This window comes from Anthonomus grandis, chromosome 13 (genome assembly GCF_022605725.1).
Source record: "Anthonomus grandis grandis chromosome 13, icAntGran1.3, whole genome shotgun sequence".
NCBI lineage: Eukaryota > Metazoa > Arthropoda > Insecta > Coleoptera > Curculionidae > Anthonomus > Anthonomus grandis.
In genome coordinates, this window is record NC_065558.1 from 7862486 (window position 1) to 8006664 (window position 144179).

Sequence of the window (144179 nt, forward strand, 5' to 3'; positions counted from 1 at the left end):
TATTCTTATGAAACAAAAATTATTTTATTTATAAGGTTGTTCTTAAAACATATTAATGTAGGTTTAAATGAAACCAAATGAAATTTTTAAAGATATAAGAGGTTTTCAGTAGTAAGGTCCAAGGATGAAGTTTGACTTTCATGGTGACCATTAACTTTAGGAGCCAATATCTCAAAAACTATTAAGAATATTCTCATGGAACAAAAAGCATTATATTAACAAGGAGGTTCTTAAAAAATTTTCTCTTAGGTTCAAATTAATCCAAATGAAATTTTTGAAGATATTAGGGGTTTTCAGTAGTAAGGTCTAAGAATGAAATTTGATCTTTAGAGTGACCACTCAATGCCAAGTCCAAAATCTCAAAAACTATAAGAAATGTTCCTAAGGGGTGAAAAGCATATTATTCATAAAAATATTCATTAAAAATTTCGTCTAAGATTTAAACTATTTTATGAAAAATTTTTAGAAATATCAAACGTTTTCAGTAGCAGGGTGTAAGGACGAAGTTTGACTTTCAAGGTGACCACTAACTTTAGGGTCCAATATTTGAAAAACTATTAAGAATATTCTTATGAAACAAAAATTATTTTATTTATAAGGATGTTCTTAAGACATATTAATGTAGGTTCAAATGAATCCAAACGAAATTTTTGAAGATATAAGAGGTTTTCAGTAGTAAGGTCCAAGGATGAAGTTTGACTTTCATGGTGACCATTAAATTTAGGGGCCAATATCTCAAAAACTATTAAGAATATTCTCATGGAACAAAAAGCATTATATTTACAAGGAGGTTCTTAAAAAATATTCTCTTAGGTTCAAATTAATCCAAATGAAATTTTTGAAGATATTAGAGGTTTTCAGTAGTAAGGTCTAAGGATGAAATTTGATCTTTAGAGTGACCACTCAATGCCAAGTCCAAAATCTCAAAAACTATAAGAAATTTTCCTAAGGGGTGAAAAGCATATTATTCATAAAAATATTCATTAAAAATTTCGTCTAAGATTTAAACTATTTTATGAAAAATTTTTAGAAATATCAAACGTTTTCAATAGCAGGGTGTAAGGACGAAGTTTGACTTTCAAGGTGACCACTAACTTTAGGGTCCAATATTTCAAAAACTATTAAGAATATTCTTATGAAACAAAAATTATTTTATTTATAAGGATGTTCTTAAAACATATTAATGTAGGTTCAAAAGAATCCAAATGAAATTTTTGAAGATATAATGCGAGGTTTTCAGTAGTAAGGTCCAAGGATGAAGTTTGACTTTCATGGTGACCATTAACTTTATGGGCCAATATCTCAAAAACTATAAAGAATATTCGTATGGAACAAAAAGCATTATATTTATAAAAAGGTTCTTAAAAAATATTCTCTTAGGTCCAAATTAATCCAAATGAAATTTTTGAAGATATTAGGGGTTTTCAGTAGTAAGGTCTAAGGATGAAATTTGATCTTTAGAGTGACCACTCAATGCCAAGTCTAAAATCTCAAAAACTATAAGAAATATTCCTAAGGGGTGAAAAGCATATTATTCAAAAGAATATTTATTAAAAATTTCGTTTAAGATTCAAACTATTTTATGAAAATTTTTAGAAATATCAAAAGTTTTCCGTAGCAGGGCGTAAGGACGAAGTTTGACTTTTAAGGTGACCACTAACTTTAGAGTCCAATATTTAGGAATATTCTCATAAAACAAAAAGCATTAGATTTATAAGAATGTTCTTAAAAAACATTGTCTTAGGTTCAAACTAATCCAAATAAAATTTTTGAAGATATCGGAGGTTTTGTACGGTCTTAATGAGAGACAGATGACTGCTGCAGAAGCTTTTTTATTACATATTTAGATGATGTGCTTTTGAATGACTTGAATCTTATCTGTTGATAAGAAAACAAGTAGTTAGATAGTTTTCATCAGTAGGAATGGATTCATTGCATCGTTTTTCTTTCAGCTTTGTAAATCAGCTAGTTGATTTTGGCATATTTTATGGAAAAAATCGCCTTTTGCTACCTTTAATATCTTCTCGTTTTTGTATATTATTACTGTTTATATTAAGGTATTTGATGTGCTGCATAATTTATCTAGTGAGAAGCTTTGTACACAAATACTAAGCCTATTGTAATTTTGACTTTAAAAAAAACCATCTGGAACGTACTGTACCTCACAACTTCAATTTGACACTTCTCATTACAATGAAAACATGTCAAAAGTAACCGAGGACGTGGTTATTCTGGATAGGGGTAATTACACTACGTGCACCGTCCATCTGCACGGCGGAACGATCCTCTCTTACCGGGTGAAAAATAAGGAAATTTTATATATGAAGCGTAAATCGGATTTCACGAATTTTTCACCGATTAGAGGTGGTATTAAGGTGGCTTTTCCGTATTTCGGACGAAGGATTAACGGGCCTAAGAACGGGTTCGTTAAGTACGTCCCGTGGATGTTGGTTAAAGGTCCCGATACCACGGAGGATGGTAATGTGGAGGCGACATTTGCTATTAAAGAGACCGAGTACACTAAGGCTATATGGAGTTATACGTTTAAACTGCAGTATAGGGTGAGTTTTGTTTTTGACAAATTTCTATTTTATTGGTTTATGATGTAAAAAATTCGTTTTTTCTTATGAAAGATTGTTGAGTCATGGGAGATCTTTTTATTTCTCGCTTTTCATAAAAAATGTTTCATTTTACTGGAAAATTCTTGATTTTTTTAGTCGAACTTAACGTCATTTTTTTTATTTTCAATTTTCTTACAATTGAATTTATACTATTTTTTACATTTGTTCAAAACTCATTTACATTTTTAAAACCGTCTGATTTTGAATTTACCACAATCAAAGAAGATTTTTAAATAATAAAATAACTGTCTAGATTTTTGGGGATATCAAATGATTTTTTTTTTAGAAAATTGGGATGTTTTTTAAATTATGAAATTATAGCAGTTGCCTAAAAAAATATCTAAATAAACTTGAGATTTTTAATTGAAAAAATCATACATTTTGTCTAGTTTTTTCCACACACAGTGTAAAAGGTCCTTTTTTTTTCTGAGAAAATTTTGAATTTCTTATTTTTTCCATGGTGAGCAACATGAAAATTAAGGACAAAAAATATACAAGATTATTATATTTTTCAGATTTTTAGTTTCAAAAATTATAAAATTTATTCAGATATTTGAATTTTTATACCCGTGTATGATTTTTTTTTTAATTTTTAAAAAAATATACAATTTTATGTTTTTCAGGCAACTATAGAAGCTACATAAAAAGTGCAATTTTTTTGCAGAAGTATTTACTAGAATTATATACACTTACATTTTGTCCGGATTTTTACATCGGTGTTGTGCTACTGAAAATATTCCTGTTTTTTTGAGAACATTGAGAATTTTGTGCCGGGTTGAAGCTTTTAAAAAAATATATTCCAATTCCTTGAAAATTAACGGAAATTCACAATAATCATATACAATTAAAATTCTTAAGTAAAGAACAAACAATTTTGTTCAGATTTTTGAATTTTTATACCTGGTTATTGAAATTTTTTTCTCAGGTTGAAATAATATAAATAGTATTTTGCTGTCTAAAAAAAGATTCCAGATCCCTTTAAAAATAATAAAAAGCAGCAATATATAATTAACATTCTTAACCCATTAGCGCCCAGCGTCATTTGATGACGCCAGAAATTGGTTGGGATGAGAGCGCCCGAGTAGGTTGGCGATTGCCGAATGCTGTCTAACGCATTAGAGCAATGCCTACGCAATATTCTGCAGGTGGTATTTACTAGTGTTTGTGTTTACTTGTCCGGCGAAAATCACGTTGTTTTTTAAAGATTTTGACTAGAAAGACCTGCTATAGGCCCATAGAGATGCCAAAGAGATGTAGAAATATTATAAAAATATTATGACATTTCTAGTTGAATTTTTTTAAGCCGAAAACCTAACCTAAATCTCTGTGTCCTCAAATGATGACACTGGGTTATTACATATTTTTTTAAATTATTTTTAGACTGGCAAAAAATGAATAGACATAGTTTTAAGAACTTAGACGATGCGGTGAAATATCTCTATTCTAACCAAATAGATGCTGATATTGTGCTATTACCTCCCGAGGTGGATGAATTGACTGACGTAGACGATATCGACGATGGTGACTTAGGGGCGCTTGATGTCCAGGACGTCCCAGGGGTTGTGGAGATACAGGTAGAAGAACAAAATGATTGGGAATCGAAAGATGATCTACCGCTGTCAAATTTTATAAAAAGGAAAAAGGTTGCATGCAGCACTAAATCCTGGACACCAAAATGGATTAAGGAAGAACCCACGTATGAAAATATTGAAGAAGAAGGTTGTGCCGAAGCTTTCCACAAAATAAGAAGAATTACAGGAATTAACACCACTACAAATATTTGAGGAGTTTTTTGATGACGATCTTTGTAATCTTCTTCAAACATAGACCATGAGATACGCCCAACAGAAAAATAAACTTCGGAGGACCTCAAAATTTTTATCAGGTTTTTGATTTTTTCTGGCTATCATGCCTTACCAAGTGAAAGAGACTATTGGTCTGAAAGAGAAGATTTGGGTAAAGAAGAAATGCCTACAAAGAAATAAAATCTTGTCTTCACTTTGCTGACAATTCCCTTGCAAATGATAACAAAGACGATAAGTCATTCAAAATAGGGTTATTATTTGGGGCAATAAATACTAAATTTCAGCAATGGGGAGTTTTCCATACATTTCTATCGATTGATGAAACGATTTTAAAATATTTTGGACACCATGGCCTAAAGCAATTTATCAAAGAAAAGCCTATACAGTTTGGATACAAATTATGGGCGCTTTGTAGTGATAATGGGTATTGCTACAACTTTGCTTTGTACTGTGGCACAGATAATAAATCAACAGCAGAGCCCAAGATTCCTCTAGGGACAAGAGTTGTAACAAGTATGCTGGAAACTGTAAACAATCCTGAAAGACACATTATTTTCGTTGGCAACCTCTTCTGTAGCCTAAAAAAAAATGCTTCCGAGCCACAGGAACCATAAGGATAATCGATCATCCAAGTGTCCCACCAAGTCATCCAAAGAACTCGAGAAGGAACCGAGAGGGCACTTTAACAGTATCCAAAAAATTCTTGTAGTCAAATGGAATGATAGCAGGTGCGTTTCGGTGGCAACCAACTTTGATACACCTTTACCAACCACTATTGTACAAAGGTGGAACAAAAAAGAAGGTGGTCGTGTTTCAGTTGCACAACCACTTTTGATTGCCAACTACAATGAGCATATAGGAGGGATGGACCACCATAATTGGTTGCTTGAAAAACATCTCATATCAGTACGGGGCAAAAAATGGTATTGGTGCCTTTTTACTCGAGTGATAGACATGTCGATCGTAAATAGCTCAATTCTCTATAACATGATCCATATCGGAAAAGAAAAAAAAAACAAAAGATTTCAGAATGGATGTGGCTTATTCATATCAAAGATTGGTCATGGAAGAAGACTAGCCTTTGGTCGTCCCTTAAGTTTGTCAAATACGTCTCGGAGTAATGTTACCGAAAACGTAAAATATAATGGCAAAAATCACTTGGTAGCCAAAAGAGAAAAGCAAAGGAGATGCCAATTTAACACATGCCAAAGTAAACGCCGCACATTTTGTTCGAAATGTAATGTCACTCTTTGTGTACCTTATTGTTTTAACAATTTTCATAAAAGAAATTAGTTTTTTAATTCATGTTTCATAAACACCTCTGATTTTTTTTATCGGTACATTAGTTTTATCTTGTAATATAATTATGAAGTTTTTGTATTTACTTATTTGCTTTTTTTATATTTCAACATGGGATTATATATATTATATAAACCCAGCATCCTCATATGAGGACGGTCCATTTTTTGACCCAATGATCAAAAAAATACAATTTTTAATTTTTTTGAGCTAAAACAAACATGTTAACTAAAACTCAAATAGAAATTAAAAAAAAAAGTTGGGCCTTAATGCGTTAAATAAATAATCCAAAATTTTGTTCAGGCTTCCGCATTTTTACACAGGTACGTCTTTATAAAAATTTCATTTAATTTATTTTCTTTCAGGCAACCAATGAAACTGCCTGAAAAATGATTCCAGTTACTTGGGAAATAATAAAAATTTACTGCATCCATCCATATAAACGAAACGAATAATTAAATATTTATTTTTAAAATTTGTACATCAGTCAACGTTTGTTTTTTGGTTCGTTACAAGTAACATCTCACAATATACGTTCCATACAAGATAAACTATGCCAAAAATTCGAAACTCGATTTCCTTTAATCTATAAAGCTTTTTTTGGGAGCTTAATCTGACCTTCATTTATAAAGTAAGATGATTGTCAATAAATGTTTGTGTCATTTTTTTGTTTAAATTAGACAATTGTATGCACATATTCTTGAAAAAATTTTGAAAAAAAATTGTAGGCAATTATTCAAGACATATTTGCCTGAAAAATTACACTTAAAACTTAAGGTACTGCCAGTTTGTTTTTTTTTCAAACATTGCTTCTAAATTTCTATTCCTTACAAGAAAATTTAATTCCTTAGAGTTGGACAATTGATATCTGAGAAAAAATCAACCCAGTAACCTCTCTTTTTTTTTTGATCAATTTATCATATATTATCCATTATTCAAAAAAAAAAAAAATAAATTAAAATTCTGGAGGCTCCCTTATAAACTGTTCGCATCGGTAAACATAAATCGGATCTTTCGTTTGCAGGCGTACTTTAAAGAACGACCGAAAGTTGAATTATATATAATTTGTTCGGCACGTGCGGAATTGTTTTAGGAAAATTGAAAGTCGACGTGATTCGATCTTTTTAATCAATTCTGGATGGACAGATGATCGGTGCGGGGGAGCGAGGGAGCATTTTTTGATGGAGTTTGCAGTTCAGCAGATTTAATCCCCTTAAAAGGGATTTCGGTAATTTTGCGAATATTCCACTCCGGAAATTGATGTTTTCTGGAACATGCCTAAATGTTATTGATTAGAATAACTTAATAGTTCGAGCATCATTTATTATCTCAGTTTTAAGATGGTAATGAACTATTTCATAATAAATAAGAATAATGGGAAATTGATGGATATTGATTTAGTTTCTTCTGGGCCTTTAAAGGTCAAAATATAGATTTTTAGCTCAAGTTAAATAATTTTTCGAGCATTTGTTGGGTAACATTTTTGAAAATCCTTGTATCAAGAAATCTTGTTGTTGCTAAAAAACATAATATACTAAGTTTGGCAATAGAAATTTAGTTTTTCCTATAAGAATTGATGAACGAACCCGTTTTTACTTAAGCCTGGATAAAAAAAATTATCCGTGGAAAAATTAAATCATGTAAATATTTTTTGACGACGTCACTGATAAAGATTATTTGTGTCGGTGGAATCAACAGTGAGATCGAGCGACGTTGGGATGTTGTTGCATTTTTCTCTAACATACGTTATCTACATTCATTCAACTTTAAATGTTGACTTCTTTATAGAGTATTAAGATACTCTCATATTTTATTAAAAAAAAATGATCAACTGGTATTTTTCTTCAGTAAGATTTTTGAAATAAATGTTGAGTAAACTTAGAAATATAAAATAACATTTTATAATATCTGTACTGATGTAAAAACTATGAAATCTGGATAAAATGTTTGCTTTTCTTACTTCACAATATGAATTTTCAGAGAAGTTTAATACACCTTCGACCCTCGAAAAAAATTAGAATTTCATTCATTTATAGATTTATTTATAGGTATTTATGCAAAGAAAGTCATTAGGTTCTCTTTAGTAACATTTCCCCATATAACTGATGAGTTTGAGTATTTAAGTATAAGGTTTATTGCAAATAAAAGAAATATTTTATTAGTAAATATATATAGGCCACCCTCTTCTAGCAAGCCTACATTTCTTGAACTTGTTGAAGAAATTTTTACTATATCTGTTCCATGCTATGATAGTATAATTTTTATGGGGGACTTAAATATAGATTTACTTAGACCAACTGCAGCAACTAAAAACTTTAAGTATCTTTTGGAAGTATTCGATCTTCGGCAACTGATTAATAACCCTACTAGAATCAACAATCGGTCTAATACCCTTATTGACGTCATTGTAGCTAGCAGTAACATCGAGTGTCTTAGCTCTCAATCTACCTGTATATCGGAGTCCATATCTGATCATAATCTAGTTCAAGCGATTTTAAACTTACCAAAATCTAAATTATGTAAAAAAGTTGTTAGGTCCAGGGACTACAATAGTATTAACATGACTTCATTTGGGGAGGAGGCCCAGCAGCTACAGTGGCATAATATTTATTATATTTCTGACATTAATCAAAAAGTGTCATTACTTAGCAATAATATTTCCTATTTAATAAATAAATACGCTCCGTTTAAAACAAGACTATATAAGGATAGACCATTTACGCCGTGGATAACGAGTAATATTAAACATCTAATTAAATTAAGAGACAAAGCTCGGAAAAAATATACTCGACAAAAAACTCTCGTGAATTTGTCATATTACAGGCAATTAAAGAATTATACTAAACACGCAATTAATCGCGAAAAAATTACTTTTTTCAAGCAAATGTCTATAGAAAAGGGTAAAGAATTTTGGAACAAAGCAAAAAAACTTAATTTTACTAAAAAAAAGATTGACCCTATTCCTGAAAATCTCAATTTACCCGAGGACTTAAATAATTTTTTTTCGAACACCGTGGGCCCTACTAATTCAACATCATTAGAAAAACTTAACTTTTATAATTCAAATACATTTAGTCACTTTGAGACGGAATTTAATATAAGTCTTATAACTGAAAATAAAACTGTCGATATTATAAATAAAATAGGGTCAAATGCAATAGATGGTGATGGAATTTCCATTAGAGATCTTAAACTATGTCTTCCTTTTTGTCTTAAGCCATTAGTCAATATTTTAAATTCCTGCATCTTAGAAAACCAATTCCCCGATGATTGGAAAAAAGCGATACTCATTTCCTTACCAAAAATACCTTGTCCAACAGATTATAAAGACATTAGGCCAATAAGTATTCTGCCTGTCATTTAAAAAATCTTAGAACGTCACGTATATAACGAAATAGCTGACTATGTTTATAATTTAAAAATTATTCCTGATTGCCAGTCAGGATTTCGTAAATCTTATAGTACTATAACAAGTCTTATCAGTATTGTTAATGATATCAGGTTTAAAGAGGATTCAAAGGAAATAACTTGCCTAACTCTTTTAGATCTAAGTAAAGCATTCGATACCATAGATCACCAAATGCTTTTGGCAAAACTGCACTATTATGGTTTTTCGGCAAATGCCATAAATTTTTTTAGCTCTTATCTTAAAGATCGGTTACATTGTGTCCGAACGGTGAATGATGGTGAATTTAAATTTTCAAGATTTTTGTCATTTAAAAAAGGGGTGCCTCAGGGTTCCATATTAGGCCCCTTACTTTTCTCTTTATATGTTGCTGATATGAATCAGTGCATCGAAAATTCTAAGCTGCACCAATTTGCTGACGACTCCCAAATTTATAATTCTTTTAAAATATCAGACGTTCAGGTGGCACAGAATAAAATTAACGCCGACTTAAATCAGATTGCTTTGTTTGCTGAAAACCATAACCTCAAATTAAATGCTTCAAAGTCATGTGCAATGTTTTTTTCACAAAATAAAAGTCATCTTCTAGATTGCATGGAAAATTTTAAAATTAATATTAATGGAACAGCTATACCAACCGTTGCGGAAAAACGTAATCTAGGGGTTATATTCGATTCAAATCTCAGCTTTGCCTCCCACATTAAGAACAAAATTAAAATTGCTTACCAGTGGCGGCTCGTGGGTCAATCTTCAGGGGGTCATTTCGTTTTGAAAACTTATAGTTTACAAAAAAAACTTATAGTTAATAAAAAAAAAAAAAAACAAATCAAACTATTGATTTTTTGAAGTATTTGAAAGATCTTTTAGCATTTATATTTTAGATAAAAAATACAGACTTGGATAAAACTCAATAATATTTACCGAGATTTTTATCCTATTAAACGGGTAAAAATAACTTTAAATGCTTAAATCGTTTTCCGAAAATTAACTTTGCCTTTTTATTAGAGTAAATATTTTAAATAAAAATATAGGAAAAAGGGTATAAACAGGTTATCGACTGATATAAAGGAATATTTATATAATAAATTGTAAATTTATTAAGATGAAATTTACCTTAAATATTTTTATATTTTAAGTGAATTCTCCTATCCTTTAGTTCTGCAAAATAGTCTATGACCTTATCATTGAAATTTGGAATGCTTTTGACAAGTATTTTCTCGATGCTCGACATAGACAAGGCACTAAGTCTAGATTGTCCCATCGTATTACGCAGGAATGTTTTTACTCTTTTTAAAGTAGAAAAACATCTCTTACTTTCCACGGTTGTCATAGGGAGTGTGCACAAAATATTTAAAAATTTCACTACTTCAGAAAATGTTTCAGACAAATTCATGTTAATAAAAAAGCTGAAGTATGGCTACTGCACCGATACTATTGCGAAAATCCTCACGACAATATAATATGACTTCAAGTTCCGATCTTAGTTTGGAAATATTTACTGTGGGATAATGAGCCTTCACCATATTTAAAATATTTTGCGGAAAGTTGGTAGTGTATGCTTCAAATTTCTCTGCGTAGAATAACTGTGAAATCATGAGATGATCATTGAAACCAAACCTGTGATTTATTTCAGATATAATAATATCACAAATTTCCAGTGCAGTTCGTCGCTTTGGATCCTCTGTAGCTGTAGTACTTTTTCTTTTTTTTGCTGTTGATGTGCTTGGTTCTTCTGATTCCAATATAGTATTTCTAATTATTTGGATATTGTTGTTAAAAGACAGTATATAATTTTTGATAGATATGACATCAATATCTCGCACTTGCAATTGTTTAAACAATATATCAACATGGGGCATTATTTTATGGAAAAAATTTATGCAAAATAAAAAAAGCTCATCTTCCAAATGTCTTTTTAAGCCAGTTGCTTGATTTATATTGTTACCATCATGCTCCTCATCAATAATTTCCTCTAAGCAAGATTTTAAATCATCTTTATAAGTATATACAATTTCAACACATTTTGTATTGAAAGCCCATCGAGTGGGTGCAGCTTTAGGTAGCCTTACTTTAACCACTCTATCCAGAACCATCGTACGTTTTAGAGATTGGCCGAAAAAGGACGAAAATGCGTGTAAATTTGCAAAAAATATTTTTATCGGTTTATGTTGACCCGCCGCTTTTTGCAGGATAAGATTAAGTTGATGGGCATAGCAGTGAATAAAGTGTGCATTTGGGTATATTTCTTAACTTAAACGTAACTTTAGGCAATCAATTTTTCAGGTGCTTCAATAATTTTTAATAATTGAAGTTCTTCCAATATTACATTAGTTAAATGTTGTGCTGTGGTAGCTGGAGGGTTAACAAATTTCGAAAATCTTTCATGTACAATACCAGTTAATACATATTGCAATATGACAATCATCTGCGTTTTATTGGAGCTGTCTGTAGTCTCATCTACTTGAATTGCCACAAAATTTATCTGGCCAATCTCCTTAATTATATGAGTATGTACAATGGCTAACATTGATTCTAAAATGTCGTTCTGAATTGTTTTTGATGTTCCTTTAAATACTGTACTTTTTTCAATATGTTCTTTAAACATTAAATCCAGTTCAGAAACAAAATCGATAAGGCCCAGAAAAATTCCAGGATTATTGGAGCTGTTACTTTCGTCATGACCGCGCAATGCAATTTTGAAAACTCCGCAAAATTTTACACGGACGATTAGTTTGTTTAAAATATACAGTAACTAACTAAAACAAAACATTCATCCGGTCGGGCCGTCGACTACGTTAGCGAGATAGGACTGAAAGGTGACTCTCACTCCCGCTCACGAAATGCGAATCTGCCCTCTTTGTTCTATTTTACATGCATTTCTCCATAAGCCATAAGAACTGTATAGGGACAATTTAAAATACGGCTCAGCCACGGGCTTGTGTGATGAGCGCGAGGCGCGACGTTAGTAATATAATTATTTGTTTTGCCAATGCAGACTGCTTAGAGAATTTTATAATTCACAATGAAGTTTTACATAAAAGATATTTTTAATAAAATTGGTATTTTTATGAGATTATTTTAGGGGGGTCATTGACCAATTGACCCTAAGAAGGAGCCGCCACTGTTGCTTACGGTCGTTTAAAAAACTTATATCAATACAAAAATCAGTTACCATCAAACACCAAATATTTGCTTTGCAATTCGCTTGTACTGTCTTTGGTGGATTATGCGGACATTGTGTATGACGACTCACTAACCGTATCTCTGTCAAGGACGGTGCAAAAACTGCAAAATAATTGTATGCGTTTTTCCTTTAATATATCGTATAGAGACCACATTACTCCTTATCTAAATTCACATTTTATATTAAATATGAGAAATAGAAGGAAGTGTCATATGTATAATTTAATTTACAAAATAATTAAATCAGGTCAGCCGCCATATTTAAGAGACTTATTTTTTCACCATGATTATATACACAATGTAAGAAATCCAAATTTAATTAGAATTCCATTTCATCGAACATCAGGTTTTAAAAAATCATTCCAGTATGTAGGCATTCATATGTGGAACAGGTTACCGGATTACATTAAAAATAGTTCACCAAAGAAATTTATTGCATATGTTAAAGAAATTCTTCTTGATTCTCAACTAACATAGGCATTTTAACAAATTCACGCCATCAAATTTTTATTAAAAATATAATTTAATTATTTTTGTTTAATTGCAACCATATTATTTTTGAATTCTTACTTTTTAAATCAACACTGGTCTTGTTGATCTTGCAGGCATAAAAATAACATTTTAAATGGTTCATTTTGGAATATCTATTCATTTTTGCGTCGTGTTGCCCTGGTTTTCCAGCCTCGGCTCGTGTTTTTTGCCGCCCTTCCTCCTCTCTGTCTATTGCACAGATGGTACCTATATTAATGTAATTGATATAGTAAATTATTACACTATATTTTTTTTTGTTTTTATCTTTTATATGTTTTTAGGGTTTAATGACTTATTTTCTTAATAATTATAATTGGGAAAGTCTTTATTTTTCTTTTAGTTGTAATTAGGTTAGTATGTTTTAACGGTCTGAGCAGCACATGCGCGCTAGCTCGTGTATGTGTTATCGGTTGTTTTTATAATCGCAGTTCAGTCCGCATTACTCTTAGCATTGTGTAAATTCTTGTAATAAAAAAATTTAACTTTCTATGTACAATGTTAAAGTGGTAATAAAAGTCTTTTGAATTTGAATTTGAATTGAATTTATTGTCAATCAAGTTGAAATTTTCACTATTTGCTTTTCCAACTACTTGATATATAGAAAAAAATACAATTTCATACTGTAATACTTGGCTTTTCTAAGCAGTTAATCCAGATCATCAACACTATATCCAGAGAATTTATTATACCTGGAAAACTCATATTTTCTTTCCATTCCAGGCAACTAATGCCTGTTGGTGCAAGTTCATTCCATTTGTTATAAGCCAGTTGAAACCTTTGCTATCTCCTGCCATTTCTTACTTCTTTGAAGGTCTCTTTAGGATTTAATAGCAAGAACCTCAAAAAACATGAAAATCATAAACCTGCTAAATCTACATTAAACGTTGACATAAGGAAAATGAAATTTGAGGATATAATTTCGGGAAAAACAAATCTTCACCATTGGTTTGAAATCTTGACACGTTGCCAAAAACCCTTTAAACCATATATACTTTTAGTGCTTTTCCAGGTATCTGGAATCATTTTTCTTACGTTACTCAAGCTTCTTTTGTTCAGAAAAAACTAAAACCTTGAAAAATAAATAAATTCTATTTATTTAGTTACGTCTTAATAAATCCTAAAAAACTGGATAAAATAATTGCAAAAAATTAGTTGTATATGACTGTGGTGATTTTTTATCATTTTTCTGGGAATTTTAATACAGCTTCCACTCTCAAATAATTTAGAATTTCATTTAACGTCAAGCAAGTTGAAATTTTCACTATTTTCTGCGATTTATCAGTTCAAATACTACTGTACTACTACTGTAAAAAATTTCATGTTCACACTGTAATACTTGGATTTTCCAAGCAGATGATTCAGATCAACAACCCTATTTCCAAAGATTTCATTAGGCCTGGAAAAGTCATATTTTCTTTTAACTCCAGGCAACTGACGCTTGTTGGTGCCAGTTCATTCCATTCGTTATCAGTCAGTTGAAACCTCTACAATGTCCTGCCATTTCTTAGTTCCTTGGAGGGCTTTTTAGGATGCAGTTACTGCAGTTGCCTTTTTAAACTTACCAAAGGGATTTGATCACATTGACCTTTCAGTTTATTTCCAATTATTATCTTAAAGTGGAAATTTTATTCTTTGAAGTTAGTGGCTCTAAACTTTAAAAGTTCTGGATGAATTTCTTTGGGATCCACATGAAGTTTGTAGATCAATATTGGGTTGGTCTTATTCTGTTTGTTGTATAGGGTTCTGAGTTATTTAATTTTGTATAGATTCCTTAGAACCTAAGAACCTCAAAAAGCATGCAAACCATAAACCTGCTAATTCTACATTAAACGTTGACATAATAAAAAATGAAATTCGAGGATATAATTTCGGGAAAAACAAATTTTCACCATTGGTTTGAAAACTTGACATGTTGCCAAAAACCCTTTAGATCAAATATACCTTTAATGCTTTTCCAGATATTTGGAATCATTTTCCTTACGTTACTCAAGCTTCTTTTGATAAAAAAAACTAAAACCTTGAAAAATAAACAAATTATTTTTTTTTTGGTTACGTACTGATGTAAAAATTCTAAAACCTGGATAAAATATTTGTTTTTTTACTTCAGACTATTAGTTGTACATGACTATAGTGAATTTTCATCGTTTTTCAGGGAATTTTTTATTTAACGTCAACCCAGTTGAAATGTTTACTATTTTCTGCGATTTTTCAGTCCAAATAGTGGAAAATATTTTGCTTTTCCAAATACTGCTGTAAAAAATGATAATTTCACACTGTAATACTTGGCTTTTCCAAGCAGATGATCCAGATCATCAACACTACATCCAGAGAATTCATTATGCCTGCAAAAGTCATATTTTCTTTTAATTCCAGGCAACTGATGTCTGTTGGTGCAAGTTCGTTCCTTTCGTTATCAGCCAGTTGAAATTTCCACTATTTCCTACCATTTCTCACTTCTTTGAAGGTCTTTTCAGGATTTAATAGCAATGCAGTAACTGCAGTTGCCTTTTTAAACTAACTAAAGGCATTTGATCACATCAACCATTCAGTTTATTTCAAATTATTGCCTTAAAATGATAATGTCATTTTTTAAAGTCAATGGATCTAAAGTTCTGGATGAGTTTCTTTGGGATTAACATGAAATTTGTAGAAAAATATTGGGTTGATCTTAGTCTAATTGTTGTATATAATGTCTGACTTATTTAACTCTGGATAAATTCCTTAAGACCTTAGAGAAATATAAACCTGCCAAACTTTGACAAAAAAAAATGAAAACGAGGAATTATTTCTAGGGAAAACAAATCTTCCCCACTGATTTGAAAATTTGACACATTAACAAAAACTCTTCAAACCATATACACCTCGACTCTAATGCTATTCCAGGCATCCGGAATCATTTTTCTTACATGACTCAAAACCTAAAACCTTAAAAAATAAATAAATTCTTCTTATCTAGTTAACCCTCTGTACCGACGAACTAAAAATCGACCTCCAAGTAGAAAACACCAGCAAACACTTTCCGTTTCTATTCAGCATCCTGTTGCACTCGATTTTCAAAATGGAGGACGTCACTAAGTGCCAAATCGTCGGACTGGGACAATCGAAATACGTGGATGTCGACGCGAAACATCCGCCCCATTGCACCCCGATGGAACCGAATCCAGAAAACGACGTGGTGAAAATCTCCAAGCCTACTTCACGCGTAAATTGACTTAAATTACAAAAAGGCCTGAAATTAGCGACCGAAAATATATTTCCAGATGTTCCTGGACACTCCTCCGGACGTTGAAATTTTCAATGTGGATAGCAAAGGGCTTAAGTTAAAAATAACCTCTGCGCACCCATTAACTGAGACCCTGATTTATAGTCCGTGGGTGCAGGAAAGGAAATGTTCAGAGTTTGATCGCAGGGAGTATACACATTGTCTAGGGGTAAACAATTTCTCTAGTAAAATTAAAAATTAATACGCAATACTCACCATTTTCCAGGTAAGTAACGGTCGTCTGTCCTCGGATATCCGACTGGAACCGAAAGAGACTTGGGAGGCCCATTTCAAGGTGGAGGTGGTAAACGAGGCCGAAGAAAAGCGAATCCAGGAGCTCGCGAACCTTCTGGATAATCCCCTAAGCCTCTTCAACGAGTCCTGTAAAACAACCGAAGTCTATAATATTCCGCTTCAATAAAGTTGTCTAATAAAAATTGATAAATTTCCGAGATAAAATAACAGAACACGAGGAGGGTTTTATATCCAGTTTGAGCGCTTGGAAAGAGTTAAGGAAACGCGTAACTGAACCTTATGGTCATATAAATCCGTCTTAGATATGTTCTTTAGGTTTTAGGGGTTGACAAGTTTTATAACTTATATAACAGCTTTGTTTTAGACGTTCTCTGGAAATTAATATAAGAGGGCGAGTCAGGTTTTACGGAGCGGTGTTTATCCAGTGGTTGTTTTACCTTAAAATATATTTTTTTTGTTTTATTTTGACATACTTAATGTAATTTTAAATTATTTTTCTGGTACTCTGTGTCTAATATCTACAATATTTTGGATTTTTTTATTATTATTATATATTTATAGCATTAATTTTTATTATATTAACAGTTATGTATTTTTCAGTTCCAGTTCTTGTAGAAAAAGTAATTTTTTCTTCCAGGCACTTCGGTTACTTTTCTTTTAATTAATTTTATCTTATTTTTAGGTACTTAACGTCATTTTATTTTATTTTTTTGGCACATAACGTAGTGCTTTATTTTTCAAGTATGTTATGTTTTCTCATATTTACAATATATAAGCAATTAGCACTTGAAGGCAATTTTTAGGTAGGAAAAGCAATTTTTTATGTCTTTTAGGTTTTTTTTTTAATTTAATTTTTAGGTACTTACCGTTATTTTAATTTGCTTTTGACACTTAATGAAATGAAAATTCATAAGATTAAAAAAAAACAAAATATTGTAAATATGATATCAGATAGGCTTAAAGCTCAGAGCGTGGATAAAAAGGGCATTTTTTAGTTTCTACCGCATTTCATGGTCCAGGCACGCCTTCAATCATCTTGAAATTTTACTTTTCTTAAATAGTTGGACCCACTAGAGACGTAAAGCATCATTTCATAGAGTTCATCAAAGATTCATAGGTCTCACATACGTTTAAAGGTCAGAAAGTAGGTTAAAAGTAATTTTTTTTATTCCTACCGCATTTCATGGTCAAGGCACGCCGTAAATCATCTTGAAATTTCACTTTTCTTAAGTAGTTGAACCTACTAGAGACGTGAAATACCATTTCATAGTAATCGTCAGGGATTTATGGGTTTCAGATACGTTTAAAAGTCAGAAAGTGATAAAACGTGCATTTTTTGTTTCTACCGCATTTCATGGTCCAGGCACGCCTTCAATCATCTTGAAATTTTACTTTTCTTAAATAGTTGGACCCACTAGAGACGTAAAGCATCATTTCATAGAGTTCATCAAAGATTCATAGGTCTCACATACGTTTAAAGGTCAGAAAGTAGGTTAAAAGTAATTTTTTTTATTCCTACCGCATTTCATGGTCAAGGCACGCCGTAAATCATCTTGAAATTTCACTTTTCTTAAGTAGTTGAACCTACTAGAGACGTGAAATACCATTTCATAGTAATCGTCAGGGATTTATGGGTTTCAGATACGTTTAAAAGTCAGAAAGTGATAAAACGTGCATTTTTTGTTTCTACCGCATTTCATGGTCCAGGCACGCCTTCAATCATCTTGAAATTTAACTTTTCTTAAGTAGTTGAACCAACTAGAGACGTGAAACACCTTTTCATAATGATCGTGAAGGATTCATGAATCTCAGATGGGCTTAAAGGTCAGAAACTTGGTAAAGAGTGCATTTTTTGGTTTCTACCGAATTTTATGGTCCAGGCACGCCTTGGATCATTTTAAAATGTAACTTTTCTTAGGTAGTTAAACCTACTAGAGACGTGAAATGCCATTTCACAGTGATCGTCTAGGATTCATGGGTCTTAGATGGGTTTAAAGGTCAAAAAGTGCATAAAAAGTGCATTTTTTGATTTCCACCGCATTTCATGGTCCAGGCACGCCTTGAATCATCTCAAAATTTCACTTTTCTTAAGTAGTTAAACTCACTAGAGACGTAAAATACTATTTAATAACGATCATCACAGATTTATGGGTCTCAGATAGGTTTAAAGGTCAGAAAGTAGGTAAAAAGTGAATTTTTTTATTTCTACTTCATTTCATGCTCCAGGCAGGTCATAAATCATCTTAAAATTTCACTTCTCTCAAGTAGTTGAACCCACTAGAGACGTGAAATACCATTTCATAGTGATCGTCTAGGATTCATGGGTCTTAGATGGGTTTAAAGGTCAGAAAGTGGATAAAAAGTGTATTTTTTGGTTTTTACCGCTTTTCATGGCCCAGGCACGCCATGGATCATCTTGAAATTTCACTTTTCTTAAATAATTAAACCCACTAGAGCCATAAAGCACTATTTCATAGTGATCATCAAGGATTCATGGGTCTCAGATAGGTTTAAAGGTCAGGAAGCGTGATTTTTCTTTTTTGCAATTTATAGTATTTTTATTTTCTATCTAAGCAGATGATGCAATTGTGAATTTTCTTGATCACTTAATGTAATTTTACTGCACTAGACACGATTTTTTACTTTACTTTCACGTAGTAATTAATAAAAAACAAAATTTCCTTTACTTTTTGAAACATGTTAGGTATTTTTTTAAATATTTACTTTGTTATAATATATTCCAAGCAGTTAATTTAATTTTTAATTTTCTTGATCACTTTAAGTAAAAATAATTTTTTCTTTCTTTCAGACACTTAAAATATTTTTTTTTTGTTTTATTGTTTTCTGGCATTGTGCTTCTGATATCTACAATATTTTGGTTTCTTTTTCCCTTCAGTTAATGTATTTTCCAGTTACAGTTCTTGCTTACATTAAGTCATTTTTAAAGGCACTTAAAGGTGTTTTTTTAGGTAGAAAAGGTAATTTTTTTCTTCCAGGCACATAAAGTATTTTTTATTTTTACCTATGTACTTAAGGTAATTTTATTTCTTTTTGCCACCCAATGCATTCCTTCATCTTGTAAAGCATGTTATGTTTTCTCATATTTTCTTTTATTTTACAATTAATGTACAATTTTTTGCTTTATTTTCACGTATGTACTTAATGTAAATTTAATTTTTCTTGGTCACTTAATGAATTTTTAATAATTTTTCTTTTATTTTTTAAAATTGTTATAATATTTAAGCAGTCGATATAATTTCCAATGTTCCTGGTCATTTAAAATAATTTTTGTTTCTCGGCACTTTTTTTTCCAAGCACTTAAAACAATGCTTTACTTTCGGATACTTAATGTAATCGTAACTTAAGCACTTAAAATCGTTTTTTTTCTGTAATTTTTCAAGCTGTTTTTGATCTTTTTAAATCTTTATTAAATTATATTTTTTTTCATCAGATATTCAGTTTTTTGGACATATAGAGGTAGAAAGTTCATTAAAAAATCACTTCAGCTATTAAAACAAGTACCTTCCATTAATCTTCCAACGAAAACATTCAGAGCCTTAAAAAAATCAAAAGGATGCCTAAACCTTCGTAGTAGTATTAAAACATATAAATTATCAATTTTAAAAAAATTGCATTTAAATGGACAAAAAATGTAAGTGCCTAATAAGAAATTAAAATGACATTAAATAAAAAAATAAATAAAACACTTAATTAAATTAAAAAATACTTTGTGACTAAAAAAACATAATGTTTTAATCTAATTTAAATTTCTTTTGCACTTAAGTAAATCATTTTTTATTCTCTTCAGGTAGTAAAAAAGTATTTCTTACTTCTTACTTTCAGATATTTCCGGCAATTTTATGTTTAAAGTTTTAAGGAGAAATTATTTCGATTTAAAAATTATTGAAAAACTGATTTTTTTTTATATCCCAATTGTTAAACAGATTTTTTAAATTTTTTTCCAGGCACTTTCTATGATATGAAACATTTAAACTCGCTTAGGTTAATTTTTTTAAAAACCTATTTTTTAAGGTGATAAGTAATTTCGTATAACGTCCAGGAAATTGGAGGGATTCGAAGACATAATTATGCTGTTTTTTTAGACACTTGAACCATTTTTTCATGCAAATAAATAAGTTGCTCCTTCTAGGCAATTGAAATCCCTCTAATTCTTTTAAGGCACTTAATATTCTCTTAATAATTTTTTTAGGAAACTATTTTTTTCGCACTTAGACTCGAGAGAGATAACCTGGACATGCATCCAAACATGAAATATTTATCGAACATTATACAAGGCCTTATTAAATCCCACTCCAGATTGATTTTCATTCCCTTTTTTCTATTTAGGGAAGGGGACAAAGTCGTGTTGGCAAGCGTCAATCTAATCCAGACTAATGCCTGATTAAAGCAATTTTACTGGATGACCACTTCCACTCGGATCGTCACACTCCACTCAACTGGCCCGAGCGACGTCAACGACACGTTTTAAATTTTCTTTACCATTGACAGTCTGGAAATTGATTTACGAGGGCCATCAAGGAATTATGCATGAAAATTACTAGATGTAAGAAAGTGCTGCATCCCAATCCAGGTTTTTAAAAAGAAATGTATCCAGTAGTTTTCAAGCTGTGAGGAATAAAGACAAATTTGCCGATAAGTGTCTAAGTAGGAATGTCTGGAAAAGAAGTGTCTGTTGTTAAAGAAATATCAGAAAAAAAAATTTTCATTGTCTAATAAAAAAATACTTACCAAATAAGTGCCAAAAAGGTATTCGTTAAATACGTGAAAATAAAATGAAGGAAAAATAATTGTAATTATATAAAGTGCCTAAACAAAAAATTACCTTTTCTACCTTTAAATGCCTGGATACATTACTTTAAAGAGGTAATCAAGAAAATTTAAAATTTCATTAATTGGCGTGAAAAATCTAACTTAGGGTTTAACTACTTAAGAAAAGTAAAATTTTAAGATGATTCGTGGCATGCCTGGACCATGAAAAGCGGTAGAAACCAGAAAATTCACTTTTTATCCACTTTCTGACCTTTAAACCTATCTGAGACCCATGAATCTGTGATGATCGTTATCAAACGGTGTTTCACGTCTCTAGTGAGTTTAACTACTTAAGAAAAGTAAAAATTTGAGATGATTTAACGCGTGCCTGGACCATGAAATGAAACATGAAACTTTCTGACCTTTAAACCCATCTGAGATTCATGAATCCTTCGCGATCATTATGAAAATGTGTTTTACGTCTCTAGTTGGTTCACCTACTTAAGAAAAATCAAATTTCAAGATGATTGAAGGCGTGACTGGACCATGAAATGCGGAAGGAATAAAAAAAATCACTTTTTACCAACTTTCCCTACTTTCTGACCTTTAAACGTATGTGAGACCTATGAATTTTTGATGAACTTTATGAAATGATGCTTCACGTCTCTAGTGGGTCCAACTATTTAAGAAAAGTGAAATTTCAAGATGATTGAAGGCGTGCTTGAACCATGAAATGCGGTAGAAACTAAAAAATGCCCTTTTTATCCACGCTCTGAGCTTTAAACCTATCTGATATCATATTTACAATATTTTGTTTTTTTTTTAATCTTATGAATTTTCATTTCATTAAGTGTCAAAAGCCAATTAAAATTACGGTAAGTACCTAAAAATTAAATTTAAAAAAAAAAAACAAAATATTGTAAATATGAGAAAACATAACATACTTGAAAAATAAAACATTACGTTGTGTGCCAAAAAAAAAATAAAATAAAATGACGTTAAGTACTTAAAAATAAGATAAAATTAATTAAAAGAAAAGTAACCGAAGTGCCTGGAAGAAAAAATTACTTTTTCTACCTAAAAAATACTTGAAAAAATTACTTAAAATAACCAAGAACTGGAACTGGAAAATACATAACTGTTGAGAAAAAATAAAAATTAATCTATAAATAAATAATAATAATAAAAAAAGCCAAAATATTGTAGATATTAGACACAGAGTACCAGAAAAATAATTAAAAATTACGACAGGTACCTAAATATAAAATTTAAAAAAAATAACCTTTAAAGACATAAAAAATTACGTTTCCTACCTAAAAATTGCCATCAAGTGCAAAGTGTTAAAGAAAATTCATAACATTCAAAAAAAAAATATTGTAAATATGAGAAAACATAACATAATATGTACTTGAAAAATAAAGCACTACATTATGTGCCAAAAAATAAAATAAAATGACATTAAGTGCTTAGAAAATTAAATTTAAAAAAAACGCATAAGCCTTAAAAAAATACTTCGTGCCTGAAAAAACATAATGTTTTAACTTGAAATTCTTTTTCACTTAAGTAAATCATTTCTTATTCTCTTCAGGTAGTAAAAAAGTAATTCTTATTTTCCAGACAGTCAGATGTCTAAAGGTACTTAAAGTTTTTTTTGAAGTCACTTTCACTTTACTTTCAGATATTTTCGGCAATTTTATGTTTACATTATTAAGGAAAAATGATTTCGATTTAAAAATTATTGAAAAACTTATTTTTTTTATATCCCGACAGTTAAACAGATTTTTAAATTTTTTTTAGGCACATTCTATACTGAAGCATTTAAACTTGCTTAGGCTAATTTTCTTGGGCACTTAAACTTATTTTTTAAGCTGATAAGTAATTTTGTATAACGTCCAGGAAATTATAGGGATTCGAAGACATAATTATGCTGTTTTTTTAGACACTTGAACCATTTTTTTATGCAAACAAAATAAATAAGTTGCTCCTTCTAGGCAATTGAAATCCCTCTACTTCTTTTAAGGCACTTAATATTCTCTTAATAATATTTTTAGGAAACTATTTTTTTTCGCATTTAGACTCGAGAGACATAATCTGGACATGCATCCAAACATGAAATATTTATCTAACATTATACAAGTTTAATGCCTAATCAACTATGGATTTTGGCCTTATTAAATCCCACTCCAGATTGATTTTCGTTTCCTTTTTTAAATGTAGGAGAGGAGACAAAGTTCAAAAAAAAATTCAAAAAATCTGTTTAACTATTGGGATGTAAAAAAAATCAGTTTTTCAATCATTTTTAAATCGAAATAAATTTTCCTTAAAACTGTAAACATAAAATTGCCGGAAATATCTGAAAGTAAGAAGTAAGAAATACTTTTTTACTACCTGAAGAGAATCAAAAATGATTTACTTAAGTGCAAAAGAAATTTAAGTTTTTTCAGTCACAAAGTATTTTTTTAATTTAATTAAGTGTTTTATTTAATGTCATTTTAATTTCTTATTAGGCACTTACATTTTTTGTCCATTTAAATGCATTTTTTTAAAATTGATAATTTATATGTTTTAATACTACTAGGAAGGTTTAGGCATCCTTTTGATTTTTTTAAGGCTCTGAATGTTTTCGATGGAAGATTAATGGAAGGTACTTGTTTTAATAGCTGAAGTGATTTTTTAATGAACTTTCTACCTGTATATGTCCAAAAAAACTGAATATCTGATGAAAGGAAAATATAATTTAATAAAGATTTAAAAAAGATCAAAAACAGCTTGCAAAATTAGAGAAAAAAAACTATTTTAAGTGCTCAAATTACAATTACATTAAGTATCCGAAAGTAAAGCATTGTTTTAAGTGCTTGGAAAAAAAAGTGTCGAGAAACAAAAATTATTTTAAATGACCAGGAACATTGGAAATTATATCGACTGCTTAAATATTATAACAATTTTAAAAAATAAAAGAAAAATTATTAAAAATTCAATAAGTGACCAAGAAAAATTAAATTTACATTAAGTACATACGTGGAAATAAAGCAAAAATTGTTTCTAGTGCTTGGAAGAAAAGTGATCAAGAAAGTACATTAATTGTAAAATAAAAGAAAATATGAGGAAACATAACATGCTTTACAAGATGAAGGAATGCATTGGGTGACAAAAAGAAATAAAATTACCTTAAGTAGGTAAAAATAAAAAATACTTTATGTGCCTGGAAGAAAAAAATTACTTTTTCTACCTAAAAAAACACCTTTAAGTGCCTTTAAAAATTACTTAATGTAAGCAAGAACTGTAACTGGAAAATACATTAACTAATGGGAAAAAGAAACCAAAATATTGTAGATATCAGAAGCACAATGCCAGAAAAATAATTAAAAATTACGTTAAGTACGTAACAATAAAACAAACAAAAAATATTTTAAGTGTCTGAAAGAAAGAAAAAATTATTCTTACTTAAAGTGATCAAAAAAATTAAAAATTAAATTAACTGCTTGGAATATATTATAATAAAGTAAAAATTAAAAAAAATACCTAACATGTTTCAAAAAGTAAAGGAAATTTTTTTTTTATTAACTACGTGAAAATAAAGCAAAAAATCGTGTCGAGTGCAGTAAAATTACATTAAGTGATCAAGAAAATTCACAATTGCATCATCTGCTTAGATAGAAAATAAAAATACTATAAATTGCAAAAAAGAAAAATCACGCTTCCTGATCTTTAAACCTATCTGAGACCCATGAATCCTTGATGATCACTATAAAATGGTGCTTCATGGCTCTAGTGAGTTTAATTATTTAAGAAAAATGAAATTTCAAGATGATCCATAACGTGCCTGGACCATAAAAAGCGGTAAAAACCAAAAAATTCACTTTTTATCCACTTTCTGACCTTTAAACCCATCTAAGACCCATGAATCCTAGACGATTACTATGAAATGGTATTTCACGTCTCTAGTGGGTTCAACTACTTAAGAAAAGTGAAATTTTAAGATGATTTATGCCGTGCCTGGACCATGAAATGCAGTAGAAATAAAAAAATCACTTTTTACCTACTTTCTGAACTTTAAACCTATCTGAAACCCATAAATCTGTGATGATCGTTATCAAATAGTGTTTCACGTCTCTAGTGGGTTTAACTACTTAAGAAAAGTGAAATTTTAAGATGATGCACGGTGTGCCTGGACAATGAATGCGGTAGAAACCAGGAAATGCACTTTTTACTCACTTTCTGACCTTTAAACCCATCTGAGACCCATGCATCCTAGACGATCACTATGAAATGGTATTTTACGTCTCTAGTGGGTTCAACTACTTAAGAAAAGTTACATTTTAAGATGATTCATGGCGTGCCTGGACCATAAGATGCAGTAGAAATAAAAAAAAGCACTTTTTACCTACTTTCTGACCTTTAAACCAATGTAAGACCCATGAATCCTAGACGATCCCTATGAAATGGCATTTCACGTCTCTAGTAGGTTTAACTACTTAAGAAAAGAAAAATTTCAAGATAATTCACGGCGTGCCTTGACCATGAAATGCGGTAGAAATCAAAAAATTCACTTTTTACCTACATTCTGGCCTTTAAACCTATGTGAGACCTATGAACCTTTGATGACCTCTATGAAATGATGCTTCGCGTCTCTAGTGGATTTAACTACTTAATAAAAGTAAAATTTTAAGATGATTAATGGCGTGCCTGGACCATGAAAAGCGGTAGAAACCAGAAAATTCACTTTTTATCCACTTTCTGACCTTTAAACCCATCTAAGATCTATGAGTCCTAGACGATCACTATGAAAAGGTGTTTCACGTCTCTAGTTGTTCAACTACTTAAGAAAGGTGAAATTTCAAAATGATTGAAGGCGTGCCTGGACCATGAAATGCGGTAGAAACAAAAAATGCACGTTTTACCACTTTCTGACTTTTAAACGTATCTGAGACCGATAAATCCCTGACAATTACTATAAAATGGTATTTTGCGTTTCTAGTGGGTTCAACTACTTAAGACCTTGACCATGAAATGCGGTAGGAATAAAAAATCACTTTTTACCTACTTTCTGACCTTTAAACGTATGTGAGACCTATGAATCTTTAACGAACTCTATGAAATGATGCTTCACGTCTCTAGTGGGTCCAACTATTTAAGAAAAGTGAAATTTCAAGACGATTGAAGGCGTGCCTGGACTATGAAATGCGGTAGAAACTAAAAAATGCCCTTTTTATCCACGCTCTGAGCTTTAAACCTATCTGAGACTCAGGAATCCTTGACGATCGCTATGAAATAATGCTTCACGTCTCTAGTGAGTTCAACTACTTAAGAAAAGTAACATTTCGAAAGATTTCAAGGCGTGCCTTGACCGTGAAATCGGGTAGAAATCAAAAAATTCACTTTTTACCTACATTCTGGCCTTTAATCCTAAGGCCTTTAACCTTTGATGACCTCTATAAAATTATGCTTCGCGTCTCTAGTGGGTTCAACTATCTAAGAAAAATTAAATTTCAAAATGATTCAAGGCGTGCCTAGACCATGAAATGCGGTAGAAATGCCTTTCGTTTTCGTTTCTGCCGATATTAAGTAGTAGGTCTATCGGAGAAAAAATTAGTTGTTAATTATATTGTCATTATTCAATTGGATGTTTCTTAGAATGGGATATAGATGAGCCCAAATCGCCGCTGAGGTATGGGCAATATTATTAGAAATAGTACAAAAAGTACTGTCCTTTCATTATCTGATTTGCGGCAGTACATAAGTGCAGCATGTAAGACTATCTGATTATGTAATTTCCAAAAATTAAAAAAAAAAAAACATTTAAGCAGCACATAAGCAATTAACACACAGGTCCTATTTAAATGATTGTACGAGTAGGATACCCAAAAAGGTTTGTTATTCAAAGGAATAAAAGAAATGGGAATAAAATGCATGATAGTCTCATGCAATTTAGACCGGCGCAACATATTTATTTTAAGTTACAGCATTATATTGATGAACAACATTTCTGCAAACTTTATTCTAGATCCGAAAAAATCCATTCAAAATCTTCCAAGTTATTCGACGTTTTGTCCCATTGACAAGATCTTGTGTATTCTCGGATGAATTAATTGATCCTTGAACTTTTAATCTCTGAACATCACTGTCCACGACCTACTGCCCCCCAATACACAAAAACGTATTTAATTAACCCTCAGCCGAGCAAACAAATGTCGATCGAGCTCTAATCCATTTTCCCGAAAATTTCCATAAACTCCCCGTTGTATCCAGCGTAGTCGTCCTTCCTTCCCTCCCCCACGCAGTCGGTAATATATACACGAGGTAAATACGTCTGCGACATTCCTGGAAAAAAAGGAGTCCATGGTGAAGTGAAGGGTCAGGAGGCTCTGGCAGGCTGGCTGGAGCAAAAGGTGTCAAAAGCGACGGCGGAGGGCGAGGGAAAACCGGAGAAAACGCGTGCGCCCCTCACATCATCTCCGGAGATCGTGCGGAGGCTCAGATTTTGCAGCTGCCGCTGCCGCTGGAGTGGAGTCAGTAGCCGCGCTGACGTCTGGAAGCATCCGGTCGCTGCTCCATGCGCTCTCTCTGGATGCCGGAGGAAACTCGTAACAACTCGCGTTATCATCGGCGGTTAGTTCGAATCTCGCGCGTTATTCACTCTGAATTTGTTCAGTGTTTTTTTTTTTGTTGTGTGGTATGTATGTGGACTTTGGTAGTGTTTTAGTGTGTCAACGTTAGGCCGATATTTGAGGTTTGTGGTCATCATGTTTTTTTTTAAAGATTTTTTTGAGTTCTAATAAATATATCCATATAAGTGGAATAAGACTAATCAAGTGTTTTTCTACAAACGTAATTTTAATCTCAAATGAATTCTAAAGTTTAGAGCCATTGACACCCATGAATAACATGTGCAATTTAAATGATTGATTTGACACAAACTGAATAATTGATTTAATCAAATGTCTTTGGTAAGTTTAAAAAGGCAACTGCGGTTACACCATTTGTATTGAATGCAAAACAAATCTTCAAAGAACTGAAAAATGGTAGAAAATAGTGGACAACAAATGGAGTGAACTTCCATTAAACTTTTTCAGGCATATTGAATTTCTTGGACATGTTTTACAGTATGAAATTGTATTTTTTTGTCAAATTCCAGGCAGTTGGAACATGCAGGCCTCAGCTGTGTCTAAATGAGAAGAACTGAGGCAGTTTTTCCACTATCTGGAATGAGAAAGTGCAAATAATTAATTTTTCCAAGAAAGCTACTAAGCAACAGTCCAAGAAATTGATCTAGAAATGCTTACAGTGTTAAAAACTACAAGACACGAATCCTAGAGAACTACTGAAGAATTAGAACAAAAAAAACCTTCGAAAGCATCTACAAATATATTTTTTGATGGACCGAAGAATATCTCCCTATATAAATTTGAAGTAGATCTAAACCTGGAACCATTTAAAACAACAATCGTTGATAAAGTAGTGAATAAGCCTATAGGGGTGGTAAAAACCATAATAACTTACAATCAGTAAAAGAATCTACTGCATATAATGCCTGGAAGATCATACTCAAATTCATCTAGAAATCATAAATAAACAACTACATGGAAAATCATTTCTTGGCATTTGCATTTTTTTTTTAATTTCAGGCAGTTGAAAAAGGTTATGTGTGCTTAAATGACCAGAGCAACAGTGGCAGTTTTCCCAATATCTGGAACGAAGAGAAAATGCAGAGAATGCTGGAAATTTCAATTGTCTGACGTATAGTGAAAAGAATTTCAATTCACTGCCTGGAATTCAAAAAAATACCTGCAATTCTCTTAAGATGAAGAATTCTTGGATAGAAAGTCTAAAAACGTAGAGTAGCAAAATATTCTAGACTCTTCCAAGCTGTTTCTAAAGGTTGTTTACGAAATCCTTCCTTGAAAAGTTGAATTTTGTTATTCCAGGCACATGAAATCTTTTGATATTTTTGCAGGCAGTTGATAGAGGAACAACCAATCTACTTGTTTTTCGCCTTCCAGGCAATTTTTCCAGAAAAAATTCTTAGGTCTATTCCTGGAAGAAATATTAAGGAAAACTTGGAATACCAAACTTCTCTTTCCTTTTCTAGACAATTTTATTCATTGACTCAAATGAGAATTGACAGACAATGATGGACATTTTAACTGCAACACTAAAACACTTTTCCAAGCACTTAAAATAATAAAACACATATTTCATCCTCCGAACCTTATCAAATAATGGTCGTTTAATAAAAATTTTCATATAAGACGTTATTCTATTATCTTCCAAGCTGTTTCCAGAGAATGTCTACGAAATGCCTCCCTAGAAAGTTGAAATTTCTTATTCCAGGCAGTTGGAAAAGGAGATGTGCCAAGCTAAAAATAACAATTTAAAGATAGAGTGCCTGGATAAAAGCATTCATAGACAGCTTAGATTAAGCAGTTGCTGGATATTTTTCCAGGTTTTAAAAGAGGGATTAATTAAATGCATTCGATTAGCCTTACTTTTAAGGTTGCACTTACCTTATAATTCAAGTTTAAAAGATACGCTGTAAGAACCAGAAAATGACAGGAAATACTGGAAATCTTAACTGTCTGACAGTCAGTTAAATTGTCTTCCATTAACAGGCATCCACTGGCTGGAATTTTAAAAAATTGTTACTTTTCCAGGCCGTTTAGCTGCACACATTTCACATTGTGCCAGTCTGGATTAAAGCTTAACTGAATACAATAAGTAGGTGTTCTGCGCTATTCCTAGTCAAAAAGGGTGAGAATGATTTCCTGAAAAACAGACATATTTATTTAGAGAGCTTATTGGCATATCGAATTTCTTTAATTTCATCTAATAAAGGGATAATATGCCCAAGTAATACGGAAAAAAGGAAAGAAATTTATGCTATCAATTGAGTGGTCAGTTATCAGTTATCAGAGTAGTTAGAACTGTTGCATGGTTAAATGCCAAATGTCACAAAAAAAAATGAGAAGTCTTGAAATAACTTTTCCAGGAAGTTCAAGTAAGTAAAATGCCGAGACGAATTAAATAAATTGTTCTCTCCTATTTTTTCCTTTATTTTTAATTAGACACTAATTATAGTAAAAATTAATTGAGGTCCAAACAAACTGCTTTAATATTCCCTTAAAATAATAGCTCACAGCAAAACCGAACAAACTACACGACCCTTGTCTTATTTTACTTAACAAACGGAGAAACCGAACAAGAGGGATGCATTAGGGCCCAATCCTACTCAAGTGACCGACACCAAAAAACCCTTTTAAGACCCCCCCAGTTTGAAGAAGAACGGGAAGTAAGTAACCCCTAATATGCCTTTTAATTCCTTCAGGGTATATGAGATACTGGAGAAAAAAGTGGTTCGGCAAACAGACACACACAAATACACATCCGAGGGTTAATAAAAGGAAACTTGTTGGGGAAATAAAAGGAGCAAAGAACGGATTTGTTTTAGGACCGCGTTTAGACTAACAGCGCGAGGTTTGCTTTTCTTATTTGAGTAAGAGGGTGTCCGTCGGTTTGAGGTTTAGATAGAAAGAAAGTTATATTCTTATCAAAGGCGTATTTTACTCACTTAAGGTAATTAGAACCCAGTAAAAATGTACTATATTGGTCGTAAATGTCCTGCGTGGAACGTTTCTTGAATATTTATATCCCTGTATAATAAATATATATCATTATACAATCTAAAAAATGTAATATAATGAACACCCAACATTTATTCCCAACTAATTTTTAGCACACGCTTCTATAAAATAAAATTCAAATTTGGCGCCTTATTAAGCCGTTTCCGTTTAGTTCTACTATGCGACATGGAGAGGTCGTTACCGTTGTCGATTCTCTCTGTTATTTGCAACTTAATAAATATTAACACTGTTAATGCATATGACCACCATAGCCAAAAATGACCACTGTGTGTCCTTTTGACGTCGGTCATTCTGAACATTTTCAGTGTTGCCAACAAAAAATATATTAAGTAAAGGTAATGACGTTGACGTTTGGCGTGTAATCTGTCAAAAGCTAAATTGATTTTTTTAATGACATTGTAAATTAAAAGGTATGTGTCAGAGATTAGAATTGTTCAAATGGGTATCGGTTCGGGGTTTAGATAGAAAAAAATTATATTCTTACCAAAGGAGTATCGTACTCACTTAAGGTAATTAGAACTTATTAAAAACTTATTGTTCTGTGAACGTACGAATATTTATATCCCTTTATATTAAATATATATCATTATACAATCTAAAAAATTTAATATGATGAACACCAAACATACATAAAATGGGCTCCATGCAACAATTTATTGACGGTAGTTTCTCTAAGAACAGTACATTCCCAACTAAGTTTAAGCACACGCTAGTATAGAATAAAATTCAAATTTGGCGCCTTATTAAGCCGTTTCCGTTTAGTTCTACTCCGCGACATGGAGAGGTCGCTGCTGTCGTCGATTCTCTCTGCTATTGCCAACTTAATAAATATTAAGACTGTTAATGCATATGGCCACCATAACCAAAAATGACTACTGTGTGTCCTTTTGATGTTGGTCATTTTGAACATTTTCACAGCGTTGCCAACAAAAAATATATTAAATAAAGGTACTGAAGTTGACGTTTGACGTATAATCTGTCAAAAACTAAATTTTTTTTTATTGACATTGTTTTTAAACATCGTAAGAGATTAAAATTATTGAAATGAGTATCGGTTCGGGGTTTAGATAGAAAAAAAATTATATTCTCATCAAAGGAGTATCTCCCTCACTTAAGGTAATTAAAACCCAGTAAAAACTCATTGTTCTGTGAACGTACTATATTGGTCGTAAATGGCCTGCGTGGGACGTTTCTTGAATATTAATATCCCTATTTATTAAATATAATATATCATTATACAATCTAAAAAATTTAATATGATGAAGACTCAACGTATATAAAATAGGCTCCATGCAACAATTTATTGACGGCAGTTTCTCTAAGAACAGTACATTCCCAACTAAGTTTAAGCACACGCTAATATAGAATAAAATTCAAATTTGGCGCCTTATTAAGCCGTTTCCGTTTAGTTCTACTCCGCGACATGGAGAGGTCGCTGCTGTTGTCGATTTTCTCTGTTATTTCCAACTTAATAAATATTAAGACTGTTAATGCATATGACCACCATAACCAAAAATGACCACTGTGTGTCCTTTTGACGTCGGACATTCTGAACATTTTCACAGCGTTGCCAACAAAAAATATATTAAAAATATATTAAGTTGACGACGCTGACGTTTGACGTGTAATTTGTCAAAAACTAATTTTTTTTTATTGACATTGTTTTTAAATATCGTAAATTAAAATATATGTGTCAGAGATTAAAATTATTGAAATGATATATATATGTGTATCCTTTTGATGTTGGTCATTCTAAACATTTTCAGTTTGAATCCAATGTTATTAACCAAAGACTACGAGCTAAATGCAGCAAAATTTGATGACGTGGCATAAAATTAAATAGTCAAAAATCAGGCATTGATGCTATTCAAAAAAATTAAAAAGATTTCTTTAGTCAGTCAGTTGGGGTTCAAATTTGGTAATGGCTGTAGATCAAAACCTAACGACGACTATAAGTGATTTTTCTGTTGCAGCTTCCTTGCTGTAATATTGAGTTTAGAGCTACAGTAAGTATTATCAAAAGTTTAGACCTGATCACTAATTATCAAATAAATTTCATTTTACGGCTCTAGTTTTAGTAAATTAAAAGTTATACGCGAAAAACCACATGCTTAAAGGATCAAAATTTTGATGACGTGGCATAAAGTTAAAAAGGTCATAAATCGAAAACTATTCATGCTATAAAAAAATTAAAAAGATGCCTGTAGATACCTAGTTGGGGTTCAACTTTAAAAATAAGGCTCATTACTGTAAATCATTAACTAAAGGAGATATAAATGATTATTATGTTGTAGCTTCTTTTAAAGGAACCTTTTTCTGATAATTAAGATATTTACCAACAAAAAATATATTAAATAATGGTAATGAAGTTGACGACGCTGACGTTTGACGTGTAATCTGTCAAAAACTAAATTTATTTTTTTTAATTGATATTGTTTTTAAACATTGTAAATTAAAACATGTGTCAGAGATTAGAATTGTTGAAACGGGTATAATAAAAATAAAAATCAAATGACAGGTTTCAAGAACCTTTGTTTTTAACTAAATTTGTTAAGTAAACACAAGCAAAAGTTTAATATTTTTATGATATTAGAATTTTTATAATTCAAACTTATAAGTATAATAATTTCTTTCTAATATTCTTCAGTGCAGTTAGTCCTCAATCCTACATCAAAAATACCCTTCTTTAAGCTCTTGTTTCATTCCCTGAAGCGTTTCATTTATTTTAATAATTTTTATACGCCCTTAAAAAGAGCAAAAAAGAAATTTAAGCTTTTCCTCATAGAAATTGAGATGTTACATATAGAGAGGATTATAGCACGTATAAGCAACGCTCCGGGCGCTTTCGAGTGGAGATTACCGCTTTTTTTTAACGTTGAAGAGCACATTCGCCGCCACTTTAATACGCGATATTAAAATTTTACTTCTCGAAGAAAAAAACGGAGAGAAGATTTTTCTCCTGGAGGAATTTACCTGATAACGTTTTCTGGTATCCATGACAATGGACCCGAAATACTATATTAAGACCACATCGTCATGGGACTTTAAATCTAATTTAAAGCCATTAAAATATCTTGAAGGAACGATCTTATTAAGATTGGAATGAGTGGAGGGCATAACTAGCGACACCTCTGAACACAAGTGGAAGGCTGGCGAATCTGTCGGTAGAACAGTGGCTTACCAGTTTGAATATTGGCGCGACTTTTAAATCGAAGGAAATAAATACAGTGTAAATAGGTGTTTATAGAAGTTTTAAGTGAAATAAACTATTTTTACGGATTTAGTGTTTTTATACACATCTAAACGAACGATAAAAACGCTACAAGATTACAACAAAAATATGTTTTTCTCTTTTAAAAATGACTGGAATAAAATAAGAATTCAAATAAAGGCTTGTAAAAAAAAATTAAGGGCATTTTGAAGAATAATTGAAAAAATCAAAGGGAGGGCTGGAAAATGAGTGAAATTTGATGTTGAGTGGTACCTTAAAGGTGCATTCAACTATAACAAGATAAAATGAAAAATACCCTTTTTATGTTTTAAAGAATATAAACTAGGAGAAAATTGACAGGGTCGGAGCAGATCTAAAAAATTTTAACAAATGAAGAAAAGAAACGGAAAATTAAAAATAAGGAAAGAAAGAAATATTTGCTATGACAACAATAAATCCAATACTCAAGAGATTTAAAAAAATAATTGAAATTTAAAGAATTAAGAACAAAAACTAATGAAAAAAAATTAAAAGAAATTAAGTGACAAACAAGCCTACAACAAAAAAATAAAAGTGGACCATACCAACTTTTTAATTTTACAGAAGTATATAGATGATAATAATCTAAATAATCGTCTAATTATCTTATCAGAGTAAAAGCTGCCTGCGAAACAAAATTCAAATTCATTCCAAAAGCATAAGTAAATAACTGCTTGGAATAAGAAACTTTTCTATACACTTCCAGGCAGCTAAAGAAGGTTGTAGTCCTAGATGCTGACACTCATTTTCTGGAAGCAAAATATCCAGAAATAGTGTATCAAAGTTTAACAAACATATAATGTGTCCAGATAAGGAGAGACCAAAGAAATATTTCTGTCCTGCATTGGAGAGTGCATGAAACAACCAATTTTCTATATTGTTTCTGGAAATTAAATTGAAGCCTATCAAAAATTTCAGAAACTCCAGAACATATTAAAATGATCTTATTAGTCGCGAATATAGAAGCCACAAAGTTAGAATGGCTGGAAGGCATAACTGGCGACACCTCTGAACACACGTGGAAGGCTGGCGAATCTGTCGGTATAACAGTGGTTTACCAGTTTAAATATTGGCACGCCTTTTAAATCGAAGGAAATAAATACAGTATAAACAGGTGTTTCTAGCAGTGTTAAATCATTGTGTTTGGTGAAATAAATTGTTCAAATATTTTTGCGGACTTAGCAATACACATCAAACGAACGGTCAAAACGCTGCAATATTAGAGGAACAAGAGAGAGGAAGAGTAAAAAAGAAATATTTGCTATGACAATAATAAATCAAATAGTGTAGTTGAAATAGTCAAGAGAGGCCTAAAAAATTTATTGAAATTTGAAGAATTAAGAGCAAAAACTAATGAAAAAAAAATTGGAAGAAATTAATTGACAAGCAAGGAAGGCAACAACAAAAAAATAAAAGTGGACCAGACAAACTTTTTCATTTTACAGAGGTATATAGATGATAATCTAAATAATCCTTTAATTATCTTATCAGCGCAATAGCTGCCTGCAAGATAAAACTCAAATTGAGGTAAAAATTCTATTAAAATCTAGAATAACAAATTATAAAACGTAAGTACTTGAGGAACCCACGCTCTGCTTAGACATTCTGTGTCTAGGTCAAATTAGCCGAAGAAAAAGTAAAAAATATTTTAGGGGAGGTTAGCAAAATAGTGAAAATTTAAAGAAATACAAAAAGAAGACAGCAATAAAAAATATAAAAATTAATTTACTTGATAAAATTTTTTGTATCCATGACAATTTGATGCAAAATATTTTATTTTAACTCGTCGGCGTCATGGGATTTTAAATCCAATTTAAAATCATTAGAGTATCATGTTGGAACGATCTTATTAGTCGCGAATATAGATGCGACAAAGTTGGAATGGGTCGAGGGCATAACTGGCGGCACCTCTGAACACACGTGGAAAGCTGGCGAATCTGTCGGTAGAACAGTGGTTTACCAATTTGAATATTGGCGCGACTTTGAAATCGAAGGAAATAAATACAGTGTAAATAGGTGTTTATAGAAGTCTTAAGTGAAATAGATCGTTTAACTGTTTTTACGGATTTAGTGTTTTAATACAGACCTAAACGAACGATAAAAACGCTACAAGATTACAGCAAAAAGATGTTTTTCTCTTTTAAAAATGGCTGGAATAAAATAAGAATTCAAATAAAGGCTTGTAAAAAAATTAAGGGCATTTTGAAGAATAATTGAAAAAATCAAAGGGAGGGCTGGAAAATTAGTGAAATTTGATTTTGAGTGGTACCTTAAAGGTGCATTCAACTATAACAAGATAAAATAAAAAATACCCTTTTTATGTTTTAAAGAATATAAACTAAGGAGAAAATTGACAGGGTCGGAGCAGATCTGAAGAATTTTAACAAATGAAGAAAAGAAACGGAGAATTAAAAATAAGGAAAGGAAGGAAAAGAGTAAAGAAAGAAATATTTACTATGACAACAATAAATCCAATAGTCGTATTTAAAATAGTCAAGAGAGATCTAAAAAAATAATTGAAATTTGAAGAATTAAGAGCAAAAACTAATGAAAAAAAATTAAAAGAAATTAAGTGACAAACAAGCCTACAACAAAAAAATAAAAGTGGACCAGGTCAACTTTTTCATTTTACAGAAGTATATGGATGATAATAATCTAAATAATCGTCTAATTATCTTATCAGAGTAAAAGCTGCCTGCAAAACAAAATTCAAATTCATTCCAAAAGCATAAGTAAATAACTGCTTGGAATAAGAAACTTTTCTGTACACTTCCAGGTAGCTAAAGAAGGTTGTAGTCCTAGATGCTAACACTCATTTTCTAGAAGCAAAATATCCGGAAATAGTGTATCAAAGTTCAACAAACATATAATGTGTCCAGATAAGGAGAGACCAAAGAAATATTTCTGTCCTGCATTGGAGAGTGCATGAAACAACCAATTTTCTATATTGTTTCTGGAAATTAAATTGAAGTCTATCAAAAATTCCAGAAACTCCAGAACATATTAAAATGTCGCGAATATAGAAGCCATAAAGTTGAAATGGCTAGAAGGCATAACTGGCGACACCTCTGAACACACGTGGAAGGCTGGCGAATCTGTCGCTATAACAGTGGTTTACCAGTTTAAATATTGGCGCGACTTTTAAATCGAAGGAAATAAATACAGTATAAACAGGTGTTTCTAGCAGTGTTAAGGCATTGTGTTTGGTGAAATAAATCGTTCAAATATTTTTGCGGACTTAGTAATACACATCAAAAGAACGGTCAAAACGCTGCAATATTAGAGGACCAAGAGAGAGGAAGAGTAAAAAAAGAAATATTTGCTATGACAATAATAAATCAAAAAGTGTAGTTGAAATAGTCAAGAGAGGCCTAAAAATTTACTGAAATTTGAAGAATTAAGAGCAAAAACTAATGAAAAAAAATTGGAGTGGAGAAAGAAAATAAAAGTGGACCAGACAAACCTTTTCATTTTACAGAGGTATATAGATGATAATCTAAATAATCCTTTAATTATCTTATCAGCGCAATAGCTGCCTGCAAGATAAAACTCAAATTGAGGTAAAAATTCTATTAAAATCTAGAATAATAAATTATAAAACGTAAGTACTTGAGGAAACCACGCTCTGCTTAGACATTCTGTGACTATGACATAAATTACTTGATAATATAAGTCAAATTAGTCGAAGAAAAAGTAAAAAATATTTTAGGGGAGGCTAGCAAAATAGTGAAAATTTAAAGAAATAAAAAAAGAAGACAGCAATAAAAAATATTAAAATTAATTTACTTAATAATATTTTTTGTATCCATGACAATTTGACGCAAAATATTATATTAACACGTCGTCGTCATGGGATTTTAAATCCAATTTAAAATCATTAGAGTATCATGTTGGAACGATCTTATTAGTCGCGAATATAGATGCGACAAAGTTGGAATGGGTCGAAGGTATAACTGGCGACACCTCTGAACACACGTGGAAAGCTGGCGAATCTGTCGGTAGAACAGTGGCTTACCAGTTTGAATATTGGCGCGACATTTAAATCGAAGGAAATAAATACAGTGTAAATAGGTGTTTCTAGCAGTGTTAAGTCATTGGGGTTGGTTAAATAAATCGTTTAAGTAATGTGTTTTAATACACACCTAAACGAATGGTAAAAACACTGCAATCTTTGTGCAAAAAGATGTTTTAATTCTTTTATAAATGACTCTGGAGTTAGATAATGAATCAAATAAGTCTTGTCCAGGAAAAATTAAGGGATGTAAAAGAATAATTGAAAAAGTCAAAGGGACCGCAGGGAAACTAATGAAATTCAAGTTTAAGTGGTGCCTTAAAGATGCATTCAACTGTCCAAATCAAAAAACACGCAATTAAACCTACTCATATTAAGCTGGAAAAACTGAGACACAAAATTAAGAAAAAAACAGACACAACCGTATTGGCAATTTCTTTTTCGTATGGCAAGACAATATTTCATCGTCGGCGTACGATCGATCGATTCGAATCTTTTCGGTTTGCTTTATCATTTAGGACGTTTTGTACGAGATAAAATAGACCATTATGTCGGAAAAAGGGGGGGGGGGTTTGCGTTCTTTCATCGATTTTTCATTAGTAGCGAGGCATCACAATAGACCGCCGGACCAAAAGTGAAATTTATTGCCGTAGGATAGCCACGAAAGTTGTTTATATTTATTTTTGTTGCTCCAGAACGATTGAAACAGCCCATTCTTACTCGTTCACCCTAATTTCTTCTTTGATTGTATACAACTTGTAATGAGAAATTTTTTATTCGGGTTCGAGTAAAAAAGAGGAATCATAATTTTAGTTTAACATGTTTTTTTTTGCAAATTTTGATAAGGAAATCATGTACGAGTAAAAAAGTTCTTATTTTTTCTTGTTCTTAACCCTCTAGCCAGCAGACCCGCCTTAAGGCAGGCTTTATCAAAATCTCATTTAGAGATGCATTTTAAATTTTTTGACCACATAGCGGCAATCACGCCTTTGGGGTGGAATTTGTTTCGTGTCTGACTTACTTATGGCCATATGCACCGTGGTATTTAAGCTCCGCTTTAGGCTTAAGCCTTCGATTTTACATGTTAAATCAGTGGCTTAAGCCTAAAGCGGAGCTTAAAGACAACGGTTCATATTGCCATTAGAACGGCTATTGGTTCCCGTGTTTTTTCAGTAGAGTCAGTCGCGTATGTGCCGCCTTAGTAGATTTACAGAATAATTATTTCGCTATAAATGATATTTTCTGTGCTATAAAATAAATATATGTAGCGATCTGTTCAAGCCAAAAAAATTACAGGTGAGTTTATGTATGTTATATTTCTTAGTTATGCGTTGAAAAAAAAAGTAGTTCATGTGTTTTTGCTATAAATCACTCATAACCTCAACCTGCCTAAAGGCGGATCGACCGGTTTGTGTGAAAATTATCTCATTCATACGAAATATTTATTTTCTTACTATTTTTGTTTTTTGTGGTTAGATATGACATCAAACAAGAAAGGACAGCCCGGGAAGGATCCCCGAGAGCCTGAATTATATGACTTATCTCAAGTGACTTCGGACGAACTGTTTGAACTTTTGGACAATGTAGATATAGGACCTGACACCGATATTGAAGATGGGCTGGAAGACGATTTTGACGATGATAATAGTCTTGCTGACCCAGATTTTTCTCTTGAAGATGAAATAAATCAATGCAACGATTTAACTTCTGAATCTTCTACGCCTGACGACCAATTGTTGACATTAGATATTGAAACACCTGATACCTCACAGCCATCGACATCAGGGAATTATTCAACTGAATCACAAAAAATTTCTGTTGTTGCAAGAGTTTTATCCCCGTTGACTTCAGGTGAACCATCTACTTCATTTCAACGACAGCAAAAACGACCACGTTCTCCTCTGCCAGAATTTGAAGATGGGGCTGATGTTTCCGAGCCTAACACAGGTGGGTTTACGGGAAACCCAAGTGCACTTTTAGCACAGTCAAAAGAATGCAAAGAATAATTTGGCGTAAACAGCATTTGCAGCTGCATAAAAATGAAGTGGTATGCCGTGGAAGCACAGAGCTTTCACTACACCTTCAGAATTTAAAAACTCCATATCAATGCTTCGCCAATTTTTTTACACAAGAGTTTCTTAAAAATATTGCAGAAAAACCAAATTTATATGCTCGACAGTACGACATCAAGACAACATTTGTTACCAATGCTGCTGAGATCTATGAGATTTATGTCGATATATCGTTATCCAAATGCGACAGAATACTGGGGTCGTTATTCATTTGAACCAGTTCGTACGGCAATGACATCCAAACGATGCTTTATGATTCGTAAGTATCTTCACTTCAACGATAAATCAAAAGAAAAAAAACGGGATCAACCTGGATTTGATCCATTATATAAAGTCCAACCGATAGTGAAACATTTAAATGAACGATTTCAAACAGTTCCAAAATTACCTCGTTTATGCGTAGATAAGCAAATGTGCGCGACTAAAATGAAACGCAGTTCATTGCGGCAATACATGCCGGCAAATCCCCATAAATGGGGGTTCAAACTATTTGTTCTATGTGACAGCAATGGTTATTCTTACGCCTTCGAAATCTTTACTGGCGTAGGGAGCAATGTTATTTTGCCCAATACGCCCAATCTGGGAGCAGCATCAAATGTTGCCGTCCGGCTATCTCAAACAATACCTGACTTTGTCAATCATATTTTATATTTTGACAATTTTTATACGACACTGCCACTACTCATTTATCTTAGAAGCCGAGGCATTTATTCATTGGGGACAACTCATTCTGGTCGTATTCCTAATTGTAAATTGCCTAGTGAAAAAGATTGAATGCCCCGCCATCATACGTGAATATAATTATCATGGTCAACGCATATCTGCTACACAAACGGATAAAGAATCGCCGCATAAAGAATCGCCGCCTTTACCAGTGTTTCGAGCACAAGTAGCTGCCGTACTATGCGTTAACGAAGCTGTCAGAAAACGTCCTGGCAGGCCTTCATCTGCTTCGGAGCAGGAAGAAATGCAACCTGCAAAAAAATCTAAGACATATATCCCCGAGCCAGATATCCGATTTGATGGTTTGAACCACATGCCCGACCTTTTGTATAGATCCGGTAAAAGGATGTGTAAAAACAAAGGATGTAAAGCTGAAACTCAGTTCTTTTGCACTAAATGCAATTTAAATTTGTGCCTTTCCTCAACTAAAAAGTGTTTTCAAGAGTTTAATACACAATAAAGCATTACACTAATCTTATTTTTTTGTATTGAGGCACAAAATATACATTTCAAGTTTAATTTCGCTTTTTTTACCCTTTAGTCGGCAGGTCTGCCTTAAGACTGGGGGAGGTTTTTTCATCCCCAAAGCTTTAAAGAATTCATTTTTATGTAATGAATTTACCCGCCTATGATTTTTTTTCATAAAATAAAAATTGGCCCTTAGAGGGTTAATACTACCTACTTTCCAGGGAATGATCTCAAAAACCACCCTTTCAGATCATCGGTGTATTAAAGGGTATTATGCCTAAAAGTTTCAAAAAAATCGGTATAAACATAATGCCGGCGAATCCCAAAGAATACTAAAGAAAAATTGACAAAAATGCTTTCGTCTGACCGCATGGATGGTACTTTGATTACAATCACGCTAAAATAACTTTTTTACTACGTATCTTCATAATTAAAAGTACTATTTCATTACGATCCTTTCTGTTACTCATATTTCATAAATAAATTATTGCTAAATAAAGGGTAAGTTAACATTACAATAGTTTAAACTAAGTGAAATTCTAGGTAGTTTTTGTGGATGATATGGAGTGAACATAATGATTGTTTGTGCTATAAGTTATCAAAAATCTATGAGCAATAAACAAATTAAGATTGAATATTCATGAAATTGCTGCTAGCTTAATTAAATTAACCTTGCAATATGACATTCCTCTTAAGCTGAAAAAAGGTCACAAGTCATCCGGTAAACCAATGATACCACCCTTCTCAGCTATGTTAAAGATCTTTCAGAACTTCAAGTAGCTACGGATTTAACAACTGAAGATCTCCAAACATGGTTTGCAGATAATAATTTATGTCCCAACACAGAAAAAACCGAGCTTATCACTTTTTCTTTAAAAAAATGGATGTTTTGTGAGGTTACTTGGAAGCCACATATTAATCAGTTTAAAAAAAAACTTGCTTCTATCTACTACGCCAGAATAGATCCCCTTGAAGTCGATTAACTACATACTCGTATATGGGTCATTTTCATTAAAGGCATCTTTGAAGAAAATTCAATAGACTGGGTATAAGTCGTTGCAAAATGCAAGAAACTGCAATAAGAATTTACTTTATTTATTAAACAATTACAAATTTTAATAAGATCTGTGGTATATAAAAACACACCTTTCTGAATTTGGTACACTTGGATATAGACATACACATGAATTCGTCACAGCGGTTTCTTATTGCTTTTACAATATTGACTAACTTTAACTTCATAAGAGTCTTATATAGTATTGAGTATTAAGTTATACAGTCATATTATTATATCATCTTACCCTGCTTAGGTATTTCTGTGGTTAATGTGCAAATGAATAATTTAGATCGAAACGTTCAATTTGAAAAACCATGTCTAAGGCATAAGGGATTTTTTAAAAAATGTTCTTAGATTTTCTCTATTTGGAAGAATAAAATCAGGAAATAAGAAACGATCGTTGTAAGTACTAAGACTTGATGAAATATGCCTCAATTTAATCGCGGCGTTGGAAGGACCTTGTACTTCGTTTTCCTATAAATTATGGAAAAACAAAAGAAAACATAGTAATCTGTAAAACTATTTTATTCTTTAAAATCTAGTGGAACGAATTAGTAATTTCTAAATAACTGGTACATCTAAAATAATACCCTAAATTATACAATAATTAGTAGAAAAGCACTATGACAACAATATGCCTCACATATATCTTTTACACAAAACCGTATAATTTTTTTTTAATCGGTCTTCCAGGCGACTACTTTCCTGTAATTTCCTGTGAGAAGCTTCCTCTCTCACTACATCATTCCTTTCTAAACTTAACATGTACTTGGAATTTTTCAACGCTTAAAACCTTAATAACAGTCCATACTGTTAACATTTGGAATGTTATAGTCTTTTAAAATATCATCTAACATGGAATCAAACTAGTGGAAACTCGCTTTAATGGTTTTCGACACCGTTGTAAATGATTCAGCAAAATTCGGACGGTTATAGATAGGTCGATTATTTCAACTGAATTTGTGAATTTCTTACCTGAAAAATAATGCAACATGAAAGCAATATTGGACGATTTACTTAAAATATTCATGTTTTATTGTTATTTCGTAAATGGCAAAAGGAATAATTCCCTTTCGTCATCATGTTTGTTGTAAATAAAATGAAGGCGTTTTAAAAACAAGTGAAATTCTATATTCCTGGTAGCAGCGTTTGTTTATACCAATGTTTAATATTTAGAGCCCTGTATATGACTAAATAATAAGAATATCCCTAACAGGGTTTTGTTCAAAGAAAGTGAATTTCGTTCTCAGTATTTTCATATGAGAATCTTCTATCTGAAAAATTTGTTTGTTTTATTAACCAAGGTCTAAGAGGGCATATTGCAACATTGTGTTTCAACCTTAAATTTTACTAAGAATAATTTTTGTATTAGAAATCCAAACGTAATAGCATATGGCTTAGAAACTTTAACACTAACAACAGTAACAGCTAAGAATTACATAAAGGAAAATAAAGAGGTCCTTGCTTGGTGTGGCCTTGAAGGACCACAGATAGGAGAATGCCTTAATTTTGTAGTGTTTGGTGCGAAAATTCCACTTTCCAAGAGTTTATCCTAAAAAGCAACCTTTTAGTTTCTCGTTGTTCTAAACTGTTTTATGCTTACAAGTTTCAAGAAAATCGGTACAACCATAACAAAAACGCTTTTTCTGGATGGTACCTAAGTTATATTCAGGCTAAAATGACATTTTGATAATCTAGTTTATATTCCTTCTTAACACTGGGTCTAAGTCAGAAAAAAAAATTATTTATTTTTATCGCAGTTAATGTTTGTCTGGATCATCTTAGAATTGTTTATATCGCAATTGTTATATCTTTTTACGATTTCTTCTGTGAATATTTTTATATCCCTTAGACACCCCTTAGAAAAGTTTTCCCCCGTAAATTTTTTTTAATTAAAAAATATTTAAAATAAGTCGCTTATGGACGTCACTGGTAAAAATTAATTTTTTTATGTAGAGGACTTATATAATATACTACAATTTAAGCTAAACAAGATTATCAATTCAATAACAACAATTGTTTAACGATTAAAATAAAGGTTTTATGCTGGTTTTCTATAACTAAAAATTCGACGTTTTCTTGATGGTAAGTATATGTGTTTAGAACTTGATTCTATTAAACGCATTTTGTAAACGTCTTTAAATTACATAATTACAAAATTACGACTTCCTTTACTAATGTCAGACTTTGTCTCTTCGAAACTTTGTATAAAAGAGTATGAATTACTTAATAAAAATGACATTTTGGCCTCATTATAATCTATAACTGTCATCCATGCAACTAGTAAAAACATTGTTGCCAATTTAAAAAAAAAATCCAATTGGCATTCGTTTCCGACGTTACGGATTTACCAATTCTTTTGAAACTTACAGGCATAAGAGCTCTTAATATAACAATGATCTGAAAGGATGCTTGTTCTACCAGACTCACCTTTACTATTAAATACTACTGTGGTTTCGGACAAACCAGGCATTATATTAAAATGTTTAACATCTTCTTTTCGGGAATCTTTTCTACAAAGTTTCAATAAAATATCCAAGGATTAAAACTAGTAAAGGATCTATAATGTTCATTCCAATCTTTAGACTTTGTATCTTCAAAACTTTAAAAGTAGCACTAATTTAATAAACAAAGCATGACGGCCTTGTCCACCTGTCAATATTTTTGACAGTTTTTTTCTTATATGACCTCATAGTTAAAAAGAGCCAAATTTTCTGATTTTAAATATTGAAGATCTTGGTGCATTGTTATTGTTTGACATTTACTAGAAAACAAATAATTCTATTTTAAATTATATTAACCAAAATCATAGGCAATTTCTATTTAATACGATACAAAAAAAAGAACATGTTAAATATAGCAGTTTTAATTATTAAAAAAAACGACAAATGTCGCTTAAAAACAATTTGGTCCGTGGAGACTAGTTTGGAACCTTTAGGTCTTGGCTGTAAAGAGCCATAAGGGAATTCAAAAAAAAAAAAAAAATATCAGGTGTACTTAAGTCTGGTCAATCGGGAGGCCAACTTTTATATGCCAAGGAAAGAGAGGACCAGTTGTTGGCATATCATGCTTCAAAAAACTATAATGTGTTATATAGTCGCGTTGTAAGTCAATATAATGCGTTTTATTCAAATATCTGTTAACGTTTATTAATTGAATCCTAAATAAACTCCAAACACCAAATTTCAACCCAATCGGATCAATAGCAAAAGAGTTACGGTGTCAGGTGACCTGGACCTGAAATGTCAAATATCTGTCCTGATATGGACTGAATACCTGAAATATCCATTGAAGATTGTTGAGCAGCTGCTCCGACAACGTTACTCACCGCGTTATATTTCTTACAAGCTTTGAGTCTACGGTTTTTGGGGTATCATGCTTCACAGAACCATGATGTGATAAGAGCTCCGCTCGAATTTAAGTATGCTTTAATATTTAATATGACTACAGCACTTGATGTAAAAAACACATATGCACAATATTTCAAAACTTTGCAAAAATTGTTGACAAAAATTGTTGAAATACCAAGTTGGTACTGAAATCAGACCCATAGGAATAAAGTTTTAATTGTCACGTGACTTTAAAACTCAATATTCAAAAATTTGTTAATAATTAATAATTATTTCCTAAATGAATTCCGAATACCAAACTTCAATCAAATCGGACCCATAGAAAAAAGTTTTGATAGTCACGTGACCCTAAAACTCAATATTTCAAAAATTTATTAAAAATCAATAATTATTTCCTAAATCAAACCCAAATACCAAATTTCATTTAAATCGGCCAAAAAAGTAAAAAAAAAATTACCACATAAATATTAATATCCATTAATTCCCGATAAGATTTTTTTTGTCATTAGGACCCACTGTGTTGTAATTTTTGTCTAGCAAAATGCCTTACATAAGACACTGTGTCGCATGAATATTATAATAATACACGGCAAATGCTAAAACGTCAAAACGTTGCTGAATTATCACGGCTAAAAGAACCCGATTTGGTAAAAGACATGCACATATTCGGATTCTCCAGTGTCTCTTGAATAATTCCGTACCAATTTCAGGAAGTTCTGAGCTATTTTAAGCATTTTATCAGTGAAATTAGGAAGCAAGTCCGAGCCGATTCATCCACGTTGACCGCACAAAACCGCCGTAAAAGTCGGCATTAAAATCGCGCGTAGACGTCAAAATCGACCATTTTTGACGATGATTTCGGGCATAAAAAAAGGTTTTTGCCTTATGATTTGTACATGAAAAAATAGTATAAAGCTTTAGGAACAGTTTAACATCAATTCTGGACTGATTCCAATCAGTTTTAATAGTTAAATTTCGATTATAAAAAGGGTCTTTTTTCGGCGAAAATCGCCGTTTTCGTTGCCATGGAGACGCGGCCATTTGTGGCTTTTAGAATTCATCAGTGAGCAGGGTGATTTTTAGCGATTTTTCGTGCTTGGACTTTTTTGAAAAAAAATTACTTTTAGGGTACTTGTAAAAATAGCGAAGAAATGAAATTTTAGTATGTTATAGTAAAATGAATGGCGCATCTGCTTGATTGGTTTTGGTTTATCTATAACTTACAGGGTGCTCACAATTAATTTCCAAAGTCAAAAAATGTTAAAAAATTCATAACTCAAAAACGGTTTTACTTAGAAGTATGGTTAATATTGCAAAACATTCTTCTTGTCACACGCTACAAACAGCCCATAAGCCATTTGGCTCTAGAGGGCGCCACTAAAAAGTTATTAGGGCTGGAAAAAAAAGTGTAAAAAAGGGTATTTTTGACTGAGCACTGCTCACCCTGTATAAATGATAGCATTAAACTTAATACGCCGTTTTATTTGGAAAGAATGGACGTGTAATTAATCTAAATAAAATTTTTCTAAATTTTGCACCATAAAAATTTTATCCCAAAAAAACTTAAAAAAATCATTTTTTTTAAGTTTTTTTGATTTTTCTTTCAAAAGAAACTATTTTTAAAAAAATTTCTTAATAAAATTTGTAGCTCCCAATTAGGCGAACATATCTTTTGTGAGTCATTATTTCCGGAAAGATACCGTTAAACCGTCAGAGGAGCTAGAAGATCACACATGTCTAAAACTTTGGACGTTAAAAAAAATACTTCCCGTACACTGAGAATAACCGAAAACTATACCGCACTGTCTCACGTAAACTCCAATCGATCTATAGAGTTTCATAATATTCAAAGAACCGTTGCGATCTGTATCGAATCAAGACTGGACAAATTAGAAAAATTTTTTTTTTTGACTTTAAAAGCATCCTAGTCCTAAGCAAAAAAACAAATGAACATTTATAAATAATCAAGTTGTAGCCTTATATCTCTTGATTATAAAAAATTAAACATCTTTTCTCTAACCTAAATACAACCAAAGTTATAACCACTTTTGTCCGGCGGGTCCGAATTTCATGCGAAAACTCCCCTGCGGAGGTTATAATAATAAATCTTAAGATTTAAATAATTTGACCCTTTAAAAAAAATGGCTGTTGGCTGTGACAGAAGTTGAAGTCTGCGTTGTCATGGTTACCGAACAAAATTAATATTTTTCACAGAAGTCATCAAGCTTTCGCGCCAGTTTTAATTCATGTTAATATTTGTTGGATTGGTGATAACAGTCCTATAAATTGGCCCGCAAGATCGCCTGATATAACACCCACAGATTCTTCCATATGGTGTTTTATTAAGAACCAGGTTAATCAAACTATGCTTCAAAATTAAGAGCATCTAAGTTTAAAAATAAAAGAAGCGTGCAATAAAATTTTAATTAATTCAACAATATTCAAAGAAAAATTATAACCGATTAAATATTGATTATTAACAATTTATTTCATAATTATGTATTATGTACTTATTATTTAATAGTCTTTAGAATTATTTTTTACTTTTCACCCAACTCCTGTAGAGGGGGGATCAATATATGGAGAAAGACTCTGTACATTATTAAAGGAAAAAAATTACGAAGGCGACGTATGTCTTTATACCAAATTTTCCAATATCAATAAACATCTTTTTTTTTTCTTTTTTAATGCGGGAATTCTCTCCCTGTTGTAAACAGAATAGTATATGATATACGTATATTCTGCAGCTTAAGGAAGAATATACCTTTACCATATACGGTTGCTTGGCTTGTTTTATAGCATATTGGGTTCCGAGGGATAAAAGGAAAGCAATGAACACATTCATTAAACCATATAAGAACAAAATATTTTCCTGTCTCGGTGATAAGGAGAGGTACAAAAAATAAAACTGTCAAAAGATCCATAATGAGAAAACTATTTACGCTGCCACTACTAACCAATTATTAATCGCAATAAGCTAATCCAGGCCCCCGAAATGACACACCGGAATTATTAAAATCCAGTTTTAATCTGTTAGTTTCATGAATAATCATAGGGAAATTTCACGGGGCCGTAACACGTAAAATATCGCGGATTACTGTACGGTTTAATGAGTTAGTTTTGTGTAAATGGAACGGACAATGGCGGAATTTGTAGTGACGCTCTCGCGTCCCAGAATCCGCTATTCATTAGCATAATAAAATTTATTTACTTGTTTATGGGCTTACATTTTTGTCAAGTAGCCCACCCTATGTATTACCGAACGCTGTTTGTAATATTTAACGTTAATTTTAAAAGGCGCCCTCTCAGATCATCGTTGTACTAAGGGCTTTAGTGTCTGTAAGTTTCAAAAAAATCAGTAAGGCCATAACGTCAGAAACGAATGCCAATTGTATATACTTTAAAAAAAAGTAGTAAAAATATTATTCCTGGATAGCAGTTATGTTATATTCAGGCTTAAATGGTGTTTTTATTAAGTAGTTGATCACGTCTAAATCAGTGCCGAAGCGTGAACTTTTTTTTCGGGTAGACAAACAATAAAAATCGTTGTAGTTGTAAAGAAAATGTATATTCAATATTATTCACTTTAATGAAATAGAATATGAAAGCGCATGAAATATTAACTCAAAGAGAAAAATTATATAGTGATATAAAAAAGAAAAAAATAAATACTACTAGCATAAAAAGATAGATAAAAAAACACAACATAGGTATAACCATCCATTATTTTAAAATTAATTAAAGACAAATAAAAACACAACTAAAATAGAACTGCCAATATCGAACAGTCGTTCATAAACAACCACTAAAATATCCACTAAAAAAACCTTTTCTATACACCCAAAAATAAAAGTACTTATTATTAAATTACTATAGCACGCGTCCGCATCAAATGCCAAATGCAGATTGATCAAAAAACAAAACTGAAGATATTGCGGCCGACCAGATCAAGCGCGTCCATAAGCAATAACTCTCAAGCGCATAATAAAATAGCTGGTCGACTTCGATAGACCAAAGCTCGAATGTCTTTCCAGCGAGTATGTATGTAATAATGTGTCTTCCTGGGGCTCGTATACATTAATTGGGTGTCAGCCCTGCATTTTTATTTTAATTGGTGCGTCAGGCGGGGCGTGCCTTAAATATTATATATATATATATAGATAATATAGCCGTTTAGATACTATATAATAATAGTAAGGACTTAAGGAGAGCCACTACGTTCTGTGTTAATTTTTTAAAAATGTTAATTCAATAATTACATGAAATAATTACCTAATAAATTAATGACAAATAACTGGATAATTTTGGGTAGACAGTGTCTACCTTGTCTACTCCTACGCTTCGCCTCTGGTCTAAATCAGGAAATTACTGAATTTTTTTATTTCATTCATTCAGAACAAATACCATGTCTATAGTGAATAATTGCCAATTACATATCATTTTAATTTAAACGGTTTACCCTAGAGTGCTGGGCTAATATTTCGACTCGAAAATCCACTTTCACAGGACTTATATTAAAAAACACCCCTTTTCAGAGCATTGCCATATTAAGGGCTTTTATGCCTGTAAGTTTCAAAAAAATTGGTAAATCCATTACACCGGAAACGAATCCTAATTGTATTTCAAAAACATGACTTGTACATTTTCGACGCAAAAATTCCTCTGTTCCCTATCATTATAATTTAACTGTATACCATATAGAGCCCTTTTTTAGGGTTTTGTGTATTTTTTAATTCTGCCGAATTTTCACTGATTTTTTGACATTATGTTCATGTAAGATTATAAATTACGTATCAATAATTATTTAACGATAAAAATGAAGGTATTATATCGGTTTCCTCTAAGTAAAAATTCAACGTTTCGTTGATAATAAATATATTTGTTTAGAAGCTTATTCAATCAAACGCATTTTGTAAATGTCTTTTAATAGCTCTATGAAATAATATTGTTGAACGTGAATTACATAAACATAATATGTCAACGTATATTACGCGGACATTTTCATCGATATTTATTGTTGTTCAACCAAAACTGGTGTAAACCAAAACTAAACGTTTATTGAACTATCGTGCGTTACTTAAGAGCCTCAGTGTAAACATTTTCGTAAGATAAATTAATTAAACGCTAAGATTTATTATTTTTAAGCGACATTTGTCGTTTTTGTTGAGAAAAATTCATTATTTTAATAATTGTTTAACTTTAAATTAATCCAAATAGTTAAAACTGCTATACATGACCACCACCATTATTAATAAAATTTGTGTAATCTCGTTCAATTTTTTGTATCGTATTAGCTATAAATTTCCTATGATTTTGGGTAATATAATTTAAAACAGAATCATTTGTTTTTTAGTAAATGCCAAACAATAACAAGATCTTCAATATTTAAAATCAGAAAATTTGGCTCTTTTTAACTATGAGGTCATATATAGGGTGTTCTATAAGAAGAAAAACTGACCACCTGTCAATATTTGACATTTCTAAAAGAGAAAAAAAATTGAGATCGAATTCAACAATTTTAAGGAAGACTTCAAAAGTTTTGCAAAAACTCCTCTAGAGTCAATATATGAGGAAAGACCCTCTACCTATCCTACTTAATGTACTAGGATTTTATAAATGGGAAATTTGACAACAGCTGTCAATCTTAAGGAATGATAAATTGCAAAGTAAATGCAACATGTAAAGGTCCTATAATATAGGCAAGTCCTTATATATAGTATACCACAATTTAAGCTTAAAAAGATTATAAATTACATATCAATAATTATTTAACGATAAAAATAAAGGTATTATATCGGTTTCCTTTAAGTTAAAATTCAACGTTTCGTTGGTAGTAAATATATTTGTTTAGAAGCTCACGCAATTAAAAGCATTCTATAAATGTCTTTAAATAGTATGTAATATACCAAACTTTAACTTCCATGAAATAATAATTGTATATAATTTAGATGTAGTAAGCCTTCTTGGGAAACGTGGATTACATAAACATAATATTAAATATATCAACGTATATCACGCGGACATTTTATTCGATATTTATTGTTGTTCAACCAAAACCGCTGTAAACCAAAACTAAACGATTATTTAACTATCGTGCGTTACGTGGGAGCCTTAGTGCAAAATAAAATTACACAATTATTCTTTGTCCAGGTGAGTTTCTCGGGGCTTCGTTTATCATTGCGAGCCCCAGTTGCGGTTTGTAGCGAAAAGTTTAATTAAAAACCACCTCGCTGAAAAATTGTATAGGATTTATAATATTATTTCGAGAAATCATGTAATGAATTTTACCCATCTAAATAGTTTAAAGGGATAAAATGGAACGACGAGAATATTTCAAATTTGTACGGAAAAAACACGTTCTGGCCGGAAAACCAACCGCTATGACCACGCGTCACACTACTCCCGTTCCCTAATTGCCGTTCCCAAATAAAAACCCTCAAAAAGGAAAAATAAAATTAATTAATTACTTTTTAATTTAATTTCCATGGGGTGCGTTGGCGGGCAGCCTGTGTAACTCAAGCCGGGAAAGATAATTAACAAAGAGAGCGAAAAAAAAACTAGGGGACCATACATGTCACATGCGGAGGTCCTGTTTATTTTAAAAATCCTCCTCATACCCTTTTTCCGGTTAGAATGGCTTCAGGGGGAAAATTATTTAAATCATTGTGTTTTAAATTTTAATTAAATGGCTTTTTTTTCATTCGCTTATATGAGACATATACCACAGGGTGATATTTCCTATTTGAATACAAACAAAAATCGTATACAGAATCACGGTAATTAAAAGCAAGGGACTGGCACAATATTTTTCTCAAATTAAAGTTTAAAATGTGTCTATTATTGTGAATTAGCCATATAAGAACGTTGCATCATGTTCGTACGTAACTTATTCCTTAAATCTAAATTGTTCCTGTAAGGGCCGCTTCTAGGGACTCGCCAGATAAAAGTTTCTATAACTTTGATTCTATTTGGGCTAAAAAAATGACGTTTACCTTTTTATAATCTAGAAACGTAGGGCTATAACTTGATAATATAAAAATTTTTATTTGTTTTTTTTTGTTTAGGACTAGGACGTCTTCAAAGTCAAACATGCCCAATTTTTCCAATGGGAATTCGAGAGAGGTCGCAACGCTCTTTTGAATGTTATGAAACTTTACATATCGATAAATGGTGTCTTTGCGGATATATTGATACATAGAAAATATGTGCGCTTTATCTAGAACTAGAAATTTTATAAAGGGTTTGTTTTAAAAAATTTGATTTTTTGGAGAAAAATCAGAAAAACTTAAAAAAAATGATTCTTTAAGTTTTTTGTGTACAATTTTTATGGTGCAAAATTTAGACAAATTTCATTAGGCTTAACTAAAGCTGCATTCTTTCCGAATAAAACGGTGTATTAAGTTTAACGCTATCTTTGATACACGGTGAGCACTGGCAGTTAAAAATACCCTTTTTCACACTTCTTTTTTCTAATTTTAATAACTTTTTAGTGGCACCACCTAGAGCAAAATGTCTTATAGATGGTTTCTAGCCTGTATTAATAAGAATGTTTTCCAATTTCAATAGCATTTCTACATAAAACCTTTTTTGAATTATGAATTTTTGAACTTTTTTTCACTTTGGAAATTAATTGTGCGTACCCTGTAAGTTATATATGAACCACAACCATTTGAGCAAATGCGCCATTCATTTTACAATAACATACTAAAATTTCATTTTTTCACTATTATTACAAGTACCCTAAAAATAATTTTTTTTCAAAAAAGTACCAAGCGCTAAAAAGTACCTTGCACACTGGTTATTAGAGCGACGCTCTCTAATGGAGGGGCTCTAAGTGACTATTTACTCGTATCTTAATAATAAATAGACTTTAATTGCCTGGAAATATGGCTTCAACTGTCTGAAAGAATTTGCGAAATCAATTGCTCTTACAGGCAGTCAAAGATACCTTTAGGCCATTAGAGCAATTTTTGTTTTTCGAGTAATTAAAGTCTTTTTTAAGTGCTCTTGAGCTTAAAAAATTACCTGAAACTAACTTTATTTTTTAACAAGGACATTCAAAATTCTTCTGTTAAAAGTTGGCAGTCTTTTTAAACAGGCTTTAAAGTCAATAAGCAGATATAGTACATTGCAAGATGACTAGTATTTCAACTATGAATAATATACGTCAATTCATTGAAAAATATAGCTTCAATTGCCTGGAAAAAATCAAAATTAATTTGCTCTTAGAGGCAGTCAAAGACACCTCTACACCTTTAAGCCACCAGAGTCAACTTATTTTTCTTCTAGGCAGAAACAAGTACCCTTAGGTCTAAAAAATGACCCAAAAGTTACTTACATTAAAATCAATAGGCAGATATACTACATTTAAAAAGAATGACTAGTACTTTAACAATGAATAGACTCCCTCTCCTTTTCTTCAATTCCTTGAAAGAAATCAAAATTAAATTGCCTTATAAAGCCAGCCAAAGGTACCTCTAGTTCTAGTCCATTAGCACAGGGGAGTTTTCGCACAAAATTCGGACCCGTCAGTCAAAAGTACGTATAACTTTGTTGGTATTTGGGGCAGAGAAACGAAGTTTACCTTTATATAATCTAGAATAATAGGGCTACACTTTGATTGTTAAAAAATTTTGGTTTATTTCTGTTTTTTGGAAAAAAACGCCTTCAAAGTCAAACAAAAATTTTTGGTTCAATTTTTTCAATGGAAATTCAATACAGGTCGCAACGCTCTTTTGAATGTTATGAAACCTTACAGATCGATTAGGGTTCACGTGAGACAATGCGGTAGAGTTTTTGGTTCTTGTCAACATATGGGAAGTATTTTTTTAACGTTCAAACATTCAGACATTTGTGATATTCGAGCCCCACTGACGGTTAACCGGTGTCTTTGCGGATATAATGACTCACCGAACATATGTGCGCCTTATCAAAAACTACAAATTTTGTAAAGGGTTTGTTTTAAAAAAATGTTTTTTGTTTTTGGAGAAAAATCCAAAAAACCTTAAAAATTGTTTTTTTTTTAGTTTTTTTTGTGTACAATTTTTATGGTGCAAAATTAAGACAAATTTCATTAGGCTTAATTAAAGCTGCATTCTTTCCGAATAAAACGGTGTATTAAGTTTAACGCTATCTTTTATACAGGCTGAGCACTATTCAGTTGAAAGTACCTCTTTTCACACTTTTTTTTTCTACGTTTAACAACTTTTTAGTGGCACTACCTAGAGCAAAGTTACTGAGCAGAATATTTTTCAATTTCAGTCGCATTTCTAGATAAAACCGTTTTTGAGTTATGAATTGTTGAACATGTTTTCACTTTGGAAATTAATTGTGCGTACCTTGTAAGTTATATATGAACCAAAACCATTCGAGCAAATGCGCCATTCATTTTACAATAACATACAAAATTTGAATTTTTTTACTATTTTTACAAGTACCCTAAAAATAATCTTTTTCCAAAAAAGTACCAAGCGCTAAAAATCACCCTACACACTGGTTATTAGAGCGACGCTCTCTAATGGAGGGGTTTTAAGTGACTTAAGATCTAAAAAATAACCTGAAACTAACTTTAATTCTCTACAAAGACATTTAAAATTTTTCCAAGCAGTTGAAGTCACTTATAGGCCTTTAGAATCAATAGGCAGATATAGTGTAATTAAAAAAAAATTACTCGTACCTTAACGATAAATAGAATTTAATTGCCTGGAAATATAGCTTCAACTGTCTGAAAGAAATTGTGAAATAAATTGCTCTTAGAGGCAGTCAAAGATACCTTTAGGCCATTAGAGCAATTTTCGTTTTTCGAGTAATTAAAGTCTTTTTTAAGTGCTCTTGGGCTTAAAAAATTACCTAAAACTAACTTTATTTTTTAACAAGGACATTCAAAATTCTTCTGTTAAAAGTTGGCAGTCTTTTCAAACAGGCTTTAAAGTCAATAAGCAGATATAGTACATTGCAAGATGACTAGTATTTCAACTATGAATAATATACGTCAATTCATTGAAAAATATAGCTTCAATTGCCTGGAAAAAATCAAAATTAATTTGCTCTTATAGGCAGTCAAAGACACCTTTACACCTTTAAGCCACCAGAGTCAACTTATTTTTCTTCTAGGCAGAAACAAGTACCCTTAGGTCTAAAAAATGACCCAAAAGTTACTTACATTAAAATCAATAGGCAGATATACTACATTTAAAAAGAATGACTAGTACTTTAATAATGAATAGACTCCCTTTCCTTTTCTTCAATTCCTTGAAAGAGATCAAAATTAAATTGCCTTTCAAGCCAGTCAAAGGTACCTTTAGTTCTAGTCCATTAGCGCAGGGGAGTTTTCGCATAAAATTCGGACCCGTCAGTCATAAGTACGTATAACTTTGTTGGTATTTGAGGCAGAGAAACGAACTTTACCTTTTTATAATCTAGAATAATAGGGCTACAACTTGATTGTTAAAAAGTTTTGATTTATTGCTCTTTTTTGGAAGAAAACGCCTTTAAAGTAAAAAAAAAATTTTTGGTTCAATTGTTTCAATGGGAATTCGATACAGGTCGCAACGGTCTTTTGAATGTTATGAAACTTTACAGATCGATTAGGTTTCACGTGAGACAATGCGATATAGTTTTTGGTTATTTAACATACATAACATACGGGAAGTATTTTTTTTAACATCCAAACATTCAGACATTTGTGATATTCGAGCCCCACTGACGGTTAAACGGTATCTTTGCGAAAAAAATGATAAAAAAACCCTTAAAAATTGCATTTTTTTCCAGTTTTTTCTGTGTAAAATTTTTATGGTGCAAAACTTGAACAAAAAAAATTCATTATTATGGAAGAGTCAAGGTCTGACATTAGTAAATCCTTAACTAGTAGTCATTTTGATGCATCATGATTTCGAAAGCTTTGCACAGGAATAGATCCAGGAAATCCTTGTGAAGTTCAACTTGCAGGAAATCAACAACAGACCAATTTATGTCTAGGATAAACACCATTTTGCAGCAAAATAATGAAATATTGAGCAGTTGTGAAGGAGTCAGAACGTTATGAAATGGAAGACATTCCTAGATGTTAAAAAGACATTTATTTTCAGCAAAAATATTAGACTTATGGAAGAATATACAGGAACAAGTGCAGGATTCAAACAAGGATATATTTCCACTTTTTTGTGAATACCTTGGTTTGTTGCTAAAAAGCTATGGTCCAAGTACTGAGCAACTTTATGTCTAAACTGCACATTCATGAAGATCATCGACTTTAGGACATGATCTCATATAAACGAACTGGTACTGCTATAAAACCCTATCTCTAAAGAAAACCAAAACCTGCAAAATCAACTGAACTAAGGAGCAGGGTAACTACCTTAAACTGTATCATCCTCCAGGCTGATTTAAATAAAACAAGATTAATTTTTCTTTAATTTATTTTTTCACCATCTTGATTTAAAGAAACCGAATCCTCAAGCTTCCTGTCTTACCTCATCTATTTTACATCACGTCGTTTGTCATACGCACGAAAGCTGGCGGGAGTTTCAAAATTTTAAAAATATATATTACACGTTTAAATATTATGTGAAGTGTTCGGAGCAAAAAAAAATTGCACCCTTTCAGATCATCATTGTAATAAAGGGTGTCATACCTGTAAGTTTCACAAAAATCGGTACAATAATAACGCCAAAAACGAATGCCAATCAGAAAAATTCACAAAAATTTATTACATTATATGTCCAACTAAAACATCTTAAAGTTGTGTGAATAATGCAACATCTTTTTCCTGTCATATGGATTTAAATAGAACTTCTGTCAATGTCAAGTTTTTTCCTTTGGTTCCAATTTAGGAAAAGTTATTTTTTTCTCAGAGAAAAAAGCTCCCTATTTGGCATCAGTCTAAAGGGACTTTTGAATACCTTGTTTTTGGCACATTTCGAGGGTTGATTTCAAAAAGCACCCTTCGAGATCGTGGTTGTATTTTGGGCTTTTCTTGGAAAAAAACTCACTTTTCGAGGATTTGTTTGAAAAAGCACACTTTCAGAGCAGCGTTGTACTAAGGACTCTTATGTCTGTAATTTGTAAAATAATTAGTAAAGTATTAATGGTGGAAACGCATGCCAATTGTATTTCAGAAAAATTGTTTTTCCTCGCTGCTTTTTAATCATAAACCACTCACTAAGTCACTTTTTTTGAGCATATTATATCTCTATGTAAAGACAACTTTTGTAATCCTAAAAGCATCATCCAGTTAACAAGTCCTTAATTAGCAAAAAGTGCTTAAAGGCCAAACCTGTATTATAACCTTAAATTAGACTCTTTGGTGCTACAGGTCGACGCCCATCAATCAACAGATTCGATTTCGAAAGCGGCCTCCCTTTTTCCCCCTCGTTTATCGAGTTTTTGTGTATTTTTTTCTCATGCTCCACCTGTAATGGAAAATGTCGCAATGGAAACGCGACAGTGACCCATTTTCAATTTTCATTTAGACATACGCGGACCGGGTGTTATTTCCTGCCATTCATAATGTCAATTAAGCTGCTCCCTTCCCCAACTTTGTTAATTTGAGAGCATTAATATAATGGTGCACTATTACAAAAATTGAGGAACTTTGGTCCTTCGAACTCCCTATATATTGAGGCTGAAATGTTCTTTCTTTCGTTTTATTTTTTTATACATGGATTTATCGGAGTGCATAATAAAAATGGAAAGTCATTTTGAACTTTATGGTGCATCAAAAGCTGCAAGCAAAATCAAATTGCCCATATTATAGCTGAATGGAGCCGTAAAGGTTTGATATATTGTATGATTAATGATTGGTCCCTTAGTGGAAAGCCGTGGCTGTTTATATTGAGGATAGTAAAGGAATTATTTTTATCGTAAAAACGAAGAGAAAAAATGAGAAGGGCATGAAATGCGCAGGTAGAGATGAAAAAATTAACAATTCTTTTTGGGCGTTATGGATGAACCGTTTTTTTAAAACTTATAAGCATAAAACTCCTTAGTACAACAATGATCTGAAAGGGTGCTTTTTAAAATCAACCCTCGAAAAGTACCTCATTTATTCTTGTCTTTACGCTCCCTACTCTTACAGTATTCGCTCTAAAGATGTTGTTTTTTTTTTAAATAAAATTTGTCTGTCAAACCCTTACGCATATAAAACGTATAAAGATATGTCGTCGACACCCGTATTTTCCAGCAGATTGATCAGCCTTTTTACCGTAAATCTGAGCATCCGTCAATTTTTATATAAAATATATACGGGCGCGTTTATCTTCTCCACTAAACTGATTCAGAAAAGAAAAACCTTTTGCGAGCAACGAGGTGTGAACGAGGCTTTTTAGTATTATATCGCCCTCGACATGTTTTGTCAATTTACCGACTTTTAGACTCGCCGAAAGGAGCCTGAATCCTCCTCGTCCTCTTTTTTTGCCTTTAGATAAATTCCTTTTACGTTTTTTTTCTCCTTTTCGTACATTTGAAAGCCTTTTTGTTTGGATTTTTAAAAGCATTCGGAACAGACCATAAGTTCTGTCGAATGTTATGCCTTTTACAACATTATCGGGATTGAAGTGAAATTTTCTTCTTAAAATAAATATATAGGGGTTTGCGTCACTAGTTTATAATAAATAAATATACCTAGTCACCGAGTAAAATATTAAGGATTCAAAGCAGAATTTAAATAATATATAGGAGCTCGTAATAAAATATGTAGGGGCACGTACACACACACCTACGAAAATTATTATTTTTTAAGTCGTGAACTGCGATATAAAATAAATGTACAGTTTCTCTTTTAATTAACTGTAACTGGGGCAATTAAAAATATTACTTCATTATTCAAATTTTTAGCTTTTTTGGTTTTGAAGTTGCAGGCACTTTGTGATCATTTACAGAAAAAAAAAAATTTTTCTATTTTTAAAATTTTTTCAACATTTGGTACGTTAATTAAAAAAACCTAAAATAGGTGTCTAATAAAATTAGTTAAAGAATATTTGTACCAATTTTTAAATTTTTAGCTTTTTTGGTTTTGAAGTTATAGGCCCTTTGTGATAATTTTTTAAGCAAAAATAATTTCAAATTTTTTAATGTTTATCAATATGAATTTTCTCTGAATTTACGAAAATACCCATGAACTGACGGACCTGCTTAACATTATAAGGAATTGGGGAATTGATGAAAGCGTCAACTTTATTATGGCTAGATTTGATGCCATGAGCGGAAACATTTCTGCCCAGATAATCTACAGAGGTTTTAAAAATCTTAAATTTTTTGTTTAGGGAAAAACCGACCTTTTTTAATGCTGTTAAAACTTGCTTTAATGAAATTAAACCCTCCTCAATTGTCTTTGATGGGATCTAAACGTCATCCATATAGGCTAAAGCTACCGTATTTTTTAAGGAGTCCAAAGTTTTATGAATAGCTCGCTGGAAGTCAGCGGGAGCATTAGTCAGACCAAATTGGACACGCAAATATTCGTACTGACCACCTGGGGTCACGAACGCGGATTTGATGACACCCCGCGGTCATATCGAGCACAGTAAAATATTTTAAATGTCCAAGGCGACCAAGTTGATCTTTGATAAGGGGTAGCGGATATCGATCTTTAATAGATGATTTTTTACATTAACAGAAAAACCCTGAAATAGGTGTTTAATGAAATTAATTGGAAAATATCGGTATCAATTTTCACATTTGTAACTTCTTTGGTTTTTGAGTTATAGGCATTTTGTAATAATTTTTATAAAATTTTTTTTTTAATTTTTTCTAATTTTTTCGACATTTTAGACATTAATTAAAAAAACCTAAAATATTTTTGAAATAAATGTATAGGGGTACGTAATAAAATATCTAGAGGTTCGTGTCACTGGTTTCCACTTAAAAAAGCAACTAAGTAAATAGCAGAACCTAGAAGTATATCTAGGGGTTCGTAGCAGAATTTAAATAGTATATGTGATGTAAACTAAATATTCAGATTCTTTTTTACTTTACTGCCTGGAAGTATTTTTTTTTTAAATAATTTAAACAATGCATTCGTTTAATTTTATTCCAGACAGATAATCGATATTTTTGGGTAGTTGCAACTGCCTGGAAGAAATAAAAAATGCCACTAATTGCCAGTATTTTTTTTTATAATTTCATATAAATTAACATACGCAGCACTCATGAAATTATATTCTTGAAATAAATATATAGGGGCTCGTAATAAAATATCTAGAGGTTCGTGTCACTAGTTTTAATTAAAAAAAAATGAATAAATAAATAGCAGAACCTAGAAAAATATCTAGGGGTTCGTAGCAGAATGTCAATCAATATATAGGAGCTCGTATTAAGATAGATAGGTGCAGGTACCAACACATATAAATTTAGTGAACTGCGATATATAATAAATGTTCAGTTTCTCTTTTACTTAACTGCCTGGAAGTATTTTTTTTAAATAATTTAAACAGTGTCTTCGTTTAATTTTTTTCCAGAGTATTAATAATTTTTTTTTTTTTTGGTAGTTGCAACTGCCTGGGAGAAATAAAAAATACCACTAAATAAATACCACGTATAAATTAACATACGTGGCACTCATGAAATTATATTCTTGATATAAATATATAGGGGCTCGTAATAAAATATCTAGAGGTTCGTGTCACTAGTTTTAATTTAAAAAAATAATAAATAAATAGGAGAACCTAGAAAAGTATCTAGGAGTTCGTAGCAGAATCTTACCACGTTGACTGCCAAGCACGAGATAACTCGTGGTTGGCAATCTAGAGCCAGTCTCCAGCCACGACTTATCTCGGTTTTGACTAACGGTTTTACGGCGCCCAGTACAAGTAAACTCGTCTCGTTTGCGTTGAAATTTGTGGTGCCGGGTGCTTGCAATAGACCAGTAAAACTCATTGTGGCGTCATTTTTAAAATTATTTTTTCATCTTATTTAGTATAGAAGAAGCAAAATGCAGTGACACAAAAAAAAATTAAATGTTTTTAGTTCCAACAAAAAGCGGAAAAACATAAACTGTGCCTTAAAAATAGGGAAACTTAATTGCTAGTGTTTACAGATAGTTACGATAATATATGAAGTTTACAAAAAAAAATTGTCTAAAAAATCTTGTTTAGTCATTTTTACTTTAGGTGGTAGTCCTTGAAGCAATTTTCCACACATAAGGCTGGTTTTTCTTCACAGACAGGACAGAAATAACATGTTTCTCGTCGAAGTTTATTCGAAGTACATACACGGAAGTATTTTTTTTTAAATAAATTTAAATATTAATCAATTTTTTTTTTGGTAGTTGTAACTGCCTGGGAGAAATCAAAAATACCGCTAATTGCCAGTATTTTTTTTTAATTTCGTATAAATTAACATACGTAGCATTAATAAAATTATATTTTGAAAAAATGTATAGGGGTTCGTAATAAAATATCTAGAGGTTGGTCTCACTAGTTTCTATTAAAAAAAACGAATAACTAAATAGCAGAAACTAGAAAAATATCTAGGGGTTCGTAGCAGAATTTAATCAGTATATAGGAGCACGTAATAAAATATCTAGGGGCACGTACCATTATAATATATCAAACTAAAATATAAATGCTTAGTTTCTCATCTAATTAAATGCCTGAGAGTCTTTTTTTTTTCTAGGTTGTTGAAGAAGTATCTTGGTCTCCTTTTTACAGGCAGAAGTTGCCTATTTCTTGCGCAGTGTTTATTTGCCTAGAAAACATAATCTTAGGTAGTAGCAATTATTTAGGGGAAATCAAAAAAAACACTAATTTCCTGGCAAGAAGATATTTTCTACAATTTCGTATTCCACGCATGTTTCCTGTTTCCCCCCCCCAAAAAAAAAACAGGCAATTTTCAGCCCTATTTCGCAGCTTAAACAATCCGAGCTTTATTTTATCGTCCCCTGACAAGTTAAATATTGCATTAGGCCGCCGTAGGCGTGTATAATAATAGGCTGCATGGTTTGAATAGAATAATAGAACGGATTAATAATTAAATGGGATTGTTTAGGCATAAATCCCTGAAGAGCAGCTTTAATTAGTAATGCACCCAAATGGTAAACAGAGACGCCTCTGGTCAATAATACAATAGAATATTACGCGTCGAGAGGTCACGGTTCTTAAAAAATATGTCGAATTGCGATTAAAGTCGCTTTTATTTGATGCAATTGAAGTCATTTTGTTAAAGTCGTTTGTTCGTAGTTAAAGCCAATTTTTTTAAAGCGTGAATGTAGTTACAGACACTTATAGAAATATTTGAAGTCACATTATCTATTCTAGACATTTAAAGTAATTGTTTGCTCCAAGCAGTTAAGTTTTTTATTTTTTATAGGCAGTTGAATTGAACTTTCAGGCTTTTATAGTAAATCCCATTTTTCAGGCGATTTTGGGCAGCTATTGATATATTCCAGGCAGTAAGAGATACTCATCGACAGGTGCCTTGACTTACTCAACTGCCTGGAATAAAAAATTGCCAATTTTTGGGTAGTTAAAGAAGTTATGCCTCTACCTAGAATGATTATGTACAAGTAATTAAAGTCAAATTTATTATTCTAGGCGCTTGAAATAATTTTTATTCCAGGCAGGTTCAATATTTGTTACAGGCAGTTGAAGAAACCATTGAGGCTTTTACAGACCTTCCTATATTACAGGTAGTCTTAACCACTTTTTGATGTATTCTAGGCTATAAAGGCTGCTAATCAAACGGAAAGTTGACGTTTTCAAGTGCCTGGAATAAAAAAATGCCTATTCTTAGGCAGTTACTTTCTGAAAAAAAACTAAAAATAGTTAAATTTACTTAGAAAAATACATTTATAAGCAATTAAAGTAAAATTTATTATTCTAGGTACTTGTGGTATTTTTTATTCCAAGCATTTAGGTTTATTAATATTTAATGGAAAAAAAGGTAAAAAATAGCCATTTTGTTTACAAAATGCCCTTTGTTTATAAAAAACCCAATTTTAACTGAATTACTTGAATGTTTTCCAATAATGCCTAAATTGCCTAAAATCATAACTCAAAAATAAGAGACAATTTATTTCTGTTCTTCCAGCCATGCCTGTAATCAAAATACCAATAATTTGATTTTATCTCTACAAATTTTAGCATGAAAATTGTAAAAAATTGCAAAAAGTAATAAATGAAATTTAATTGACTATTCTATAAGAGAGAAATTTTGTTTCTTACAGGCATTTCTTTAATACAACTTTAGGCAGTTATCCATATAATCCAGATAGTGAAAACTGTCCATCGAAAGTTGTCTTTTCTGAACTGAATATGATTTCGAAAACGGCAACAACAAAAATGTTTTCTGATAGCAAACTTAACCTTTATTTTCCTTTAGTGATTTTTTTCTGTTCTAATGCTGACTCCGCTACTAAACGCGATTAAGGCCGTCGTCCAGAAAGTTTTATTCTCGCCACGTCAAGCGTGAAAATTTTTCTAACTTTAGAAAAGTGCTTCCGCCACGCCACGCAAGAAACTTTTAAACTTGCCGCTTTTTTCTTTCTCTCTCCCACTTCTACTTCTTTTATTTTTAAACGTTACTGCCGGACGATAACAGGAAATAATGTTTGTCTTGTGGCATTTTGAAATTTTGCCAAAATTGGTGGGCCATCCATAATCCAGACCTTGTATTTTAATTTAAAGAAATAAATAGGGGTACGTAATAAATTATCTAGGGGCTCGTGATATTTAAGAAGCCCAGTCCAGTTCTTCATACATCTACTTAAATCGACACCGAAATAATTCCTAGTACATTGTGGCGAAATCATAAAAGCTCGTCAAAAAAATTAATAAATAAATAAAATGAACATTTGAGTGGGAAATTAAAATAGGGCGAATGACAGCCGTAAAAATCAGATTGTGGCCGTGGTGGAAAATGCGCGAATTTAACTGCTAATGTTCCACTGCAGGTCGAACAATGAAATTTAATGTTCCGCGAAATAACTTGATAAAAAAAGGTTTAGTTTCTCTTTGTTTCATGTAGTTAATTTTTATCTGAATATCAGGCACTTCAATCTAAACCTTCAGAATAGAGCAAATTTAAAACTGCCTGTAAGTTGAATTATTTTAAGCGCCTAAGATAATAAATTGTACTTTAACTGCTTGTAAATATATTATTTCAGGTAGGTCGTCATTTTTAATTTTTTTGCAAGCAGAGAATAATGACTAACTACTTAAAAATGCAGGCAGTTAGAGCAGAGTTTTTTTACTCAAATCTTTAAGAATATAATTATATTAAAAGCCTGAATGTTCAATTCAACTACCCACAAACAAACGTTACTTTAGGGAATGCCTGTAGAAGTCTGAATATTCACTTCAACAGCCTGGAATAAAAATAATAATATTGAATAATAAATTTGACTTGTATTTCTCCAGGCAAGTAATGACTGCTTTATCTGCCTAAAAATAAGCAATTATTTATTCCAGGCAGTTAAAGAATTCAACTGTCCCTTCGCTTAGCAGCTTTTACTGTCTGAGATATATGAATAATTGTCTAAAACTACCTAGAAAATAGAAATGTTTGTAAAAGCTTGAATCTTCACTCTAACTTCCTGTAAAAAATTAACATAACTGTCTTGAATAAAAATGACTTTATTTTTAATGCCTTCTTTCAGGCAAGTAATCACTTCTTAACTGCCTCAGGCATTTTTTATTTCAGGCAGTTGAGAAATTCAAGTTTCCTTTCAATTAGTAGATTTGACTGCTTGGAATATATGAATAACTGCCTGAAAAATTAAAATGATTGTAAAAATCTGAAAATTACAAAACTACCTAGAAAAAAATGCTTCGAAAGCTTGAAATAATCAATTGCACTTTAACTGCTTGCAACTGTATTATTCCAGGTAGATGAAGCAATTTTTATTTTCTTTCAAGGAAGTAGCAAATGCTTTAACTGGCTAAAAGAACGCATGTTCCAGGCAGTTCAAGAAGTTAACTGTCCATTTCTTTAGCAGCTTTTACTACTTAAAATATATGAATAACTGCTTTAAACTACCTGGAGAACAGAAATTACACTGTAAGAACCTGAATGTTCATTGCAACTGTTTGCAAGGAATAACGGACTTAATTTTCTCAAATAAAAATTACTTCAAAACACAAATTCCAGGTGAATAACGCTATTTTCATTTAATTCGTTTCAGGCAAGTAACAACTGCCTAAAAACAGACAGTTTAGTAACCTTGATTTCCTCAACTTCCTGGAATAAAAAATATGCCTTATTTTTCTTATTCCAGGCAGATATTTAAGTCCTACTTAAGTTAAAGAATTTAAGTCCTACTTATTGTTTAACTTAGCAGTTTTCTGTTTAAGGTAACTTGGGTTCCATATGGTGTTTCTCAGGAATTACAGCTTGGCTCTATTTATTTTTAATGCTTTCATAAATGATATTATGAAAGGTATCAATCGAAATGAAACTTTACTTCTTTAACTGTCTGGAAAAAGAAAATGCTTATCTCAAGAGACTTAAAGCAGTTGGTACTTGTCTGAACGAAATTAAACATACCTGGATTAATATATTTGCAAGCAGTTAAAGCCAAATTTATAATTTTCGGCATTTGACATACATACACGCAGTGGAAGTAAATTATTAAAAAAAAATCAAAGACAGAAGAATAGTCATATGTTTGTTGCAGACCGTACACAAATTAAAATATAATTTCAATAAGGTAAAAAGAACGTAAGTCACTGTTGTGATAAATATTTTGGTACCTTATTATCAATAAGTCTATCAGAGTAGAAAAAAATTACTAGTTTTTTTGACAAGCCTTTAAAATCATAATTATGATAAATTTTGGAAACAGTATCAGTAATCACTGCTCGGATTTTTGAATCGATAAACAGACGCTTTGCATCAGCGTTAGTCACTCTTCGGGGTGAATTTTCATATTAGTGAAAAAGTGTTTCTATTGAATTTACATCCCCAAACAATTTACTTAAGTAGATCACTCTTTTAAGGTAAACAAGAAAACTTTCCCGAGATCCCAACTTACATTTTTCCCGAACGCGTTCCGGAAACTTTGTTATTATTTCCAAATTGGATTTCTCATCTTTATGGAAGTTCGAGAGCGAGGAAAGGGGACGGAGGGGGAGAGGGATAAATTTTAATAAAAATACAAAATCTGACACATAAGCGTGACGCCGATACTTTAAAATGATAATAACGAAACCATTTTGTAAGGAAAATCTCGAGTTTGTTGAGAGAATGTGGTACATACCACCACAGAGACCAAACATTAATTGAGAAAAGTTTGCATGAGTGGAAATAATCCTCAGTAAGTAAGCTTAAAGTTGAGAGTTGAGGGTGTCTCGTTATTCCGACAGGAGACACTTTATATCACTTTATATAGAAAATTGCCTTTGGATTAGCTGATATACTTTTGAGAGACTTAAAAGGGTTTTGCTTTAAATTTATGGATAAATATGCTGCGAATAGATTTTATGAAATAATCTCGAATCTGGAACATTTTGGCATTTTGAAATCCTCCTTTAATTATTCTTACTTTGTTATGAATCACTTTTTTTATGTGCTCTTTTATAAATTTTTATTTTTTTAAATTTTCTACACTTAATTTAATTTCAGTCAGTTTTGAACCATTTTCTGCTAAAAATTTTAATCGGCTGCTTTTCTGTATTTTTTCTTTTTAATTTTAGTAAAACTTCTATGCTTTCTTTTATTGAAATTCAAGTTTTCCTAATACTTTGTTTCTTTTTTCTTTCTTTCTTGTTAATACTTTAGTTTTTATTTGTTCAAACTTCAATAATAAAAATATTATATTTGCTTAGTATATAAATGCTACATAATATATTTAACAAAAAAGAAAAGAACTAGGGATACGTGATAAAAAAAAAAAAAAAACAAGTAAAGTATTTTTGAGATCGAAGTTAATTAAAAAAAATTAATATGTGTGCCACGTTTTGTATACAATAAATATAATAGCAAAAAAATATAAAATGTAAAAATAAAACTAAATAATAAATTGAAAATAAAATAATAAAAGAAATGAAGCAAGGCTAGAATTATGAACGAAATTTTGATTTGCCTTTTATAATTTTGTTTTTATTTAATTAAAACTTATTAATATTTTTTACATTTTACTTGATCATGGATTTTTTTACGTCCTGGCCCCCTTTGAAATTGATATCGTTCTTTTTTTTTGAGTTTTTTTGATTGTTCGAACGGATATACGAGGGTGGTCCCAGAAAGAAAACACGAAAATTTTGGAAAAAAATTTATTTATTTTTCAACATAATCTCCTTTCAGCTCTATACACTTTTCCCAGCGATGTTTTATAAGTTCGATACTCTTTTTATAATAAGAACTGTCTTGCGCCTCGAAATAGCCATTAACTGCAGACATCACTTCTTCATCATTGGAAAATTTTTGACCACTGAGCCAGTTTGGAAACAGAAAATAATCTGAGGGGGCTAAATCTGGCGAATAGGGTGCATGAGGTAGCAATTCAAACTTTAATTCGTTAATTTTGGCCATTACAATAACGGATTTGTGAGCTGGTGTATTGTCTTGATGAAACAACACTTTCATGTTAATTTTGAAGTTTATCACATTCACAACCCGCCACAGAACTTCGAATTCTTAAGCATAAAAACTAAGATTTCTAGCAAAAATATTTTGTTTACCGTGATATATCGTCCACCTTCATCAGATATTAACAGTTTTCTTGATTCCCTTGAGGATCTATTTACAAATATTGTTCCTTTATTTGATCATGTGGTTTTTATGGGGGATATTAATATTAATTTACTAAAGAAGTGTAGACTTTCTGACAGATTTTTAGCGCTCTTAAATACATTTGATTTAAATCAAGTAATAACCGAGCCTACAAGATGGAATATATCTAACAATACAAGTACCCTACTTGATGTCATTATTATAAATAAGCATTTCCCAATAAATGGTGTCGGTTCGTTGTCTTTGCCACAAACCATTAGTGATCACAACTTAGTATTCTGTTGTCTTGAGTTTCCTAAAAGTAAAGAGGGACATTTTAAAATGAAATGTAGGAACTATAGTGTTATTAATACGGATTTATTTGAGCATGACGCTTTAAGACTTAATTGGGATAGTATATATTACCTAAATTCCGTTAACGATAAACTTGTGGCTTTTAACAACAATATACTTTGTTTAGTTGGTAAACATGCGCCAATTAAGACTAAAAATATTAAAAATAAACCATTTACTCCTTGGTTAACAGACAATATTAAATTGCTTATGAAGCTCCGAGATAAAGCACTGCGAAATTATAAAAAAAATAAAACTGAGCTAAATTTAAACTATTATAGGCAATTACGAAACTATACAAAACATGCTATTCAGCGGGAAAAAATATCATATTTTAACACACTTTCTACAAAAAAAACCGTGATTTTTGGATAAATGCTAATAAATTGCATCTAACTAAATCAAAGAATACCGATCTGCCTTGTAATTTTAGTAATCCAGAATCCCTAAATAATTATTTTTCTCAATGCGTTAACCAAATTAACAATAATATATCACAAACCAAATTAAATTTTTACAATGAAAATAATTGGAATAATAGTATTCAAGAATTAAATTTAAGTCTTCTTGATGAAGAAAGGGTTAACAGTATAATTAAGACCATAAAATCAAATGCTATAGGAGCTGACGGACTTTGTATAAATGATATCAAGCTTTGCCTACCTTTTTGTAAAAAACCACTTCTAAACATTTTAAATACCTGCATTCTTACAAATGTATATCCTGATATCTGGAAAAAAGCACTTATAAGACCTATTTCAAAAATCTCTAATCCAAAAGAACTAAAAGATATAAGGCCTATAAGGATTTTATCAGTAGTTTCTAAAATTCTAGAAAAGCATATTCACCAACAACTTTATAATTTTGTTAACTCATTTGGTATACTTCCAGATACGCAATCGAGATTTAGGAGGAATTATAGTACAACTACTAGTCTGGTGGGAATGTTAGATAATATAAGACTTAACGAAGAACATAAACAAAGTACTTGCATGGCGGTGCTTGATTTTAGCAAAGCATTTGATACTATAAATCACTCAATGCTCCTTGCAAAGTTGGGATATTTTGGTTGTTCCGAATCTACAGTTTCTTTTTTTGATTCCTATCTTAAAAATAGATCACATTCGGTGTTGTTAAAAACCAACAATGGAAGTTTGGAGCAATCAAGGTATCTTGACTTGGAAGTTGGTGTTCCTCAGGGCTCCATATTGGGACCTCTTTTATTTTCGATTTATGTTGCGGATATGCCTAACTGTATTGAACATTGTAAATTACAACAATATGCTGATGATTCTCAAATATACATGCCATTAAATTTTTTAAATTTTAATATTTCTGAGCAAAAAATTAAATCGGATATACTAAACATAGTTAATTTTTCCAATGAGCATAACTTAAAAATTAACCCTGCTAAATCTAACATCATTTTATATGGCTGTAAGTCAGGAATTCTGAGACACTTATATGAAAGTATAAATATTGAGATTAATGGAGAAAAAATTCCAGTTGTCAATGAAGTGAAAATATTAGGATTGACTTTAGATTCTAACCTTTCTTTTGAGACACACATTAAGAACAAATTAAATATAGGCTATATGCGTCTTAGAAATTTGTACAGATTTAAAAATGTCTTAAAAAGTAAAACCAAATATTATCTCTGCAATAGCCTCATTCTCTCCTTACTCGACTACGGTGATATCGTATATTCTAATTTTATAACATCTGAGCTTTCTAGATCTATACAAAAATTGCAAAATAGCTGTATGAGATTTTCTTATAGCGCTGCCTATCGGGAGCATATCACACCTTATTTAAACATAAATTCTATTTTAAATATGGAAAGGAGAAGAAAATTACACATATATGCCTTCATATATAAAATAATAAAGTCGGGTCAACCCCCTTATTTAAATAAGTTATTTACTACTCTTTCGCATTTACATAATACCCGTAATGTTGGAAATTTTAGGATACCTCAACATAGAACAAGTAACTTCCACAAGTCATTCTCGGTTGTCGGAGTTACAATGTGGAATAACTTGCCAAATAATATTAAAGATTTGTCATTTAATAAATTTTACACCAAGGTTAAGCAAATTCTTCTCGACTCCCAACGAGATGCCTAATAGTATGACTAGTAGTAGATACATAGTAGTATAAACTGCAAAATCAACTAAGACCAAAGAAAAGCTGGCCTGTCTAATCTTTCTTTTGTGGTTCTTTTTTGTCAATTCTTGTTACCTTCCCTCGCATGCCAGCCAAATTGCTTTGCCATTTTTTGTTTCTACCCTTTTTTAGTTTTAGTTTTGTTCTTTTTTAGGTTAATTAAGAATTTTTTTTAGGAATTTTGTGTTTATTTATAATATTTTCAAGGCCTGTTTCACGCAAATTGCGCTATCGGTTTTACATAATCGCGAAGCAGTTCCTTTTACCAAAAATTGTCAATTTTATTTTCTCATGTAGCTAATTATATTTATAACTATTTTTTTGGTAATAAACTTTTTTGACTTTGACATTGACTTTCTTCTTAACCAAATGCGGCCGTTTTTGCTTGATTTCTTCGCTCAAACGTTGCAATAAGTTCGCATAATACTCGCCGTTAATAGTTTTACCTTTTTCAAGATAGTCAATGAAAATTATCCCTCGCGCACCCCAAAAAACCGACGCCATGACCTTGGCTGCAGATGAAACGGTTTTCGCCTTCTTTGGAGCCGGTACCCCCTTTGAGTCCATTGTTTTGATTGTTCTTTTGACTCAGGTGTGAAGTGATGAATGATTATGAAACGACGCAAAAATTCTGTTTTGTTGCTATTAAATTTCGCTAAAGACTCAATTGAAACATGTTCGCGATACTGTTTTTGCTCGAGTGTGAGCAAACGCGGCACCCATCTTGCACACAGCTTTCTCATCTCAAAATTTTCAGTTAATATGCGATGTACCGCACTTTTTGAAATGCCTACTATGTCTGCTAGCTCGCGCACTTTCAGTCGACGATCATCCAGTACCGCTTTGTGAATTTTCTTTAAAATTTCTGGATTTCAGTCAGCTCATTTGATCGACCACTGCGATGCTCGTCTTGGCAGCTCGTACGGCCTCGTTTAAACTCTGCTACCTAATATTTTACTGTTGTTAACGAAGGAGTGGACTCACCCAGAGTAGAATCCAGTTCAGCTTTTATGTTGGTTGGGCTGAGGCCTTTCAAATAAAAGTATTGTATCACATAACGATGACCAATTTTCTCCATTTTCACAAATTCACTGAAAACGTTCACTGTTGATGGCTGCCAAACAAATACTAAACAACGTGGCGTCTTCAAACTTGAAACATATGCTTGTATACTTTCTAAAACACTGATATTTTTCAACCTACTACCGACATCCCTAGGTCAGGCCGGGTACTTCTGGGGCCACCCTCGTAGGTATATTGGATGACAAAATGTCGAAATTTAGACTCTAAGGTAAATTACAGTTCAAAGGTATTCATGTATTTCTGACTACTGTTAATAATTTGTTGGTTATTTTCACGAAGATTTAAGTCCAATATGCCATTCAGCCAATAAATTCTGCACTTTTTTCTAATTATCTTTTTAAGTATTCTTTATTAACGTCATTTTATATTAAAAGTCTCTATGAAATTTAAATGAAAACCTTAGGTTTCGAAAAAATTTTAAAACCAAAAAAAGACGATTAAATGAGTCTTAAAGGTGCTGTAATTAATGGCAGAATGCCTGAAAGACGTAAATATTCAAATTTCTCAAATAAAAGTCTAACTGAAGCTAAAGTTAAGGTACGTTATTAATCATTATTTAATAAACTATTATTTTAAAAATGTGAAGCTCGGTTAACTCTTAAAGGAGCAAACGTCTCTGACCCAACCTAGTCCCACTAAATGTCAAATATTTCATAAACCATTAAATGTAAAATTGTAAAACAAAGTGCATTTAATTAATACAAAATTGCTTAATACATTTTATGAAGGACGTAAGTAAATCCAATCAGAAGTCTTAGAATTATTTGATTCCAAGTTCAGTTGACATCCTCAAAAAAAATTCTCTGTCATACTTTTATCCCACTAAAACTCGCATATCTCAAAAAGTACTGAAGATAAAATTATGAAACAACGTGTATTTAGTTCACAAGATATTGCTTTACAAAAATTATTTAGGACGCAAGTAAATCCAACTGAAAGTGTTAACATTTTTCACCCTCTAATTTATTATTAATACGTAAATAATTCGTGGGTGCATGTGAAAAAGGTGTTATGTCATTTTTTTGTCAAAACTGGTTTATGTCAGAAGCCGAATTTAAAAACCCTCCTTTACGTATGGGAATAAGGAACTAAGTCATTATACACGCGTAAGCCAATTTTTTTTCAATGTGTCTAACGAGATAAGTTACACTTTTATCGTGTGAAATGCTCTATGTCAGACATACTACAAATGCATTTTAGTTTTTTTGCAATCACGCGTGAAAAGGGATTTAAGTCAAACATATGGCTTATTTCACAGCAAAATATTTAACACCTGTTCCAGTTCCTATATCTAGTGAAAAGAAAAGTAATCTTATAGATCTGCTGCCATACATTAGTGGCAATACATTATGACATTTTTATAAAAATTTGACCACCACCAAAGACAAAAATGCTGATACATATCCTGATGCAAGTTCAGATGAATCAAGTGATGAGTAATATTTTATTTCTCTTAAAATAATTTGAATATGTTCTTTGCTTTACAATTAAATGCTTTTAAGTTGAAGAAACAGTTCATTGCTTGAATTGGAGTTTAAAGTTAAGGTAAGTAAAACTCTTTAAGTCGTCTTCCAATATTTAATAAATTTATATATATTCTCTACATGTTTCGAGAGTGTAAACTCTCATCTTCAGGAGAATAACTACAAAAGTAATGGTCTTAAACTAATATAAGTACAAATGCAAAATGATGGAAACTTACCCTTGCACTGACATTTTCGCAATAATGCCACACCTTCTTATGTTAAACCATATAGATTACTTTTTTCACAAAAAGATAAAATACATAAAAAAGTAACTAAAATGTGCCAAGATGGTATAGTTGAAAGGGCACAAAGTGAATGGAATTCTCCAGTTTTATTGGTTCCAAAAATAGAAACTGAAGATGAGAGTTTACACTCTCGAAACATATGTAGAGAATATATATAAATTTTTCTAAATTTATTAAAATTGGAGGACAACTTAAATAGTTTTACTTACCTTAAATGCTTTTGTTAGTACATTCGTTAATTAAAATAATATTTCCAATCCTTTGTTTTTTTTTATTGTGTAAAAAGAGTTATGTCAAAATTTTAAGAAATCTAAATGTTGTAAGTCAAAAAAAATGTAAATACTATTTTATACCAAACACTAGAAAAGTTTATTTACTTTACAATAAAAATGCTCCTTTTATTCTACTTGATTCTAACCAAAAAAAAAAATTTATGTTTAAAGTTTTAGTCACAGCCCAAAATAACACTTCAAGTGCGAATTACTAAAATTCGCTATTTTTGACATACAACTTTTTTCCCATGCACCCGCGAATTATTAACTATTATTATCTTAGTTTTACGTCTTGGAGTAAGTCTAAAGAGATTCAGTTCGTTTCATCGTTCTCTCAACTGAATGACTAATCTTCTTACAGAATATAAAAAAGTCATAATTGAATGAACCTCGAATGTGCTGAAATCAATGGCAAAAGTTGTTGGTTATTTTCATGAAGATTTAAGTACCGGTTGCCATTCTGCCATTTAATTTGGCACTTTTTTCTTGTGAATGAATTTTTTTTTGAGTAGACCAATAAAACTTTTTACGCTATATCAAGTAAAATTATACAGTTTTCATAAATTATTTATAATTCTCATTTTAAAAATGGGTCTATTATATTTGAATGTATTTATGAAAACCTCAAGTTTCGAGCTAATTTTAAAATTAATAAAAGAGGATTGGATGAGCCTCTAAAGGTGCTGTAATCACTGGCAAAATGTGAATATTTACCTTTTCAAAAAAAAAAAAAATTTCAAAAACATTTTTTTTTCTGATATGTGCGCCAAGTATTGTACACAATAAATATAACAATCACAATATAAAATTTATATTAAAATGTGAAAATAAAACTCAATAATTAATTGAGAATAAGGAATAAAGTCATAGTAACAAGTCATACAAAGCTAGAATTAAGGTTAAAATAATAAAATATTAAAAATAACTAAATTTAGAATGTTCTCACTATTTTTTCCCTTCTCCTAATACAGTTTTTTTATTTCCGATTTAATAGATCTTTCGCGGTTCTATTTAATTTTCTATTTAAATGTGATTCCCGCTTTTTAAATTTTTTTTTAAATTTAATCAAAACATATTATTTTTTATAAATTAATTATTGATCAATTTTTTATTCATGTATATTTTACGTCCTGATCCCCTTTGAAATTCTTATCGTTCTTTCTTTTTGAATTTTTAATTTTTTCAAAATCAATTTTCTTAAATTTCAGATCTTATATATTAGATAGACCTCAAAAGTGCTAAAATCAATAGCAGAATGTCGAAATAATTTGAACTGTAAATGGTAAATTATAGTTCAAAATAGTCCATGTAGTTGAAAATTTGCTAAATATTTTCACGAAGATTTAAGTACAATTTGCCATTCCGCCATTAAATTCACCACTTGAAAGGAATTTGTTAAGTAGACCAATACAACCTTTAATGTAAAGCTAAGGATTAAAAAATAATTAGATAGTTTTTGTTATTTATTAATCAAATTTAAAAAATTTGTTTATGTAATTTGAATGTATCTAGGACAACCACAAGTTTCGAAAAAAATGTAAAACCCCTAAAAGAAGATAAGATGAGTCTTAAAGGTGCTGTCATCAATGGAAAAATGCCTGAAAAACGTAAATATTTAAATTCATTAAATAAAATTCCAACTGAAGCTGAAGTTAAGATAAGTTATTAATTGCTATTTAATAAACTATTATTTTAAAAATGTGAAGCTCGGTTGACTCTTAAAGGAGCAAACGTATCTGGCCCAACCTAGTCCCACTAAATCTCAAATATCTCATAAACCACTAAGTGTAAAATTATAAAACAAAGTGCATTTAATTAACAACAAATTGCCTAATAAATTTTGTTAAGGACATAAGTAAATCCGATCAGAAGTTTTAGAATTATTTGGTCCTTGACACCCTAAAGAGCAAACTTCTCTGTGAGACTTTTGTCCCACTAAAACTCGAATATCTCAAAACCTGTTTAAGATAAAATTATGAAACAAAGTACATTTAATGCAAGTAAATCCGAGTGCAAGTATTAAAATTATTCACTCCCTAAGATCAGTTAACTCCTCAAGACATCATGCGCTTTTTCTCAATAACACTCAAAATATATCAAAAACTACCAAAGGTTAAAATACTAACCAACGTGTAATAAATTATTGAAATAATGGGTCTATGATATTTAGTTTAGCTTTTGCCTTCTTATTTTTTACTTATTTTTTTTTTCTTTTTTATGACACTCCTTCATATCAATAAATTCGATCTTTTTTACTTCGTATTTCTTACATTGTCTTCCCTCGTTCTCTGTACTTAATAATTAAACCGTTGACCATTGAATTTCCATTTTAAAATGTAAATCTTCATTTTTTATTTTTTTTGTCATAATTCGATTTTTTGTCATAATGATTTTAATCATAATTTTATTAAATCATTTCGTCTTTGCTTCTGATAAAAAAACCTTTTTATTAAAAGAAATCACTTTCCTAACAAAAAGGTAAGTAAATCAAAATTTTCAATTTCTTTCTTTATCTCTTGTTTTGTTAATTTTTGAACTCGTTTCTTTGTTTTTTTTTGTTGTATATTCTGCAAATGTATCATCTGTATTTTTATTCAAACTGTATTAACCAAATTAAAGAAATAAAAAAAAAGAAACAAAAACTCAAAAAAATAAATAAAAGAATGACAAAAGTAGTAGAAAAAAATAGTTTCCTAATGTCAGCAGATGTGGTAATGCAAAAATATATAAAAAAGAAAAATAAATTAAATATTAATAAAAAATGGATAGAAGAAATTTAAAAAAATTATCACCTCTACATGTACCAATAAACCGAACAGCAATTTTTCCATATTTTCCATAGCACTTGCCCAATTTTACAACGAGATAGATATACTTAAATGTCATGTTATAAGACAAAAAAAGGGTCTTTTCTCCTTTGTGGTCCAAAAACAAACAATAATACCACGTGAAGTGACTTTTCCTTGCATTTTATAATTTACTCTGGTAAAGGAAGCAGTATAATTTTCCATTCTTTCTTCGAATTTTCCAACAAGAAAAAAAATCCAACAGAAGCCAATTTTCCCATAAGAGAGGAATGACATAAAATCAAATTTTTATCACATAAATGCAAAACACGTCAAAGGAGGAGTTTTCACTCGACCCTCAAAAAAAAAGTTACTCCCTCATGTTAAAATTTAACTCATAATTTTCGCTTTTTCGTTTAAACAATACTGTTGCTGTCTCCCTCACTCCCTCACTCCCGTTTTAGCCGCAATACTGGAAAAAGGGATCCGAGGGGCCGCAAAGTTAAATTACGCCCCAATTTAGATTTAGGCAGTGTTTACCTTAAGCAGGACTGATGTTTCCCTCTGGTGTAATTTGTATTTGTAAATTCAGTTGTGGCGTTTGTTTCTTTTTTATTTTTATGGTTGTTATTGTTGTTTGTTTCCTTTTAGACGCTCATTTTCGGATTAATTCGTTTCTGCTACGGAACATTTAATTGGGGCATTTAAAGGGCAACGTTTCGTACGCCTCAAAAGATAAATTATAACGAATTTAACTTCACTTTCTCTTTTTTAGCAATGAAGAGTCAAAAAGTAACAAAAAGTTCCAAGTACACGCAAGCCTCCCCGAGCGACGTGATCGAGTACCAAAACATCCCCCAAACGATCATCCCCTTATCCCCCCAAGGCACCACCATCATTAACGACCATCAGGACAACAAAGTAACTTACGCGGAAAGCGTGTTTTACAACGTGAACCAGAGCTCGGAGCTACTCTTGAAAAACGCCCCGCCCTTAGTCGAACACCCCGCACCACCCCCGAGGCCACCCTCAAAGTCCAAACAAGAGAACGTGGACACGCTGTGCCATTGCGTGCAGAACAAGGACGTGTGTCGGCAAAAATCGCGATTCGACATCCGTGATGATGATGGTCCGATCGTGCTCACTCGGTCGTACTCGTCGTTGCCTCGGGTCGCCGCACCTCCGAGGCACACGTACGTCTGCGAACAGAACCAGCGGATCCTCAGGGAAATCAAAACTGCCTCGTTGAGACGCATGCAATCGCCGGAAATTATTAATATCCATCGGGGACCGACCGGTGTGTTCTACGACGGTTACGGTGTCGAACATTGTGCGGTACGACCCTGTGATATCCGTGAGGACTACTCGAGTTTGAGGAGGGGACAGTCCGTGAGGAGTACGAGAAGGTGAGTTATTAATAATGTGGAAAATAGGGAGAGCCTGTAAAAATACTTTAATTGTCTGAATAAGCTGGCCTAGGTGCTTGAAACAGACGTAAAAGTGTGAAAGAATAATGAATTTAATCAGTTTCAGATTAAAAAAAAAATTAGAGCTGCTTCAACTGCCTGGGAAAAAATAATAATGACATTCGGTTGCTTAAACAAGAATTAAAAGCAGCAATTAACAATTCAAGAAATTGATAGAATAGCTTTAACTAGCTATAGAAAACTTGTTTTCAAAAAAATACAAATGACTTCGTTTTTATGGGATAAAAATAATGCTTGGGTTGCCTGAAAAAAAAAGCCTTGACTAGACTTTATGAACTTTAAAAAGAATAATGAATTTTCTGCTAAAATGTGCCTCAAGTGCCTAGAAAACCAGTTGACTGCCTCGAAGAATTGGGAATTGACTTACAAAAAAAAAATTATACCAAGCAGTTCAGAAATTGGTTTTGTGAGAAGCTTTAGAAGAGTTATTTGGTCCCAAATTCAGTTGACATTTAAAAACTCGAATATCTCAGAAACAACCAAATTTAAAATTATGAAACAAAGTGATTTTAATTAACAAAAGACAGCCCTAAGAATATTATTCAAAATATCTGATATCCATTGAAAGTAGACATATGGAACAAACTGCATTTAATTATTGAAAAATGGCTCTACAAATAATATTAAAAACATAGGTAAATTCGACCAGTAATGTTCTTCGAGCCTATACTGAGTTGACTCCCTTTGAGAACTAATTTCATTCTTAAAATTCCGGAAAGTTTAAGTCTTTTCCTGACGATGTTCACTGAAATCGTTTCGAAACATGGGTCAAATAAACAAATAATTCAATTCCCAAATTACTACTTACAAATTTGTTTTCTTCTTCTGCTTGTTGGGAAACTTACATTTAATTCAGCAGTCTGAAAATATAGTTTAACTACTTGCTCAAATGGCTACATTTGCTTGAAGAGTAAAAAAACCTGCCTGGAAAATTACTTTGAAAAAACAAAGATAACTTAAGCAGCCTTAAAAGAATGGTATGACTTTTATAATAAGAAATGCCTGGAAAAACTTACTAATTATCTGAAGCTTGATGAAAATTACTTAATCTGCTTTTAAAAAAATAGGAGTGACTTCAGTTGCCTGGAAAAAAAATAATTTGATGCAAATTAACTGGAAAAATTATAAATTAAGCGCCTGGAATAATTATTTAAATATTCTAAAGCCTCTATCAGGCATCTAAGTCACTTTGAGTAACTGAATTCATATTTAAGATATTTTTCAGATATTTGAATCTAATCTAACTGAATAGAAGACTTTTTGCCTGAGTGAGTCTTAATTGCAGATACACTAAAACAATTTCAGAATATTATTCCAGGCATTTTGATCTCTAGAATAGTCTTACAAGTACTTCTAAGTATTTTTGAGGGATTTGGAGTTAATTTGAGAGCCAGGAATAATCTTTTAAGTACTCTTAATCTTAGGTAACCTGACTGAGGAAATTCTTTTATCCCAGGTAAAATTGACTTACTACCTCACTATAAAAATAAGCAATGGCTGCTTTAAGTACCTTAAAGTGGCTTCACTTCCATCCAAATAATTAGAAATTAGTTCAATTATTAAATTTGCCTTAGTTTATAGTTAATTATTTAAATTGCCTAGAAAAATTGACTTGCTAACTAACAATTAAAGGAAGCTTAAGTTGCCTGAAAAAATAACGTTTACTCACTATAAAAATAAGAAATAACTGCCTTGAAATGACTTTACTTGATATTTGGGTTCAATTTAAGAGTCTGAAATAATCCGTGTAAGGTATTAATCGCGGGTAAAATTGACTTACTGCCTAACTATAAAAATAAGCAATGACTGCGTTCAAGTAACTTAACTTGCTTCCAAAAAAATTAGAAAACCTTAATTTCCTGGAAATAAATTATTATAATTCAAAGTGTCTGAAAAATTGACTTGCTACCTAAAACCTAAGGAAAGCTTGAGTTGCCTAAAAAAAATAGCCCTAGCTATGTACAAAAATAAGAAATCGTCGTATTGAAATGACTTGACTTGCCAAAAAACTAGAAATGACTTCATTTGCCTGGAAATAAATCAATATTTATTTGAATTGACTGGAAAAATTAAAAATCAAGTGCCTAGAATAGTCATTAAAATATTCTTAAACCGTCGGTTTATTATTCCTACCCTCAGAATGTCAGGCATCTGGAATAGCCTTTCAATTATTTTTCAGATATTTGAAGGTAATTTAAGTGGAGTGGAAGTAATTCTAGAATTTCTAAATATTATTCCAGGCTTTTCGTTTTTGAAATAAAAGTAATGGCTGTCAAAAATTCATTTAGTCATTTTATTCCTCATAGACGTCTAATGTAATTTTTCATTTCTTCCAGGCAGTTGACTTTAAATTTTTCTAAGAAATTAGAAGCCTGAAACAATACTTTAACTATCTTGAAAAGCTGGTTTAAGTGTTTGAAAAGAATAATGAATTTCTTAGGTCTCAGGTTCCTTCTTTTAGAAAATTTTAGAGTGGCTTCAACTACCTGAAAAAAATAAAAATTACCTTAATTGCCTGAAAACCATTACTAACTGTTTGAAAAATAAATAAATCTTCAGTTTGTTCAAAGGATTTTTAATGGAAAATTAATTCAGCGGTGTAAATATTTACGTGGACTACTTGAGACGGTTACACTTACCCAAAAAAGTAAAAGACCCTGCCTGAAAAATCACTTAAAGTCTTCGGAAAAGCGAAAATAATCAAGACTATGACTCCCTAAAAGTCAAAACAACTTGAAATGACTAATTCAAAAATAACGAGTACTCCAGCAGCCTTAACTGGAAACAGAAATGAGATGACTTACTTAAAAAAAAAATGAGAATGACTTCAATTGCCTGGAAAAAAGAATTACTCTAGTTAACCGGAAAAATCAAAAATTGAGCTCCTGGAATAATCATTTAAATATTTTAAAGCTTTTTTATCAGGCAAATTTTAGTAACTGGAATAATTTTTAAAGTATTTTTTTCAGAAATTTAAAGATAATCTAACTGAAGTGGAAGTAGTTCTTAATTCCAAGAACCCTAAAGTGTAATTTCACAATATTATTCCAGGCTTTAGAAAAAAATAGAAATGACTTCAGTCGTGTGGAAAAAAAATATTCAAATTACCTGAAAAAATTGACTTGCTGCCCGAAACTAAAGAGAAGACTGAAGTTGCCTGAAAAAAAGGTTGTAACTGACTATAAAAATAAGAAATGACTATCTTGAAGTGACTTTAATTGCTTCCAAATATATTAAAATTGCTTTGAAATAAATTATTATTACACGAATCTACTGGAATAATCGACTTGTTGCCTAAAAATTAAAGGAAGCACTTAGTAGTCGATAAAAAAAAATATTGATTTCAATTGCCTGAAAATCAATTAATATGATTCAAACCTACTGGAACAATTGACTTGCTGCCTAAAAATTAAAGGGAGCCTTTATTAGTTGATAGAAAATAAGAATGACTTTAGGTGGCTGGAAATGAATTAATATTGTTCAAATTTACTGGATCAATTAACTTGCGGCCTAAAAATCAAAGAGATTCTTTACTAGTTGATTAAAAAATAAGAATGAATTGAATTATTTGGCAATAAATAAATATTATACGAATCTACGAAAACAATTGACTTAATGCCTGAAAATCAAAGGAAAATTTTACCAGTTGATAGAGAAATAAGAGTGATTTCAATTACCTGGAAATCAATTAATATTATTCAAATCTACTGGAACAAAACTTGCTGCCTGAAAAATAAAAGGGAGCCTTTAATACCTGATAGAAAATAAGAATGACTTTAAGTGCCTGGAAATGAATTAATATTATTCAAATCCATTGGAACAATTTACTTGCTGCCTGAAAATCAAAGGGATTCTTTACTAGTTGATAAAAAATATAAGAATAACTGCAATTGCTTGAGTAAACTTAATAAAAATTAAAATTGTTAAAAAAAAAACGTCGAAGTCTTTTTTTTATTATTGCCAACGTTTCGCAAAAGGTAACACACAATTAGCAAAATTCAATAATCATAAAAAATGTTGGTTATAATGCAGGAAACATAATCTCCCTGAAGGAGTTCTAATATAGGCCGAAATCCTGATAATAAATAAAAAAGATTTAGACGGCTTGGATTTGAATTAACCCTTTATCCAACTTAACACTTAAAACTAAAAATTGAGTGCCTGGAATAATCATTTAGGTACTCTTAAGCCGGGTAATCAGCCTGAAGAAATCCCTTAATCTCAGGTGGAATTGACTTACTGCTTAATTAGAAAAATAAGAAATGGTTGCCTTAACTGCCTTGAAATTACTTGACTTGCTTCCAAAATAATAGAGATCACTTTAATTGCCTAGACATAAGTTAATATTATTCAAATCGACTGGAATAAATGACTTGCTACCTGAAAACTGAAGATAGTTTTACTAATTAAAAAAAATTGGAATGACTTCAATTGCCTGAAAAAAAAATTAATGTTATTCCAGATGATTGGAGCATTTGACTTGTTGCCTGAAAATCAAAGGAAGCATTTTCTAGTTGATTAAAAAAATAAATCACTACAATTGCCTAGGCATAAGTTAATATTACTCAAATCGACTAGAACAATTGACTTGCTACCTGAAAACAGAGGGGATTTTTACTAATTAATAAAAAATTAGAATGACTTCAATTGCCTGAAAAAAAAATTAATGTTTTTCCAAATACTTGGAGCATTTGACTTGTTGCCTGAAAATCAAAGGAAGCATTTTCTAGTTGATAAAAAAATAAGAGTTACTTCAATGGCCTAGACATAAGTTAAGATTATTCACATCGACTGGAACAATTGACTTGCTACCTGAAAACTGAAGGGAGTTTTACTAATTAATAAAAAATTGGAATGACTTCAATTGCCTGGAAAAAATTAATGTTATTCCAAATGATTGGAGCATTTGACTTGTTGCCTGAAAATCAAAGGAAGCATTTTCTAGTTGATAAAAAAATAAGAGTCACTTCAATTGCCTAGACATAAGTTAATATTATTCAAATCGACTGGAACAATTGACTTACTACCTGAAAACTAAAGGGAGTTTTACTAATTAAAAAAAATAAGAATGACTTCAATTGCCTGGAAAAAAAATTAATGTTATTCCAAAATATGATTAGAGCGCCTTTAAGATTATTCACATCGACTGGAACAATTGACTTGCTACCTGAAAACTGAAGGGAGTTTAATTAATTAAAAAAAATTGGAATAACTTCAATTGCTTGGATAAAAAATTAAAGTTATTCCAAATGATTGGGGCATTTGACTTGTTGCCTGAAAATCAAAGGAAGCATTTTCTAGTAGATAAAAAAATAAATCACTACAATTGCCTAGGCATAAGTTAATATGATTCACATCTACTGGAACAATTGACTTGCTACCTGAAAACTGAAGGAAGTTTTACCAATTAAAAAAAATTAGAATGACTTCAATTGCCTGGAAAAAAAATTAATGTTATTCCAAATGATTAGAGCGTTTGACTTGTTGCCTGAAAATCAAAGGAAGCATTTACTAATTGATAAAAAAATAAGAGTCACTTCAATTGCCTAGACATAAGTTAATATTATTCAAATCGACTGGAACAATTGACTTGCTACCTGAAAACTAAAGGGAGTCTTAGTAAATAAAAGAATTGGAATGACTTTAATTGCCTGGAAAAAAAATTAATGTTATTCCAAATGATTAGAGCGTTTGACTTGTTGCCTGAAAATCAAAGGAAGCATTTACTAATTGATAAAAAAATAAGAGTCACTTCAATTGCCTAGACATAAGTTAATATTATTCAAATCGACTGGAACAATTGACTTGCTACCTGAAAACTAAAGGGAGTCTTAGTAAATAAAAGAATTGGAATGACTTTAATTGCCTGGAAAAAAAATTAATGTTATTCCAAATGATTAGAGCGTTTGACTTGTTGCCTGAAAATCAAAGGAAGCATTTACTAATTGATAAAAAAATAAGAGTCACTTCAATTGCCTAGGCATAAGTTAATATGATTCACATCGACTGGAACAATTGACTTGCTACCTGAAAACTGAAGGGATTTTTACTAATTAATAAAAAATTGGAATGACTTTAATTGCCTGGATAAAAAATTAATGTTATTCCAAATGATTGGAGCGTTTAACTTTTTGCCTGAAAATCAAAGGAAGCATTTACTAATTAATAAAAAAATAAATCACTTCAATTGCCTAGACATAAGTTATTATTATTCAAATCGACTGGAACAATTGACTTGCTACCTGAAAACTGAAGAAGGGAATTTTACTAATTAAAAAAAAATAGGAATGACTTCAGTGACCTGGAAAAAAATTAATATTCGTAGAGCTGCCTGGAAAAACTTACTAATTGAGAAAAAAATAAAATGACTTTAATTGCTTTAAAAAAAATTATATTAATCGAATCAACTGGAAAATTAACTCAGTGCTTGAAAAAATGGAAATTACTTTAATTGCCTGGAAAAAAATGCGACTTTATAATATCGGAAAGAATAATGAATTTTCTTGCTAAAATGACTTAAATAATTTGACTGCTTCAAAAGATTAGAGTATGACATGATTGGAGGAATTTGACAAAAAAATTATTCTTCATATTTTTTTTTCAGAGAGTCAAGTAGTTTTTGCAAGCCTAAATCAAGCAGTTGATGTATTCTTCTTTAAATGACTAAGTAAAATTGTTTTAAATAATTCCTAAGTAATTAAAGATGCCCGAAAAATAACTCATCCAGTATACTTAAAGACCATTTAAACCTCTCTTAATTCTGAAAATCAACTAAGAAATATTAAAACTTTCAAAACTGTTTTCAACGACGGTTTTGAATACTCAAATCCAAACTGAAAGTTTCCCAATTTCCACATTTTGATTCCGCCGTTTATAATAAACCCTTTTGGTGCCCGTTTTACAGGAATAAAGGCAATTCGATAATTACGATTTTAATGCTGCCTCTCTATAAAAGTAATTATAACTTTTAATTGCTTTTACCTATTGTATTAAGTTCATTTTTCCAAAGGTAAAAAGGGTATTTCTTTCATTCGCAAATACGGACGCGTTGTCCCGTATAAACCGGATTCAAGGGGTTCGAAATTTAGTAATCCGGGAAAAACACTCGAAACAATAGACAAAAAAAAGGAAGAACTTAGATCGAGCTCGATAAATACCGATTTAACGAAACACTCGTTCGGAAACCACTCGAAGGAAAAATCCGCTGTTTATACTTGAAAATCGTTTTATTCCCCGAAGAAGCCCCCGATACCACTTCGAATGCCGCTTTTGTTCTTAAAATTCAAATTTTCCATCGATATTCCGGGCATCTCTGTTCGAGAATTGATATTTTGATGTTTTCTTTATTGTGCAGTAAGAAAATTTTATCCAATTTATTTTTATTAGTATTTTTCGGATTGGGTTAAGTATCTCGGAAAATTTAATTTTCTTTATTCCAGGCAGTCGGTCTATAAGGAGCATTGGATTTTTTCCATTTGCATTTTTTGACGTTCCTGACAATATTTTTCCAGATAGAGTTTTTTGATTTTTTTTTAGGTTTTTTGACATAGATAAAATATACAAACAACAACACACCTACAAACAAATTACGCCTGAACAGGTGTAATAACCAAAATAAAAATGCAAAAAATAAGATTCTGAAAGGCTACCATGTTGCTATGGGTAGAATTAACGACTTCATATTCTAGTACTATAAAGCATTTAGTGGAAGATTTCAAACGATGTATCGCATGACCCCTCTTTTCTATTTAATTTAATTTGCCATTTTGCAAAATGAAAATAGGGACCAAATGAAAATCAAATCAAAGATGCTTTATTTTGTAAAAATGTTGTTGACAAAGCTTACTTATATACAGAGTAAATAAACAGACAAAAAAAGAAACAAATGGGAATACATAAAAAATAAATTATGGTCAATGAAATTAAAACATCAGAATTTATAAAATATTTAAATAGCACATAACAAAGCATAATAAAAACCTTTAAGATAGTAGTAACTAAAATTGGTCAAAATCTGTATCGTAATTATTCAGCATGCAATGTTGTAAAAACCGCATTAAATTCATTTTTTATAGTAAGTCAAAGTTAAATAAACTTAAACCAAAAAGTAGCATTTTGGGTGATTTTTATATAAATGCATTCAAAAGATAAGAGGGGCGGGGGAGAATTAAGGGCCTTAATATAAAATTATATCACATTTAAATAAACAGTGTTATTAAATTCAATATTAAATATATATTTTCTGCAAAAGCATTGTTTTTCAACAACACAAACCCTTACCCACCCACCTATCCCAAACATTTGCCTAGTAAGAAATTATTTTGAAAAATCACCGTGTTTCGTTCATAATACCAAATAGTACTGTTTTTATATCAAATATTTATTAATATACATATAAATAATTATAACAAATTTAAATAAACAAACTGCTATTAGATCAGATATTAACAATGAAAAGAGCTGTTATACATGCGTATTATTTAGGAAAACAATAATTTTTGAAAACAATTTCTTACTGGTAAGTTGTTTGGGGTGGGCGGGGGGTAAAGGGAGAGTTGATGAAAAACGGGTTTTTTGCAGAAAATAATTGCTTTAAAGGAAAAACTTTGTAATTTACTACTAACCATTTAAAAATATTGATTTGATAAAAAATATACAAAGCTCTTCATGCTGTGTATAAGGAATTAAAAATAAATAATAATTTTAATTATAAATTTTCTGTAACCTCGGAGAGTAAATTATTTAATAAATTAAATAACTTCTTTTAAGGTAATAATTTAATGTAATAAAACCGTTTTTCATTAACACTACCCTTACACCCCCCACCCACCCCAAACGTTTGCCAGTAAGAAATTATTTTGAAAAATCATCGTCTTTCGTTCATAATATCCAATAGAACTGTTTTTGTATTAAATATTTATTATTATACATATAGATAATTATATCAAATTTAAATAAACAAACTGTGCTAGTAGATCAGATATTAACGATAAAAACAGCTAATATTCATGCGTATTATTAAGGAAAACAAATAATTTTTGAAAACAATTCTTACTGTAAGTTGTTTGGGGTGTGTGGGAGGGTAAGGGAAGAGTTGATGAAAAACGGGGTTTTTTCAGAAAATAATTGCTTTAAAGGAAAAACTTTGTAATTTACTACTAACCATTAAAAAAAAATAGATTGATTTGATAAAAAATATACAACGCTTTCTATGCTGTGTATAAGGGATTAAAAATAAATAATAATTTTAATTATAAATTTTCTGTAACCTTTGAGAGTAAATTATTTAATAAATTAAATTATTTCTTTTAAGGTAATAATTTTATGTAATAAAAACGTTTTTCATTAACACTACCCTTACACCCCCCACCCACCCCAAACGTTTGCCAGTCAGAAATTATTTTAAGAAATCATCGTTTTTCGTTCATAATATCCAATAGAACTGTTTTTGTATTAAATATTTATTATTATACATATAGATAATTATATCAAATTTAAATAAACAAACTGTGCTAGTAGATCAGATATTAACGATAAAACCAGCTGATATCCATGCGTATTATTTTGGAAAACGATGATTTTTGAAAACAATTTCTTACTGGTAAGTTGTTTGGGGTGGGTGGGGGGGTAAGGGAAGAGTTGATGAAAAACGGGTTTTTTGCAGGAAATAATTGCCTTAAAGGAAAAACTTTGTAATTTACTATTAACCATTTAAAAATATTGATTTGATAAAAAATATACAAAGCTTTCCATGCTGTGTATAAGGGATTAAAAATAAATAATAATTTTAATTATAAATTTTCTGTAACCTTTGAGCGTAAATTATTTAATAAATTAAATTATTTCTTTTAAGGTAATAATTTTATGTAATAAAAACGTTTTTCATTAACACTACCCTTACACCCGCCACCCACCCCAAACATTTGCCCAATAAGAAATTATTTTGAAAAATCACCGTTTTTCGTTCATAATATCCAGTAGCACTGTTTTTGTATCAAAGATTTATTAATATACATATAAATAAATATATCAAATTTAAATAAACAAACTGTGCTAGTAGATCAAATATTAACGATAAAAACAGCTGATATTCATGCGTATTATTAAGAAAAAAAAAATTTTAGAAAACAATTCTTACTGGTAAGTTGTTTGGGATGGGTGGGGGGGTAAGGGAAGAGTTGATGATAAACGGGTTTTTTTGCAGGAAAAAATTGCTTTAAAGGGAAAACTTTGTAATTTACTACTAACCATTAAAAAAAAATAGATTGATTTGATAAAAAATATACAACGCTTTCTATGCTGTGTATAAGGGATTAAAAATTAATAATAATTTTAATTATAAATTTTCTGTAACCTTTGAGAGTAAATTATTTAATAAATTAAATTATTTCTTTTAAGGTAATAATTTAATGTAATAAAAACGTTTTTCATTAACACTACCCTTACACCCCCCACCCACCCCAAACGTTTGCCAGTCAGAAATTATTTTAAGAAATCATCGTTTTTCGTTCATAATATCCAATAGAACTGTTTTTGTATTAAATATTTATTATTATACATATAGATAATTATATCAAATTTAAATAAACAAACTGTGCTAGTAGATCAGATATTAACGATAAAACCAGCTGATATTCATGCGTATTATTTTGGAAAACGATGATTTTTGAAAACAATTTCTTACTGGTAAGTTGTTTGTGGTGTGTGGGGGGTTAAGGCTAGAGTTGATGAAAAACGGGTTTTTTGCAGGAAATAATTGCCTTAAAGAAAAAACTTTGTAATTTACTATTAACCATTTAAAAAGATTGATTTGATAAAAAATATACAAACTTTCCATGCTGTGTATAAGGGATTAAAAATAAATAATAATTTTAATTATAAATTTTCTGTAACCTGGGAGAGTAAATTATTTAATAAATTAAATTATTTCTTTTAAGGTAATAATTTAATGTAATAAAAACGTTTTTCATTAACACTACCTTTACACCCCCCACCCACCCCAAACGTTTGCCCAATAAGAAATTATTTTGAAAAATCACCGTTTTTCGTCCATAATATCCAATAGAACTGTTTTTGTATCAAATATTTATTAATATACATATATATAATTATATCAAATTTAAATAAACAAACTGTGCCATTAGATCAGATATTAACAATGAATTCATGCGTATAATTTTTGAAAACAATTCTTACTGGTAAGCTAAGTGGGGTGGGTGGGGGGTTAAGGGTAAGGTTAGTAAAAAACGGTCTTTTGCAAAAAAAATTTATTCAAATTTTGCAATGTTTTACGCAGGCAAATTAATAATGCAATTTTTCCAAGTAATAATAATAATAATAATAATCGTCTTTTATTGAAATAAAAAACAAAAGAAATTACAAACTTATACAAATAGGCAATATTTAGCTATATAGCTTCTCTTACATATAACCTACGTGCAAAGAAATTAACCTGAAGAAAAATTACAATTAAGAGACAAAAAAAAAACAAAGTAGTGTTAGCATTTATATTAAATTAAAGAAAAAAAAAACATCAAAAATCAACAATTTTAAAACATTTACAAAACCAGCATTTTTCACCGTTAACAGTTCCGTCAACGTGCATGTCAATAATTATACTCATAATATTATATGCCCAGCTAAACAGTTAAGAATTTTAATCACTTAACTGGCAGAATAAGAGAAGAAAAAAAAACTCAAAAGGTTTCAATGTGTTTTCAAAGTGTTTGATGTTGTTTCAACTGCCTGGAAAAAATTTAAAAATATAAAAAAACAAAATTGCCAAAAAAATTAAGTCAACTCCCTAAAAGAGGTAGACGAAAATTAAAAATTAGATAAGGTCGTCAAATATTCTCTGGAAGACTTTAAGAAATACGTCATATCTCTGAAAAAAAAACAGAATTTACTTCAATTGCTCGAAAAAACTAGACGTTTCTTTAACTTTTCAAAAATCAGCAATTTCTTAGAAAAATTTAACAATTGACTGAAAAAAAGCAGAATTTACGGTAACTGCTCCTGGAAAAGCTAAATATTTTTTAAAATGTTCTGAAAAATTAAGAAAATAAATTTTTGTATTAATTTTTTTTTCAATATTTGTATTTATTATAATTTCCAAATAATTCCTTGTCCATGGAAAAAAGTTAAAAATTAAAAAAAAACTGCTTACGAATTACGTCAATTATATGAACAAAATTACCACTTCCTGAAATAAATTTTAGAATTCTGGCAAAGCTTCACAGCAATAAATTTTATTCGTACATACTTTATTTTATCATTCGTTTTATTTTTATTTATGTAATTGTAGTTTGTCTGTGTATTTATTTTATTTTACAATTTTAACTCGTATTTTGTTTTATTTTTGCTATTTTATTTTAGGCTTAAATTTTATTTATAAATTTTCTGTATGTAAGACTTTTTGTATAAGCACACACTTTTTTTTAATTTATTTGCAATTTTTTATTTTTATTGTTTTATTAATTTTTATGTTTTTTTTTAAATATGTATTATATTATCTATATAATATGTATTAGCTTTTTGTAGCTCAAGCTAAATAAATACATTATTAAATGCTCTCATACTTTTCAACATTTTTTCAGTTGATTTTAATGATGCAAAAAGAAAGTCTTTGAATTATTTAATTAACAGTAAACAAAGCATGTAAGCGATCTTAGTTTTAAGTTTAAAATTATGATAATTATAATATACAGGGTGTTCCTTAAAGACGTGCTAATATTTAAGCGGGTGATTTCTGGACCCGTTTTAAGCAAAAAAAGTTCCTATGAAAAAGGCAAAACCATGAATGTGCAAAATTGGCAATTTTTACCTATCTACATTTTCAAGCACCTCTAAACCAGTTCTTGACAATGCCAAACCAACAAATCTGCAAGCATCATGGTTTTGGTGGTGGTAGCTGTACTGCCTTTGACGTATCTTAGTTTGTATTCGACTGTCGCAACGCGCGTATCATGAATGTGACACTTTCGTGGTTTTGGCCTTGCATTAAAAGTTTCAAGTCAGTGAATGTGGTACATTCGTTGTTTTGACATTGTAAGTGTAAGTATACTTTGTAACATTTCATATATAGATTTTGAGTAGTAAAAAATTAATTATAAAATGATAAACGTGACATCTAGAATACAAAAAATAATGGATAGCGTTAGGTCTAAACATGAAAGAGATAAGCAATGTTTGGACCAAAATGGAACTAAGGTAATAATAATTATGGTTGACTTTGTATGAAAATGGAAAATATAATTTTATTTATTTTTCTTAGGTGGCCTGCGATGCAGGAGACATTAAAATTTATGACACTCTCCTACCAATACCGAATAATATAACAGGTAGAGATAATATTTTTTGATATTAGTGAATTATTTTGAAAGCCAAGATATTGTTTTAGATTCAATTTCTGGCACCGATGCTCAAGAAGACATACTACCTCTGGCTGAAATTCAAAATGTTTCAACTACCAAATCAATACTTGCTAGCAATGAAAATCATACAATCGATAATATAGCAGGTAGTTTTTTTATTATTGTTTTAGGTGTATTTTTTTGACCAAGTTAATTTTATTATCTTAGATGAATGTCCAGAAGATGAAAAAGAAACACTATCTCATGTTAAAGAACAAAATGCTGTAATAACTGAATTTGATAGTGATTATGACAACAGAGCATCGTCGTCAGATAATTATAATCCTGAACATGAATCTCACAGTATAAGCAGTTCTTCTAGTTGCTCCACTTGCTCTACATCCTCAAGCTCTTCCAGTTTTTCAAGCGACACAAGCGAAGAAACAAGTGCGTTAAAAAAATATTTAAAAAATACAAATACTCATTGCTTTTTATTTCAGAAAAACTTCCACTAAAGAGGAAGAAGAAAAATATTGGAACTTGGAAAAAAAATATCAGAAAACAATAAAGACTTAGAGGAGAGGCATATTTAAGTGTTAAAAATATAGAGAAACCAGCAAGGCCGTTACTACCATGCCCTTGTGGTGGCAAAGCGAAACATAAATGCCTCGAATCTGTTTCAGAAGAGAATAGGTCAAACATTTATGAAGAATTTCCGCAACTCTCATCATTACATGATCAGCGGAATTTCATTATTCACCATGTTGAACAAATACCAAAAAAAAGAAGCACCAGAAATCTAGAAACTTTCAGAAGGGTCAACACCTGTAATTATTTTCTTACCGTTGATGGACAAAAAAATAAAGTGTGCCGCGAATTTTTCATATCTACACTTAATGTAACAGATTCATTCATAAGAATATCTTTACAAAAACGATCTTCTACTGGAACAATAGAAAAAGAGCGCCGTGGCAAACATATTGTTTCCTTGCATGTTTGATTGTTTGCAAATGGTACGTGATCACATTTTATCATTTCCTGCAGTTGAGTCCCACTACTGCAGGGCTTCAAGTAAAAAAAATATTTGGACCCTACCCTAAACTTGTCCATAATGCACAATATGTACAAATCAAAATATTCGCTCTGTTTCAATCGAAAGATACAGACAAGTTTTTAAAGAATATAACGTGGGTTTTTTCAAGCCAAAGAAGGACCAGTGCAAGATATGTTTGGCACAGAAAAATATGACTAAAGAAGAAAAAGAAGCGCAAGAACAAACGTTTCAGCAACACTTGAGAAGAAAGGAATTGGCACGCAAGGCTCGCAGTGCTGATAAACTGGAAGCAATAAATAATTCTACTATATTAGCATTTAATTTTGACCTTGAAGCTGTACTCACAACTCCAAAAGTGGTAGTTTTGTTTTCTTAGATTTAAAGATCCTGAGTTTATCCTAGTTTCCCAATGAAAATACACATGTTTATTGATATTTCAAATCAATAAAAATATTGAAAATCATTGTGTCTTTAGGTTTTCTTATTGTACTGTAAGTGATTTGAAAGAAAATTTTGCAATGCCAAATCCACGAATGTGACGTTTTGAAAGGTGGGGGCTAATAAACAGAAAAAATAATAAGCAAGTCATAAACTGTCAAAGTAGATCCTATGTCTCCCAAGAAATGAAATTATTCCGACAAAAATCTAAACTTTCACAGAGTATCAAAACCTTCAAACCCAAATATCTCCAAATTACGATTTTTCACATTCATGGTTTTGGCATTGGGCCGACGATAAGTCCTTAATGTCTTAACTTTTGAGATACAGGGTGTTAAAGTTTTCAAAAAAAATTCAGTTTTTTAATAATAACTTAAACAATATTATAGATATTTTTATGAAATTCAGTACATATATTCTATGCGTCAAGATGCATTTTATGATTTGCAAAAAAATTTTTTTCTTTGTCAGTGGCGTCCCTACAGGTCTTAAAAATATTACGCCATTGCTTTTTCTTAAAACAAATATTATTTTTAAAATCCTTACTTACTTTTTAGCAAATTTGATCTCTTTTTTTTTATTCGATGTATGGTTTTTGCTTAAAAAAATAACAACAATTTTACTTCCCTAAAAATTTCATGCGGATTGTTTTTGATGATAATTTAAGAAATATTGAAGTTTTTAACGCGTTTAAAAAAGTAACTGAGAGTAAAAAGTGCCCTAACGCGTCTTTATTTAACGCAAATAAAATCACGGAGTCTCCTATGCTTTGTTTCTTATTGCTCGTTGCTATAGCTGGCTTTTTAGGGAAGTAAAATTGCTTTTATTTTTTTAAGCGAAAACCATGCATCGGACGAAAAAAAACCAAGAGATCAAATTTGCTAAAAACTGATTGAGGATTTTAAAAATGATTTTTGTTTTAAATCATTTTTACACTGTTTAAAATGATTTAACACGCTGGCAGAGAAAATAATTCTTTTTGCGCATCAAAAAATGCGTCTTGATGCACGTACCAAATTTCATAAAAATGTTTATAATATTGTTTAACTTATTATTAAAAAACTGATTTTTTTTCACACCCTGTATCTCAAAAGTTAAAACGTTTAGAACATATGCTCATAAGAACTTTTTTCTTAAAATGGATCCAGGAATCACCCCCTTAAATATTGGCACGTCTTTAAGGAACACCCTGTATAAAGAATATGACTGGCTGACTGACTAAAAACGAGTCCAAGCCAAAAAAAAAATAGAATATGTATAGCAGTTAAAATAAATTAAATACAATATCTGGACCAATTACATAACTTTCCAAAAAGTCCTGAAATAACTCGGAAAACCAGCCAAATCTCTTTACTAGCAAAGAAACTATTTTTGCCAACTATGTCTTTGAGAGCTTTAGCTTTTCCTTAATTTAATTTCGGGCCTGTTGGAATATATATCGGCTACTTTAACGTAGCAGCTGAGCGGCAATTTCGTATCCCAGGACCGAAAACTTCGTTTCCTCATCGACTTATACGCTCTCCGGGTCGTTTCTCTTTTTATTTACCGTAACCGCCGCACGACTCTTCCATGTAAAACAAGTATTTTGTTGAAAAGTTTCGGTTTATCATCTGACATACCCACGCATCCAGGTTTCCATCTTATTTCCCTTGAAACCGTACATATTATCAAAGTTTTTCCTCGGATGTGCACGCTTTAAAATTCCTCGGGAAACTTTTTGCCCGGCCTGGTTTCTGGAAGAAACCGCTTATCGGCCAACGATGTTGTTTTAAAATTCAAATTTCCCGTAGAATTTTTTTAATAAGAAAAAAAAACCGGGAGTGGAAAGTTTGGCCAGAAGAAGGAGATAAAGTTCGGGTTTGTACACGGCAATCTGTTTTATTATCTTAGCGTGTTTGTTGCTGAATAAAGTTCCTTTTAAAAGAAAGCGGGTTATAACGGAGGAACGTTTATATTTAAACATGAATTATTTACTTCACTGGAAAAACAAGAAAGCTTAAGACTGACATAGTTACTATTTTCCATCGTTTTCAAAGTACTTTGACTATTTTATTAGTTAAAATTAATTCCTAATTATTCCAAGCAGTTACTGTAAGTCCTTACATCTTCCATAGAGTTAAAGTAATATACAATTATGTAACTTCAATTCTAACGTATTTTAGTAATTCTTTCAGAAAAGATTCCAGGCATGTGATAATTTATATAAGAAATAGTTGAAGTCTTTGGGAAAATTCAAGATCAACATCAACTGCCTGGAAGAAATAAATCATTAGTAAAATTGAAGAATTTGATTAAAAAGTACTGATTTATCTCTTCCAGGCAGTTGTAAACTGACGACAACTTGACACCCTATTTATATCCTCATTATTTTTTCCAGATAGTTAATGTTTTAATTAATTTTGAACGTTTTCCAGGCAGTCAAAAAATTTTGAATTCTTCCAGGAGATCCAAAAAACTAATTTTTCTAATAAAAGTTTTAAAAAATCTAGCTTTTTCAGGCAGTTAAAGTCGGAAATTCTGTTTTTTTTTCCAGTGAATTATTAAATTTTTCCATAAATTACAGAATTTCTAATTTTTTTCAGGTAGCCGAAGTAGTTCTGTGATTCTTATAGGAACTCAACTTAACACAGAATTACCCTAAATTCTTCCAAAAAATTGACGTAATATCGTAATTAGTTCAGGCAATTACTGTAAATTCTTACGCCTTTCATGGAGCTGAAATATGTTCCTAATTTTTCCAGACAGTTGTAGGAAATTAAACGGAGTTGCAGGATAGTCATACTATCTTACTTATTGTAACTTTCAAGGCTCTAAGACTATTTACCGCAAGGATATTCATCATAATATCTTATGAGACACTCGATCTGACCCAAGAAACTCTCATAGTTTTTTTGCTAATTATGCTAGAATAATTATTGTTTAGCAAAATTTTGAATGCTTATAATTATCTAGCAAAAGCGTAAAAAATCTTTAAAATCGGATAAGTTGTTAATGAGTTACAGCCATTTGAATTTTTCTTGAGGTCAGTGGAGACTTGGGGTGTCGACCTGGAACTCCAAACTCGATATCTCCGGATCTATATCAGCTAGAATAATGAAATAAAGTTTGTTCGCAAGCAAAAGAATTGCTCTATCATAATTGTTTTTACCTTTTTGCTCTAGAACTATTTTCTTCGAAGATATCTCTTATACCATCTAAAAGTCTTATGAGACACTCAGTCTGAGCCAAGAAACTCTCATAGTCTTTTTCCAAATTATGATAGAATCATTTTTATTAAATAAAAGTTAGACAGCGTTCAATTATTCAGCGAATGCTTTATAAATCTTTAAAATTAAATAAACCGTTGATGAGTTACAGCAATTTGAATTTTTCTTGAGGTCAGTGGAGGCTTGGAGTATCGATCTGGAATTGCAAACTCGATATCTCTGGATCTATGTGAACTAGAATTATGAAATAAAGTTTGTTCGCAAGAAATAGATTTACTCTATCATAATTCCTATTATCTTTAAGGCTCTAGGACTATTTTTTACAAAGATATCATCATATTATCTAAAAGTACAATATACATCATATTATCTAAAAGTCTCATGAGACACTCGGTCTGAGCCTAGAAACTCTCATATCTTTTTTGAAAACTATGCTAGAACAATTATTATTTAGCAAAAGTTTGAATGCTTATAATTACCTAGCGAAAACTTAAAAAATCTTTAAAATTGGATAAGCCATTGATGAGTTACAGCCATTTGAATTTTTCATGAGGTCAGTGGAGGCTTGGAGTGTCGACCTGAAACTCCAAACTCGATATCTCCGGATCTATATGAGCTAGAATAATGAAATAAAGTTTGTTCACAAGCAAAAGAATTGCTCTATCATAATTGTTTTTACATTTTTGCTCTAGAGCTATTTTCTTTGAACATATCTCTTATATCATCTAAAAGTCTTATGAGACACTCAGTCTGAGCCAAGAAACTCTCGTATCTTTTTTGGAAATTATGCTAGAATAATTATTGTTTTACAAAAGTTTAAACGCTTACAATTATCTAGCGAAAACTTTTAAAATTTCTAAAATCGGATAAGTTGTTATAGTGTTACAGCCATTTGAATTTTTCTTGAGGTCAGTGGAGGCTTGGGGTGTCGACCTGGAACTCCAAACTCGATATCTCCGGATCTATATGAGCTAGAATAATGAAATAAAGTTTGTTCACAAGCAAAAGAATTGCTCTATCATAATTGTATTTACCTTTTTGCTCTAGAGCTATTTTCTTCGAACATATCTCTTATATCATCTAAAAGTCTTATGAGACACTCAGTCTGAGCCAAGAAACTCTCGTATCTTTTTTGGAAATTATACTAGAATAATTATTGTTTTACAAAAGTTTAAACGCTTACAATTATCTAGCGAAAACTTTTAAAATTTCTAAAATCGGATAAGTTGTTATAGAGTTACAGCCATTTGAATTTTTTTTGGGGTCAGTGGAGGCTTGGGGTGTCGACCTGGAACTCCAAACTTGATATCTCCGGATCTAGATGCGCTAGAGTCATGAAATAAAGTTTTTTACAAGTAAAATATTTGTTCTATTATAATGATTATAACATTCAAGGCTTTAGAAAATAGTTTCTACAAAGATATGCATCATATTATCTAAAAGTTTTATGAGACAATCGGTCTGAGCCAAGAAACTGTCATAGTCTATTTCCAAATTATGTTAGAATAATTTTTATCAAACAAAAGTTAGACAGCGTTTAATTATCCAGCGAATGCTTTATAAATCTTTAAAATCGAATAAACCGTTGATGAGTTACAGCCATTTGAATTTTTCTTGAGGTCAGTGGAGGCTTGGAGTGTCGACCTGGAACTCCAAACTCGATTTCTCCGGATCTATGTGAGCTAGAATCATGAAATAAAGTTTGTTCGCAAGCAATAGATTTACTCTATGATAATTACTATTATCTTTAAGGCTCTAGGACTATTTTTTTACAAAGATATCCATCATAATATCTAAAAGTCTCATGAGACACTCGGTCTGAGTCTAGAAACTCTCATATCTTTTTTGAAAACTATGCTAGAACAATTATTATTTAACAAAAGTTTGAATGCTTATAATTACCTAGCGAAAACTTAAAAAATCTTTAAAATTGGATAAGCCGTTGATGAGTTACAGCCATTTGAATTTTTCTTGAGGTCAGTGGAGGCCTGGGGTGTCGACCTAGAACTCCAAACTCGATATCTCCGGATCTATATGAGCTAGAATAATGAAATAAAGTTTATTCGCAAGCAAAAGAACTGGTCTATCATAATTGTTTTTACCTTTTTGCTCTAGAACTATTTTCTTCGAAGATATCTCTTATACCATCTAAAAGTCTTATGAGACACTCAGTCTGAGCCAAGAAACTCTCATAACTTTTTTGGAAATTATGCTAGAATAATTATTGTTTTACAAAAGTTTAAACGCTTACAATTATCTAGCGAAAACTTTAAAAATTTATAAAATCGGATAAGTGGTTATAGAGTTACAGCTATTTGAATTTTTTTTGGGGTCAGTGGAGGCTTGGGGTGTCGACCTGGAACTCCAAACTTGATATCTCCGGATCTAGATGAGCTAGAATCATGAAACAAACTTATTTTACAAGTAAAATTTTTGTTCTGTCATAATGATTATAACCTTCAAGACTCTAGAACTATATTCTACAAAGATATCCATCATATTATCTAAAAGTTTTATGAGACAATCGGTCTGAGCCAAGAAACTCTCATAGTCTATTTCCAAATTATGTTAGAATAATTTTTATTAAACAAAAGTTAGACAGCGTTTAATTATCCAGCGAATGCTATATAAATCTTTAAAATCGAATAAACCGTTGATGAGTTACAGCCATTTGAATTTTTGTTGAGATCAGTGGAGGCTTGGGGTGTCGACCTGGAACTCCAAACTCGATTTCTCCGGATCTATAGGAGCTAGAATCATAAAATAAAGTTTGTTCACAAGCAAAGTGTTTGTTCTATTATAATTATTATAACCTTCAAGGCTTTAGGACTATTTTCTACAAAGATGTTCATCATATTATCCGAAAGTTTTATGAGACACTTGGTCTGAGCCCAGAAACTCTCATATTTTTTTTTTAAATTATGCTAGAATAATTATTGTTTAACAAAAGTTTGAGTGCTTACAATTATCTAGGGAAAACTTAAAAAATTTCTAAAATCGGATGAGCCGTTATTGAGTTACAGCCATTTGAATTTTTCTTGAGGTCAGTGGAGGCTTGGAGTATCGACCTGGAATTGCAAACTCGATATCTCTGGATCTATGTGAGCTAGAATCATAAAATAAAGTTTGTTTGCAAGCAATAGATTTACTCTATCATAATTACTATTATCTTTAAGGCTCTAGGACTATTTTTTACAAAGATATTATATAAAAGTCTCATGAGACACTCGGTCTGAGCCTAGAAACTCTCATATCTTTTTTGAAAACTATGCTAGAACAATTATTATTTAACAAAAGTTTGAATGCTTATAATTACCTAGCGAAAACTTAAAAAATCTTTAAAATTGGATAAGCCGTTGATGAGTTACAGCCATTTGAATTTTTCTTGAGTGCAGTGAAGGCTTGGAGTAGCGACCTGGAATTCCAAACTCGATATCTCTGGATCTATGTGAACTAGAATCATAAAATAAAGTTTGTTCATAAGCAAAAGAATTGCTCTATCATAATTGTTTTCACCTTTTTGCTCTAGAACTATTTTCTTCGAAGTTATCTCTTATATCAACTAAAAGTCTTATGAGACACTCGGTTTGAGCCAAGAAACTCTCATATCTTTTTTGGAAACTATGCTAGAATAATTATTATTTAGCAAAAGTTGGAATGCATATAATTTATCTAGTGAAGGCTTTAATAATCTTTAAAATCGCATAAACCGTTAATGAGTTATAGCAATTTGAATTTTTCTTGAGGTCAGTGGAGGCTTGGAGTGTCGACCTGGAACTCCAAACCCGATATCTCCGGATCTATATGAGCTAGAATCATCAAATAAAGTTTGTTCGCAAGAAAAAGATTTACTCTATCATAACTATTATCATCTTTAAGGCTTCAGGACTATTTTTTACAAAGATATCCATCATAGTATCTAAAAGTCTCATGGGACACTGCGCCCAGAAACTCTCACCGACGTTTCACCTGAAACAATTCTTTTAGTACTCAAGCATTTCAATTACTTTGCGAGTCTGGAATAATCTTTTAAAGTACTTCCATATTTGTCACTCAATGACAGTAAGTTGTAGACTTTTTCTTTAATTCTAAGTATTCTGAAGTAACTCCAGAATTTTATTCGAGGCATTTGAGTGCCTGGAATAATTGTCTCATTACTTCTTCTAAGTCTTTTAAAGCCATTTAAGTTACTTGAAGTGCCTGGAATAATCTTTTGAGGAACCAGGAAGTTAAATTAGTTATTCTCCAGAATCATTTCCCAAGCAAATCTATTTCCCTTGCAGGTAGTTGACTATTCTACTGATCGATAACGATAACGATTTTTTAAACTATTTTTAAAAAAAATGTGTTTATGATTTTTTTAAATTAAATTTTATCATGTTTATCAAATATCTAAAAAAACATAAAAAATTCAGAAAACATCTTTCTATGCTTTCTGCATGTCAGTTAGATTGCATGATTTAGATGACCTGAAGCAGTAATTTCTTTACCAAAACTAAGAAATGTAATTTTAACAATATATTTCTTAGTTGTCGCCGTTACTTTAGTGTGCTTTAAATATATGCATTATGTTGCCGATAAATCAAATTGAAGAAGTTACTCGTTGTCGCTATAACAGTTCTTATGTGAGTGAGTATGTTTCATTCTTAACTAAAGTAGAATATGTGAAAAATCGTGAAAAATTCAAATAACTTTACATCTTTTCAATGGTTTCTTTTCAAGAAATCTCACAAAGCGGGACCTAATATACTAAATTTTATTCAGTCTTTGTATTCCAGGTTTTTCATATTATTTTTCTCAAGGAAATACTTGCAATAAAGAAACTGAATGATGAACGTCGTTGCTCTGATTGCTCCCTAAATTTAAGTTTAATTGAATTTTTTTTTAATAATTTGGAATTTAATGGTATACAATAAAAAATAATGGAGAAAAAAATTACTTTTGTCATTATTGCCTAAATCAACTTAAAATCGCATTTTCGCATATAGGGTAAAACCCTCACTTCAACCATCATTTTTAGTTTTCTTATGCTAAATTAATTTGTTTTTTTTTTTAATAATGAGCTGTACTCTTTAAAACAATTTTACAGTATAACTGGGTATATCTTTTATTATTATGAATTGCCAAATTAATAGGTATCTAGTAAAATTTCGTCAAATTAATTAAAAATTTATAAAAAATCCCTGTTCTCGTATTATTGGCACTTTCATCAGATCCTCCAACTGGCAGTAGCCCTTTCTAATATTGGCGTATCAAAATTGCAAATTTATCAACGTTTTTGCGTACCTAGTTGTGTATTACTATAGGTTATTTGTAAAAAACTGTTTATAAAATACTATGGGGTTCGCAAATTAAACATGCTATTCTTAAACTAAAATTATAAAAGTAATGTTAGAAAACGGCCTAATTATTATTATTAAAATAAAAAGAAAAATTAATTAATTGGCATCTGAAAAATAAACGAAACTCCTACTTAATATAATACAAAATTATATCGTACAAATAAATTAAAAACTACTATGCGGTAGTATGCTTTATTTTAGAATTTTTGATAAACCTCCTCTATTTTAGATTTTTTTTAAAATAATTTATTACATTTAAAGTCAAATATACGTAGAGAAAATAGAGTAGTCTTAGGGGATTATCTTTTTTTTTGGCGTCCCATAACAATAATAGTACCAAACTTCAAATTTAATACCAATTATTGGCATTATAAGAAAAATTACTAAATAATAAAAAACAATTGGGTTGTTTGATATTAGTGTGTAATTTAATTATTTATCAATTAAAAAAAAAACATTACAGATCATAAAAAGCTTTTAAAAATTAAAGAGAACCACACTTAAAAATTGTTGATAAATAAATAAAACTGATTAATTACACGAAATTGAACTGCTTATTAAATTATCTTAATTGCATTAAGTAATCATTAATAGTGTTAGACATATAGAGCATCAAAATTAATAAAACGTTAAAAACGACAATTACAAAGAAAAAAAGGGCCCATCAGGGCCCAACAGGCGCTAAATTTGGTTCCTAATATTGGCATCGTTAAAATAATTACTAAATGTAATTTTAAAGGATACTAAGTGTGTTTTTAATATAAATTGAACCCATTTTAGTGTTATTGTAATATTTCAAAAATATGTTTAACACATTGAGCTCCGTGTGCCCACTGGTGGGCATTTCGAGTTTGCTTTCTGAGACCACATCGCATCGCTTATTTAGGGATCGCGTGCTCACCCGTGAGCATGGATTACATTGATTCTGCCTATACCAAACGACGGTCTGGTCCCAGGATGAGCCAAAAAATAAATTGGGTTGGGCAGTTTGGATAGTTTAGGTATTTAGTTTATAAGAGTAGAAAAAAACAACGTTTAAGTTAATGTACCATGTTATATTACCTTAAAACAGAAAAAATACTCTTAAAACTTAAAATACCAAAATGACTAACTTAAATATAATAAAACTTACTAAAACGACCTAACGTTTGACACAAAGAAACTGCTGACACTAAAGTTTTAAGCCAAATTTTTTTGGAAGCAAGTAATACAAAGGGGAATATTACACGGTACACAAATTGTATTGACCTTTTTCGCATTTTTTCGGGCGTACACAGTATTGTGAGCCATTGACATGATGCTGAAGCATTTAGTGCATCTCTTTGGAGTAACTCGTTTTTGGCCTTCCACTTCCTTCAACGTGTAGCGTTGCGTTCTTGACGTGGAAGGACGAGAAACAGTATTAAGTTTTTCGTCGTTTTCAATGAGACCTGAAACTACCTCTTCTTTGAAAGTGGTGATGCTGATTTTTTCCTTGTTTATTTTATTGTAGTGATGTAACGCGTTTACTATTGTTGTAACAGTAATGAGACGAAACACTAGGCGCTTTTACCATTTTGAAGTTCGCCTTAGAAAAGGCGCGTATGCTGACATTTGATCCGACAAGTCGATAAAGGCCTTGCCCTGATTATAGTCAACAATTACTTTCGGTTTAATAACTTCCTTTCCTCTCTTTGCTAAAGTAAAGTTTGATGCTTAGCATGATGACGTCTCTCTTATCCTTCCACTTCAGGACTACAGTTTTGTCATTATCTTGCCGAGCTACAATTCCACCTCGATTCAACTTTTCCTTTATTACTTCTTGAGGATTACCTTTGCGGTTTGCTCTAATTGTACCAACTAATTGCGTTTTTCGGTCAATCAGTCTTTTGTGTACCAGTGTACCAGTTGTCAAGTGTGCGGCTACTGTCCAAAAGACCTTCCATCAATTCCATGACTACCTTTTCAGAAACTGCAAATTCACTTGATTTTTCTCTGCCGGTATATACTTTGAAATCCCAGGTGTATCCTCCAGATATACACAACTTGAAAAGCTTTATACCGTAGCGGTGTCGCTTATTGGGTATATATTTTCTGAAATAAATGCGTCCTCGAAACGGGACGTTACTTTTGTCGATACAAATGTCTTTTTCGGGCATGTAGGAGGAATTTCTTTTGCAGCATGTCCAGAAATTCGGATATTTTTCATCATTCTTCTCATTATCACTTACATGAAACATGCTCAAAATATCTTCAAATCTGTTTCTACTCATAATTGTGGGTATGCGATTTTGGTACAACGATTTGGTTGACCAATAATCCCGTAACTGAGGCATTGGAAGAAGGCCCATCCATAATATAATGCCAAAAAAGTTTCGCATTTCCACGGGATTGGTATCCACCCATTTCGACACCTTGGCCTTCCGGTTTGGATCTGCTATTGCCGCAGCAATTCGCTATGAAGCAAACCTATTGGTTTCAGTCACAAATAGATTAATCATCTCATCGTCGATAAAATAGTTAAAGAATTCAGTTGGTTCTTTCCCTGCAAAGTCTGCACTTTAATTATTTACAGTATCATTTATCACTTATATCAAGGTTCCCAAATACTGTATCAAACCTACTATATGAGAGTTGATACACTTGAAATTTTTCTTATTTTATCTATGCACAAGTTAGTTGCTTATGTAGGATACCACAAGGGCGGTTTATAAAAACATTTGTTTTTTTTTAATTAGAATATTAAATAATAAGTGTATCAACCCTTCCTAGTCTTCCTTAAATTAGGAAACGGTCAGCAGCATAAAATATGCTAATGATATGGTACCAATGGCCGACACAGATGGTGGTATTTAGCAATGAATATCTAGTTAATATTATTTTTTGAATAAGAGAACTGTTCGATGGATATCCATCTATGGATTGCAATTATCCAGTGGATGCCAAACACTCAGTCTAAATACTCAGACACTATTTCTGGATACCTAATATACTTTTTGAATGTTTAATTATTTCATAAAATATATTGGTTATATCTCTTGACCACTACCAACTTAATTTTTTCTCAAGGGCGATTAACTTAGTTGTAAATACTTTCATAAACCTTTTTTCCTTCTAAATTTCCTTCTCAAAAATTACATAAATAAAACACTAAATGGGATTGAGAACTACTTTAGTAACTAATTTATTCATAAATGATGTGTTGAAAAAAAAAATTTTAAATGACGTATTTAGTGACGTGGAGATCACCTGGACCACATACAACATCTATTTATAGATATCCTTAGTTATGTCGTATTTGGTATATCCACTGGATATCCTTATAAATTACTAGACAGTCTGTAAAGCATTTGGACATATCATTGATATCTCTGGAACGTGCTGTCTGGGAATTGAATTTCACTAATTAGAAGTCGTTTATAATTATCACATCTATAGTTTTTTAACGCGTTTTTTCTTTTAAGTTTCAAATTATCAAAACAGCAAAAAACAGCAATTCGTGTCCTAAATATGACAATACGACTGACTGAAGATGTTGCGGATTAATAATAAAAATTACTTGTGTACCCTGGGAACAGACATTGACGTTGAAAAACCTCTAGTTTTTTAATTAATCAATGTGTTATTTATAAGCTTTCAGTAATTAAATATAAAAAGTATGTTAGTTTTAGTTCAATTTTGCAAAGCATCGCTAATGGCAGGCCCTCACGATGTTTTGCTTCACAAACCTCTAAAACTTTTATATGATTTTATTTAAAAAATGTGCCTATCTATGATGATTTTATTAATTGCTTAAAATCAATTTTAAATGTCTACAATGCACCCAGAAAAATTAATAAGTGATAGTAACAGACATGAAATATACACATTTTTTAATGGATACCACTCAATTTTCAAGGCTTTAAAGTGGTTTATGATTGTCAGGTCTTTTGTTAAAGACTTTTCAGTTCTTTGAAATTTTACGTACAAATGCCAGTAATTTGTCTATCAAGGATAATCCGATTGACTGAAGATGTTGCAAAAAAACGTCGAGAGAGGAAGCACGCGTCGCGACTGAATTAATTCCATTCCCTGAAAAGAGACGTATATTAAAATGCATTAAAAAAGTTATACGTTGAATCGAAGAACTCTGGTAACGCAGCGGTTTTTGTACAATTCTCAAAAACTAAAATTTGATTGAAAAAATATTTAAAAAATTTAATACGAGCTCAGCAGCTCTTAGAATATACGATTTCTCTATTTTCACGTAAAATTATTTAAATAGTTCGTTGCTACGTAGCTAGCTATACGGTACAGTTAAAAAATAGAAAATTTCATTCAAGGCAAGTTAAATATTTTTTAAGCAATTGACAAAAAAAGAACTATATTAACATCATCAATGATGATGAAATTTAAATGGTGCCAAACAAGTTTGGTTTGATCCTTGGTTGCTGGAACAGGGATAAATAACATATTTTCCAATAATTCAAAAATTAGTTGCTCTGGTGCATTATCTATTAATATATCAGTACAAAAATGTTAATTTCTGCCCAAATATCAAAACATAAAGTTAAAATATATGTATTTAGAAAGTAATAATTCATTAATTTTTTAATAAATAATTTACAGCTGGAACAACACCAACTATCTGAGGGCTTTCACTGAAAGACAGTCGGTCTCCTTGAACGTGATCCCATTTTTGCTTAGTAGTTAAAGTCGCTAGAGGTACGTTAATGTCTAGATCTTCGTCTTCGGATAATAATAAGGCAGAATTATCTGAATTATTACCGGATGAATCGTTATCGGGTGATAGATCACTTTCAATAGGAATAAAATCTTTATCTACGAGCGAATCATCTGAAAATCCGGTAATTTCGTCTTCTATTACATTTCTTGACTCGTCGTCGGACAAATTCTCCAGCTCCTTTGCCAACTCCTGATCCGATAGATATTTCTTAGCCATATTTGCTTAAATCTGAAACAAAAAAACACATTAAAGCTAGAGTCCGTGGGTCGGCATTCGGTCCCAAAATGGAAAATAGCATTCTGGGACCACGTGCCCACCCATGGGTCACCGCAAAAAAATTACAAAAACAACATAAACTGCAAAAAAGTAACTATTTATAAAATATTTTATTCCCCAAAAATTAACATAATTTTCTTAAAAAGGCAAATAATATAATCTAGTGACAATCATTGGAGGTTTTACCCTATTTTGGCTTTTCTTGAAATTAGCTTGAAGTCATTGTTATACAAATCGATGTGGGACATGAATTCTCGAACAAAACTTCAAATTTAATTTCTTACGCAAGTCTCTCATAGAGCTACGGCGAAAAAATCAGCTAATTTGTAAAATGCCTACTGCTATGTTTAATAAAAAAATTATTTTAATTAAAAACGTGGATATGAGAGACTTTTTCCCAAGGATCGATCTCATCTTTTTTCCTAATATCTACGATTTTGTGTTTAATTTAGTAGACCAGGATTTAGTAGAAAAAATTTTTCAAACTATAAAAAGCAAGGCATTTGGATTCGATAATTTAAATATTACTATTGTTACGCTTTGCTGTTCTTTGATTATTAACCCTCTTACCCACATTATAAATTATTGTCTAGAGAAAAGCTATTTTCCGGAAAAGTGGAAGGAGGCCAATATAATTCCCTTACCTAAAATTAAAAATCCCACAGAATTCAATGATCTTTGTTCTATTTCTATACTTTCTGTTCCTTCGAAAATTTTGGAAAAAATTATGGAGCGCCAAATTCTTGATTATTTAAATAGCAATAATCTCATCCCAGAATATCAGTCTGGGTTTCGTAAGGGCTATAGCTGTGTCACTGCGTTGTCTCAAGTTACAGACGATATATTTCGGGCTTTGGATAAAGATCAGGCAACTGTTTTACTTCTCTTAGATTTTACCAAAGCATTTGACATAATGAATCATGAGATACTTATATCTCTATTACATTATCTAGGATTTTCTCAGTCGGCCTTAACACTTATGTCATCTTTTCTTTCAAATCGCAAACAAAGAGTTCTGCTAAATGGAAAAATATCGGAGGCACTTGAAGTTATTTCTGGAGTACCACAAGGTAGTATTTTGGGTCCATTGCTATATGCAATATATTCATCACAATTAACAAAAAAATTAAGTAGATGTAAACATCACTGCTATGCAGATGATACTCAAATTCATTATTCATTTAAACCCAGTTATGCTCCTGAAGCTAACCTTAATATTAATATAGATTTTAATAATATCTTTACTGAAACTCAAAATCTACTTTTAAAAATTAATCCAGCCAAATCTAAAGCTATTCTTTTTTGTAGTGATGCTCACCGTATTGAGATTTTAAATAACTTTAGACTTGAAATGAATAACGATGTTATACAATTTCAAAATTCAGCCAATAATCTGGGGCTCCTAATATATCATAAACTAAAATTTAGGGAGCATGTTACACTTAAACTTAAAATTGGATACTCTGCTTTAAAAACTATTTACGCCCAGAAGAATTATTTAAGTACAAATTTAAAAAAAAATGCTTTGTGAAGCATTGGTTTTGTCACCTCTCAATTTTTGCGACACTATTTATGGTCCTTGTCTTGACTGCTCAGATGCCTATCGGATACAAAAACTTCAAAATTCGTGCCTAATACTTGTATTTGGCGTAAGGAGAGAGGAGCATATTTCTCATAAGCTAAAGGATGCGGGCTGGTTAAATATGTTCAATCGGCGAGTATTACATCTTATTTGTTTTTTTTTTATAAATTACTTAAGTGGAAGTCTCCATCATATTTGCTTAGAAAGATTAGATTCCGAACGGATGTACATAACCTAAATATTAGAAGAAAGAATTTGCTTACTATTCCGGCGCACAATAAGGAATTATTTAAAAAGTCATTTTCATACTTGATTGCACACTATATAAATAGGTTTAAAATAAATGATTTTACATTGACAGAAAAAAACTTTTAAAGTTAACATTAAGCTGCTTCTCCTTGGTTAATTATGTGTATGAGTGATTTTTTTTTTAACGTTTTTGTATATAATATTGTTCATGAATTTGTTCCTGAAAGGCTTTGAACGTTGCCATAAATCGTTATACAATTTTCCTCATCTTACCTTCCCCTCATATTTTCTTTCATATCCTGATCCTCTTCCCATGCTCCCATTAGGTATGTTCTTTCTTTTTTAGTAGAATATTTAGTATAAAATTTTTAAATTATTGTTTTTTTATTATTTTTTTTGGCCTCAACAGAATTCAGGGAGCCTTTTGTAAGGTGTTAAGGGAGTTTTTTTGTGTAAGGGATATCTCTGTAAATCTGCATATTATGGCCTGTTGGTCACCGTGCATTAATAGCTTTTTTATTTTGTTACAAATTCTTCGATTTTTTTTTTGTTATTGGTAAATGATGAAATACTCAATATTTAGTGGAATTTTGTAATATTTGAAATTTTGTTGAAAGTTAATACATCTACCTATTAGTTTTATTCTTTGTGCTTAAATGCTGTAATTTCTTGGTGACTAATAAACGTCTTATTATTATTATTATAATTATTATTAATATTATTATCTACGTTTGAACGAATTCAGTTAAATTTTCCAAAAGTTAACGTAAGATCGTCGTTCCGAAAACTCTCCGAATTAAAAGTTTCTTAAGCTCATTTATTTTAATTCACTAGCGGCGTTTTATTTAGCCACCGAAACGTTATCGAGAAGGCACTTCATTTCTCGGGCGTTAATTTCGGATTTTTAAAAGTTAACCCGCCAAAGAATTAAAAAAAAAAAAACGTAAAAACGGGGCAATTTCTCGAAATTAAGCATTTTCCGATATAAAAGTCGCATTTTACCGCGTTGCAGGAGCGATTTGTCATCGTAAAGTCGACAAGCGGACGACACCCGCGAAAGATGACGCTTTTAATGGTGATCGATTTAGGTTTCCCATTAGTTTCGTTTATAATGCATATAAGGCAAGTATTAGCTATTTACGGATATGACTTTTAAATACTTCGGCGATTTCACTGTTTTAAGAAGGTTTTGGTTGCTTTTGACGTTTGAAGAGTGGGTAAATTTACGTGATTCCTTCGTTCAGGTTTTATTCAAAAGAAGGGCATTTCCTAAGAAAAATCTCCATTTCTGCCCTTGCCCTATAAAATCCAATGCAATATCCTCCTTGAACACTATTAAATTACCCTTAACGAGTCCCTTATTATCCATCCCCCATCATTGACAAATCTTCAAAACCCATTGAAAGGAAGGTGTGTGAGCTTCTTGCCCTACGCCCGGCATTTCACCCTTGAAAGTTCGAAACTGCACTTTATCCCTACAATAATTAATTAAAACGAGTTAACCAGCAGCGGCAACGGCACATTGTGGGCATAATAATTCCAAAGAAAACCGCCCTTTGTTTGCATTTTATAATTAACGTGAAGTGGGGCGAGGGCGGGCACTTAAATTCAATTGTGTCTTTTACTCTTTTTTATTTCGTTCTCTGATGATGTTTTACGAAAACAATACACCAGCTTAAAAATTAGCTCGTTTGAGTTCGGTTTTTTAACTAGAAATTTTCAGTTGCTTAAATTAGCGTAATAAGGTCTTAAAAAGTTTCCTTAAGGGAGAGTCTGGTAATGGGGAAATTATAACGGTGTTGCTTAATTTTTAGTCTTTTACGAGCTTAAGGGTCGTTAAAAGTAAGAGGTTTTTTAGCAAGGATAGGAGGATATTTTTCTTATTTTTTTACTCGAGTTAAAAGGAATAGTAAGATTATTATTTGCAATTATTCTGTTAAAGAAAACGTGAAAGAGATTTTTAAAAAACAATTTAATTGATTAGGAAATATAGAAACTACTTTAAATTTTTCGTAGACCTAAAGAAATGAAAATAAGAATTTTCGACTGTCTGTAACAACAATGTGTTGAGAAATGTAAGTTCTAGAAAAGCTTAAAATATTTTTCAATTGCATAGATCTTTTTAAAAAGTAGTTCAGGTAATTGTCTTGCAGGCAATTAAATAAAATGAAAATTAGTTCATCTATTTAAAATATCGAGTGAAATGTCCAGGCATAAAAATAGTCAACTGCATGCAAGGGAGAAAAGTTGCAAGGAAAATAATGAAAATATCTCTCGATTTAAACTTTCTAGTAAAATAAGAAAAGCACATCAACTAGTACCAAACTCCTGCTATTCCCTAAAATTAGGAAGGTACTCCAGTTTCATGTAAATCCTACGAATTTACAGTAATTGCCTGGAATAATTTAGATATTGCTTAAATTTTTTGGAGAAATTCAGGGCAAAGATCAACTATCTAATAAGTTGACTTCCTATGAAAATCCCAGAGCTACTTCAAGCGTCTAGAAAAATTAGGAATTTATATCAACTATCTGGCAAAGTTTGTAAATTCCTTCAACTATTAGGGATATACAAAACCTGCCTGAAAAAATTAGGAAAATTACTTGTAAAACTGTCTGGAAAAGTTTTACTTTAGGGAAAAATAAAGTAGTTACTTTGAATTCGTTGTAGAATCAAAGACACACTTTAACTGAACTACTTGAAAAAGCCAAAAAAAAACTACTCCAACTGCCTGACATATTTTTTACATGCAATTGAATTTATTTTAATAAAATATTAGAATTCAATTTATCATTTAGAAGTTTAAACTGCATAAAATAAATTGAATTTTAAAATGCTTAAAGGAAGATAGATGATAAAAGATTTATTCCTTTATTATCTTAACATAAAACTCGACCCAAGTTTTAATTATCATAAAATAATTACTGCTGTATTAGAAAAATATACATATGAATTGTTTGAGAATTCATGTCCTTCATCAATCAGTATAAAAATGAACAAGCTATATTTTTGAAATTAGTAAATATTTTTTACTAATTTTATATTAATATTTTTTCATTCGGTAGTGTTTCATTTATTTTTTTTTTAAGTTTTTACAACTTCTTATAACATTTTGTAATTTTTCAAGATTATTTAGCAAGTCTCAAGGACATTTAAATTTTAAATAGTTAGTCAGGGAAAAATTCAAAAACAGTTTTAGTATCTATAGTTTTAGTGGAAGGAAGATCTCCTAATTTAAATTTTGCTTTTTTTAGTTATTTAATATTTTGTTTAATTATAATTCGTCTTTAGTTTCTTTCTTTATTTTAGAATATATTACTATTGAGCAACAGTTTTTGAAAAATGCGATTTGTGTTTATTTTATATGTACAATTTTCTTATAATTATTAACCAGCTTTCCTAGTTTTAGGTGTTTTTTCATTGCCTAGCAGATTTTTTAAATTTACACTATTTCCTTTGCTTTTTCGTTATTTTCTTTAGTTGATTTTTCAACCAGTTAATAATTTTAATTTTTTTTTAATGATTTAGATTTTAGATTTAGATATGTATATTAGTAACAATTTTAGTCTTTTGACGTGTAATGTATTTTATTTTTAGGCTAATTTAGCTTTAGTTTTTCATTGTATATTAATATTCGTAAAAGTACAGATTCAGGCAGTAAAACATATTTTTTAATTTATTTACATATTTATTATTATTAACATATAGGCTTTTTAATTTAAAATTTAACTTTTATTCAGCTATAATTATTATTTATTTTATAAGCATATTTTTTCGTTGATTAATTTGTAAACTTTTACTTGTATATATCATTCTTTCATTTTTTTTTTCAGTTTCTTTAAGTGTATTTGCTTTTTATCTTACAATATTCTAGTTTATTTAATATGTATAAGTGTATACTTTTTTACCTTTAATAATTTGTTATTTTTTGTAATTATTTCACTGAATTTTAATTTTCTAGTTATAGTGTATTCCATTTTAGTATTGCGTATTAGTATTAAATATATTATTCCAGGCGATTAATAAAAGCATTTAGTCGTTCATTTTATAATTTCTTTTTGCACCAGAAAATTTATTAAGACAATTATAATTTTTTTTTTTACATTTTTAATTTTATATTTCGTTTTTCATTTATTTATTATATTAGATTGTTTTTTTAAATGATTCTTTGTCTAGAGGAAATTTAATGAAATATTTTTCATCTGATTTTAAAGTTTTCATAAAAAAGTACGATTTTATAAAAATACCTTAATAAGAAGTGAAAAGTGAAAAACTAAAATTTAACAAAATAAATAGATAAAAAAATATGTATACCTACTAATAATCTGAGTATGTAAAAGGATAACTAAAATTATTTCTGTCATCCTCCAGTAAATTTATTTGAAAAATCATCTATCCTACATGTTTCGGACATATAAGATGTCCATCATCAGGGATATACAATGAGGGTTTTCGTCACAGCATATAACAAGCTATCGTGCTATACTGGCAAGGTCAAAAGTTAAAATCAACAACAATAAATAAAAATGCATATTAAGATGCAAGAGAAGGGACTAAACATCATCTATACAAACATTAATGTTTGTCCGAAACATGTAGGATAGATGATTTTTCAAATAAATTTAGTGGAGGATGACAGAAACAATTTTAGTTACTCTTTGACTTATTGATTCCACTGCAAGTATGGACTACTTCTTCAACTGAGTATGTAAGTGCAGGCAGTTAAAAATTACCTTTATTAACCTTTTTATTTTACAAATTTTTTTATTTTGCATATATTAAAACAATTATTTAGTGTATTTTTATTATATTTATAAACAAAATAATATTCTATATAAGGACCTTTAATACTTTATGACTTTCACTTACGTATAATAATTATTTATGTTTTCCAGTCATTTGGCGTCATATTTGATGACTTCCAAGCATTGCAAATAATTTTCTATTTTATTCCAGGCATTTCACATCATTTCTTAATTTCATTTATGAATGTGTAATAATTTTTCTAATTTTCAGGCTTTTGAGATAATTTTTTCAATTTTTTAGAAACTCGCAGTCAACTATACTACAGGATTTTCTTGTCTTTCAGGCACTTTTTATTCATACCTTTTATTCCATTTTAAAATAACTTTAAACTGATTTTTTAAGACTTTTAGTGCATAGTGGAGCCATATTAAGCTCCAACGTTTTGGCTTATATAAGGCCATCCTCAACTGAATTACCTGAAAAGCTAAAAAAACTACTGACTGCCTGACATTTTTTTAAATGCAATTGAAATGATTTAATAAATTCTCCAGGTAATTAAATAGAAAGAAGGACTATCTAAAACCTCAACTAAAACAGCTTGTAGGCAAAAAATATGGTACTAATAGTACAAACATGTTAAAAATCTAAATATTTAAAATTATCATTTAGAGATTTAAACTGCATATAAAAAATTGAATTTTAAAATACTTAAAGGGCGACAGATAATAAAGGTTTATTCCTTGTTTGAGAATTCAGGTCCCTCATCAATCAGTATAAAAATTAACAAAGTTTTATCTGTGAAATCATAACGTTTCAAATATGAAATGAAATTCTTTAAGGCACTCTTAATCCTTACAGCTCCAACGTTTTATCTTTTATAAGGCCATCCTCAGGAAAGACACAATAATTAGGCCTCTCATTACATTAATACTCCTCAATGATTCCGCAAATTTAACGAGATGCCTAATTGGGAAAAAAAAAATTCGTCTTAATTATTCCCTATCCCTGACGCGATAATTAACAGACATTAAAATTATTATGATTTTTTTGAAATTCCCTCTGTTGATTTTTGATTCCGGTTTTAACCGGCTTTAGGGCTGCGCCCCCCTCCCCCCTCTGCCCAATTAAGCCCGAATCGGAACTGGTGCTGGCGTGGGTGGCGACTCTTAACGTTATAATTAAACGGAGTCGGGAAGTGCCGATGGCCGAAATCCCCCCAACGCTTACGGAATTGCTTAAATTGTTATGTCAACATTTATAATTGAAGGAGAGGCTTTTCTGGATTCCGTCGGACATTCCATCCGTAAGTTTTCTGGAAAATCGATCGTGGACGAGGCGAATTTTTATGGGGGAAGAAAAATAGTATAGGAAGTTGAGGGTCATATTGGGGTTGTATATATAATAATTCAATCAATATAATAATGAATAATAAGAGCTTTTGATACCATGCATTTATATATGAGTAAAATTTTGTTAGAGAGTACCAACCTTTTATAGGCATAACAATAGACACTGGACCTAACGAATGCAATTTAAATAATTCAAAAACTATATAAAAACTTAACTACTTGGCACATGGAACAATTGGATTACGTCAAATGAAATTGATAAAGCATATTTAACCTTATATAATACCAAATATTTACTAAGATTACACACATTTAAAGTAAGTATAAAAAAAAAACAAACCCTGGATCATGCTTGGCTTAATAAATTCTCAATAAAGAAATATCCAACAAAGTTCAACCATAGCCCATATTTTTTCCAATTTTTTCAGAGTCAAGTATCCAAGTAAGTAAGAGTACTAATTATTAAAATAAGATGCTTTGAAAAAAAAACTAGGAGTGCGTAGTAAAATATATAGGGGTTCATAAATATTAAACGCTCTACTTGAATATAAAAAGGTATAGATGCAAAGCAAAACTAGGGGTTTGTAGAAAAATTACTAGTGGGTTACTAGCATATTTAGAAAGTAACTGGCGGTTTCTTTATCTATAACTAGGAAGCTTTCGTACTATGTTAAAAAAGAACTTCAAGAAGGTTCTCAGGGTATTTAGAAAGTAACTGGAGGTTTTTTTTAGATATCACTAGGGAGATATCGTACTTTTCGTGTGAAAGTGTATAAATAAATACACTAGAAATTTGGAAAAGTTACCAGTGACTCGCCATACTTTAAAAAACCTAGAGGTTGCTAAGAAAATACTAGTGGGTTGTCTTTGTATTTAAAATATGAACAGCTTACCACAAAACAAACTAGGAGTTTCTAAAATATTACTAGTTATTGTTTTTATGCACTTCTTCTGTCTTTATTCTTTTGGGGTTGGATAGTCTCATGTTCTTGGAACTTAAGGGTCACATATTATATATTCCAGATTTTTGAATCAATTTTAATTTTTATTCCAGGCCTTTGTCCTAAATTTTTATTTAATTCCAGGAATTCCGAACCATCTTTTTCTGGATTGTTGCGATATTTCAGAGTATATATTTCAATAAACTTTTACCGTTTTCCCCGAGTAAAATGCTATTTTTTCTGAACTGTTCTTCTATCCTTGAACTGTCGTCAAGATCTTTACTTACATTTCCTATTATTAAGACACTGGATTTATTTTCTAAAAATTAAACCTTAGAATTCCTTGTTTTAAAAAAACACATCTTCAAGGAAATATATGCTTTTTTGCACCCAAGTTCAATAATATCATAAACATAAGTTTAAAAACACTGTTAAATAATTTATTTACACAAACTAACAAGCTTTTCATTCTGTAATAAATAATCTGTAATGTCATAGTTTTTTTACTCGGTTAATTTTACTTTAATTTTCCCTGCTGGAACATTCATTCCCTTCCTTGTTACTCCTTTCTGATTTTAATCTCGCATCTCTTATGTAAGATACTTAACTAGTGTAGAATTACATTTGCGTCTAATGTTCTTTTACGTTGAGTTTTTACTTTAAAATTATTCCTTTATGAGACTCTTTATCAATATTTTCATTTAAATGTGCAGTAGGCACGTCGGCAGGAAATAGAAATTAATAACAATAATAATAATAACCCAGCAAAAAGATGCACAATACGCCTAATTTCTATTTTAAGACAGATTGTTGCAAATTGATTTCTAGTTGTGTATCATCCGCTTAGTAATGTTCATATTACTTTATTAATTTTTAATATATGACGTACAATATTATAGTAAGTATACATTCTTTTACAATTGACGCACTACTACATACTATCACTTTTAAACGTAATAAATTTGGTTTATTTTGATGCATGTTTCAATATCATTATTTTTCATAGACAATAAACCCTATCAAGCACTTTTTATGCCCTTAAAAGCATCAGCTAACGATCCCTCCTATATCGCCCTAAATTACATTAAAGCACGACCGTAAAAGGGTCGCTCTACTCACGATTGTTGTTCTCACGTTTCTTCCTCGTCCTTTTTTCCAGGAGTCAGCAACAACACGCCAAAAGGCGTCCCGACGGCGACGGCATGGACGCTAGCCTGGAAGAGTCGGGAATCGACGGTGAGATGATGCTGAACGCGTCGGAGCGCCACCTGCAGGACTGTCAATGCGCGTGCGATCACGTGGTCTACGGCCCTACGGCCTACACTTGTTTACAGGTAAATTTGAGAGTTTAGTTTATTATTTGCAACCAAAAGAGGGCGTAATTGTGTATATTAGTATATAATTGTTCTTATAGAGGAGACTAATGCCGCGTACAAAAAAATAAACGGTAACTGAGTTTATAAAGTAGCCATCAGCGGTGTTAATGTAGCTCGCTCTGATGGGCTAGTCTGCACATGACAGTATTTTGTCCTTGTATTTAACATTTCTGTTTCACAAACAACAGTATCAACTGTCAAAAAGTGAGAAACGATCCTTACTAACAGCGCCGACGTGGCCACTTTCTGAAACTAGTTGTCGTTCATTTTTAGGTACACACACTTAGTATATAGATCAGTCTTCTCATATCTAGTCTTCTTGGTTCTTATAGATTAACTGACAAAAGTTTGGCAATTGCAGTCAAATTTTCAAAAAAAGTCCGAATTTAAAAACAGAATTGTGTTTAAAATTCCCGCACTTTTTAGTTAATGATTCGGTCGTTTAGGGAGCGCAAGTGACGTTGAGAGGTGGTATATCAATACACATCGAAGAGTATACCACTATATCGATATAATATTTTGAGGGTACTGTCATATTCTAAAAATTCCTTTTAATTTTTTCCTTATAATAGATGAAAAAATTACCTAAGAGAATAAAAATAAAAATTAAAATAATTATGATAGTTACTTATCCTGATAAATATAAAATTAATTTCTTGTCAAACAAGATACGTTATATGCCTGGAATAAAATAAAAAAATTCACAAAAATGCCTAAAAATCATGTAAAAAATAAAAAAAAGATAATCAAAAAAATATAATAATAAAATTATAACGAATAATACTCAAACACGTGAGAAAATAAATATACGCTTATTAAAAACCATGTGTTAGAAAGAAATGGGACTTTTAAAGATTTGGTTCTTTAACTTTTCTCATTTTAAGCAAATTTATTATTTAGATTATTATTTAAACGTTTTTTAATGCTTCTTGTTAATCTTTAACGTGGGTAGAAATTCCAGATGATGAATTATTTGTGTATTTGTAACTGTTTAACAATATGTAAAGAATTAATGTGGAATATCATTATTTCCAAGAGGGGGAAAGACATTGAAAATATTATTTATAATTTTTGGAAGAAATAAAAAATGATTAAAAATACCTCAAAAACTAAAAGACTGAAAAATACTAAAACTAACCAAAAAAGCACAAGAAATAATTTCAAATATCTGGAAAACGTGAATGATTGCTTCAATTGCCTGGAATAAAATAAAAATTTGCCTTGGAAATATGAAACAAAAAATGCCTTAAAAGGATCAATAATAATTCTTATGATTGGAAAAAATTACTAATATCTGATAAACTAAATATTATCTTAAAATCCTGAGTACCATAAAATTTATTTGTATTATTCGAAAGAACACAAGAAAATATATTTCAGGAACTGACTCCAAAAGCGTAAAAGATAATTTTAAACATCTGGAAAACATAAATTATGGCGCCAAATGCCTGGAATAAAATAAAAAAATTTCCTGGAACATGTAACAAAAATGCTTCAAGATTAAAAAAATTGATGAAATTCCTGGAAGAAATGAAAAATACCTGATAAAGTAAATAAAATTTTGAAGGCCTGACAAATCAAATTTATTAAAAAAAAAATTAAATGAGGATAGGCAAGATGATTCAAAAATCAACAAATAATAGCCTCAAGTATCTGTAAAATATTTTAGAAATATCCCCTAAATAAATTAAAAATCATGTTAAATAAGTGAAAATATAAAAAAATAAGACTAATTATATTTAAACCATGCAAAATTAAGAATTTATTTTTCTTTCAAGCAGTTGTTTTCAAGAAATCACTTTTTTTTCGTAGATAGATCAAGGCTTATTTAGACAATAATTCAAGGCAAATGAACCGATCATTACACGCCTAATAGGAAAACCTGTTATTGTTTTTCAGAGGTTTGAATACTATTTTCAGGATTTTTTTTAAGATTTGAAGAACGCCTGAAAACCGTTTTCAAGTGCCTGAAAAAAATTAAAGTCGTTGAAGTCTTATTAAGAAATCCAGACAATAGACACCATGCTTTTCATAATCAAATTAATTTTTTTCTTAGACTATTAAAGATGTTTTTAAACTACTGAAGATTTTTTATTTTTCAGGCAGTACTTAATATGTACAAGTGCCTAAAGTATTTCAATGTTTGTTTTTTAAGCAGTCGATTTTTTTTTAAATTTTCTCTTTTATATATATTAAGAGCCATTTTATTATGTCTTAAGGCAACTGAAGCTCTCTTTAGTTTCCAGGCAGTAAAAGTGAATTTTCAGGCTTTTAGTGTTTGTAATTCCTACTTTATATTAATTATTAATATATTCCAGGTAGCAGAAGTGATTTTTGGTGATTCATAGTTGGTTTAAGTATTTTTTTCTTGTTATTGAACTTGTTTCCAAGCGACTAACTAAAGTAGTAAAACCACTATTGTTAGCTATAGACACCTGAAAAGATTTTAAGTCTTTGTCGCTATTTTTTAAATTTTACAGTTTAGTAGCCTTCAGGCTTTTAAGGAAGATTTAGGCAGTATCTCGTATATCCCAGACAATTTCACCATTTTACATGTATATTTTTAGTATTGTGCAGCAAAAATCTATTCAGATATTTGACTTCATAACTTTTTATACTTCCAGGAATTAAAATTTATCTATTATTTTTTAAGGTCATTTTTATCTTTCCACTAAAAATAACTTTTAATTTTATTCCAGGCATTTAAAAAAAATCCAGAATTTCTCAAGTGCAAAATATACAACCTATGTGTGCATTTAATATTATACACGCCCGGAATTTTTTTTTTGTTGGGCGCCAAAATATCGTTACATACACATGCGAAAGAGGGAGCGAAAATCACTCACCGATTACCCGAATATCTACTTATATATGCATAGATTACCGCACCTAAGACCTGTGTTGGTTTAACGTGTATATTTTTATTATTATTTCTTTTAATATTGTTTTCTTTATAACTTCTATTATTTATAATTTTTGGAAGAAATAAAAAATGATTAAAAATACCTCAAAAACTAAAAGACTGAAAAATACTAAAACTAACCAAAAAAGCACAAGAAATAATTTCAAATATCTGGAAAACGTGAATGATTGCTCCAATTGTCTGGAATAAAATAAAAATTTGCCTTGGAAATATGAAACAAAAAATGCCTTAAAAGGATCAATAATAATTCTTATGATTGGAAAAAATTACTAATATCTGATAAACTAAATATTATCTTAAAATCCTAAGTACCATAAAATTTATTTGCATTATTCGAAAGAACACAAGAAAAATATATTCCAGGAACTGACTTCAAAAGCGTAAAAGATAATTTTAAACATCTGGTAAACATAAATTATGGCGACAAATGCCTGGAATAAAATAAAAAAAATTCCCTAGAACATGTAACAAAAATGCTTCAAGATTAAAAAAATTTGTGAAATTCCTGGAAGAAATGAAAAATACCTGATTAAGTAAATAAAATTTTGAAGGCCTGATAAATCAAATTTATTAAAATAAATTAAATGAGGATAGGCAAGATGATTCAAAAATCAACAAATAATGGCCTCAAGTACCTTTAAATCATTTTAGAAATATCCTGTAAATAAATTAAAAACTATGTTAAATTAGTGAAAATATAAAAAATAAAACGAATTATATTTAAACCTTGCAAGATTAGGAATTTATTTTTTTTCCAAGCAGTTGTTTTCAAGAAATCACTTTTTTTTCGTAGATAGATGAAGGCTTATTTAGACAAGAATTCAAGGCAAATGAACCGATCACTACACGCTTAATAGGAAAACCTTTTATTGTTTTTCAGAGGTTTGAATACTATTTTCAGGATTTTTTTTAAGATTTGAAGAACGCCTGAAAACCGTTTTCAAGTGCCTGAAAAAAATTAAAGTCGTTGAAGTCTTATTAAGAAAAAATCCAGACAATAGACACCAGGCTTTTCATAATCAAATTAATTTTTTTCTTAGACTATTAAAGATGTTTTTTTAAACTACTGAAGATTTTTTATTTTTCAGGCAGTACTTAATATGTACAAGTGCCTAAAGTATTTCAATGTTTGTTTTTTAAGCAGTCGATTTTTTTTTTTAAATTTTCTCTTTTATATATATTAAGAGCCATTTTATTATGTCTTAAGGCAACTGAAGCTCTCTTTAGTTTCCAGGCAGTAAAAGTGAATTTTCAGGCTTTTAGTGTTTGTAATTCCTACTTTATATGTAATTATTAATATATTCCAGGTAGCAGAAGTGATTTTTGGTGATTCACAGTTGGTTTAAGTATTTTTTTCTTGGTATTGAACTTGTTTCCAAGCGCCCAACTAAAGTAGTAAAACCGATATTGTTATAGACACCTGAAAAGATTTGAAGTTTTTGTCGCTATTTTTTAAATTTTACAGCTTAGTATAGTCTTCAGGCTTTTAAGGAAGATTTAGGGATTATCTCGTATATCCCAGACAATTTATTAATTATTTTTTGAGGACATTTTTATCTTTTCCAAACACTAAAAATAACTTTTAATTTTATTCCAGGCATTTAAAAAAAATCCAGAATTTCTTAAGTGCAAAATATACAACCTATGTGTGCATTTAATATTATACACGCCCGGAAATTTTTTTGTTGGGCGCCAAAATATCGTTACATACACATGCGAAAGAGGGAGCGAAAATAACTCGCCGATTACCCGAATATCCACTTATATATGCATAGATTGCCGCACCTAAGACCTGTGTTGGTCCAACGTGTATATTTTTATTATTATTTCTTTTAATATTGTTTTCTTTATAACTTAACTTTCAAACGATCAAACCGGTTTTGATCAAGAACCCCCTTACAAATTTCCAGTTATTTTAAAGGGGGCCATTTTATACATTAAATCGCCTTAAGGGGTTGTTCTCTTATTATGAGGGAAATTGAGCGAGGGCATTAGCAAGAGTTTCCTTTATGCAGTTATCGTATCGCTGGCAGTCTGCCATCCGCGGAGTTTATAAAACGAGATCAAGATTTTAATAATGCACGTAAATAGGAGTGAGTAGAACGCTGCTTGAATACGAATTTGACAGGGCATTTTATATAGCGGAGGGTAACTTAAAATCGCTTCGAGTCGTTTTACTTTTTATTGATGAATTATTTTTTTTTTTTACAATTTTCAGTAGAAATGGATTTGGTCATATTTCATTAGGCTTTATGTAGCTTGTTGAGACTCGTAAATACCAATTTTTTAGGAAATATTATCGAGATGTATTGGACTTTTATTTTGAATTGGCAACTCTGTTTGTGCTCATTATTTGTAAATTTATAACAAAAAATTGTGTTGTTTTCGTAAAAATTGAGTTCAATTTTCTTTAATTGAAACTTTAAAAACCATGTTTTTTTTTAAGTGTATTTTTAATTGCAAAAATTCTGGAAAATCGGTTTACTGCCTGCAACATAAATAATAAATTGATTATTTTTGCAATTAATGGGTATAGAATCAACCACTTTCTTATCAATTATTTCTTATAAAAACACGATATTTTTAGTAAAAATTCATATAAAAGAATATGATGGCATTGCCATTTCGAAGAAAAAATTTTATATATAATTTTATTATTTTATCTAGCAAAATATATATATTTTTATAATACATAATAATTTACATAATACATAATAATTTAAACATTTATTTAGAAAAAATGTTATATGTATAACATAAAATAAAGAAACTTTAAAAAACTTAATAAATTATTTTGATTTTTTGGCTTGGCGTTTTTTTAATTTCATTATTTTCAAGAATAATAAGAAAAACTGTAAAACCGTTAATACAAACGAGGCAAACTAAAAAAAAAAAAAATAAAAAAAAAATTAATAACAAAAAGCATTTGTTTCTTAACTTTCACTTATTAGCGTTTTTTGCAATAAACCTCAGTAGAAACCATGGGATCAACATTAATTTTTAAAAATATATTCTGAATGCTTTTTGTATAGCATATCATATACCTGAAATCAGCGATAAGTCAAATTTGACGTAATAGACTAATAAATATTTATTCCAACTGATGTTCAATTGGTTGTCCATTTACTTCAAAGCATTTTTGAAGTCGGTACATAACTTCCAATTGCACATTTTCAATCACTTGAGAATCGAATAATCTAATTTCTTGTCAAACTCTTTGCATTAAATCATCAACATTATTTGGTCTATTCTTATAAATTTCAAATAGCCCAATAAGAAAAAATCTAATAACGGGTGATCTTGGCGGCCACTCAATCGCTCCTTTTGTCCAATCCATTTATTAGGAATAGCTGCATCAAAAGAAAATACCTGAATTTTAAATGACTTTGTTCCTTCCATCATGAATGCACTTGTATTTGAATTCAATATTTCCTCAATTTAAAAAAAAAATGTTTGACATGGTGACACTGGTTTGCTCCTCGACGATTATCAAGAGTTCAGTTCAATATGTACTGTAGTGAAACAGAAAATGGCGAATTCCAGTAACCGTCAAAAGTTTATTCAAGTTTTAGAATTTTAGAAAGAAATTGTTTTCTTTATTCCAGGCGCTCATATAATAGGCATATTTTTTTCAAGATTTAGAAGTTTTTTTGAAATGTGTACAAAATTTCCGAATTTATCTAATTTTTTTGAGTTATAGACGTTTTCTAAAATACTAAAAATTAAAAAAAAAAAACTTCAAAATTTTGTCTATTTTCTAAAAAACTCTGAAATAGATATTTAACCAAATTAATGGAGCAATCTGTGTAACGATTTTCGAATCTGACTCTCATCTGGTTTTTGATTAGAACCGCATTATTCAGCAATCCAATTATTTTTTACGGTATTATGAATCTGTTTTAATAATTTTAGAATAAAAGATTATATGAAAATAATGATTTCCTGTTTATTCCCAGTAGACAGACCAGAATAATATTTCGTATGTCTTCCAGGCACTTGAACAAATTTCTCATTTCTTCCAGGCACATCTCCTCATCTCCTTAAGTACCTCAAAAAAATGGGAAATTTCTTTAATTGCCTGGAAGAAATGAAAAATTTTCTCAAATGCCTGAAATAAATGAGAAATTTCATCAAGTGCCTGGAAGAAATAAAAAATTTCGTCAAATGTACTTTAAGGTATATGGCACTTGTATTTTGCACCTTGGGAACTGACATGACTGTAAATAGTTGACAATTTTCAGAACTTCAGTTACAGACATTATTTAACGATGTGTTGGCAATATCCAAAAGTTGGTCTCCAGCAACGTAAAATATATCACAAAGAACTTTCTTAGAAATCGCATTTTCACCTCCTTACCCTTTTTTTAGGTTTTTTCAAGATGTTTTGCGTTTTGGCCATTGTATTTTTTTTTAAAACTTGTGAAGAAAATATCGTGAATGATGCTCAGCTATTGTATGCAACTATATATAATAATTTGAATAACAGTGTCAAGATAAAGTAATTAGTAAACTTTTATGCTATACTCGGCTCATCTGACACTATTTTCAATTCAAAAGAAATTTCATTGGTAGTTTCAGTTTTTCCTCGTAAAAGAGTTTTTGGATCTTTCCATAATACTTTTAGATTATTTGTATCAATAGTCTCTGCAAAAAAAGCACTTTTTCTATTCTGATTTCTTTGACTATATCATTTCCCTTCTTTTAGACTTGTTTCAAGTATCTTTAATTTTAATAAAGACATATTTTGAATTTCGGAAGTTATTCATTCTTTATTAAGGAATTTCTGTTTATTAACAGTTTTTTATAATAGGAAACATCTTATTTAGGTTTTAGTGATATCTGAGACAAAAGTATCTACTACTAGATTAACATCAGATATATGGTTGTTCCTACGTACTTTCAGCAAACTTTTTTGTAATTTATCACTCATAATATGATTGTGCGTGGGTCTTCTATATTTAGTTACGTTGGTATTTGGTTTATTTTGTCTAAGAGTCAGTGAATGATAAAAAATGAAGTAGATGACAGAAATGATGTAGATGAACAGTAACAATGCTTGCAGTCGTTGGACGTGATATGGACGTAACAGAGATCTTCTCAAAATGCGATGCACCGATGAAGATGATAATCCCAAACGCTTTGCTATACGAATACTAATGGTCGGATTTTCTGCTACCATATTTATTATCTTATATTCACCATCAATATCAACTCTAGGCCTTCCTTCTCTGGGCAAATGCTGGTCAGGAATTTGACCATTCACGTATATCCTATGAACGTCTTGAAATACTCTGTAATCAGGACAATGTGCTCTGTTAGGAAATCGTGCCCTATACTCTCTAGCAGCAGCCCGAACATTACCATCACAAAACCCGTAGACATAATGCATTTTTGCATATTCCTGTGGTGCATAAGGCATCTTTAATAGTTGAACTAATAAATAAAAAAAATAGGTACTTATTAATAGCAAAGGTCGAAATGTATAGCCCAGTATGGAGAAAAGCGTACCTAAGACTGATTTGAAAAATACCAAATCGTTTGTTATTTTTATTTCAACAAAAAAGGACAATGCAAAATATTCAAAATATTTTTAAACTGAAATTTAACGTTCACCTTAAATTTAAAAATAGGTAAATGGTAAATACCTACCTTAATAATATTGGTAATAAATAAAAGTTTTTGTGATTGTTAAAAGAATTGGCAATGGTACAAGTAAAGTATTTTCCATTAGAAATTGGGTAAAACAAATCTGTTTTTATTATTTATATTGTGTAAAGAATCTACAATAATTTCTCAAGATTTTCTAAGGGCGGGTCAGTTTTTTAAAGGGTAATTTCTTTTTATCATCATCCATTAAAAAAACTTACTAAGATTTTTTGAAATCAAAACTTGTTTTTAAACAATTTTTTTTGGACTAGAAGACATTAGAGTTTTTGAAACTATTTTAAAATTAAAAGGGCATCCCTAAGAATTAAACATAATCAAAAATAAAACAGTAGTTTACCGCGTTTATTTTGCATAACTCTTTTATTGTTCGCAGTATTTAATTTTAATAAAAAATACAAAAAGGTGAATTATTGGTGAACTTTTTACCCATCAATATTTTCATAACGACATATATATATATATATATATATATATTTAGATTCTAAATGACCTCCTCCTTCCCCTCCTTAAGTTTGATCGTCGACTTCTGGGACACACATCCTGTATAGGGTGTATTTAAAAAAATGAATGTTGACGCCATAGTTTCTATTTGAGGCACCCTGTATAGACATTTTTTTATTTTAAAAAACGCGCAAGTGAGAATGCTAATCAATGTGCGCAAAAAAATAAAAGAAGAAAAAAAATCCTTTAAAAACCTGAAAAAAAAATGTTTAACATGCACTGGTTTGCTCATCGACGACTATCAAGAGTTCAGTTTAATATGTGCTGAAGTGAAACAGAAAATGGCGAATTCCAGTAACCGTCAAAAGTGTATTCAAGTTTTAGAATTTTAGAAAGAAATTGTTTTTTTATTCCAGGCGCTCATATAATAGGCATATTTTTTTCCAAAATTTAGAAGCTTTTTTGAAATGTGTACACAATATCCGAATTTATCTAATCAAATTTTTTGAGTTATAGACATTTTCTAAAATACTAAAAATTAAAAAAAAAAACTTCAAAATTTTGTCTATTTTCTAAAAAACTCTGAAATAGATATTTAACCACATTAATGGAGCAATCTGTGTAACGATTTTCGAATCTGACTCTCATCTGGTTTTTGATTAGAAACGCATTATTCAGCAATCCAATTATTTTTCACGGTATTATGAATCTGTTTTAATAATTTTAGAATAAAAGATTGTATGAAAATAATGATTTCCTGTTTATTCTCAGTAGACAGACCAGAATAATATTTCGTATGTCTTCCAGGCACTTGAACAAATTTCTCATTTCTTCCAGGCACATCTCCTTATCTCCTTAAGTACCTCAAAAAAATGGGAAATTTCTTAAATTGCCTGGAAGAAATAAAAAATTTCGTCAAATGTACTTAAAGGTATATGGCACTTGTATTTTGCACCTTGGGAACTGACATGACTGTAAATAGTTGACAATTTCCAGAACTCCAGTTACAGACATTATTTAACGATGTGTTGGCAATATCCAAAAGTTGGTCTCCAGCAACGTAAAATATATTACAAAGAACTTTCTTAGAAATCGCATTTTCACCTCCTTACCCGTTTTTTTAGGTTTTTTCAAGATGTTTTGCATTTTGGCCATTGTAATTTTTTTTAAAACTTGTGAAGAAAATATCGTGAATGATGCTCAGCTACAGTTTAATTTGAATAACAGTGTCAAGATAAAGTAATTATTAAACTTTTATGCTATACTCGGCTCATCTGACACTATTTTCAATTCAAAAGAAATTTCATTGGTAGTTTCAGTTTTTCCTCGTAAAAGAGTTTTTGGATGTTTCCATAATACTTTTAGATTATTTCTATCAATAGTCTCTGCAAAAAAAAGCAATTTTTCTGTTCTGATTTCTTTGACTATATCATTTCTCTTCTTTTTATACTTGTTTCAAGTATCTTTAATTTTAATAAAGACATATTTTGAATTTCGGAAGTTATTCATTCTTTATTTACAACAGTTTTTTGTAATAGGAAACATCTTATTTAGGTTTTAGTGATATCTATTTTAGTGATATTAGTGACATCAGATATATGGTTGTTCCTACGTGCTTTCAGCAAACTTTTTTGTAATTTATCACTCATAATATAATTGTGCGTGGGTCTTCTATATTTAGTTACGTTGGTATTTGGTTTATTTTGTCTAAGAGTAAGTGAATGATAAAAAATGAAGTAGATGACAGAAAAATTTGCTTCCAAAAAACTGTTTAGCATATCAATAACCAATAAAATGTTTTTAATTTGCAAAAAAAATGGAAAACGAATGGCAAAAATTTGATAACCTGATTAAAATTAATTAAAAAAAAATTAATGATTGAGAATGTTCTCATCAAAAGTAATATAACATTTAATGAATATATCAAATTTAATTGTAAAGAATCGAGTTGTGTTTTTAAAGAAAAATAATATAAAGTGAACCCTGACTGAGAAAACCCTTCAACCATTTCCCTACGGGAGGTCGACTACAAACGACGTAAGCGCATTTCCGACCACTTAAGTTAAATGCTTTAGCGGAATCGCATCAAAACCAGTTTTGAAAGTAAATTGTATTTCGCACGATTTAAGGGTAACGAAAGAGGAAATTTATCTTGTAAAATAACCATATTTCATCAATATCTAAAAAAACACCTTTAGTAAAATACAGAACGGTCCATTTCTAAAGAAAAAATCAGTGGGAAATGCTGGTAGCGAGGGATTAATTTTTTTTACAAGGAAATATCCAGGTGTAATCCCTTTTTAAGTAGCGAATAATACATCAAAAATTCAAAACGTAAAAGCAGCATAATAAAGTTTTAATCACCCACAAAAATTAAAAAAAAAAACATCGCGCAGAAAGTACGTGCCAAGAAAAAGGCACGAGATAAACTCCGAAGTACTTTCGGCTAATAGAAAAATGCATGGAAATCCCCCCGCGGGATCCATAACGGCCATATTCTTTAAATGATACCTTCGGTGATGAAATTAATCGCCGAAACTTTCCCGGGAAAGTTTATAATCTGTCAGGTATTAAAAGTTTTTTTGTGTTTCGTGAGGAAGGTAATAAAAGAAAAAGTTTTTTTTCCTCCCTTGTTATTAGCCAGGATAAAATGGGATGACTTTAACTAGACGCAGACGGTTTTTTAGTCAATACGGCCTTCAGTTTTAATATTTCTAAGCTGTTTTGAAACACTACAGTAATTTTATTAGTGTTCCCTATAACGGACCTGAAAAGTTGCTGATTTTTCCAGGCATATCAAGCAATTTTTCTGTGATTTTTAGGATTTAAACGTACATTTTGTCAATGTTTCCCCAATAATAGACTGAATAATTATTGAATTTGTCCAGGCAATTGAGGCAATTTCATTAAGGTTTTCAGGCACTGACAGTGATTTATGTTAATGGTTCTCTGATGCGTTTAATTCAATATTTAGCATGTTGTTTTTTTTCAGGCATTTGGGGCCAAATTTTTCACCGACAAAAAAAAAACATACAATTTCTCAATGCTTTTTTAATAAATTGATAAATTAATTTATTGCCTAATTTTTTCCAGGCAATTCAAGCCTTTTTTTGCTGTTTTTTAGGCATTCAAATTTATTTGTCTCATTACTTCCCAAAAAGGTTTAATTAATTTTTGAATTTTTCCAGGCAACTTAAGTTTTTTTTTCAAGTTTTTTAGGCACTAAAAGTGATTTTTATCCAGAAACCACAACTTTAGTACCTGTAAATTTATTGAAATTTTCCAGACAATTGAATAACTGAATTTTTGTATTTTTTACAAACTAAAAATCCCTTTTTTTACAATGTTTTTTTAATGAGTTTTATTCATTTTTTAAATCTGAATATTTCTGAAATTTTTTCAAACAATTCATCTAATTCTTTTGGTGCTTCTTGAGACTATAGTTAATTTTTTCGATGGTTCTCAAATAAGTTTAATTAATTTTTTGAAAGTCTAGTTTACTTTTAAATTTTCCAGGCAAGGAAATTAAAAATTTTCCATGCATTTTTTCTAGGCATTAAAAGTGATTTTTTTATGGAACCACAATGACTGTAATTAATTTCTTTAGAACCTAAAAAATTGATGGATTTTTCCAGGCAATTGTGTTTTTTCTTTAGACAGTTTTAATTTCTCAACTACCTAAAAGGAAAAAGTTATTTCATCAATTCCAGGCAACTTAGAGTCAAAGTAAGTGTTCAGCTGCTTGTTGTCATTAGATTTTTTAAGTGTGTGAAAGAAAATACAAAATGACTGTCGATTACTTAAAAGAGCGGACTGGAAAATCATTGTGTTTTTAATTCCAGGCAGTTGATGCTCAAATTCCCTTAAAAACTACTCCAAATATGACCTTAAATGATGACAGTTTTCATTTCCCAATTACCTGAAAGAAAAATTATATCTGATAAATTCTAGGCAGTTAATTATCAAATTTCTTGAAAAACTACTCGAAGTATTACTTAAAATGATGTTTGTTATTATTTGTCAACTGCCTGGAAGAATAATAATATTTGATTAATTCTAGGCATTTGACTTTCAGCAAATTGGGTATTCAACTGCTTGTTGTCTATAGATTTTTTTAATTGTGTGAAAGAAAATACAAAATGACTGTCGATTACTTAAAAGAGCTGACTGTAAAATCATTGTGTTTTCAATTCCAGGCAGTTGATGCTCAAATTTCCTTAAAAACTACTCCAAATATGACCTCAAATAATGACTGTTATTTTTTCTCAACTGCCTGAAAAAAAAAAGATATTTGATTAATTCCAGGCAGTTGATGATAATCAAATTTCTTGAAAAACTACTCCAAATGTTACCTCAAATGATGACTGTTATTTTTTTTCAAGTGCCTGGAAGAAAAATAATATTTGATTAATTCTAGGCAGCTGAAAGGCAAATTGGGTGTTGAACTGCTTGTTGTCCATACATTTTTTAAGTGTGTGAAAGAAAATACTAAATGACTGTCGATTTCTTGAAAAAAACTGCCTGGAAAATCATTGTGTTTTCAATCTCAAGCAGTTCATGCTCAAATTTCCTGAAAAACTACTCCAAATATGACCTCAAATGATGACAGTCTGGAACTGCCTGGAAGATAAATTTTATTTGATTAATTCCAGGCAGTCGATATAGCTGAAAGTAAAAGTGGATGTTCAACCACCTGATATATACAGACTTTTTTAATCCTTTCAAATAAAATACAAACCGACTATTGATTACTACTTAAAAAAAAGTGTCTGGTTATGTTGTCAAATTTCCCGAATTTGTTCTCACTCTTCCTTAATTTAATTTTTTGTGTGTCTAATTAATTTTTGAATTTTATAGGCAATCAAAGTCAGTTTTTCAAGGTTTCTACACCTTAAAAGTGATTTTCTTTTACGGAACTTTAATAAGCGTAAATAATTTCTTTAGAACTTGAAAAATTGAAAGTAATTGGGGTCAAATTTTCACTGACAAAATAAAAAATGATTTTTTAACTCTTTTTTGATAAATTTTATTAATTAAGTAATTAACAGTTTAATGTCCAATTTATCCTGGTAAATAAAGCCATTTTTTCATGATTCTTAGGCATCAGAATTTAATTGTTTCAACGTTTGCCAAATGTCCTTAATTAATTTTTTGAAGTGTAATTTTTCAACTTTTCCAGGCAAATGAAGCTCTTTTGACAAGTTTTTTAAGCACAGGAAGTGATATTGGTCAAAAAACCATAATAACTTTACTTTATGCCTTTAGAACCTGAAAAATTGATTTTTAAAAATTCTAATTTTCCAATGTTTTTTGCGATGAATATAATAAATTGTTTTAGCTTTTGATTTATTGTTCAATTATGTCGTGAATTCAACAAAGTTTTCCCCAATGAATTTAATTAATTTATCAAGTCTGATTTTTTCATAATACTCCTCAAAAAAAGCTGATTTTCTCAAGTAATTGAAGTAATTTTTTAAAGATTTTCAAGCACTATTCAACTAGGTCAAATTTCCTAAAAAACTACTCCAAATGTTACCTCAAATGATGTCTGTTATTTTTTTTCAACTGCCTGGAAGAAAAATTATATTTGATTAATTCCAGGCGACTGAGAGTCAAATTGGGCATTCAACTAATGGTTATCTATACTGATTTGATTAATACTTAAAAAAAGTGCCTAGTTATGTTCTCAAATTTCCCAAATTTGTTCTCGCCTTTCCTCAATTTAATTTTTTCTATGTCTAATTAATTTTTGAATTTTATAAGCAATCAAAGTCAGTTTTTAAAGGTTTTTATACATTAAAAGTGATTTTCTTTTATGGAACTTCAATGAGCGTTAATAATTACTTTACAACTTGAAAAATGAAATATTTTTCCAAGCAATTGGGGTCAAATTTTCGCTGACAAAAAAAAAAGATTTCTTAACTCTCTTTCGATAAATTTAATTAATTAAGTAATTAACAGTTTATTGTTCAATTTATCCAGGTAAATCAAGCCATTTTTTAATGGTTTTTTGGTATTAGAATTTATTTATCTCAACGGTTGCCAAATGTCCTTAAGTTTTTTCTAAGTGTAATTTTTTAACTTTTCCAGGCAACTGAACCTTTTTTTTCAAGTTTTTTAGGCACAAAAAGTGTTATTGGTCAAAAAATCATAATAACTTGAATTTATGCCTTTAGAACCTCACAAATTTTTTAGGCACTAAAAATCCAATTTTCCAATGTTCTTTGCGATGAATTTAACTAATTTTTCAAGTCTGATTTTTTCATAATGCTCCTCAAAAAATGCTGACTTTATCAAGCAATTGAAGTAATTTTTTAGGCGCTAAAAATAAGTTTTGTTAATGTTTAATATAATTTAACTTATTCATTAGAATTAAATAATTATTGAATTTTTTCCAGGCATTTGACACTATCATTTCATATTTTTCAGGCACTGAAAAACCACGGTTTCACTATTCTTTTAATAAATGTAATTAATTTTTTGGGCCTAATTAATTCTTGAATTTTTCCAAGTAATCAAAACAATTTTTTTTTAGATTTTTGTTAGCCCTAAAACTATTTTTTGACAGAACTACAATGAGCATAATTAATTTTTTTACACTTGAAAAATGATGTATTATTTCAGGCAATTCATATTAAATTTTCGTATTTTCAAGTCCTAAAAATGCGTTTTATTAATACTCTTTTGATAAATTCAATTATATTATTAATTTTTTATCCTCTGATTTGTTGTTCAATTACGTAGTGAATTCAACAAAGTTTTCACCAAGAAAATCGTGAAATAATTTTTTCACGATTTTCAGGCACTAAAACTAAGTTCTGGTAATGTTTTATCAAATTTAACTTATTCATTAGGATTAAATAATTATTGAATTTTTACCAGGCATTTGACACTAATATTTTGTATTTTTCAGGCACTCAAAAACCACGGTTTCACTATTCCTTTAATAAATTTAATAAATTTTTTTGGTATAATTAACTCTTCAATTTTTCCCATTAATCGACATTTTTTTTTAATTTTCTGGGCAATGCAACTACTTTTTGATAAAACCACGATGAGCCTAATTCATTTTTTTAAAACTTAGAAATTTATCAATAATCTTTTGATAAATTTCATTAATTTTTTAGGGTCTGATTTGTTGTTCAATTTTTCTCTAATAAAATTCATTAATTTTTCTTAGTCTAATTAACTTTTAATTTTTTTCAGGCAATTCAAGCTAATTTTTGGCAGACAATAAAAGCAATTTTTCCCAACATTTCCTTAGTGACTCTAATTTAATTTTTAGGTCCGATTAATTACTGAATTTCTGTAGGCAAATGCTGACAATTTTTTGCAGTGTGTCAAGTCCAGTTTGTCAAGCCAGTTTCAAGCATTTAAAATAGCCCAAAATATTTAAACTTGGCAACACTTGAGAAAACCACTATGCACACACACTTTCCCACATAAAAATCGTCTTTTTTAAGGTACGAAAAACCCTGCAACAAAACCCTCCGATGTTGCCACTAATTCCCTCCTTAAACACATTATTCCTACAATTAAAAAAATATTTTTTCTTAAATAAAACAAAAAATAATTAATTAAATCAGTGTTTTTTTTTGGTTCATTAAATTCGATAATAATGCCGGGGCCTTGTCAGATTTAAATGCAAACGGGACGCGCCCTTTATTATATTCGAAAAATGAAGAGAAAGACCTCGGAATTAATACAAGGAACAATTCTCGTTAACAAGAGAAAAGGAACTGGCAAAAGGGGAATCCAGATACTCCATAATTAGATTTATAATTAGCTTTGATATTGCTTGGGTCCAATGATTTATATTAAGTGGGTCCGCTATGAGGGAAGAAAGAAAAAAGGGACCATTTTCTGGAAAAATTCTCGTAATTCAGGCACAAATTATTGGACTTCAGTTATAATTAGAAGCATCGTTTGCTTAAAGAAAGGCGTTAATTGTGTTTCCAAATTTAAAAAAATTTAATGGCACTTATACATAGGATTCCCTAGCATCATTTGTGTCATTTTCAATTAAAATTCAAAGATTTTTTTTTCTCAAAATTAAATTCATAATAAATATATGGAATATCCATAATAATTTAAAATGCGCTTTTATTTCCTTCCGCCCGAATAAACACAATAGGTGAAATTTATTTACGAGTAAATTAATTTCAGCCGGTTTTTAATATTTTACCGGTTATTTCTATTATCCCTTAAAATTGTAATTTTTAACGCTATTCAGGTACGACGTGTGATATGAAATATGAAAAATCAATCATTTTTTTTTTTGAAAACAATAAAGTAAATCGCCGTGAGGATTGAGTAAAAGTCGGTTTAATTAAAAAAAATTAATTTATTTCAAAAAATTAAATAATTTTTTTAAGTTCTGGTTTTCTCCATTAGTTCTTCATAATAGTTTCCATTAAGTGGGTGTAGTTCCTTGGAAGGTAAACCCTAAAAATTACATTAAAAGGTTAATTCATTAATTTTTTAAATGCAATAAGAATAAGAAGAAGAAGAAGAAGATTTCTTTAAGGCTTGATTGATTGTAATCAATTTTTCCAGCCAATTCAATATGCTGTAATTAATTCTTGATTTTTTCCATAGCAACTAAAGCCATTTTTTTCGGGTTTTCTAGATACTAGACATGATTTCTGGCCATGAAACTATAGTGAGTTTAATTGAGTTTTTATTAATTTTTTCAGGCAAATAATACCAATTTTTTTTAAACGCTAAAAATCCTTGTTCCAATAATTTTTTGATTAATTTAATAAATTTTTTAAAGCTTGATTTATTTTATAATTTTTTCTGGCAACTGAAGCCATTTAAGATGTTTTTAAGGCATTAATACTAATTTCATTTACTTTTTTTTTTAAATAGGTTTAACAATTTTTTGTGGTCTAATTAATTTTTAAATTTTATCAGGCAATTAAAGCTTCTTTTGAAAATATCAATTTTTTATCATTTTACTAATAATCTTTCAATAAATTTCATTCATTCAATAATTTTCCAGGCAATTCGTGGTATTTAAAAAAAAAAAGCTTAGGCATCAAAATTAGTTATAATTGTCGTTTTTCAGGCACTAAAAATCAATTTTCAATGTTCTTTCAATGAGGTTAAATTAATTTTTTTAGGGTCTAAATTTTTGATTTTTTTTAGGCAATTAATGCAACTTTTAATTTTATCAGCCACTAACAAACTATTTTTTCAATACACTTACGATCATTTTTTAGGGTTTGATTTATTGTATAGTTTCTTCAGGCAATTCAAGCTATTAATTTCAGGTTTTTAAGGCATTTTAACTTATTTTATTTACCTTTTTTTTAAATAAGCTTAAAAAATTTTTTTGGTCTAATTAATTTTTAAATTTTACCAGGCAATTGAAGCCCCTTTTCAGGGTATCAATTTTTTATCATTTTACTAATAATCTGTCAATAAATTTCATTCATTTTTTAAAACGTTATTTATTATATATTATATTTTCCAGGCAATTGGTGGCATTTTTTTATTTAATTTTTAAAGCATTAAAATTAGTTACAATTTCCATTTTTCAGGCACTAAGAATCAATTTTTTTAATGTTCTTTAAATTAGTTTTAGTTCATTTTTTTGGTCTAAATTTTTGAATATTTGCAGGCAAACCTTTAATTTTTTCCAGGCACTACCAAATTATTTTTTCAACACAGGATCATTTTTTAGGGTTGGATTTATTGTATATTTTATTCAGGCAATTCAGGCTAATAATTTCAGGCTTTTAAGACATTAAAACTTATTTCATTTATCTTGTTTTTTAAATAATGTTAACATTTTTTTTTGATCTAATTAATTTTTATATTTTATCAGGCAATTAAAGCCCCTTTTCAGGATATCAATTTTTTATCATTTTACCAATAATCTTTTTAAAAATTTCATACATTTTTTAAAACGTTATTTATTTTATATTATATTTTCCAGGCAATTAGTGGCATTTTCTAAAAAATTTAAGGCATTAAAATTAGTTATAATTGCTGTTTTTCAGGCACTAAAAATTAATTTTTTCAATGTTCTTTGAATGAGTTTAAATTAATTTTTTTGAGTCTATATTTTTTAATCTTTCCAGGCAACTAATCCAACTTTTAATTTTTTTCAGGCACCAAAAAACACACTTACGATTATTTTTAGGGGTTTGATTTATTGTATAGTTTTTCCAGGCAGCTCAAGCTATTAATTTCAGGTTTTTAAGGCATTAAAACTTATTTTATTTACCTTGTTTTTCAAATAGGTTTAACAAATTTTTTTGGTCTAATTAATTTTTAAATTTTATCTGGCAATTATTATGAGATTATTAGTAAAATGCTAAAAAATTCATACCTTGAAAAGTAGCTTTATCAAGGTATTAATTTTTTTATCAATACTTTTACTAATAATCTTTCAATAAATTTTATTCATTTTTTAAAACGTGATTTATTGTATATTATCTTTTCCAAGCAATTCGTGATAGTTTTTAAACATTTTTAAGACATTAAAGTTAGTTATAATTTTTGTTTTTCATGTGCTAAAAATTAATTTGTTCAATGTTCTTTGAATAAGTTTAAATTAAATTTTTTAGGTCTAAATTTATGAATTTTTCCAGACAATTAATGCAACTTTTAATTTTTTTCAGGCACTAACAAACCATTTTTTCAATACACTTCGATCATTTTTAGGGTTTGATTTATTGTATAGTTTTTCCAAGCAATTCAAGCTATTAATTTTAGGTTTTTAAGGCATTAAAACTAATTTAATTTACCTCCGTTTTTAAAGGTTTAACACATTTTTTTGGTCTAATTAATTATTAAATTTTATCGGGCAATTAAAGGCCCTTCTTAGGCTATTAACTTTTTATCATTTTACCAATAATCTTTCAATAAATTTCATTAATCTTTTAAAACGTGATTTATTGTATATTATGTTTTCCAGGCAATTCGTGGCATTTTTTAAAATATTTTTAAAGCATTAAAATTAGTTATAATTGCCGTTTTTTAGGCACTTAAAATCAATTTTCAATGTTGTTTGAATGAGTTTAAAGTCATTTTTTTGGATCTAAATTTTTTATCTTTCCAGGTAATTAATCTAACTTTTGTTTTTTTTCAGGCACTACCAAACTATTTTTTTTAACACACTTATGATAATTTTTTAGGGTTGGATTTATTGCATACTTTTTCCAGGCAATTCAAGCTAATAATTCCAGGTTTTTCAGGCATTGAAATTAATTTTATCTATCATTTTTCAAATCGGTTTAATTAATTTTTTGGGGTCTAATTAATTTTTGAAAATTTCCAGGCAACTCAAGCAATTTTTTTCATGACTTAATTTTAAAAGCCTGATTTGACGATTATTTTTTTTCAGGCATTTAAAATCCATTTTTCCAATACTCTTTCGATGAATTCAATTGACTTTCTAGCGGCTACTTCATTGAATATTTTTTCCGAAAAAGAAATAATCTCGCTTATCATCGAATTAAAAAAAAAACTACTTTTTTATTGTTCCAGATTTTTCCCATGAAATTTTACGCCAATTTCCGGGATCGACACGAAAACAAAACGTTTTTAGCCTCAGTAATGTCCAATAAAAACAAAAGAGAAGAAAAAAAAAGAAAAACCGGTCGTTTTCATATTCCGACCGTGGCACCAAAGCAAACTCCAGAAAGTTTCTTTTTTCTGTTTAAAAAACACGCATATTTTTATGAAAATGTCAGGGTTATAAGGGTCCGGGATGAGGGATATTGTATAAAAATGCAAATTCGTAATTTCCCAGTAAAAATGTGTATTAAATGTCCCTTTTTCGTGATTTAGATTCCGGCACAATGTTTTGTTTAGGGTGTCCATAAGAATTATGACATTTCGGGGATGGGAGTATTATTATTTTCATCAGACAAGTCAGGTATAATATTATAAAAACGAATAATAATTAACGTATTTTAGGCATTATTTAATTTAGCATTTAATTTAAATTAATTTTATAAAATACTAATATCTCATTTCTTTAAAATTTCTTCTTTGTTTTTTTTAGAAAACTGATTTTTTTCCAGGCGATTTGAAAAAATTTTTTTTATTTTTTTTTACACAATTTCCCTCTGAAGAATAACCTTGGCCTTTTTATTCCAACCTGATGAAAAAAAAGTCGGAAATCACTTCTTTAAGGCAAGGAACACAAAATGCCTGGAAAAATATAAAAGATTCTGTTTTTAACTAGATTAGTTTTATAGAAGTTATACTTTTACATTTTTTAAACTGTTTTATTGAAAATTGGCTTTAATTACCTGGAAAAGGTGAACAATAAATCAGACTAAAAAAAAATAATTAAATTTATTGAAAGAGTATTGCTGTATTATACTACAAAAAATTTATGTCAATTTCCTCGAAAAATTTAACGTTTTTTTAAAATTATTAAACTTACCGACTTTTTTAACAAAATCGTTTTAAGTACCCAGAAAACTTGCATAATAAAAAAATAACCCACTGAATTGCCTAAAAAAAAATCAAGAATAAATTAGACTAAAGAATGGATTTTTAGTGCTTCAAAAACCACGAAAAATTGATGTTAATTGCCTGGAAAAATTCAACAATTTTTTTAAGTCCCATAGGCGCAAATTAAATTAATTTTGATTTTTTAGCCAAAATCACTTTGATTGCCTGAAAAAAAACTAGAATTAATTAAACCGAAAAATCAATATAAACTCATTAAAAAAATTAAGTTTTAGTGCCTGAAAAAGGTCCTATAGAATTGAACTAAATTCGTTAGGAAAATGGTAAATTTAATTAATTTTAATAATTTAAAAACACGAAAAAATTGCTTGAATTGTCTAGAATAACTGGACAATTAATCGGACCCAAAAAATTAATTAAATTTATCGAAAAACGTTAAAAAAACGTATCTTTAGTACATGAAAAACACAAAGAGTTGAAACCAATTGCCAGAAAATATTCGTGAATTTTTCTGGTTCTAAAATTATTAATTAACCTTTATTGCGGTTCTTGTTTCTTGTTAAGACTTGAAGTTCTAAAGTAACATTAAAAAAATGGTTGCTTAGTGCCTGAAGAATGTAAAAAGATTGAAAATTCTATTATTAAATAAATTATTATTTTCTAATAAATTATTATTTTTTATCAGACAAGTCAGGTGTAATATTATAAAAATGGAAAATAATTAACGTAGTTCAGGCATTATTTAATTTACCATTTAATTAAGGTTTTTTTTTTTAATTTCTTTAAAATTTCTTCTGAAAAATTTTTTTTTGTATTTTTTGTATTTTTTTCTAGGCCAATTTAAAAAAAAAACTACTGTAAGATTTTTTCTGTAGTATGCCTTTTTATTAAAAAAAAAGTCGGAAATCACTTCTTTAAGACAAAATGCCTGGAAAAATTTAAAAGATTCTGTTTTTAACTAAAAAAAAAAAAATAAATTAAGAATTGACTTTAATTACCTGGAACAGGTGAACAATTAATCATACCCAAAAAAATATAATTAAATTTATTGAAAGAGTATTGGTGTATTATTTTATATAAAAATTGGTTTCAATTTCCTCGAAAATTTTAACTATTTCTTATAACTAATAAATTCCCAGAAAACTTTCATAATAAAAAAAATAACCTCAATTGTCTGAAAAAAATTCAAGAAAATTTGTGATGATTTTCTCAAAGCTATCGACTGTGATAATCTTGTTTTAGCGGTATTTTTAGATTTTAAGAGAGCCTTCGAAACGATAGATAGACAATTTTTAATTACCATACTACAGCAATTAGGAATCATGCTTTGAGTCGATTTAAGTCGTATGTGTCCAACAGAGTCCAACGTGTAATGTTTAAAAATAGTATATCTCAGTGTGTTTCTGTTAATTATGGTGTGCCTCAACGAACTGTTTTAGACCCATTGTTATTTCTACTGTACATTAATCATATGGTAAAAGTTTTTGAAAAGTGTAGGGTGGTATTATTTGCAGATGATACAATGGTGTATATTAAGGGGCAAAAACTTACAGCAAATGCAAATCGACCTAAATAATGAATTGAATAGTATATTTGTCTGGCTTTGCACTAACAAATTGTGTTTAAATACAGCTAAATCAAAGTTTTGCATATTTGGCAAAAAGTCACGACTTAATCAAATAGATTGTGTGAGCATTACTGTAAATGGGGATAACATTCTTTATGAGAGTTAAATTAAGTATTTGGGTTCTATTCTAGATGCCAATTTAAACTTTTCTGCACATGCACAAAGTTGCTTTTGTTTAATAGCATTGCACTTCCGCATTTGCAGTATTGCTCCACGTTGTTGTTTAATGTGCCACAATATAAAATACACCAGTTGGAAGTAATACAGAATAGAGCTATGAGACTGATTTTAAAATGTGATCGATATACACCAATTAAATGTATATTAAGTGTCCTAAATATGATGTCTGTGACTGAACGTATAAAGTTTAATGCGTCTATTTGTTTATATTTAAATTGAAACATCGTTTGTTACCCAGCTATATCTGTGATAAGTTAAAATCGTTTCAGGATGTACACACATACAATACTAGACATCGTCAAGATTTCGCCATAGTGGATAGGTGTAACACTGTTCAGTTACTTAATTCGACTTTATTTAGAGGCTCAATAGAATTTAATAAATTGCCTGTGATAATTAAGACCTGTGATAATGTAAACCAGTTTAGGAGGCTATTGAGAAAACATCTTTTAAATAGGGATAGCTAAGAGTATTTCTTTTTTTTGTGTTGTACATAATATTCTTATTATGATTTTAGTTATAAGTTTTACTATACCAATTCTGTTGTCCCAGGTTAGGTTTTATTTATACCAATAATTGTTGTGTACGTTTTCTTTTAATACGCTGATCATCACTCTGTTATACCTAATGCAGCCCTGTATGTAATGAACTTTTATTGGTTTATTATTATTATTGTAGTTTATTTTCTTTGAAGACTTTAGTACTGCTTTATATTATAATTATAATTATTTTAATATATGTAGCTATTATGCTAAATAAACTTCTTTATTATAATAAATTAGATTAAAAAATTCAATTAAACTCATTGAGTTAACAAAAAAAATGGACTTGTAATTCCTCAAAAACTACAAAAAATTGGTGTTAATTGCTTGGAAAAATTCAACCATTTTTTTAGGTCCCATAGGCGCAAATTAAATTAATTTTTATTTTTTAGCCAAAATCACTTTAATTGCCTGAAAAGAAAACTAGAATTAATTAAACCAAAAAATTTATATAAACTCATTAAAAAATGAAGTTTTAGTGCCTGAAAAAGGTCCTATAAAATTGAACTAAATTCGTTAGGAAAATGGTTAATTTAATTAATTTTAGTAATTTAAAAACACGAAAAAATTGCTTGAATTGTCTAGAATAACTGGACAATTAATCGGACCCAAAAAATTAATTAAATTTATTGAAAAACGTTGAAAAAACGTATCTTTAGTACGTGAAAAACACGAAAAGTTGGAGCCAATAAATTGCCAGGAAATATTCGTGAATTTCTCAGGTTCTAAAATTATTAATTAACCTTTATTACGGTTCTTGAAGACTTAAAGTTCTAAACTAACATTAAAAAAATAGTTGTTTAGTGCCTGAAAGTTGTAAAAAGATTGAAAACCACGAAAAATTGGTGTTAATTGCCTGGAAAAATTCAACCATTTTTTTAGGTCCCATAGGCGGAAATTAAATTCATTTTGATTTTTTAGCCAAAATCACTTTAATTGATTGCCTGGAAAGAAAAAACTAGAATTAATTAAATCAAAAAATTAATATGAACTCGTTGAAAAAGTGCCTGAGAACGGTCCTATAAAATTGAACAAACTTCGTCAGGAAAATGGTATTTTTAATCAATTTTAATACTTTAAAAACACGAAAAAATAACTTGAATTGTCTAGAATAACAGGACACTTTATCGGACCCAAAAAGTTAATTAAATCCATCAAAAGACTGTTAAAAAAACGTATCTTTAGTACGTGAAAAACACGAAATATTGGAGCCAATTGCCAGAAAATATTCGTGAATTTCTCAGGTTCTAAAATTGTTAATTAACCTTTATTACGGTTCTTGAAGAGTTGAAGTTCTAAAGTAACATTAAAAAAAAGGTTGCTTAGGGCCTGAAGGCTGTAAAAACATTGAAAATTCTTTCATTAAATAGATGCATTTTTTAAAAGTTTTTTTTTTTTTTATACTTAAAAAAGTACAATTGTTTTATAAATATAGTTATTAAAGTTTTATGCCTGCAAATTGTTGTTTTTTTTCATAGAGAGTTTATACCTGGAACTAATATATCGATACCAATATTCTAATAGGATGTATCTCACAAAACCCAAATTTTTCAGGAGGAGGAAAAAACCGTATATTTTTTTAAGTATTTAAGAAAAAATATAACTGCATATAAGTCGTCGTATTTAGTTTTATACAAATTTCCCCCGAAGGTTAATATATTAGACATCTTAAGTCTGCCACCTTTAACGGACTGTTTAATTTTCCTGGGCGAATTGAGTTATATCACATCAAGTTCGGGTTGTCAAAATTAAGAAAGTACGAGTGGTCTAAATATTCAACTTCTAAAGGCATTGGGTTTTTTCTGGCATCTTTTATAATACTAATATAGTCTGTCGTCTCTCAATAAGGCTATGAAAAGAGTCACACTCCATTTGAGTGTGGATCATCAAGAAATTTTTGTTTAATCTCAATATTACATTTTGTTGCAAGAAAGGACAATGCATTGGACAGAACGACATATTTTGATAACCGCAACTGTCCGAGTATAAAATAATAGGTTTTTTGTCTGCCTGCAAAGCTGATGTCAGATGTTTGATGATGCAGGTTACAAAAACTGAACAACATATTTCCCTTTCTGTTTCCATTTGCATTCCACAGGAAATTTTTGCATGCATGGCTTGACAAGTTGTAGATGGTAAATTTGTGTATCTGCAATTATGTTTTATAATACAAGGAGCTTGCTTGTAATTGAGGACATATTTTGACAGCCTGTACGTCCATTGTAAAACAATAAATAGACTGATCTTGTGCTTTCTTCTTGTCGAAGCCTTTTTGCTTTCGAGCATGATCTTTTGCTAAAATATTATTCTGATAAAAATTTTCGTCAATCTGATTAATTTTATATCCACAGCATAAATCGCACTGATCCTTTCTAGGCTTAAACAATGCAAGATTCATTTTGTCAAACTCTTTTAGAAATGTACTCATTGACAAGGGCAGCACATCTTCGTTTAGACATTTGTTTCTATAAAGTTGAAATACGTCAGTTTTTGATTTAAAATCTTCCTCTAGATATAACTTGTTTGACTTTTTGCGGCAGCAGTGACTTTCAATTTTAGGCAAACTATCTAAAAATAGGTGCAACTGTTCTAGCTTTTTATTTTATTCAACTGAATGTACTGATGTATTTTTTTTATTAGTCCTATTTTTGTTTATGTCCTCCTGATTATTTTCTGTTCCAAACACTGATCCCTCATTAACCCAGTGTCTAACCATTCGTTCTTTTATACCTAGCGTACCAAGAAATGTTTGCTTGCACACTTGGTATTTTCCGTCCTCAACTTTAAATAGTACTGAAAGGAACCTTGTCTTCTGGATGGATTTTTTGTGTAACTTCTTTTTCTTTCAACGTAACTAGTCATGTGCAAAACGTAAAGCCTTTTTTGCTCCTAGGACATATTCCAAAATGTTTTAAAAATTGATTGTCGGATTTCTTCTGACATTAGGTGGCAGAAACGATTTGCTGCTTTTTTACAAAAACTCGACATACATTTAGGTCTAAGTATTATTCTTTTATTTCTTTTTGTATCGTGTTTAACTGTCCCGTCTTTATATCTTGTGTATCCAATGTATCCTTCTCCCATCATTCTTTTTCTTTTGTTGACATTTTTATCCCAACATTCTTTATTAGCTTTTTTCTTCCTTCTTTTTTCAGCTATTTTTGTATCTATAAAAAAAAGAAATTGAATCTCAAATAGGTTTTGCAACCCAAAATCGAATAAGATGGGAAAAGTTTTTTGAATGTTAATTTTTTTAAATTTCGGAATAAACTACTATGTTCTTTAAAGTGTAAAACTTATAATAGCTGGTTTTCTCCTTTTTTTCCCATCTTTAGTATTTTACTGATGTTAAATTTTACCTTCAGACTGTACTAAACCTGGGTTATCTTCATCTGGGATATTATCTTCATCTGGGTTATCTTCGTCTGAGTTATGTTCATGCGAGTTTTCTTTATCAGGGTTATCTTGATCTGGGTTATTTTA

At 30.3% G+C, this 144179-nt stretch overlaps 2 protein-coding genes across 2 annotated transcripts; both read left to right on the top strand.

The window, feature by feature from the left end:
* Window positions 1-2189: 2189 nt before the first annotated feature.
* On the top strand, window positions 2190-16579 carry LOC126743883 (uncharacterized). The gene is made up of 4 exons (XM_050451135.1): window positions 2190-2561; window positions 15802-16047; window positions 16106-16276; window positions 16334-16579. The coding sequence occupies exons 1-4, from the start codon at window positions 2202-2204 to the stop codon at window positions 16526-16528; spliced, it is 972 nt and encodes a 323-aa protein (XP_050307092.1). The 5' UTR covers window positions 2190-2201; the 3' UTR covers window positions 16529-16579.
* An 11091-nt stretch (window positions 16580-27670) lies between these two features.
* Window positions 27671-119229, top strand: LOC126744162 (uncharacterized). The gene is made up of 4 exons (XM_050451520.1): window positions 27671-27862; window positions 77554-78184; window positions 116665-116839; window positions 119200-119229. Exons 2-4 carry the CDS (start codon window positions 77556-77558, stop codon window positions 119227-119229), a joined length of 834 nt encoding a protein of 277 aa, XP_050307477.1. The 5' UTR covers window positions 27671-27862; window positions 77554-77555.
* The last annotated feature ends 24950 nt before the right edge of the window (window positions 119230-144179 follow it).

What these genes read in the sequence shown, in the direction of transcription:
- LOC126743883 (XM_050451135.1), top strand. Translation starts at nt 2,202, where the DNA reads ATGTCAAAAGTAACCGAGGACGTGGTTATTCTGGATAGGGGTAATTAC. An exon ending in TCTCCAAGCCTACTTCACGC is followed by an intron (nt 16,048 to 16,105) that starts GTAAATTGACTT and finishes ATATATTTCCAG; the next exon opens with ATGTTCCTGGACACTCCTCC. An exon ending in AGTATACACATTGTCTAGGG is followed by an intron (nt 16,277 to 16,333) that starts GTAAACAATTTC and finishes ACCATTTTCCAG; the next exon opens with GTAAGTAACGGTCGTCTGTC.
- LOC126744162 (XM_050451520.1), top strand. Translation starts at nt 77,556, where the DNA reads ATGAAGAGTCAAAAAGTAACAAAAAGTTCCAAGTACACGCAAGCCTCC. An exon ending in TCCGTGAGGAGTACGAGAAG is followed by an intron (nt 78,185 to 116,664) that starts GTGAGTTATTAA and finishes CCTTTTTTCCAG; the next exon opens with GAGTCAGCAACAACACGCCA. An exon ending in CGGCCTACACTTGTTTACAG is followed by an intron (nt 116,840 to 119,199) that starts GTAAATTTGAGA and finishes AATATATTCCAG; the next exon opens with GTAGCAGAAGTGATTTTTGG.